Consider the following 144179-nt stretch of genomic DNA (forward strand, 5'->3'; position numbering starts at 1 on the left):
CAATTTCATGAATAAACTTTTATTAAATGGATAAATAGAAAGAAATATAGCCAAGTAAAGTTTATAAGTCATACCAATATAGAAACTACCCACTTGAGCTCAATATGTAGTCCTCAAGCTAATTAAACTCGTGCTTCAATTCACAAATCTGTTAAAAAAAACACATCATTCATTGAACTAACAATTGATAAACTAACATGTCAATTCACTAATTTATTTATAAGCTAAAACACATCATTCATTGAACTAACAATTGCTAAACTAACAAGGTTACTAATCTCTAATTTTTTCAAAATTACCCATCAAAACAACTTAAAAGTAACCATTCACCCATTCCAAAATTCATCTACTTTAGTAACAAGCAAGGTTACTAATCTCAAATTAATTCAAATATACCCATCAAAACAACTTAATATTAACCATTTAAACATTCCAAAATTCAACTTATTTAATAACAAAGTTAACTAATCTCTAACTTATTCAAAATAATCCATCAAAACAACTTCAAATTAACCATTAAAAGTAAAATACCAAATTTCACCTATTTAATTAAGTACCAAGGTTAATATATTTTCTATAATTATTTCAAAAGTATCCACCAAAACACATTAAATTAACCATTAAAACATAATAAAATCCAACTAATTGAGTAACAAGGTTACTAATCTCTAATATTTTCACAATTTCCCAATTATATTCAATCCTAAAATTGAGAAAAAATATATTCAAACCTAAATTTTAATTTGCTAACAATGGTTCAAAATGCAAAACAAATTAATATATATAATTATATAATTGGAAAATAATGTAAAAAAAAAAAAATTAAAAATAAACCTTGAGACAATTAGGGCAGCAGCTAGGAGGAGACTCGGTGGTGACCCTCAGGCCGGTGGCGCGGTTCAGTGGTGGAGGAGCCTCAGGGGGGTGGCGCAGCTAGGTGGTGGAGGAGAAAATTAGGGCAGCAGCTAGCTGGCACTCACGGCAAATGGAGGAGGATACTCAGGCTGGTGGCGCGACTCGTTGGTGGAGGAGCCTCAGGGGGGTGGCGCGGCTAGGTGGTGGAGCAACCCCAGGGCGGTGGTTTTCGAACTATGTAAGTGGTTTTTGAAAGAGAAAGAAAGGGAAAACAGAGAGGAAGGTGACGGTTTTCGAAACCCCTGGTGGCCGCCGGTGAAGGTGACGGCTGTGGTGGAGGGAGAGAGAGGAAGGATTGAAGGGTTGAAGGCGGTCGAAACCCAGCTCTAATGAAATAGTAAGGAACGAAGGAATGAAGGAATGAAAGAGAAAGAGAGGAAGGAGAAGAGAAGTAAGCTAAGCCGCGATTTTTTTTTTTTTTAATTGGGTCCGGTTCAATTGGCACCGGTTCAAACCGGTGCCTTTTTTAATTTTAGGCACTGGTTCAGGCCAAACTGGTGCCTTTTCTCTTCTTCTAAAATCCCGCCCATTTCTGGACCGGGTTTGGCCACCGGTTTGGCCTTAACCGGTGCCATATAGGGGGTGCCTATTACTATTTTTCTACTAGTGTGAGTTCGGGAGCGAGGGTACTAAGATAACATTCCTTTTAGAGGGGAATCGTCATCCTAGCTTAAGTGATACCTAAACTATGTTAGTTGATTTTATTTACAAGCATTAATTCACGTAGGAATTACATTGCAAAAGTCGTTATTCTTACTTAATAATATTGTGAAAGCACAATAAACAAACAAGATTCGCCTTGGCTTAAAACAATTATTTAATTCAATTCTACTCGTTATTTAACGCAAGATACTATGTGGAACTGATTAATTAATAGTTTTAAAAGTGATCAAACAACACTAATTAATTTATTAAAGTCCTTTTAAACAAGAAAATAAAGGTGATTTAACTAAGTGCTCGGGAATTTACCACTTCTCTTTGCTATATCTCCGTTTAGAACACTAATGGTCACCTTCTTGTTGGGGAACCTCCGCCATAGTAACAAAGTATCGAAAGGGTGACTGTTTAGGGCAAGAGGGCTAGGTTGCACAAATTCACAAGTTATTTTGCTAGAGTTTTTAGGTTCATTTCTTTCTTTTGAAGCCTCGGTTTAAGCTCGTATTTATAGAGAAGGATTAGGTTTAGGGTTTTAAGCAATCTGCCGCAGCAAGTGTCGCGCACAACAGATGAAGTTGCGCGCGGCAGCCCAACGCAAGGTATAGAGTTGCGCTGCTATGTGCAGCGCAACTATTTGTCTTGCGCGTGGCTTTATGGTTAGATTCGATTTTATATTTTAAGTATAATTTCCGAATAATTACAAATCATCTGCATCGCAACTCTGGAAGTTGCGCTAGGTGTCTCGCGCAACTAAAAATGTTGCGCGCGGCAGCCCAGCACGACTTTGTGAAATGCGCGCGGATTTTTCTGCGGCAGCACTAAGTTTTAACCTAGGCGCTCCTAAATCCATCATTATTAGGGTTTAAGTACGGGCTTAAGCCTAATTTTGATTGGGTTTAGTTAATTGGACCTTTGTTTTGGCTTTTCTTTTATTTGGGCTAGTCTTTTGTGTTTTGTGGCTTAACCAATTATCCATAAGTATTCTTCACTTTCATCCAACACAAAGATGACTTTTTTTATCGTCATTGCACTTCCAGTCGGGACAGGTAGCCAAAAGTAGGTGTCTACAGTTAGCCCCCACTTTGATCGAGTCTAGAATAGACGATGATCAAAGTAGTCAAGGAAATAAATCCGAGACTCATTCTGCAAAGTTCTCTAAAGATAGAGAATCTTTCGGTAATTTTTAAGGATATCGAAACAATCCTTGGTTCGCTAAGTGTTTAAAACAAGTAGCTATTAAGGCTAGAAAAAGTCCTTCCTAGTCTTAACGCGCTAAAGAATCTAGATTGATCCTTTCCAATAGTAGAATGCTCTTACAAGTAAAAGTATTCTAGGTGATGTCAGGTCATGAGAAGAAATCGGTTTTAAAAGAATAAAAGGGGAGGATTTCCTCTCAATCGTTTCATCGTTGGTCTAAAGTGCCTCGATATGTCATTGAAACTTTAGCCTGACTTTAAGAAAGTAAAAGATTAAAAAGGGGGTTGTCGGTGTTTGAGCCAAAATGGTCCGATATTCGAGCCGGGTCCGGTATTTGAGCCGGACGTCTACAAGATAGAAATACATGTCTCAGGACTGGAGGCATATATCCAAATTCAGTGAGAGAAAAGAAAGTCAGCAACTCTATCATCAGTTTTGTCCACAAGATGAGTACACATGTCTCAGGACTAGGGGGCACGTGACTTCATAGGCGCGGCATCGTCTCGTCGCTTCTTTATACAATGGATGGATTCGACACCCTAACTGTTCAGTAAGTTAGTAAGCGCACTAACTACCGTATTTGCTCCCATTCAAGAAGTGCCTGCTCTGGAAGGTTCGGCGCGCCTGTGGCCTCGTTAAGCTAATGCCTACGATAATTCTCTACTTATTAGTTTCGAGAGGTAGATCTCGCAAAGCTTGGGCTGAGTGAAATTTTACACATCACCTACACCGTACAATTTTGCGCCGTACGATACGCCATTTGCATTTTTACGCTGTATGAAAACGCCTTCCTTTTTGCTTCGGACATGAAAAAAGAAAAAAAAAACCCGGACATTTGTAATGTCAGTACAGTAAAATGACAAACCTGTCTATGGGTGCTTTTACGTAAGGCACCACCACGAAACGTCTTAAGGCACTCTTACGAAAAACGTTCAAAACGTATGCTTGGGGAAGGCACAAAGCACGGTGTGCATGCAATATGATGCAAAAAACTAACAAAAAGAAAACAAACTAAAATATGCAAAGCAATTAAAAGATTTTGATTATTTGCGCGCCATTGTGTCTAATAACGAGCAAAAACCGTTCAAAAAATGATCAAACGGATCAAAATAAAAAATCCGGTCTTTTTAGTGACCAGTATCCGCGCAAAACTCAGAAGGTCGCGCTGGCCAGGCGCACGTATCTTTTTGAGTTGCGCTGGTATGTCACGCGCAACATTTGAAGTTGCGCGTGACATTTATGTCAGTAAAATGAAAATCGCAGGCGCGATATTTCATGTCTCCATTTTTTCCTTCCTTCGCCATTTTCAACTCTTTCTTTCTCTAAAAAGCTCGGTTTTTTGCAATTTTTGAAGCTAAAGGAGGCTAATATTGTTCTCAATTCATATTTGTCGTAATCCAATGTAAGTTTTTTTGCTAAAATTTGCTCTTTTTGGCTGAATTCGAACGATTTTCGAATCGTTAAACCCCAAATTTCGAATTTGGGGATTTTTGATTCGGCTTAGTTTTCTTGAAATTGTTTCCTCTATGTTGTTATGCTATGTTTAAGGAGTGTTTTGCAACAAATTTCATGAAAAATAGTTAAGTATTGAACCTTGTATGAGCATTTCTTGTTTCGAGTTCGTTCTTGCTTCTTTTTTCGAATTTTTGCTTGATTTTCTGTTATTTTGTTTGCCCATTTCGGTTATACTTGTTAATTATGCAACAATTGTCGTATTGGAACTAGTTTTGCTTCCATAATTAACATTTTGAAAATTTTGAATTAAAAAAAAAATGGCGCGAAGTGTATACATAACCTATTTTCACCATATTCGAACTCCGAAATTGTTTAGTAGACGATAATCATGTTTATATTACTGTTATTCGTCTAGAATTAGTTGATTCTTTGAGATTTTAGAATATAATCTCTTGAATAATTAGTTGAAACTGGTATAGGATAGCTTTTGTGGGTGTTAAAAGCCCCCATTTACTGAGTTTAATTGCAGGTATCGTAGCCCCCAAGTATGGGTGGCATTCGATTTTTGTGTTTTGCCCTACCGGTAGCCGTTATGCTGCTGTATATTAGTTTAGTTTAGGAAATAAAATAAACTAATTAAAGACATTTTATCCGTCATAGCATGGGCTCGCCTCTGTTTGTCGATGCCGAGGAGGTTCTTGTTGGTCCGGACGAGGCGGTTCGCCCTCGGAAGAGGGTAACCCGTCCCTGAGAGGAGGTTCGAGAGCGACGCGTCGCAGCCGATCGACGTCGCCAGGAGGAGCTGGTTTGGGAGGCTCCTCCCAACTGGGACCCTAGGGTCCTTAAGTGTGACCAAGACCACCACGTTTCGATCTGAGGGTGGCGCGGCATCGTGAGTTTTCCGCGCCTTCGTCTCGATCTTTTCTTTTCCTTTGTTTCTTCTCCTTTTTAAACCATAACAGTTTTTTTATTTTTAGAGTGAGCCTAACATGCGTTTGTACGGCTTTGGTGACCTGCTAGCCCGTTTCCCAGCATTTGCACTTTCTGGGATTATCTCCCAGCTAGCGGCTCTTCGGGATTTATCGAGCCACTCTACATCGTCAGCTTTCCTTCGTGGATTGCTGGAGTTTGGGTGAAATTCCACCAACACTTTCCACTTTCCATGGGGAGAGATGACGGTTACCCCTTTCAATTTCTCTATCATTACAGGTTTTCCTTTCGGAGGCAAGCCTGTAGTTATAGAGCTTGTTAAGGGGTAAGACGAGAGATTGTGCGACCTTGTGGGGGACCGTCTTGCGTCGGCCCTTCACGTGTACGCGCAATCTTGTCCGTACTCGGTTCTTGCCGACGAGTTGTCGGCTGATGAGCTTGATCGACAGTATACACCTGAGCAGCTGGCTCGGATATACATTGCCCACGTTCTTTCCGTCACCATCTTGAGTGATCGAGGATAGCGTTTCGCCATTGGGTTACTTATTTGCCTCAGCGATTTGGGGCAAGTAGGTAACCTGAGTTGGGCGGAGGTGTCGTATGCCCGTATGCTTACGGCTATGGGCAAGGCGACCCAGGTCATGGCTATCCGGCAGCTACTGAGGTGCCTCGGATCTCACTTACGCGGCATCGTACCTGCCTTTCTTAGCCCCCAGGGTGCTTGGGGCTACTCGTTTCCCTATCGGCCATCGATTGGTCGAGATTAAGAGGAGACGAGCTACTTATGCCGGTGACTTTCGCAAGAGAATTCTTTCGGCGACTCGTGCGTCGCTGAGTATTCCAAACTACATGTTCTCTCTTCGTTTTTTTTATTTTACTCATTTTCTAACGATTTTTTATGTGGTTTGTGTTTTATAGATCGATCTCCGTCATTGGAGTTTGATCGTCGGAGTCCCTGAGGCTATCGGGTCTGGCATGGTTCATTGCCGTTTTCGGGCCGTCTATACGGGTTTCTCGGTGTTACAGAGGACCAACGCTTGGTTTTTAGGCGAGCGTGTTCTCTAGCAGCTTTCGACCGAGGAGCCTTTGGTTCCTGCAGATCCCCCAATCCGGATGCTGCGTCCGGACCTGTTGTCTACCGAGGATCGAGCTCAGGCGATCCTTGGTTATCTAGCGGAGCAACTGGTGCTGCCGGATGCTTCTTATCCTGCTTTTATAGCATCCAGGCTGACTCCCTTTCCGGCCTTTGTTCCGGTTAGTTTCCTAACTCTTTTTTTTTCGTGTTTCTATTTATTTTTCGAAATTTTGACCCTTTTATTGTTTTTTTGTCACATGTATTTTTAGCGGGTCGAGTTAGGTAGTTGTGTGCCTCCTACAGCGGAGATCACATATACCGATGCTGCCGAATCGGTAATTCGTGAGACCCTTCCAGCGGAAAAGGATGAAGAGGGGATACCGTTCGTGTCTGAGACGGTTGAGTCGGTATGCCTTTTATGTATATGTACTTAAATATTTCTACTTATTTTTTTTTCATATACAGTTGTTTACTAACTGTCCTTGTATTCTTGGAACAGGTTCCGCGAGAGACCGTGAACGGCATGGTGAGGAATTTACGTGCTTTCCGAGCTGCTTATCGGAGAGCCCTCGTAACTTTGTATTGCCGTGATCATCAGATGATCGCGGTAAGCTTTATATATTACTCTTTTTTGCAACAAAGTTATTACATTTCATGTATTATTCTTCGTTTTTGGATTTTGCCGGATGTGCAGCAACCGTCTAGTAGTCGTTGAGCACCCTGATTCTTCCTGTACACATTTATATATTTTTTTAGGAAACTTATGTATATATATTATTTTTTCTATTTTTCGACACATTTATATATATGTCATTATTATTATTTTTTGTTTCCATGTGTACATTAATGCAAAAAAATTTCAAGGGAGGGAAAGGGTTCCCGACTTGCCCCCCTCGAAAAAAATAAACAAAATTCAAAAAATAAGACAAAAAAGAAGGAAAAAGAAAAAAAAAAGTATAAAGTATAAAGTAGGAAAATAATAGAAAATAAAAAGAAAAGAGAAAGTAGGAAAACAATGGAAAAAAAATTAAAAAGAAAACTAGAAATTGAGAAAATAATAAAAGAAAAGAAAAAACAAAGAAAATAAAAAAAGTAAGCAAGAAAAGGGACACAAAGTGTTAGAAGGCAAGCGTATGATTTGTCTGAAGATGTCGTGAAAATTCCGACATTATATTAGCCAAAATACAGAAATTAACCATAATTACATGCTGCGTCAGGGGAGGCGCGCGCAACTTCTTGAGATGCGCGCGGCTGTCGCGCGCATGTAATTTGTTGCGCGCGAGTGTCGCGCGCAACTCTGGAATTGCGCGCGCCACCTGTCAGTGAACTTTCCTTTAAGCCGAATTTGCTGAAAATTTGCCCCTCTTGGGCCTATTTAAACGTGGTTTTGTGTAGGCTTTTGATCATCTCGCATTCATTCGCTTATTAACATAAGAAAATAAAAAGAATTAATCTCTCTAAAATCTTATTCTCACTATTTTTTTATTTGAACAATGGTGAAGACCTTTTAACAACGTTTGAAGCAATGGGTCACTTCCCTTTCAACCGAGGACAAATTAGCTTTCAAAATTTACCACTTAGACCCTTTATTGAATTATATGCAATTAGTGGTTAACTTTGATTTTCTTCATGCCCCAGTCAATCATTGGGACTCTAACCACCATCTTTTCTTGTTTAGAGGGGATGAAATTGACCCCCTTCCTGGTGAGTTCGAGGCCTTGCTAGGTTTCCCTACAAACACCCTCCCTGTGACTTATTCGCCTACCTTGTCGGATCCCCAACCTATATTCCAAAGATTTTTTGGTTTGTCCGAAAATGATATGACCAACATAGGAACTGTAGAAGGCGTGAATTTAATTCAATTTATTGAACACTTTGTCGCCCCTCGTGACAACATGACTAAAGAATGCTTTAAAATTTGTGCTTTATGTTATTGTCTTATTGTTAATTGTTTAGTTAGGACAGGGAAAGAATACGGATATTATTCAATGGTGTCCATAGTAGAGCAAATAGAGGGATGTCATTCACCCGCTCCTTTGGTTTTGGCGGACACCGTTCTGTGCTTGAATCGTCTTAGAGGAGATCCTAACGAAAACGGTTTCACGAGAAGTCCACTCCTATTACACGTACGTTTTTTTTTCCTTTTTTTCTTTTTTTTTTCGGCGTTTATCAACGCAAGTCATTAAGAAGTTGCGCTGGCATGACCAGCGCAATCTTCCGAGTTGCGCGCGGAGGGTGAGCGCAACTTATTTAGTTGCGCACGCCACCTGCTCGTGTAATAAATCGCGAAATAATTTTTTATGTTTTTTTTCAGATTTGCCTCGTGGAGCGTTTGCGAATTGTTGATCAGTCTCAAAACTTTAAGGCTAATGGAGTAAAGACATTTCCTGGACGTCGAATCCTTTATAAGCATAAGAATGAAGAGGAATGGACGTCGTTTTTTTGTCATGGAGTTCCTAACATACGATTTGTGATTCCTTGGTTGAACATAAATAGTATGATAGGGAATAGCCTCAATTGCCCTTACATTAGGATTTTAGGCCTATCTAGTACTACTTATATTTTTCATTGTAAGGTGATGAGACAATACGGGATGAGGCAATATATTCCTCCGCAAGATTGTGATGCCCCTAAAGATGTGACTTTTAAACCTGAAAGGATTGCTCGTTGGATGGAATATTGGTTAAGTCTTCCTAAATGGGTAATAAAAAATCCTCGTGCGAGTATCACATTATCTTTCTTTTACAAGGCTTGGATGAATGCGGCGGATAACGGTGAGTTAAACAAGGATCGATCTCAACTTCAAGCCACCACCGCTCGCAATCCACCTAAGCCTTTGATGCATTCAACCACTACTACTCCTCCTAGTGGTCAAAACAAAGGAGTGAAAAGAAAGTTAGACTTCTCATCCCCTAAGGCTCGTTCGAAGGAAACAAAAAGAAAGGCTCCTTCCAAACCTGCACAACAAGGTGTGAAAATTAGAGAACCTTCACCAAATACTCATAAGAAAGCTCCAATAGTCAAAGGGAAAGGAAAACAGGTTGCAAAGGCCTCAATCCCAAAATTGAAAAACAATGTTTGGGTGAAAAAGAAGAGTGTAGGGGAAAGCTCCAAGGTTTCTGAAAATGCTGCAATGGAAACTACTCCAACATCATCTATGAAAATCGGGGACATAGTAAAACCTTAGAGTGTTACATAATTTTACCATTAGTTTTTTTTTCGAATAAAGTGTAATCACTACTATGTTTTTTTTTTTTCCGTTTACTATCTAGTTCAATAATGTATCTCATTTGAATTTTGAATGAAATAAAATGAGCTTCATATTTTTATATTTCGATATGACTGAATCCTAAAGATTGCCTACGTATTCGTTTTGCAGAATCAGGTTTTTGTGTAGTTCTAATTTTTTTTATATATTATGCATTTTTTTTTCTTTAATCTCTTAGATATAAATTAAATGAAAAAATTAATCAAACCTTGTTTAAAAGAATTAAATTAATGTTTAATTTTATTTTCTGAGTATATGTTATATTTAAGAAACACCCTCTTTTTATCGTAAGTAGAAATCGTAACTTCATTCAAACGCAAAAAATCGCGTTCGCAGTTCCTCATCAGGTGGCGCGCGCAACTCACGAGCCTGTCGTGCGCAACAAAATTAGTTGCGCTTGACATCCACGCGCAACTATTCTAGTTGCGCATGACACCTGTGCTACGAATGTCTCGAAAAAATTTATTTTAAAAAATTCGTATTATTACCCCCCCCCCCCAAGTGTGAAGATTTTTTCGTAATGTTGAAAAAAATTTGAACACTTAGAACGGTTTATTATTTCAAAATTACCCCCCAAGTGTTATGTATTTTACCGTGTTATTCGCTACAATGCATAACACTTAGAATCTTTCAATCGAATTCTAATTAAAGTTGGTTGTATGAGTGAACAAGTTTTATCCAGATTTCATATGTAATATTTCTTAAGGCGATCAATGTTTATTAATTGGCAAATTTTATCTCCTCCAATATCCATTAATCTAACGGCTCCTCCTGATAGGATTTCAATTACGCGGTAGGGACCTGTCCAATTAAATTTGAATTTCTGTCTTAGATCGGTAGGTGGACCCCTAACCTCCTTTAGTACAAAGTCTCCTTCTATTATTTTTCTAGGCTTTACCCTTTTATTAAAATGACGCGCAATGCGCCTTTGGTAGACTTGTACATGATGCAAAGCTCTTAATCGTCCCTCATCGAGGAATAAAAGCTCTTCATACCTCGCTCTTACCCATTCAGCTTCCGGTAGCTTACTTTCGAGTACAATGAGTAGAGATGGTATTTCCAGTTTAACTGGTTGAACAACGTACATTCCGAAAACTAAGGAGTATGGAGTTACCCCTATTGATGTTCGTATAGACGTTCTATAACCCCATAATGCAAAGTGTAGTTTATTCGGCCAGTCTTTGTAATTTTCTGCCATTTTCTTAATGATGACTGTTATATTTTTATTTATCGACTCTACAGCTCCATTTATTTGAGTTCTGTATGGGGATGAGTGATGATGTTATACTTTATAACGAGTTAAGAGGGTCTCGACATCAGCTTTGAATTGAGATCCCTGATCAATAATTAGTTCATATGGAGCTCCATTTCCACAAAATATTTTTCGTTCGAGAAACTTTGCGACATGTTTAGAAGTGATATTCACGTAATAAGCAGCCTCAATCAACTTAGTAAAGTAATCAATGGCAACTAATACGTACTCGTGCCTTCCCGATCCTGTTAGAGAGACTTTTCCAATTATGTTAATTCCTCAAGTCGAAAAAGGCTAAGGGGAAGTGAGATTGTATAGTTCAGATGGTGGAAGGTGTTGTAAATTAGCGAACATTTGGCACTGTGGACATTTTTTAACTTATTGTATGCAATCATGTTCCATAGTGCACCAATAGTACCCTTGCCGTAAAATTATTTTTGAAAGCATTTTACCATTCATGTGAGGTCCACAAACACCTTTGTGGCTTCCGGTTGGCCTATACATAGTAAGCTTTGACCATTAGGTCCTTGTTGCATAATTGACCATTTATTAGACCATATTGGGCCTCAAGTGTTCGTAAGGCCGTTGGTCTTTCGATGAAGTATTTTCGGGATATGTGCCATGAGTAATATATTGGAGTATATGATCATACCAAGGATTGTCTCCTTCAATGTCAATTATTTCATCTATTGCGTTACGTACAATACGCTGGTTCTTCTCTTCTATCAATGCATAATAGCATCATATTTAAGTGATCTGGAATGTTGATCATTGAGGCTAATTTTGCTAGCGCATCGGTAAATTGATTGTCATCCCTTGGAGATATTTAAAACCAATATGTTCAAAATGCTCGGTGAGTTGCTGTAGGTGTGCTTGGTATAATATCATTGTGGAGTTCGTTATTTTCCATTTTTTTAATATATGATTTATAATCAAACTAGAGTCTCCATATACCTCTAATTTTTGCACACCTATGCTAGTTGCTGCTTCTAATCCAATAATGCACGCTTCACATTCTGTGGCATTATTAGTAACCTCAAAGTCTAATTTAACAGAGATTGGAGTATGTGCTCCCTCTGGACTTATGAGTAACACTCCTACGCCACATCCTTTTTTATTGGACGTACCGTCGAAGAACATTACCCATTTGTCATTTTATGTCATGAGAATCTCTTCATCCGGAAGATGAGTAGTTTCTGCATGACTTGTTTGAATTGGATGTTGTGCCAAGAAGTCGGAAATTACTTTTCCTTTCATTGATTTTTCAAAAATATATTTTAGCTCAAATTCGGCAAACATCACCAACCACTTAGATATCCTTCCTTGTATGTGTGGTTGTTCAAATTAATACTTTATCGGATTTTGTTGAGAAATCACATGAGTAGTGTGTGGTAACATATAATGTCTTAACTTTTTGGTTGCCCAAACTAATGCTAGGCTTGTATTTTCCAAAGTGCTATATTTTGTTTCGTAGTGGATAAATTTTTTGCTTATATAATATATTGCACGTTCGACTTTTTCTACCTCTCGTGCTAACATGGCGCCTGTGGTTGTGGCAGTAATTGTATTGTATAGCCTAAGAGGTAGTTTGGGTACTGGTGGTGCTAAAATAGGTGGACATTTGAGATAATCTTTGATTTTCTCAAAGGCCTTTTGGCATTGATCGTCCCATTCATATTTCTCCTCTTTTTTCAATTTTTTAAATATTGGCTCACAAGTCATAGTTAATTTGTTGATAAATCGACTAATGTATTGTAACTTGCCAAGGAATCCCCTAATTTCTTTTTCTGTTTGAGGGGGAGGCATGTCAACAATTGCCTTTATTTTAGAGGAATCGATCTCGATGCCACGTTTACAAGAAGTGACTCCGAAGGCGCATTTTTGTGGATATAATCGCATTTTATATTCTTTTATGCGGGTGAAAAATTTGCGTTAAGCTTTTATATGTCCCATTCTATCTTTGGACTTCACTATTATATCATCCACATACACTTCTATTTCTTTATGTATCATATCATGCAAGAGAGTCGTAGCCGTTCTTTGGTACGTAGCTCCTGCATTTTTAAACCAAATGGCATAACCGTGTAGCAATACGTATCCCAAGGGGTAATAAAGCATGTCTTTTCTTCATCTTCTTTTGCCATTAAAATTTGGTTATAACCTGCGTATCCATCCATAAAGGATAACATCACATGTTCAGCCGTGTTATCTACCAATATATCAATATGTGGTAGAGGAAAATTGTCTTTAGGGCTAGCTTTATTAAGATCCCTAAAGTCGACACACATACGAACTCGTCCATCCTTTTTAGGAACTGCAACGATGTTCGCTACCCATTCTGGGTAATTACATACGCGAATAAAACAGGCGTCCAACTGTTTTTGTACTTCTTCTTTTATTTTAAATGCGACATCAGGTTTCATTCGTCGAAGTTTGTTGACAATACAAGAGGGGGGGTGAATTGTATTTTAGAGGAACTAGGGTAATTTTCGCGGACTTTATAAAGGAACTCAAACAAAAATTAAAAGTGCAAAGAGAGATTTTACGTGGAAAATTTCTTGGCCCTAATCAAGAAGAAAAACCACGACCACAAGGGATTTTAAACTCAACTCTTTATAATAATAGGGCAAACAACCTATTACAAATTAAGACTCTAAACTCAAGTTCCTCAACGAACTCAAGCTCCCTTCAACTGATCCCTTAATCAGTTGATCTTTCTAACTCTCTCTTTCTCCTTGCTTCAATCAAAGCAATAAAACACTCTTAGAGTTTCCCCAAACTCTATCCCAATACAACTCAAGATTAAACTCTAACTTGCTATGTACAAAGACAATCAAGGACTTAAGTGGATTATGACTCTTTTCTAAAACTAAAAAGATGTAATGCTCAACTGTGTTTTTCTCAATAGAAAACCGAAGCTATTTATAGGAAAATTAGGAAGTTGAAATAATCGTTGCCTCAATCACCACTCAACCACAACTCCCTTAAAACTAGGAAGTGTAAGGAGTGGAATATTGGGAAACAAGTAAATCGAAACACTAGAAAGTTGTTTTACTGCTTCCTAATTTTTTCTCAACTTACTTTGAAAATTTAAAAACACATTTAAGAGAATTTTTCCAAAACAGATTTTCCAAAGAATAAGATAAAATCAAAACAGAAAATCTTTTTAACCAAAAAGACATTTTAACATAAAAGATATTATCAAATAAAGTTAAACTTATATGGGTTTGCTTAGGTTCCTTGAGTCATCATCAAAACATAAGGTCAACAATGTTCCCCCTTTTTGATGAAAGACAAACCTAAGCAAACTTAGTAAAATAAAGAAGTTACAATCATAAGAAACAAAACTAAAAGTAGAAAAAAAAACCGAACTAGAATTTATAAGGAATTGATATACATCAACATTAAAAAGGATGGAGAGCTTGTCAAAAATTGAGTGAGTTTGCCCTTTCTTTCCCCCCTATTGGCTTTCATCAAAATTCATGCACAAATATATCTAAATGCAGCACAATGATAATGGTTTGTGTCCAAAGCACAGAACAAAGTACATATAGGCAGAAATAGTATGCAAATAGTCATAAAGCAAGCAAGCACTATCCATATAAAAAAAATGATGTTCCACTAGAACATCAAAAACAAAAGCAAATACCCTGTTTCATTGTTTACAAACCAAAAGAAGCAAAATAAAAACCAAGTTTAATACATACCAAGTTCCAAAGATAGTTTTATAGATGAGACAGAAAGAAAATATAGTTAGGCTTCAAGGGCTGGGGACTGGTTCTCTTCTCTTGTATCATCAGCTGATACTTCTTCAATGACCAGATCTTCTAGCTTCTTCAACAATACAGCTTGGCCTTGAGAAAGAGTTGAGGTGCTCTGCTGCATAGCTGTAGTTAACTCCTTGGAAGCTTGAACTAGATCTCCTACCACCTTCTCTAGAGCCTCAATCCTCAAAACCAGGGCAGGCTGAGCATCAAGAAGCAGCTTGACAGAGTCTTCGAGGGATTTTAATTCCAAGGTGGAATTGACAGAACTGAATCCTGCAAATCCAAAACGTGCACCTGGTGGAACAGTACGGGTTACAGTCTCTTGCACAAATGTGCCCTGTTCCCCCTGAACAAATGCTTTCTCCTCACTGAGATCCACAAAAGCTGCTGGAGCCTCAACCTTCATCTTTTTCTTTATAACCAACCTAGTACTCTTCCTCTTCCCAGTACTTGGAGCACTATTTTTCTTGCCCTTCTTTTCAGAACATTCTTCTTTGCCTTTCATTTTTTCTTTCTTTTCTTCTTCTCCCTCACTGTCCTCTCCTTCTAGCCATTTATCCAACTCCTCCTCCTCAGTCATGATCTTAACCTCTTCCTTAGCTTTGATAGGGGTTTGTTTTGGAAGAAATTGGGTAACACCATCAACAACATGCAAGTTTATGCTTTCAAGGGTTTTAGGTTAAACAAAGTTGTTGGTTTGTAGCTTGAGATGTTCACAATTCTCCACTAAAATACAAAAACTCTCTATGAGAGTAATGATCATATTTGCATATCCCACATTCAGATGGTTTGCAAGACAATGGGTGAGGTGTTTTATCATGATGGAAAGAAAATTGATTTGTATCTTGTTTTCAAGGCAGTACATCAGCATAGGATCAAGGTGATTAGCCTCGTGCCTGTGCTGAGTTCTAGGAACAGTGGCTAAGTGAACGAAAATAAACAGCAATTTTTGAATGGGTGAAAACATGTTATGATTGGTTTGAACCTTAGACACCTTTCCACCAATTGATTCCACAATTTCCTTTATAGACACATCACCAACACTTTTATCAATAGCACCTTTAAAATATTCATCAAACCCCTCATTTGGAGTTCCAAAGATAGCACATAGATAATCAGCATCAAAACTAATTTTCTTATTTTTAACTCTAGACACACATACACCATCAATATTCTTGAAATTTGCACAGAATTCCTTCAAAGGAGCATGAGCAAGAACGTTATTGTAACTTTCACTAAACAATTGCACCCAATTTTGAGCCTCTAAAATTTCAAGTAATTCAGAGTACTTACTTCACACCAAGGTAAATTGATGCAAAATCCATGAATGAAGCGATCAGAGCTTGCTTCGATTTTCTTAATTGATGGAGTCTTTTCCAACTGAATCTTTTCACACAATTCCTGCCAGCCTTGATCCTCGAGTTCCTCCAGCTTTCGTTTCTTTGATTCTGCTGGCAAGTTCTTTGGTTTTTCAACAGAGGCTTTTGCTTGAGTTTCTTGCTCAATTTCCATGGGTGAATCCTTTTGTGGGGTAATTTGAGGTTTTGGTGAAATATCCATGGGTGAATAAGTTGAATCGGTAAAATGTAAGGTATATTTTACAGAGTGAGGAGGTGAGGAACAGTGTGTAGGGTTTGGCGTCATTTTATAGGGATGTGAATTTCAAGGGGTAAAAGAGTCGATGGAAGAGTGTGGAAGGTTAATGGAATGGATTAGGTGTCGATTGATGAAGGATAGAGAAATAAATTACTTTTAACTTGGTCAGATTGAAATTTAATGTGATTTGACATGAAGGGTCTAGGTTAAGTGAAGATAATCTTTTATCAGAAACATTGAATTAAATTCGAAGAGCCTTGGGTATTTAAATAAAAATTTGATTTGAATTTTAAGGATAAATACTTGAAAATAATTCAAAATCAGAATAAGAAAGTAAGATTTTCAAATGGATAAAATTAATTAACCGACTAGCTGATTAATTCACAAAAGGATAAAACACAATCTGATAGAATATTTCAGAGGAACTTGGAACAAATCAACATAGTTTGTTATAACATAGACATGCCTAATGCAATTTGATTTCTTCACATACAACCACAATCCCATATGCAATGCCAAACATTCTTATGCTCAGGACTATGTTTTCACATATTCAATTTGTGTAAGACATATATTGCATACATAATTGACTTATACCTTTAGGGGGAACTTGAGGTCTTTTTAACTCAATTGTATCATACCAAGTTCCATGCGCATCTTTTCAAATTTATCCCTGCTCAAAGGCTTAGTAAGAATGTCAGCAATTTGATTTTCAGTATCACAAAAATCCAGTTTAATTAAGCCTTTTTCAACATTATCCTTAAGAAAACTGATGCCTTATGTGAATATGCTTCACACGAGAATGATGAACTAGATCTTTTGAAATGCATATGGCACTTGTATTATCACAATAAATAGGTATGCAATTATACTTCATACCATAATCTCTTAATTGTTGTTTTATCCAAAGAACTTGGGAACAACAAGCTGCAGCAGCCACATACTCAGCTTCAGCAGTTGATAAGGCTACTGTATTTTGTTTCTTGGAGCCCCAAGAAACTAGACATGGCCCGAGGAACTGGACTATTCCGGAAGTACTTTTTCTGTTCACCAAGTCTCCCGCATAGTCAACATCTGCAAAACCTTTTAAATCAAAAGTATCACTTCTAGGATAGAAGAGACAAAGATTGTCAATTCCTTTGAGGTATCTTAGAATCTTCTTAACTGATGTAAGGTGAGACTCTTTAGGATCTGATTGAAACCTAGCACACAAGCCTACACTAAAAGCAATATCAGGTCTATTAGCACTACTACGAAATCTGGAAAAATGATACATAATAAAAGACCCGTTATCTTAATAAAGGGTTTGTTTGATGTAGGAGATCTAATATTAGAAATAACGGGTCTCTTATGTGTAGCAGGTCCCACCAATTTATTAAGAGGAGAGACAAAAGACCCGTTGTGAAACCTAACGGGTCTCCAAAATGCAGTAGGGTCCATTAATTTTGGGGCGGAAAAAACAATAGATATCTAAGAGACCCGTTGTCGGATTAAACGGGTTTTCTTCCTTCTTAATTCTTTTATATTAGCTTTTATCATTCAAGTTTTATTTCCTCCTCTCCCATAGTTATCAACGCCGCCCCTTATCTCTTCCCTTCTCTCCCTAATATCATTCATAGTTATCAACGCCGCCCCTTAACTCTTCCCTTCTCTCTCTAATACCATTCATACTCTAAAACCCATATATTGAAATCATCTTTATTTTCATTACCTAAAAATTTTAAAATACTTAATAAATTTGAGCATGCATTATTGGCGATGGAAGAAAATTCAACACAACATTGAATGCTACTTATATATGGAGTACAATAGAACTATCATGGGATAGAATAATGAGGTGATGTTGTACATGTATAGTGACGGTATCAAGCTTCAAATTCATAATATAAAATATCATGTAAGTTTATCATTTTAATAAAGCGTTGAACTTTGTTATAATTTGTGGTTAGATGAGGAACCCTCACTACCCAGAAACAACTCCAAGGATGGAGATTCTTATAATAATGAACACAGGTTTTTGATTCTATTTATACTCCCTAATTCTTCTTTACATTTTAGTGACTATAATCCTTTTGTTGGATCTATTGAAAAATCATGTGATTATGCAATTTGAGCTCTAATAATTAAGATCCGGAGTTTTCAAGAACATGACTGAAGATATGAGAAAGGGACGAAAGCGTGGTGCAAGTGTTGTTGTCATGTCGTCAAAGGCAGGGGTTTCGGCCGATCTAGAAAATTTGAGTTGGCCAAGATCTCAATTACCAAATGAGGATTCAAGCATCAACCGGTTCACTACATTTTTTTTGAGGGAAACCGGATCACTACACAACAACTACTACAACTAATAATTTTCGGATTTACTCTTTATTATGATTATTGTTTTTTTTTAATTTAATCGCTAATTTATTCAATTCATCGAAAAAACTTTAGAATCGCATTGCATTTGTTTCATTATACTAAGTTTTAAATGAACTTGCATTGCAAATTACAATACTGAAGTTGGTTTTATCAAGGCATTGACAACTACAAATCAGCCTATGAAACTCCACCAACAATTTATAAGTTCATGCTTTTAAATTTCAAATAAGTCCATATTTGTTAATTTTGATTTAAGTTATTTTAAGCTTGTAAAGTTCAATTAGTTTATACTTGAAAATTTCAAGTAGATTGTAATTGAAATTTTAATTGGTCAATTATTTATGTAATTTTCATTTTTATGATATTTCACATTGATTGATTTAAAATTTTTACATTTCCGCCAATTTTATCCATGAAATTTTAATTTTAAAATTCAAATTATAAAGTGCTCAAAATTATAATAACCTAGTATTTTTTTTTTTTAAAAAAGGATGTAACAGACCCCTATCTTTAGTATAGGGTCTCTTTTATGTTACAATCAGACCCTATTTCTCTTATCACAGGTCTCTTTCATTGAACAAAGAGACCCTATTTTTCTAATAACGGGTCTCTTTTAAAGCTAACATTTTTTTTTCAAATCATCAACATAACAAACCCCATTTCTTACGTGACGGGTCTCTTCTTTATTTAAACAGATCACTTTAATTGGACGGGTCTCTTTATCAAACAGACCCCTGAAATAGAGACCCGTCAAAGAGTGGTCTCAAAGGTAGATTTTAACGGGTTTCTTTGCCTTTTTTTTATAGTAGTGTAGCAGTTAAATATAGAAGGGATCTGATCATACCTCTATACTTGGTTTGATCTACACTAGTTCCTTGTAGATCTTCATCCAATCTTGTGCCAATTCCCATTGGTGTATGGTTGGTTTTTGCTTGATCAAGGTTGTATTTTTTCAGAAGTTCTTTGATATATTTTTGTTGGTGAATTGCAATTCCTTTTTTAGTTTGTTTGATTTGAAGTCCAATGAATAAGTTGAGTTCTCCCATCATACTCATCTCAAATTCACCACTCATTAAATCAGCAAAATACTTGCACAAGATTACATTAGTTCCTCCAAAAATAATATCATCAACATATATTTGAACAACTAATAAGTCAGTTCCTTCAGATTTCAAAAACAAAGTTTTATCAGTTTTTCCTCTTTTAAAATCATTTTGAAGAAGGAACTTGGAGAGCCTGTCATACCAGGCTCAAGGTGCCTGCTTCAGCCCATAAAGAGCTTTATCAAGCTTAAATATAGGATTAGGAAATTGGGGGTTTTCAAAACCAGGTGGCTGTTCCACAAAAACATTTTCTTCAAGAAAACCATTTAAGAAAACACACTTAACATCCATTTGGTATAACATAAAACCCATAAATGAAGAAAAAGTTATTAACATTCTAATAGTTTCTAATCTAGCAACAGGAGCAAAAGTTTCTCCAAAACCAATACCTTCTTTCCGATTATAGCCTTTCACAACAAGGCTGGCCTTGTTCCTTACAATGGTTCCATACTCATCCAGCTTGTTTCTTAAAACCCACTTGAGCTCTATTACCTTTTTGTTCTTGGGTTTCTTGGGTGTTGGACTTAATGATTTTGATGATGACACAACCTCACTTACTTACAGACTAATAAGAGCTTGATTGTTTAAGTGTGTATTCAGTTACAAAGACTAGGAGATTGAAGTGTCGTGTAAGAATACCATGAGGAACAAGAAGGCCAGAAGCAGAGCTATCCATATAGAAGAGTTCCATCACAAGAACTGACGCTTCAGAAATGAAGACTGGTGAAGAGAAGGTTCCCTCAGGGAACAAAAGCTTCAGAGAAGAAGCCTCATCAGAGAAGAAAAGTTCCTCCCAAGGAACAGAAGCCTCGGAGTAGAAGCTTCGTCAGAGAACATGAAGACTAAAATATATTTTATATTCTAGGATTTATGTAAGTATAAGATATTAATTTGCACTTGAAAAATCTGTGTGGAATTGGTCTAAAGAGATAATATTGTGCTAGCTAATTTCTAGGAAAGTTGTTATTCTCTAACGATTATCTTTTCAAACAAAAAGAGGATTTTTTTTTTTTATTTTACAAAATATCTTCTGAAAATAAAATCTTCATGTTTTCCAAAACTTGCGGCCCACTCTCCCATGTTCTTTGTCAGTCATGGTTTTTGCACATTGAGGAGTTCATGGTTCCTTAATTCAAGGGACATGATCTTCTTAGTGGGTATGAGTAGTGGCGTGATGGATTTGCTGCACAAAGAGGTTTTTCCAATATGCTTATTTCTCTATAAATAGTCTTTGAAATCTGGTGGAAAATCTCACCCTTGATCACATAAGTTTTCAAGCTTCAAATCGAGTCAAGTATCAATTCCACACAAGTTCATTAGAGTGTTCTTAATGTTCTTATACTAGAGTTTGTTTATTTTTCGAGTTGTATTTTGGGGAATGGGGAAGTTTGACTGAACGATTTTGTATGAGAAAGAGAAGTGAGAAAGAGAAGAGAAGAGAAAGAGAAAAGAGAACAGAGAATTGAGAAGAGAGAAAGAGAAGAGAAGAATAACAAGTTGGGTGACTTGTTCCTCAGGGTCTCAAGTTCGTAGAGGAACTTGAGTTTGAGTCTTTGCTTATAATAGGATCATTTGCCCTATTATAGTGAAGATTCTTTTCCCAAAATCCCAAGTGGTCGTGGTTTTTCTCCTTGTTAGGGCCAATGAGTTTTCCACGTAAAAATCTCTTTTGCATTCTTTAGTTCCTTTAGTTAATCTTTTAGTTCCTTTAGCTAACTTAATTTTAATTCCGCAAAAATTTTGGCTAAATTCTCATACTACAATTCAACCCCCCCTTCTTGTAGTATTCCTTAAAACAACAATTGGTATCAGAGCGTAACTTCTAGGAAAATCTGGAAACCCTGAAGAAGAAAGGTCTTGGAGAAAATGAATACTCATGAAAAGCTCGAGGAAGGATACTCAACTCAGAGGCCTCCTATGTTCAACGACAAGTTCTATACTTACTGGAAGAACCGCATGGAGATATTTATCAAGGCAGAGAACTACCAAGTCTGGAGGGTCATCGAGGTTGGTGATTTCGAAGTCACCAAATCAAATGCTCAGAACGAGGTAATCCCTAAGCCTATGTCTGAATATGAAAAAGAGGACTTTGATAAAATGGAAATAAATGCTACGGCTGTGAAATTGCTCCACTGTGGACTTGGACCCCACGAACACAATCGTGTTATGGGGTACAAGAACGCTAAGGAAATCTGGGATTTGCTGCAGATTACTCATGAAGGAACTAATGAGGTTATACGCTCAAAAATCGATCTACTTATGTCTAAGTATGAAAGATTTGAAATGCAGCCTAAGGAAACCATTCAAGAGATTCTAACACGTTTTACTAACATCATAAATGAGTTGGTTTCCCTTGGTAGACAGATTCCTACAGATGAGCAGGTTAGGAAGGTTCTTAGAAGTCTTCCACAAGATGAGAGATGGAGAGTTAAGGTGACTGCCCTTCAGGAAACGAAGGACTTTACAAAGTTCAATATTGAACAACTAGCAGGTTCTCTCATGACTCATGAGCTACACCTTGGAGTCAACAATGACCCCAGAAGTGGACAAGGATGAGGCTTCCCTAATTGTGCGAAGATTTAAAAAGATGTTCAAGAAAGGCTGAACCTAAGGGAACTTCGGGAAAAAGACCTCAAATCCAAAGTCTGATTACAGCTGCCACAAGTGTGGATCCCCAGATCACTTTATCCGAGACTGTCCCCTTTGGAAAAATGATAAAGGGAAAGGAAAGGCTAAGGAACAGGGAAGAAAAAAATTCACCAAAGCAAACTATCAAAAGTCAGACATGAGGAAAGCCATGATAGCAGCCTGGGGAGACTCAGAAAGTTAAGAAGAAGATGATGACCAACCAGAAGAGGAGACGACCAATCTTTGTTTGATGGCCAAATCAGATAATGAAAAGGCTTACCTTGAGGAACTCCAGAAAGAGGTATTTCTTGATCCTAAACAGCTTAAAACTCTCTCTAAAGATGTCTTGATAAATATATGTCTAGAAGAAGAAGAATTCTTTAGAGATACATGTGTGAAGTTGAATAAATGTGAAAAAGCTCTTAAGGTTTGCAAAGAACATGGTGCTTGGTTGGAAACAGCCTATGCCAAGTCTCAAAGCAAATTAAGAGAGCTTGATTTTAAATACAAACACATAACTGAGATAGGTGATAGAATTAAGAATGAAAGTATTTTTCTAAATGTTGAATTAATTCAGTATAAGCTCATAAATTATGATATCAGTTCTAGCAGTTCCTCAAGCGATCAGTTGCTTAAATTCAATGTTGATTTTGAAATTTTGAAAAATGAGCTTTCTACTTTAAAAACCCAAAAGGATCAACTTGAATCGGAACTGAATGCTAGAAAGGATAGAAGTATTGACCCAAAAGTCATACCTAAGTGAATAGCTGAAGCTCAAGGAAAAAGAATTGAAGGCCTTGGTTATATGACCAAGAGGAAAGGTAAGCAAAAGAAATATGTTGAGCTTCTTAGCATGAAGGTATGTACTTTTTGTGGTAAGACTGGACATCTCTACGGACAGTGTAGGATAAGAGAAGAAGCTGATAAAAGAAATGTAAAACAAGTGTGGGTCAAGAAAACTAATATTGCATCCACGTCTAAGGAACCCAAGGAAACCTGGGTTCCTGATCCTATTGCTTAGTTTTCTTGCAGGTCCTAGTGAGGGGGAACAACTCGTGGTATCTCGACAGCGGTTGTTCAAAGCATATGACAGGTGATAAATCAAAATTCCTCTCACTAGAAGACTACCCTGGAGGAACAGTAACCTTTGGGGATAATAAGAAGGGCGAGATCATTGGAAAAGGCAAAATTGGAAGATCTAAATCTCATTCCATTGATAATGTGTTCCTGGTCGAGGGACTAATGCACAATTTACTTCGTATATCACAATTCTGTGATAAAGGAAACTATGTAAGTTTTACTTCTGATTCTTGCAACATCATCAACAACAAGTCAGGAAAGGTTGTTCTAAAAGGAACAAGAAGAGGGAACACTTATACAGTTGACCTCAACTTAATCCCAAGGAACAAACTTACATGTCTGAGTGTTGTTGAAGATGATCCGCTGCTATGGCATAAACGTTTTGGACATGCTTGCTTTTCATTACTAGACAAACAGAGGTCAAGGAACTTGGTTGTGGGACTTCCTATTATCAAGTTCCTACAGAACAATGTTTGTGATGCATGTGTGAAAGGCAAGCATGTTCGTTCATCTTTTAAATTGAAGAAAATGGTAAGCACTACAAAGCCTTTGGAACTAATCCATATAGATTTGTGTGGTCCCATGAGAATTCAAAGCAGGAGTGGCAAGAAGTATGTGTTGGTTATTGTTGATGATTATTCTAGATTCACTTGGGTTATTTTTCTTGCTAGTAAAGATGAAACTTTTAATGAGTTTGTTGCTTTTGCCAAGAAAATACAGAATATCAGTGGTCACTGAAAGGAATGGTGTCCTTCGAACAAGTGTATTATTCTGATAGCGGGTTCAGAATTATTAGAAAGCTAATATATTCAGTAAGGTCAAGTGATCGGAATGCCTGGGTGGAGGCCGCTTCCGATCAGTAATATTAATATAATTAATATTACAGCTTAATCTTGACTGAACCCTTCGGGTCACACCCAAGCAAAATATACGAACCAACTCGACGAATTAATTCGGAAGAAATTAATTCGTCGCCCGAGTGTTAAACATTTAGACGTCGGAAATTCGAGCTTGGAGCGTGGAAACCGAGCGTCGGAGAATCTCAAATGTCGAGCCAAAATTTAGGATTTGACGAGACGGGAAAATGCATCAAGTAACAAGTAAAATCCTAGCCACGCGAAAGGCTAGGAATGCATGCCCAATAGGAGCATGCCACGTGGCAGCACACATGGCAAAACGCCATGTGGCAGCACACGTGGCCGCCACGTTGGCAGCCGCCACATTGGCAGCCACCTAGTGGCAGCCACCAAGTGGCAGCGTGCCACGTGGCAGCGCCACGGTGGCGACACATGTGGCAATGGCCGTGGACCCGGGTTGATGGGTCATGGACGCGGGCCAAAATAAAATGGGCCAACCGAACCCAACTTGGGGCTCAAGGTTGGGTGACACATGGTTAGTTCACATTGCATGTGAAATGCCTTGGGGACCAAGTGAGAAAGTGGTCCACACCTAACCATGTGACACTTGTTACTTGTTCCTTTGTTTATTTAACTAAGGGTTGAATTCACCAATCTTTCCATGTGAGATCTTTTTGTGAAAAGTCCCACATTGAAAGATGATTGAAATTCACAAGGCATACTTCCTTATAAATAGTCATGGCATGGCTTGAGAATTCTTTGCTTGAGTGGGAGTTAAAAAGAGCATTCCATAATTTTTGGGAAAACTCTTAAACTCATATAACACTCGGGTTTTGGTCGGACCTTGCTAACCCCAAGGTAGCGGACCTTAAAGTTGTGTTCGCCTTTTTGTGGGTGGATACCGTCGGAGGCGCGGCGCTTGACGTGCTCGTAGCTTTCAAGTAAGAGCCCCGGTTTTTTTGGGCGAAGCTCGCTTCGAGGGTAAGATTCGTTATCTTTTCTTTGTGATTATTTATTTATGCTTTATGATTTTAATTATTGCGAGTGGTTCCTCGGGTCGGGGTTGTTTCCGCGGTGAGTCGGACTCACCAAACCCCAACAGCGGTATCGGAGCCCCGCTCGTTTATTTTTATAATCATGTTTTTCAAGGTTTATTTTGGCTTAATTTTCTGGTTTAAGTTGCTAATTAGATTAGTAACTCGGTTTTATTTATTTTAATCCCGTTTTTAATGTCGAGTTTGGCCCAGAACCCAGATTTTCGCCCAAGACTAGTGAATTTTTGGTGGAAAACGTGTTCTGGAATGGTTTTTATCCCATTGGGTGTGTGATTTTAGCCAAATTCTGACCAGAAATGCCTTTTTCGAGGGGTTTTTCGTTTTTGACGAAAAATTTTAAGTCTTTTCTAACCTTGAAATTAATGGCATAAATTGTTGATTATATGGTTGATTATTTGCATTATTTTCTGCATTTTTATGTCCCCTTAAAGCACACTTACTTGGTAGTATTTGATGCTTAAAGGTTGATTTATTTTCAAATAATTGCAAACTAATTGCTTTTTAGTGTGAAAATTTATTTTTGAGGCTTCCTAAGTATTAAAGATTCAATCTTTATTTGTGATAAGTGATTGAAACTTTAAAAACCACTAAATTCCATGTTATTTTGTGTTAAACTTTGATGTTTTAATCATTTTGAGTTGATTGGAAACATAAAGTTTCGATTTTTGTGATAGAAATTTGGTTATCTTCATGTTGGAAGACATAATTTTCAAGGATTCACAAAATTTAGATGTTGGAATTTTCATTTGAACATTAAAGTTCATATTTTTCCAACTTCCCTTTACTTTGTCAAATTCTCAAGTTTAATTTAAATTGATTAAATTGAAAGTGAGAAATTGCCTCAATTTTATGTTGCACCAAGCTAAACCAATTTAATTAAGAATGGTTCTTGGAATTATTTTGGTTATTTGCACTTTGAAAATTTTATATTAGTTAGACTTGTTTAAAATTTTATTTTGCTCTCTAAATTAGTTCTAAAATTAATTTAGAATTAATTATTTTTGTCTCGCGAAAAAGGGATCAAATCCCGAGGCCGTGGCAGCGCCGCCTTGCTTGAGGCCACACGCGCGGCAGCAGCCATGCACGGCAGCAACACGCGGGCTGCAGCAGCAACGGGCGGCTGTGCCGTGGCAGCAGCTCGCGGCCGTGTGCCGTGGGTCGTGTGTTCGTTTTTTGGCGTGTGCGTATGCTTGGTGCGATGAGGTGACTAACCGTAGTAAGGCTTGATGTTAATTTTTTGCCGTTTTACTTATTTTAATTAATTTTTTTTATTTTAATTTAAATTTTGGGAGGCTAGGCCTCGGTTTTGAGCGGCATTGGCAAAATTTCATTTTGACATGTTTGGGTGCTACCGATTTAATTAATTAGATTAATTAAGGAAATGCGGAATTTAGTAGGAGCTTCAATTATTAATGAAGTAAATTATATAATCGGTTAAACAACTTTGACTAGTTTTAATTAGGCGTGTTAATCGGATTAACCACCTAGATTAGTTACTAGTGCGCGCGTTGTTTAAATGCATTTTACTTTGTTTTAATTTTGTAAATTGCATGGGCCATTCACAAATAGTGAATGGATGAATGGAATATATATATATTCTCTCTCACAGGTTTTATGAAATGACAACTAGTGGGACCCGACTAGGATAGAAAATATGGACTATGTGCCGTTAAGTATTTTAGTAAATCTAAATACGGTCTACGCACCGTTAAGTATTTTTGTACTTTAATATTTAGATTATTCCTAGTTGTAGACACTAGTTTTTGCATAGTTTGGTTAAGTCTTGAAGACGGCGTATCTTTGAAGACAAAGCCTTGAATTGCAAATGAAGACCTTTTGAAGATATGAAGATTTCAAGGGGTCATGCTAGTTGCCAATATGCATCTATAATTTCGCTTTATATTTTATGCTTATATATATGTGAATTATTCGTTAGATGCATGTTTAGGTTTTCTTGATGTTGCGATGATTAGTTAAGTTCACTTAAATCAACCAACATAGAAATCCTAGGTCCCTAATAATATTGAGTCAAACTTGCCTTTCCAAAACAACACTTACTAACCGGACGATGGTGATGGTAGGCTACGCCAAAGCGAGGTGCCATCACTTCTCCAAGGGGCATAAGGCACACCGGGTGTGCACGTTGGTTTTGGTTTAACTCATCGGTATGAGTGAGGAGTCCTCACATACCGTGGCAAAAGAGATACATCGTCAAAGATGCATTAGATGCGACGATTGTCTAACCAAGAGTGGCTTAGAGGCATTAGCAAGGCAATACTTACCCTAGAAGATTGAGTGTTTAAGACAAGCCAAAGCATGCTTAACCACTCTTTGTTTCTTCGGATCTTGGAATCGCCTTATTTTCGCCAAATAGGGACAATTATTATGCGTAAATAAGACGTTTAATAAGATTGAAGTTTGCATGAATGCTATTAAATTTCAAACTTATTATGTTCTTGATAAATGGTTATACTTAGCACTTATATTTATAGTATTCTAAATCAAATAATATTGTTTCCATGATTGGTAAAGGAAATCCTTGAGAATAGATCTCAAAGACAGGAAAAGCATTTTTAAAATACAATTATCATAAATGACTTTTATAACTAAGTCCGAAAGGACGGTTGGACATCATGTATTCAAAATACTCGGTAGTTTTGATAAAACATGAGGAATTGAGTTGCAATCTCAAGATTGACAACCAACGTATCCTTTCGCATCATACATAATTGAGTAGGACTCATTGATGTAGTAATTCGAGTAAGAATTAATGGAAAAGATGGAACTTTGTTTTACGGCGCACTAGGTGCTTGATTATGCCTAACAAAGTATAAGAGTCAAGGTACTTAAAGAAATGATTCTTAAAGTAAGATTATGAGATATTGTATGATAAGAAATATAGGAAAGAAGGAACGAAGAAAAGGAATTAGATTTCATTTCAACTCATGAGTTCATGTTATTGTAGTTAACTTAGCAATTCGTTATGTTCACAAGTATCGGATACTGCTTGAGTGTTCCACTATGATAGTGACCTCAAACTATTGAACTTAAGTTAAGTTATCGACTTACAAGCTTAGAATGAAGCAAGAAGAGCTACATCAGTTGTAAGGTTGTATGTTTTGTTTAAAGACCTTTTAAGCCAAAGGCTGGAACAAGTAATGGTTATTATGTCCTATAATCAGCAATTGAACCGTTTACACACGGAAAGACTCACATTTAAAGTAATGAGCAATAGTTGCGAGATTTATTTGAATGGCATGGTTATCCAAGCATTGGGTCAAGAATGCCTGATTATAAACAAACATTTCCCTAAACATGATAAACTCACTAAGTTCAAGTCATGGGCTTGATTTGCATTCCGAACATCTTTAGGAATGTCACATCGACAAGAACGTACTCAAAGGCTCTATTAGATAGACTCTTGATAGTTGCTCGATTTGGAATCGTTCTAAGACAAGCAAGTCTTACTTGTTGAAACCGACAAAACAGAGAGCTATTGTTCTTGGTATAGACAGTTGACTCCGAAGGCTAAAGAGGATTCAATTACTTCAACGTTTCACAAAGAATTTGAAAGGATATGGCTATATTCATCAAATGTGAACAAACTTGACTTGAGTAGCTCAAGAGTTCAGTGAAGTACAGAATCGACTTGGCAAGATATCAAAACGTCTAGATTAGATCGAGCGATGTTTGCTTGAGCCAAGCGTGACTATCTCAAAGTTATGAATGGAAATTTTCATAAATAACTCCACAAAGAACATAGTGTGTCTTCATGGAGACCTCGGTGTCGTTTGAAAATGACTCGAACAATGATGGTTCACAACCCTTCCTATAAAGTTCTTAAAGATTTGCACAAATGACTAATGTTACACTAAACAATGTGTCGAAGCTAAGAAAGGACGCCATATTCAGTTATGGATAGAAATAACTTCTAAAAGTCTTTTCAAGTATATGTCTAAGGCTCTTAGTCTCAGTGGGAGTTCACTAGCTCAGTGGGAGCAAAGTGGCTCAGTGGGAGCTAGGTGACTCAGTGGGAGCTGAATGGCTCAATAAAGACTAAGATAGCTCAAGTAGGAGCTAACTGTTTGTTTCACAACGAACTTTTACCCAAAGACAATATACATGTCTCTTTGTAAGCATTCAAGTGAGACTACGGGTATTACCTCCACATCCTAATTGAGAACAAAAATTGTTTGTTGCTCTAAGTAGTGTCTTTCTGGAAATTAACACGTTTCCAAAACGACAAGTGGGAGACAAATGAACTCGATGACCATCGAACTTAGCAACAAACTAGAACTGAGAATCTCGGAAGACCTAAAAGGACTTCATGAGAATGCTTTATCAAGAATACTCAAAAGGACTTTACAAGTGCCTTAAATGAGAATTCATTACTCACAAAACATTAAAAATGTTGGAGTAAGATCAACATAATAAAAGGGCTTTGAAAGCGCCTTAAAACTCAGTGTTTGATGCAATTGCCCCGTATAGGTATAGAATTCACCAAAGGCTTGGATTGAATCCTATAAATTTTCTATTAAGTTAGAAACAAACCTAAGACTTACAAGCATACTATTTACTATTAGATAGTAAAGGAATAATGTCTCGTAAGATAGCTACGACAAATCCAAATTCCGAATAATGGTTAAAGACCATGAAAATCCGAAATAGACTCCATGTTTGAAAATCATGTTTGAAACTTGATTAATTTGCATGAAAGGTGAAAGACCCATCGATTGCAAATAAGTTTTGAAGGAGAAAACTAACAAATGTGGAAATGTATATGCATACATAGCTAGATTGGTTGTAAAGGATATAATTAATATCAAGGAGTTGATTTTAAAAATCCCATTCACCAATCGGAATGCTCAAGTCTTTTCGTGATTGATCTAGCAAAATTGCACATATGAAATATGGCAAAATAGATACAAAAACCGCCTACCCAAAATAGGATTTTGGAAGTGACTATGGAATAGTCTAAGGGTTTTGAAAATCTAAATAATGCTTGATTTGAAAGCAAGCACATGGAATCCGTCATAGGATTAAAGGAAGCATTGCATGAAGGAATTGGAACGTGTTTTCTCATAAAGTTAATAAGAGGATTGACTTATGGAGAAACATAGAAATTCTGATGAACAAGAAGTTTAGTGGGAGCAAAAGTAATGGTCCAACAAGAAGTTTACGAACTCTATTGTGAAACAACCATCAAATGCTAAATGTTTAGATTTGAAAGTATTTTCGACAATGGACCGAGCTAAAGACGATACTTAGTACATGTTGGGAATTAAGTTCTATGGTATAGACTTAATTAAATGTTTAAATGAGTAAAAGAAATTACCATGTTAAACATGAAGGACTTTGAAAGGCTTTCGACCCATATGTATGAAGCTAAGTAAATGTTTGACCTATGTATAAGCTAGGCTAAGTACTAAGTCAAACGAGAAAGACTCTAGTAGGAGACTTTCAACCACATCATATAGCGAACAATTTGGCAAGACTCAGTGTAACTGTATGAGCTAAATGTTACATGGATGAAATAAAATTGAGAATAATTCTAGAATTAAATCTATCATGTAAAGCTATGATATGGAATCATTAGATGACTTAAATGCTTAGAGCATGTGAAGTACGTATATAATACCAATCGACATTAATCTAAGTATTAGATCATTAGATTATAGTCAAGAACATCCAAAGAACTTAGATAAGTAGTTGGATGAGTTCTTGACGCATGGAAACAAATATAATTTGAGTTTTGATGTTGCAAGCACAAACCTTAACAAGGATTAGATCCTTAGCAAGGAAGCCATTTATAAGCACGAGGCAAGAAGTGTCGTGGCTTGAGAATGGTAACATGGATGTGCATCCATGTATAATATGCGGGAATTTAAGGAAAATTTCCATGCTCACAAGTGATTAGGGTATCCCAAATCGTTGTGAGTCGCATGGAGTGAAACCCAAGCATATTGAGAATATTGTTGCCTTAAAGGCAATAATAAGGAAAGATGTTAAATGGAAAAGTTCGTTGTTGAACGTTGATGATTGTAGGTTGTCAAGTAGAAGGTCTCGAATCATAAAAATGAGTGGGAGCCATTGCTTGGACAATAAATCCTGAATCACATGTAATCCATTAACACTCTCAAAATTTTATCATCTTATTATGGAAATGGTGGATAATGAAGATGCTAAGGTTTGCAAAGTAATTATAACTAAACCTATGCAATAAGTGAACGACAACATTCATAATTGCATGAAAGAAATCAAGCATATCAAATATGAGTGTGATTTTTATGAATGTTTTATGAAGAGTACTACTCTTAAAACATTTAGGAAAACCATTTATCATAAGATGAAACATTGTGAAGTTTCATAGTGGAATAAAATATTTCTAAATATTCCACAAAACTATTTAATTGTGATTTAGAATTAAATAATGAGTCCATTCGATTTTAATAAATATTCAAAATAGGGTATCAAGTCAATGGCTTGGATAAAGAAACACATATTAAGTGAACATTGAATATTTTAATCGAAAATTATCCCTAATCAAGGTCATATTTTGTGGACGATTGATGACCATCAGAGATTAGTGTGTACTATGATTTATAGCATCGTTTCTTGTGCTATGAGGATATAAATCATTTGCACAGGTATTGGTTTAGAACCATACTGGATCGACCTATGAGGATACTTTAAGAGATTTAAAAATCGTCATAAGTATTTTCTCATTATTACTATCGGAACTCTTTTCCTTTGACCATGAGTAGTGGGAGATCTCTTGTTTGAGTACTGGTCCACTTTGGTATCCGCCAAACGTCTGCCGTGACTGGGGATTATAAAGACAGATATCAGGCGGGTGAGTCCTCTTAGTAAGAGAAGCTACATTACAAGACTGGAAATGTCCCCCTACTAACAATAGGGAACATGTCTTGTTTTTTACAAGGCCTCTCGAAGAGCGAGACTGTGAAAAATGCATGGCCGTGCTCATATGGATTTTAAAAATCATCTGCTTATTGACAGTCAAACTCGGATTTCGAGAAACACTTCTGGACGTAACAAAGATGACTAGTAATCTTACTCTGTAGTTCATGAAGAGACATGAAGAGACATAGGATAAGGGCTATACACTAAATGCACACTTGTCCGGAAGGACAAGTGGGAGATTGAAAGGAATGGTGTCCTTCAAACAAGTGTATTATTCTGATAGCGGGTTCAGAATTATTCGAAAGCTAATATATTCAGTAAGGTCAAGTGATTGGAATGCCTGGGTGGAGGCCGCTTCCGATCAGTAATATTAATATAATTAATATTACAGTTTAATCTTGACTGAACCCTTCGGGTCACACCCAAGCAAAATATACGAACCAACTCGACGAATTAATTCGGAAGAAATTAATTCGTCTCCCGAGTGTTAAACATTTAGACGTCGGAAATTCGAGCTTGGAGCGTCGAAACCGAGCGTCGGAGAATCTCAAATGTCGAGCCAAAATTTAGGATTTGGCGAGACGGGAAAATGCATCAAGTAACAAGTAAAATCCTAGCCACGCAAAAGGCTAGGAATGCATGCCCAAAAGGAGCATGCCACGTGGCAGCACACGTTGCCGCCACGTTGGCAGTTGTCAAGTGGCAGCAGCCACGTTGGCAGCCGCCACATTGGCAGCCACCAAGTGGCAGCGTGCCACGTGGCAGCGCCATGGTGGCGGCGCGCCACGGTGGCGACACATGTGGCAATGGTCGTGGACCCGGGTTGATGGGTCATGGACGCGGGCCAAAATAAAATGGGCCAACCAAACCCAACTTGGGGCTCAAGGTTGTGTGACACATGGTTAGTTCACATTGCATGTGAAATGCCTTGGGGGCCAAGTGAGAAAGTGGTCCACACCTAACCATGTGACACTTGTTACTTGTTCCTTTGTTTATTTAACTAAGGGTTGAATTCACCAATCTTTCCATGTGGGATCTTTTTGTGAAAAGTCCCACATTGAAAGATGAGTGAAATTCACAAGGCATACTTCCTTATAAATAGTCATGGCATGGCTTGAGAATTCTTTGCTTGAGTGGGAGTTAAAAAGAGCATTCTATAATTTTTGGGAAAACTCTTAAACTCATATAACACTCGGGTTTTGGTCGGACCTTGCTAACCCCAAGGTAGCGGACCTTAAAGTTGTGTTCGCCTTTTTGTGGGTGGATACCGTCGGAGGCGCGGCGCTTGACGTGCTCGTAGCTTTCAAGTAATAGCCCCGATTTTTTTGGGCAAAGCTCGCTTCGAGGGTAAGATTCGTTATCTTTTCTTTGTGATTATTTATTTATGCTTTATGATTTTAATTATTGCGAGTGGTTCCTCGGGTCGGGGTTGTTTCCGCGGTAAGTCGGACTCACCAAACCCCAACAGTCACTCCATAGTCCATCTCAGATCAGATCACGGAACTGAATTTGAGAACTCAAGATTCGATGAGTTTTGCAGGGAAAATGGCATGAATCCTAACTTCTCGGCTCTAAGGACTCCCCAACAGAATGGAGTTGTAGAAAGGAAGAATCGAACCCTTGAGGAAATGGCTAGAACGATGCTGATTGCAAGTGGATTGCCAAGGAACTTCTGGGCTGAATCCGTGAATACAACATGCTACATCCTCAATAGGGTAACAATCAGAAGTATCATCAACAAGACTCCCTATAAACTATTCAGGGGAAGGAAGCCAAACATATCTCATCTTAGAGCCTTTAGTTGTAAGTGCTTTGTACATAATAATGGTAAGAAAAACCAAGGGATTTTTGATGAAAGAAGTGAAGAGGCTATATTTCTAGGATATGCCTCTGATAGCAAAGCTTATAGAGTTTACAATAAAATCTAAATGTGTGTTGAGGAAAGCATTCATATAATCTTTGATGAAGTTAACAAGTTTGTGAGTGTACAGGAACAAGAAAATGATAATGATTTTGAAATTAGATTGATAAGTGATAGGGATGAAGAAGAGACTTAGAAGCAAACCAAGGAAAAGCAGCCTGCTCTAGAAGAGAATCATCAAGAAAATGGAGAAGTTCCTCAACCCGATGAACAGGTAAATGAGGAACAAGCAGAAGAAACAGGAGGAACAAAAATAGAAGCTCCTTAAATTGGAGTTCCAGCTAGGGAATTTCAACCCAGGCCATTCAAGTATCAAGGTTCCCATCCAACTGATCTCATTATCAGTGATATAGGAAAAGGAACTCAAACAAGATCACAAATGAGGAACTACTGTGCATTCCATGCTTTTCTGTCCATCCTAGAGCCAAGAAATCATCAAGAAGCCTTGGGAGATGCTGATTGGATAGTAGCCATGCAAGAGGAACTCAATGAGTTCGAAAGGAACAAAGTCTTGCACCTTGAGCCAAAGCCTAAGGGAAAGAAAGTTATTGGGCTCAAATGGGTTTTCAGGAACAAGCTTGATGAACATGGCACCATAGTAAGGAACAAGGCTAGATTGGTTATGAAAGGCTACAACCAACAGGAAGGTATTGATTTCGATGAAACCTTTGCTCATGTAGCTAGATTAGAAGCTAGTAGAATCCTAGTAGCTTTTGCTTCTTTTATGGGTTTCAAACTCTATCAAATGGATGTGAAATGTGCTTTTCTTAATGGTTTCTTAAATGAGGAGGTGTTTGTTGAACAACCTCCAAGTTTTGAAAATCCTAAATTTTCAAATCATGTTTATAAGCTTGATAAAGCTCTCTATGGGCTTAAACAAGCACCAAGAGCCTGGTATGAAAGGCTTTCAAAGTTCCTACTAAAAAATGATTTCAAAAGAGGAAAAGTAAACAAAACTCTTTTTCATAAATCTCGAGGAACTGATTTGTTAGTTGTACAAATCTATGTAGATGATATTATATTTGGTGCTACTAACAATATTTTATGTAAGTACTTGCAAGTACTTTGCTGAGCTGATGGGTGGTAAATTTGAGATGAGCATGATGGGTGAATTAAATTTCTTCCTTGGACTTCAAATAAAGCAAACAGCTGAAGGAATAATGATTCACCAACAAAAGTATGCCAAGGAACTTCTGAAGAAGTACAACATGGAGAATGCCAAGACAAATCACACACCTATGGGAACAGCAACAAGACTTGATGAGGATCCACAAGGAATAAGTGTGGATCAAACCACTTACAGAGGTATGATTGGTTCATTGCTATATCTAATAGCCAGTAGGCCTGACATTTCTTTTAGTGTTGGATTGTGTGCTAGATTCCAGTCTAATCCTAAAGAATCACATCTAACGGCTGTTAAGAGAATTCTGAGATACCTCAAAGGAATAGAATTCTGAGATATCCTAGAAGTGATGACTTTATGCTTAGAGGATTCACAGATGCTGACTATGCAGGTGACCTAGTCAATAGGAAAAGCACCTCAGGTATGGTTCAGTTCCTTGGCTCTTGTCTAGTTTCTTGGGGTTCCAAGAAACAAAATAATGTTGTATTGTCTACTGCAGAGGCTGAGTATGTAGCAGCAGCTGCTTGTTGCTCTCAAGTTCTCTAGATTAAACAACAGTTGCGTGCCTTTGGTATTAAATTTAATTGCATTACTATCTACTGTGATAACACTAGTGCAATTTGCATATCTAAAGATCCAGTCCATCATTCAAGAGTTAAGCATATTCATATAAGGCATCATTTCCTTAAGGATAATGTTGAAAAGGGTTTGATTAAATAATATTTCTGCCAAACTGACAATCAAATTGCAGATATTTTAACAAAACCCTTGAATAGAGATAAGCATGAGAAGATGAGAATGGAACTTGGGATGATTAAGTTATCCTGAGAAAAATGCATCAAGTTCCCTCAGGTATGAAGCTCAAACTGACATGTTTAATCTGTTGTATACTATGCACAAGTGTTATATGTTTAACTACATAGTTAAGACAGGTTGTGAGCAGGAGTAATAATTACTAAGGGCATGTAAATTTGAAAGTCATAGAATATGAAAAGTCCAAAATTGGTTGCATGAGCCTTGTTGATTTGTTCCGTGTATCAGGTTGTATTTGCAAGTGTCTTTATTGATAAAATTAAAGAGATAAAGTTTTTGTGTTTATCCAATTCTCAAAATTCCATTTTTTTTTATCTAAACACAAAATTCAGATGAATACATCTAATATTCATCATTATCCTTTGTTCAAAAGTAGCCTAAGTGCAATACTCTCATAAAACACGGTTTGCGTTTCCCTAAGAAATAAATAAGAGTGTCAAATCAACAAAATTCACTTCACCTCCCAAACGACACCTCACTTCACCAATTTACCTCCACCATAAAAGATGTCAGCCTCACAAAAATTTACACCACACAAAAATTACCTTCTCTCTCATCACTCCGATCAAAATTACTCTCCAATGTCTACCTCTCCAAAAACCCAAATTGAAGCCGACTTAAACACAAACCCAATTCCAGACATTACCATGGAATTCCACCGGAAATTGCTCCCATTGAAGATCAAGAGCCTCCAAAAGTGGATTCAACTACCGAATCCCAGTCTTCTCGAAAAAGGAAGTCCGACGACATGCAAGATGAAGAAGAGAGTGCTCCGGAACTAGGAGTCAATTACCGGGACAAGCCAGCAACTATGAAAAGGCAAGAGAAGATTAGTGATCACTTTGTGACAGGTTTGGCTATTAATCTTCCTTGGTGTAAGTCTATTAAGTTGTATGAACTGCTTGATTTAATTAAGGCTCAAAATTGGGTGAATTTGTTGAGTGAATGCTTTAATCGGAGTATGTATGTTGATACTATGAGGGATTTTTGCAAAAGTCTCAAATACTCTAAAGGTGTTATTCGTTGTTGTGTGTATGAAAAGAAATTGAGTTTGATGCGATGTACTTGGCTGAGTTGTTTGATGTTCCTAATATTGGATATGATTTATATTTTAAAAGTTATGTGATAAGGAACCCTCTTCCTGATGCAAATATTGATGAGATAGTGGAGTTTCTAGGTGGAGACCCGGAGGAAACCTACATAAATCACAATGACCTAACCCCTCTTGACAAAATTCTACTAAAGTTTGTTTTCAATGATATTATCCCTCGCACCCAAAAGAGAGACAGTGCCAACAAGCTTGACTCTGTTCTCATTTATTGCCTAGCCAAAAAGATCCAAATCAACTTTCCCTCTATCATGGTCCAACACCTCTCCCACTATGTTCCAAAAGGTTGGAAGGTGGGATATGGTAACCTTCTCACCTATGTCTTTGAAAGCTTTGGCATTTCCTTTGTTGATAAAGAACCCCTACCCCTCAAAAACACCGAGTACATGCAGCCTATTTACCTAGAAAATCATAAGATGAAGGTTGTAGATGGATGTTTTGAAGTTGTGCTAGAGGAAAAATATAAAAGGCCAAAGGAAGTACGTGCCATAGCTGAGGGGGAAGAAGAAAAGGTTGTTGAGGAAGTGAGTGAGACAGGGGGAAGGAAGAAAAGGAAGAGCTTGAGGTTGATGAAGAAAAAGGAGCCCTCTTCACCCATTTGCATTGATATCACTGGGGTGCAAGAGGAATTACAGAAAGTCACAAGCTCTCCTATTTCGGGCAAGCATGCATCTGCAGGAACAGGTTTTGCAGCTTTCAGTTCCCCACCAAAGGTTCCCAACGAGGATGTCAAGGAGATGAAGGATATGCTCCTGAAGGTGCTGAAGGAACAAGAGGATTCAAAACAAAACATGGCAGAACTGAAGAAAAGCATGCTCATTCTGAGCACTGATGTCAAGAAGCTGGTCTCAAGCACTGAACAAGGGAGACAATCCATTGTGAAGGACATAGTGTCTCAAATCAGCAAGAAGCTAGAGGATCTTACTGTTGATGATGACCAGAGCACTACTTCATAACCTACCTTTCTCTGCAGCCTTTATATGTTAATTAAACTTACATTTTATCTGCTTTTGGGAACAATTTTATTTTGGTCTGTAATATTTTGGGCACTTTTTAATTTCTTTTGGTAAACTTGCAAGTTTGGTACATTTGGCCGATGTTTTAAATCAATTTTGGATGATTATAATCTGTGTTTCTTTTGCCTATATGCTTTGTGAATGTTTTCTCTCTATGCATGCTTCTTGTCTTAACACTAAACCACTAGATGGTGTTGTGTTATGGTATACTATATGCTTGTATGTTAGTTTTTGATAATGCCAAAAGGGGGAAATAGATGCAAACTATCAAGGAAACTTAATCATTCTATGGTCTTAATCATTCTATGGTCTCTGTTCAAAATCTTCACAAGCTGCCTAATCTCTACAAGCAGGTATAATGTATATACAAGTTTTTCAAGTTTTTTCCTTAAGTTATTTATTTATGCATTGTTTTTATTTCCTTAACATTAGTTTCCATTCTACATTGTATTTTGTTTTTGCATTTCCTTTCTTTAGGAATAAAATGGATTATTTCTGTTTCCTTGTAAGTAGGTTTGGTTTGTTTTTCATCACCAAAAAGGGGTAATATTGTTGGACTTAATGATTTTGATGATGACACAACCTCACTTACTTACAGACTAATTAGAGCTTGTTTTTTTAAGTGTGTATTCAGTTACAAAGACTAGGAGAATGAAGTGTCGTGTAAGAATACCATGAGGAACAAGAAGGCCAGAAGCAGAGCTATCTATATAGAAGAGTTCCATCACAGGAACTGGCGCTTCAGAAATGAAGACTGGTGAAGAGAAGGTTCCCTCGGGGAACAGAAGCTTCAGAGAAAAAGCCTCATCAGAGAAGAAAACACTACTACAAAAAACGTCTAATAAGTCGGACTTTTAAAGTCACCTATACATAAGGTGTGACTTATAAACCTATCGAGTCGCCTCATATTTATTAGGCAACTTGTTAAGGTTGGGTTAAAATCAACAAAGCACCTAACGAGTCACCTAATATATATGAGGTGACTTGATAAGTTAACAAGTCGCCTCATATATGCATGCAACTCTATAATCCGACTTATTTGGTGGTTTAAATTATATTTTCAAAGTCACCTGTACATAATGTGCGACTTGAAACCCTGTCGAGTCGCCTTATAAATATTAGGCGACTCAATAGGTGAGTTTTCTTATCTACGACTCTCATCTAATGAGTCGCCTGATATTTATAAGGCGACTCGATAGGTTAAAAAGTCGCACCTTATATACAGGTGACTTTAAAAATCTAATTTAAGCCACCTAATAAGTCGGGTTATAGAGTCACATGCATATATGGTGCGACTTGTAAACCTATCAAGTCACCTCAAGTATATTAGGCGACTCATTAGGTGCTTTGTTGATTTTAACCCCAACATAACAAGTCGCCTAATTAGTATGAGGCGACTCGATATGTTTACAAGTCGCACCTTATATATAGGAGACTCTAAAAGTCCGACTTGTTAGGTGCTTTATTATATGACCACTACCTAATACGTCACCTAAGCTAACACGTAAGACGCGACTCGATAGGTTAATTCTAAAAATGTATATAAAATAGTTACAATATCATATATATATGAAAAGTAACTTTGGCATAATGGCAAGAACTTCAACCTTCGATGCAAAGAACCAGAGATCAAGCATGTTGAGTGTCATAAACACTGACATTATATGAGCTAATAAAAATAGTTGGAAAAAATGTTGATTTTTTTACGTGTCGCCTCTTTCAGCACAAGCGACACAATAGATTAACCTATGGAGTCGCCTCTTTCAGCACAAGCGACACAATAGCTTAACAAATAGAGTCCCCTAGCAACTAATAGGCGACTTATATAAAAGCTATCAAGTCGCCTCAGAGGCGACTCCTAAAGTTGGAAGCTATTGTGTCGGTGGCTGTGGAGTCGCCTTTAAAGAAACTCGTTAGGTCATTTACAGGCGAATCGATAGGGGTTTTTTTGTTGTAGTGGAAGTTCCTCCCAAGGAACAGAAGCCTCGGAGTAGAAGCTTCATCAGAGAACATGAAGACTAAAATATATTTTATATTCTAGGATTTATGTAAGTATAAGATATTAATTTGCACACGAAAAATCTGTGTGGAATTGGTCTAAAGAGATAATATTGTGCTAGCTAATTTCTTGGAAAGTTGTTATTCTTTAACGATTATCTTTTCAAACAAAAAGAGGATTTTATTTTTATTTTACAAAATATCTTCTTAAAATAAAATCTCCATGTTTTCCAAAACTTGCGGCCTACTCTCCCATGTTCTTTGTCAGTCATGGTTTTTGCACATTGAGGAGTTCATGGTTCCTTAATTCAAGGAACATGATCTTCTTAGTGGGTATGAGTAGTGGCGTGATGGATTTGCTGCACAAAGAGGTTTTTCCAATATGCTTATTGCTCTATAAATAGTCTTTGAAATCTTTTGGAAATACTCACCCTTGCATACATAAGTTTTCAAGCTTCAAATCGAGTCAAGTGTCAATTCCACACAAGTTCATTAGAGTGTTCTTAATGTTCTTATACTAGAGTTTTTTTTTATTTTTCGAGTTGTAATTTGGGTAATAAGGAAGTTCGAGTGAACGATTGTGTATGAGAAAGAGAAGTGAGAAAGAGTAGAAAAAGAGAAGAGAAAACAGAGAAGTGATGAGAAGAGAGAAAGAGAAGAGAAGAGTAACAAGTTGGGTGACTTGTTCCTTTGGGTCTCAAGTTTGTAGAGGAACTTGAGTTTGAGTCTTTAGCTTGTAATAGGATCATTTGCCCTATTATAGTGAAGATTCTTTTCCCAAAATCCCAAGTGGTCGTGGTTTTTCTCCTTGTTAGGGCCAAAGAGTTTTCACGTAAAAATCTCTCTTGCATTCTTTAGTTCCTTTAGTTAATCTTTTAGTTCCTTTAGCTAACTTAATTTTAATTCCGCAAAAAGTTTGGCTAAATTCTCATACTACAATTCAACCCCCTCTTCTTGTAGTATTCCTTAAAACAACACATGGAAATTATCCAGTCAGCATCTTTGAGAGCTTCTTCATGATTTCTTGGCTCAATTATGGATAGAAAGGCTTGGAAGGCACAGAAGTTCCTCATCTGTGATCTGGTTTGAGTTTCTCTACCAATGTCACTTATGATGAGATCAGTAGGATGAGAGCCTTGATATTTGAAGTGCTTTGGATGAAACTCTCTGGATGGAACTCCTATTTGAGGCTCTTCTTCTTCTGCTTCCTCTTCATTGCATGTTTCTTCATGACCTTGTTCCTCCTGAATTTCAGGTGGAGGAACTTCAGCATTTTCTTGAAGATCTTTTTTAGGTTCAATTCGCTTTTCCTTGGGATGACTAGTTTCCTCTTCATCATCCTCCCTGTCCCTAACCATTCCAATTTCATAATCATTAGAGTCTTGTTCCTGCACATTCATAAACATATTAGACTCATCAAATATCACATGAATGCTTTCTTCGACACACATAGTATTTTTATTGTAAACTCTGTAAGCCTTGTTATTTGATGCATAGCCAAGGAACACAACTTCATCACTTCTTTCATCAAATTTTCCAATGTTCCTTTTACCATTAATATGGACAAAGCACCTGCATAAAAAAGCTCTAAAGTGAGAAATATTGGGTTTTCTGCCCTTAAACAAATCATATGGTGTTTTATTGATGATTTGTCTCATCATAACTCGATTTATAATATAGCACGCAGTATTGATAGCTTCAGCCCAGAAGTTCCTTGGAATTCCACTAGCTATGAGCATTGTTCTTGCCATGTCTTCTAGGGTTATGTTCTTTCTTTCCACAACCCCGTTATGTTGAGGGGTTCTTGGGGCTGAGAAGTTAGGACCCATGCCATTTTCTTTGCAGAACTCATCAAATCTTGTATTTTCGAACTCAGTTCCATGATCGGATCGAATGTGAATAATTTGATTTCCACTAGATTTCTGCACTTTCTTTTCTTATTGCAAGTTCCTTATCTAAATTTTCCTTTTCAATTCTTAACTCATAAAGATTGTGTTTTAATTTTTCAAAATCTTTATTAAATTTAGGCAATGATTCAGAAGAGGAACTTGACGATTTAAAGTCAACACTGGCAAGCTTGTATTAAGTTAGTTCCACATTAATCATAATATTTTTACACTTGAGTTTTTCATTCATTTCTTTTAGAAGAAGATTCTTGTCAAAAAGATCAAAAAATCTGCCTTGAACATCAGTGCGCTGGTTCTCAATCCAGGTATTGTGTTCCTTGCAGACTATAAGAGATTTTTCACACTCATTAAGCCTTTTAATATCAATTCTCCAGTCATCTTCCATTTCTAAAATGAAATCAATAAGTACTTCTTTAGGAAGAGTTCTAAGGTGATTGGGATCAACACATACCTCTTTAGCCAGTTCTTCGTTGTAAGCCTTTTCATCACGTTTGCCCATTAGACAGAGGTTGGCTGTTTCTTCTTCAGGTTGTTCCTCCTCATCATCACTCTTAGAATCTCCCCAAGCAGCAATCATAGCCTTCCTAATGTCTGCTTTATTGTAAGGAGTTTTGTTGCTCTTGTGTTGTTCTTTAGCCTTCCTTTTTCCTTTCTCAGTTTCCCACAAAGGGCATTCTCGAATGAAATGATCAAGAGACCCACATTTGTGACATCCGGAGTCAACTTTTGAGGTAGAGGACTTTTTGGTGAAGTTCCTTGTTCTATTATTTCGATTGAACATTCTCTTGAACCTTCTTACCAACATTGCAACCTCTTCTTTTTCCACCTCAGAATCTTCTGGATCACCAGCTTTGAGATCCAAGCCTTTTCCTTTGTTCCCTTCACTATTTCTTGTTCCTAAGTGCAACTCATGAGTCATGAGGGAACCAGCAAGTTGCTCAATGTTGAACTTTGTGAAGTCCTTAGTTTCTTGTAGGGCAGTCACCTTGGCTCTCCATCTTCCATCTTGGGGGAGGCTCCTTAGAACTTTCCTGACCTGCTCATCAATAGGTATTTGCTTTCCAAGAGAAACAAGCTCATTAATAATGTTAGTAAACCTTGTTAACATTTCCTGGATTGTTTCTTTATATTGCATTTCAAAACGTTCATATTTAGACATAAGCAGATCAATTTTATAGCGTTTCACCTCGTTAGTTCCTTCATGTGTTACTTGTAGTAAATCCCAAATTTCTTTAGAATTTTTACAACCCATAACACGATTGTGTTCATGGGGACCAAGACCACAGTTAAGTAATTTAACAGCAAGTGCATTAATTTCCCTTTTTTAAAAGTTCTCCTTATCAAATTCAGACATGGGTTTAGGTACCTCCTCATTTTCACCAACGGTTTTGGTGATTTCGAAATCACTAACTTCAATAACTCTCCAAACTTGGTAGTTATCAGCTTTGATAAAAATTTCCATCCTATTCTTCCAATAGGTGTAGAACTTCCCATTGAACATAGGAGGACGTTGCGTAGAGTAACCTTCTTCCAGTTTATTGTGATTGTTCATGTTGCTTCCAGGAACTCAACTCGTCAGGGTTTCCTGATTTCTTCGAGGAAATAGCTCTGATACCAATTGTTGACTCGAATGAACAATACAAGAGGGGGGTGAATTTTATTGTAGAGGAACTAGGGTAATTTTCGCGGAATTTATAAAGGAAATCAAACAAAAACTAAAAGTGCAAAGAGAGATTTTACGTGGAAAACCTCTTGGCCCTAATCAAGAAGAAAAACCACGACCATAAGGAATTTTAAACTCAACTCTTAATAATAATAGGGCAAATAACCTATTACAAATTAAGACTCTAAACTCAATTTCCTCAACGAAATCAAGCTCCCTTCAACTGATCCCTCAATCAGTCGATCTCTCTAACTCTCTCTTTCTCCTTGCTTCACTCAAAGCAATAAAATACTCTTAGAGTTTCCCCAAACTCTATCCCAATACAACTTAAGATTAAACTCTAAATTTCTAAGTACAAAGACACTCAAGGACTTAAGTGGATTATGACTCTTTTCGAAAAAAAAAAGATGTAATGCTGAAGTGTGTTTTTCTCAACAGAAAACCGAAGCTATTTATAGGAAAATTAGGAAGTTGAAATAATCGTTGCCTCAATCACCACTCAACCACAACTCCCTTAAAACTAGGAAGTGTAAGGAGTGGAATATTGGGCAGCAAGTAAATCGAAATACTAGGAAGTGGTTTTACTACTTCCTAAATTATCTCAACTTACTTTGACTAATTAAAACACACGTTTAAGAGAATTTTTCCAAAACAGATTTTCCAAAGAATAAGATAAAATCATAACATAAAATCTTTTTAACCAAAAAGACATTTTAACATAAAAGATATTTTCGAAATTAAATTAGTTAAAATATGGAAAATAAAATCTTTATCAAATAAAATTAAATCCACTTGAATCCTAAATTATCATTGTACTTAACATAAATACAAGAAGCCTAAAATAAAGATAAAATACATTAGACTCCTTGAATCTCTGAGAAGCTTCGACTTTGAAGCTTCAGTTCCTCACTCAAGGAACTTGCCTTCAAAGCTTCAACTCTAGAGCTTCAGTTCCTCACTAAAGGAACACGATTTGTGATTGAATTCTTTATCCTTCCATAGCTAACTTAGATCTTGTTCCATGCTCCCTTCTTACTCAAGAATTTCATAGCATAAACCTGTCATTAATCAAAGCTAAAAACGAAAGTTAAACTTATATGGGTTTGCTTAGGTTCCTTGAGTCATCATCAAAACATAAGGTCAACAAAGTTTTTGTTTTACTGGTTTAGAAGTAGGGTTCAAGGGAATGTTATGTTCCGGAATTTCACTATCTATTCCAGGCATGTCCTTGTATGACCAAGCGAACACGTCTTCGAATTCTTTGAGCGTCGATATGAGGGTCAATCGCTCTTCCGGATTTAGAGATAAGCCAATTTTGACTTCTCTCTTATTTTCGTTAGTTCCTATATTAACTATTTCTGTTTCTTCAACAATAGGGTTCTTTTGTTCTCGTTCATTCATTAATTCAACAAATTTATTAATGTTATCATCTTCATTAGATTTAATGTAAGATCATTCGAAAGATTCAAGAGAAGGCATATACTAGGAAATAGAGCTCATATTATTAAAACCAAAAGAGAGTACATCAAGAGAAGAATCCTTTTTGGGATCTTCGTCCTTAGAACTAGAAAATAAAGACTCAGTTATGGCCACAAGGCCTAGATTTTCAGCTTCCCTAGAGTCCACAATAAATTCATCGTCTGATTCTTCAAACATCTTCCCTTCGCCTGTGACGATATCTAGTTTATCGCCTTTGTGATTGATACATTTGAAAGATTTCCTCCATCCATGCTGAAAAGTTTCGTTTGAAGGGGTGGTCAACGATGTTGGGTCAAAGGATTCATCTTGAATGGTGTTTTGATTGGTCATTCTTGATTCCTTCCAAAACTAAGGGTTCCGGAAAGTCATAGCATAGGTAATCTTCTCCCTCCCTAATGAAATGTCCATTAAGGGTTTGTTGATAGGATGGGAGTAAAGTGATTATCCCTTTTTTTATTATTGTTTCTACGTGCTTTGTTTTTGGCATCATGAGACTCCAATTCTTCTTTGGTTGGTTTATATCCCAATCCAAAGGAGAAGTTTTCTTTGGGATAGGAAGTAAGAGAGATTTCTTCATTCCTATTCCCAAAGGCATCCCAGGAAAGTAACTACTCTTGATCAAGATGTTGTTTACTATCCGAGTGGAATATAAATCAAGTTTGAATAATTCTTCCAAGTCTTGTTCCATTTCGATTGTGAAGATTGGCTCCACAACAAATCCCCACATTTCCTCTTCATCATTATCATGGTTTATTTCTAAGAGTGATTGATCATTTATTGCTATCTTGAGTGGAGAAGCATGTATAGTCATAGGAAGCCCTTGATAGTTCAACCTAATAATTTGATGAAGTGAGGATGGTATTGCACCAAGCTCGTGTATCCAAGGACGTCCAAGTAAAAGGTTGAATGTAGGTTTTATGTCCATAACATGGAATTCAACCATCTTTTGAATTGAGCCTGTTGTAATTGGTAGCTTAACAGTTCCACACACCGATCTTCTCAAATTGTCATAGGCCCTTATGCTTTGTTTTGTTGATTGGAAATCTTTTTCTGGATTTAGGCCTAAGTATTTTGCCATTCGTAATGGGCATACGTTTATAGCCGACCCATTGTCTACCAAAGTGAGAGGGATGTTGTATCCCTTGCATCCCACGGTTAAGTATAATGCATTGTTGTGGGTAATGTCCTTTAAAGGCAAATCATCATTAGTGAAAACAATTGCCTTGTCGGATTTTTCTCTAGTAAGCAAGCTAACGAGATCCTGAGGGGTTGTGTCTGTACTTACAGACAAAGCCGTTAGAGCGTTCATGAGAGAATTCCTATGTTCTTTAGAAGTTTCCAAATGCTAACATTTGCCTTGGATTGGCGAATAATTTTGACCAATGGATCTTCCACCTCAAGTGAAGGTGGTATTGTATTTTGTGTTTGACCTTGAGTTTGATTTTGTGTGGTCGAAGATCCATTTGGTGGTGGTGCTTGGTAGACTCGCCCAGAACGAGTTAAATGATCTATCTCATTTGGGTTAGTCACAGGACTCATAAACCAACTTTCTTTTAGAGGCTTTGGATGTGCCTCCATTTCAAGATGCTCCATGAGTTGTGTTTGATGCCATTGTTCATCTAAGGAGAGATTCGATAAGTCTTGCGATTTTCCCAAGAAATGATCCCAATCAAGCGTTCCATTTGTTTCATTTTGTAAACAAGATGGAGGTGTGTCGGCGGCATACTTAGAGACATATAAGTATTGAAAGTCGTCGTCCCATAGTCCACATACTTCATTAGTTGCCCTTATGAGTATTGTGGATAGAGGTTCTCCTATGGGTGTGATATAGTCCAAAGGGTTGAACGTGTCACTTCCCATATGGTCTTCCTCGATGTGAAACACTCATAAGGGGGATGCATTATTGTTAGGTTTAGGCGTGGGAATTATCTCATCGTCTACTAAATCTTGTATTTTGTGCTTTAAAACATAGCAACGTTCAGTATCGTGTCCAACGCCTCTATGATAAGCACAATAAGCACAACTATTCCATTAGAAACCTCTTTTCTGGTGGAGTGGGTGGTGTTGGCCCTATTGGGGCAAGTAAGCCTTTTTCATTTAGTTTTTCTAGCAATTCTTTATAGCTTACAGGAAATGGAGTAAATTTTCTCTCTTTTGTCCATCTTTTCCTATGATCATCATATCAATTAGTGTTATTGTATTGCGTGGAAGTCGCAAATACGTCAATAAAGGATGATGCATTATCATTCCCTTTCTTGTTGTTATTCTTAGGTTGATGATGATAATAGGGTTTCTTTGCTTTTATCATTTCATATGCAAAAATAGGCAAATAAAATATGTAATAAGGATAAGAGAAATACCTCTATACTATTTTCTCGCGCTGAATTCTTCCAATACCGAGCCAAAAATCTACCTTCTTGTTTTTACTAGTTTTCTAGTACTGTTTGCTCGGATTTACTCCATGATTGAGTTTTTCCCTTTTTCTAAACCCATATGTGTTCTACATATGGCCATAACCCTATGAGAATTCACACTCCATCTATCTAATCGAACGCTCCTTGCAACAAGGGTATACCCGAGTTTGTTGAATTCACCAAATCATAGAAGCGAGTTTAACTCACGGGGTCCCATCCACTCGCGCCAACCCTTCCAAAGGTAACTCACACTCACTATTAAAGCACACACCCGATATGTATGTCACACTTTGACCATGTATATAGAGTTTTGTATGCGCGTGTTTTTCGTCATTTTTTTAGGGGGTTAGTCAGATATTAAATCCTCCAATTAAACCATACTTGTTTGAACCTTGTTTGAACCTTTACTTGTATCTAAAAAATACACCCTATTTTTTCTTTTTTCTTTTTTTAAAAACCAATAAATTTAAAGTGAATTTGAGTCAAGTCATTAAAACAAATAAATTGTTTAATTTACAGCGCTTGTTCAAGAATGGAAGGGCGATTAATCAAGAACAACACCTTTGTTCAATTACTCCTTTTTGACAAACCAATCAACCGAAAAAGAAAAGCTAAGTAGATAATGGAAACTCAAGAAGAAGTCAACGAACTTAGGAATGATGTGGCCAACTTAACTGAATTGATGAAGACTATGGTCTTCAAATCAATGACCCCTGTAAAGCAACAACAAATGGAGCTCATGCAAGAAAGCATGAGCAAACTATCCAACGACTATAGATTTCTAGGGAATTAGCTCTCTAGGGGTCCCAGTAAATAAGGAGCTTCTTCCGCAGAAGTTCAATGCCAATGACATCCGCAGGTCCAAGGCAACAGACCATTCTTACTTCCACCTAAGGGCTTTCGAGATTATAATGAATATTAAGGGGCTAGATAGGAAAGTCTTTCATTCATTGTTTTCTCTATCTCTTGAAACCGTTTGTCTACAATGGTTCTTTTCTCTTGATAAAGAGAAAACCTCTACTTGGGATGCCATTTTAAATGCTTTCATTTATATATACAAATGTAATATACAAGTTGAAACTGATCATAGGGAACTTGAGATACTTAAACAAAAAGAGAATGAAGGTTTTTACTTCTTTCTTTAATAAGTGGAAGGAAACCTCTGCTAAGATGATTGAAGTACCTACTGAAAAAGAATCAGTGAGATTATTCATAAAGAATTTCCAGGAAAATTACTCCAAACATCTCAAGTAACAAAGCAACTTAAACACTTTCAAGGCCGTTACGACATTGGAATCAATATTGAAGACGACCTTGCAAAGCAAAAAGCTGCTAACACTAACTCCAATAGTGGTTGGAAAGGAAAGAAGAACGACAATCCTTCTTCTTCCAAAATCATCCACTCAAATAATGTTAGCACCTTTAATATGAATGAAGTCCTCGCCATGAATAATCAAGGACAAAAGAAACCATTTAGGAGAAACTTTACTCCTATTGGTATGAGTTATGACACCACATTTGATCGTCTTCATGCAAAAGGTCTTATAACTCCTATTGGACCATTTGGGGACCCACCAGTCGTAAGGAAAACGGCTAATTGGATCCCAATGCACACTACAAATCCCATTAAGGTAGAGGCCATCTTACTGAGAATTGCTAGAAGCTAAAGGAAGCTATCCAAGACTTGATTGATAGCAATAAACTCTCAGTGCCTCCTACAAGCAAGAAGCCAAGCATCAATAGCGCACCACTTTCTGACTCCTTGGCTATTTCTAATGAGGAAAATTGTGTTGATCCCTCATCTTTAATCAAACCAGTCGAAGAAACTCATGCCCTTGAAGAAGAAGAGGAAATCTTTTTCGATGCCATGAATGATTGGTCCCCAATTCAACAACCGGCCACTAAAGAAGACGTTTTGCTCTTCATATATACAATGGGGAAAATAATTGACATGTGTAGAAAAGTTATTGAACGCACAAAGTTAGAAAAAACTAAACATGTGAACGAAGAGGTGATACCTATAAAGATTACTAAGAGGAAGTCATTTTCTCTTCAAGTAGTTAAAACACCCAAAAGGAGAAATAAATCCTACACTCCAATTGGGACCACATATGCGAATATGTTCAAAATGCTCTCCTAGAGTGGCAAGATTAACCTCTCAAACCGAGACCATTTTAATTACTAAAAAGGACAGACAGATTCTACTTTCCATATCATCAATCGAGGGACACACTATAGAACATTGTATTAAATTCAAGAATTTAAATCAAAAACTGATTGATAATAAAAAAATAGTCCAAATTCCACAAGAGAAAGATGCTATAATCAATGGAGTCTGGGACAGTGATGATGAGGACATCTACCTTAAGGATATGGAAGAAACCCCACTCTCCACAATATATCCAATGGACAATATTTGGGATGAAGAGGATTCACCCATAGATTTTCTCACAAGATTTGGGAGAATGCAACCTCCCATTACCACACAACAACCTACTCCTACTACTCGGCAAGTTCCCACACCCATCATAGAAGACAACAATATTGTTAAACAACTAAAGAAGACTAAGGTCGAGATGAATGTATGAAAACTTTAAGCTACATCCCATCAACACAAGGGTGGCAGTGATGAATGCTTTAGATAAAATAGGAATAGATTCTGAAACTACTCCTGAGGGGTTGGCTAACTTTATCCGAGTGATCTTCCTAGTCCCATAAACTTAATCACCTTTTCTGACAAGGACCTACCCCCAGAGGGTGACAAACACAACAAATCCTTAAATCTCACAATAATCTGCAAGAGTATTAATGTCCCAATGACTCTTGTAGATAATGGATCAGCAATTACTGTCTGTCCACTCCGAACAGCGAGAATGTTGGGAATAAAGGATGAAGACTTGTCTCCATCTACACAGGGAATAAGAGCCTATGACAACACTCGCCGCCAAGCTCTTTGAACCATCACCATGAATGTAACGGCATGAGTCTTAGAACATGCTACTACTTTTCAAGTGGTAGACATTAAAGCATCTTTCAACTTATTGTTGGGATGCCCTTAGCTTCATGACCTAAAGGTCGTCCCTTCATCCCTTCATCAACAAGTGAAGGCTATAGTTGGAGGAGTCCCTATTACAATCGATGCTTCACCAATGAGAATCAAGGCCATCGAGAATCCAATCATAAATGTGGAGCACGATGAAAACGACGAAGATTTGTGGGGCTTTTACGAAGAAGTCTCCTTAATCAAGGACGATGAAAGGACCCTTATTCACTGTGACCTCCACTCCAATATGATAGTAAATGCTATCATTAAAATAAAAGGAATAGTGTCCTTAGAACAAGTGTATTATTTTGATATTGGGTTCAGAATTATTACAAAACTAATATATTTATTAAGGTCAAGTGATCGAAATCCCTGGGTGGAGGCCGCTTCCGATCAGTAATATTAATGCATAATTGATATTACATCTTATTCTTGACTGAACCCTTTGGGTCATAACCAAGCAACCAACGAGTCGAAGCGACGAATTAATTCGGAAGGAATTAATGAGTCGACCGAGTAATATTTATTTAGACGTCGGAAATTCGAGCTTAGAGCGTCAAAACCGAGTGTCGGAAGTCGAGTAAAAAATAGTAAAATACGAGACGTGCAAATAGTAATAAATTTACGTATTTCAAAAAATACCCCTAGCATTAGAGTGCCCCGAGCAATCCGAGTGCTAGGAGCACAATGCGTAGCATGGTGGCTAGCATGCGCACCAAGCCGAGCCTTGGCTGGCTAGTACGTGCTAGCGCACCAGTGCTAGCAGCCAAGGCAAGCCTTGGCACCAAGCAGCAGCAGCAGCAGCAGCCCGCACTTGGAGTGCACGGCATGCTGGCCAAGAGCAGCAACGGCCCGCACTTAGAGTGTTAGGCTTGTTGGCCAACAGCAGCAGCAGCCCGCAACTCATGGGTGCGGGTGGCTAGGCCGTGACCAAGGGAGCAATAAATGGGAAGCCCGCTAGGGTGCTTTGATGACCAAGTGGGAGAGCACATGTGGCGCAAGGTGAGGGAGAGAGTGGGGAGCAAGTTTGGTCCCCCCTCTCCAAGTAATCCTCACTTGATCTCTCATGTATAGTTGACACTTGTTGATTTATTAGTTTCCTTAAATAATTTTATTTTACCTTTAAAAAAAATGTGAAAATCTCACTATCCCACATTGATGGGAGAGACAATCATACTCTCATCATTTCCAATAAATACCCAAGTAAGGGCATTGGAAATGATGCTTGAGTAAGAGTTGGAAAAGGGATCACTAGTAGTGAAACCCTTTGAACTCAAGAGTTGGAAAAGGTATCCCATTTTGTGAAAGCATGTGACCTTAATTACTCGGGTTTATCAGTCGGGTCTTGCAAACCCCAAGACATTGGACTTAGTCGGTGATCGTTGTTGCGGGTAGATCATCGGTAGAGGCTTTGTAATTTCGAAGCTAGCTTTCAACTAAAAGCCCAAGCGGTCGGGCGAAGCACGCTCCAAAGGTAATCGTTTTATCTTAATCTTGTTGTTAAGTTAATTATGTTTATGGTTTTATTTATTGCGAGTGCGGTCTTATTTTTGGATTAATTTATGCGGTGAGTCGGACTCACCAAACCCCAACAGCGGTATTGGAGCCTCACTCGTTTATTTTTCAAATCATAATATTTTTCAAGGTGTTTTTATGGCTTAATTTTTCTAGTTTTAAGTTGTTAATTAGATAAGTAGCTCGTTTTATCCATTTAACCTCGTATTACAGCTGCCTTTAGCTCCCGAACCAAGATTTTGACCCCAAAATAGTGAATTTTGGGTGGAAAAGGTGTTCTAGAAATTGTGTTTCCCTTTAAAAACTCGGTTTTTAGCTAAAAAATGACCAGAAATGCACTTTACGATGGGTTTTTTGTTTTTACGAAAAATTTTAAGTCTTTCTAACCTTTAAAATTAATTGCATATTTATGGTTGTTATGTAATTGGTTCAATACATATTTTATATGCAATTTTAAACCTCTTTAGGCATGATTACTTGATGGTTATTTGTGTTTGAAGGCTTGGTTTTATTTTTCACATAATTCCAAATCAATTACATTAAGTGTGAAATTGTTGTTCTTTGTGGCTTCTAAGTACTAAAGATTCAATCTTTAATTATGTTAAGTAATTGAAACTTTGAGTTACTAAATTCCATTAATTTTTTGTTGAACTTTGTTGATTTAATCATTTTTTAGTTGATTGGAATCATAAAGTTTGAAACTTGTGATAGAAATTTGTTTATCTTCACATCGGAAGATATAATTTTTCAAGGATTCACAAGTATTAAAGTTGGAATCTTTATTGAACTTATGTTCATTTTTCCAACCCCCTTTTATTTTGTCAAAATCTCAAGATTAATTTTAATTGATTAAATTATTAGTGAGTAATTACCCTCTTATTTTTGTTGCACCAAGTTAAACCAATTTATTAAATAATGGTTCTTGGAAATAATTTTGGTTGAATGCACTTGGATGGATTTTATTTGAGTTATACTTGCTTAATTTTCATTTTGCACATTACATTAGTTTTAAAAATAATTTCGAATTAATTATTAAGTCACGCGAAACTCGGGTTGAAAAACCCGAGGGTATGGCACACAAACCAAGACAACACCCTTCGGCTAGCCAGCCCGCGTGTGGCTGCCAAGGGCTGATGCATGGTGCGCGTGCATGGCTGGTGCGTCCAAAGCAGCAAGCAGCACTGCCAAAGCAGCAGCGTGCCGCAGCAGTATAGCTGTGCGCGCTAGCCGCTACTTGGTGCGGCAGTGGTGTACGGGGATGTGTTGTTAGTCTTGCGGCATGGTGCGCATAGGTAGAAAGCTTGTACGGCCTCGTGCCTTGTGTTCTTGCACGCCCCGGAGAAGATTCGACTTGTATGCGGTATTCTAAGCTATAGGTGTGACGCTTAGCATGAGTCACGGCTATGCGCACCTGCCCTTAATTAGCACATATACCACGGTTTTAATGCGCTATTATTATTTTGCATTTCAGCCATTTTATTTATTTTAGAGGCTAGGCCTCGGTTTTTTGTTGAGCGGCATTTGCAATATTTTATTTTGGCAAATAATTGGGTTTTACCGGCTTAATTAATTGGATTAATAGAGATGGATGCGGAATTTAGTGGGAGCTTCAAATATTAATTGCGCTTATTTACATAATCGGTTACAACAACTTTGACTAGTTTTAATTAGGCGTGTTAATTGGATTAACCACCTAGATTAGTTACTAGTTATCGCGTGTTTATGCATTGTTACTTTTTTTATCGTTGTAAAATGCATCGGCCATTCACACATAGTGAATGGGTGAATAGAATGTATATATTTTCTTACAGGTTTTATAAAATGGCAACTATTGGGGCCCGATTAGGATAGAAAATACGGTATGGTACCGTTGAGTATTTTTGTACCTTAATATTTTGATTAGTCCTAATCGTAGATACTAGTAGTTGCATAATTTTGGTCGAGTCTTGAAGACGGAGGTACTTGGAAGACAAAGCCATGAAGTTGCAAAAGAAGACCTTGTGAAGAATTCAAGTGGTCATACTAGTTGCCAATACGCATTATAATGCTTATGCTTTACATATTTATGATCATTTATAAATGAATTATATGTTACATGCATGTTTAGGATTTCGAATGTTGTGATGATTAATTAAGTTCACTTAAATCAACCAACATAGAAACCCTACGTCCCTAAAATATTGAGTGAAATTGCAATTTAAAACAAAAATTATCGACCTATTGAGAGTAGTGATGGACTACGCCAAAGCGAGGCATCACTATTACTCCCTAGACTCATAAGGCATATCGGGTATGCAAGTTGGTTTTGGTTGTACTCAACAATATGAGTGATAGAGTCCTAACATGTCGTGGCAAAGTGAATAAATTTTTGTGAGAGCATTACATGCGACAATTTATTCAACCAAGAGTGGCTTGGATCCATTATCAAAGCGTTGCTTGCCTTGAGAGATTGAGTGCTAAGACAAGCCAAAGCATGCTTAGTCACTCTTTGTTTCTTTGGATCTTGGAATCGACTTATTCTCTCCAAATGGGGACAAATTTAATACGTGGATAAGACGTTTAATAAGATTGAAAAATTCCATGAATACCTTTTAATTTTCAAACTTATTATGTTATTTACTTGGTAAATGATTATACTTTGCACTTATATTTGTAGAATTCCAAATCAAATTATATTGTTTTCCATGATTGGTTAAGGAAATCTTTGAGAATGCTTCTCAAAGAAAGGTAAAGCATTTCTAAAATACAATTCTCATAAATGACTTTTATTACAAAATTCGAAAGGACGGTTGAACATCATGTATTCAAAATACTAGGTAATTTTGATAAAACATGAAGTATTGAGTTTCAAACTCAAATTGTCAATATTGACAAATGTAGACACCTAAAAATGTCTCCCCAAAACCAAACCCGATGATGAACAACCTTTCACCGCCATTATTGGTCGGGTTGGGTATTTAATTTTTGGAGTGCTTAAATCCATATTTCCATTTCATAAACCAACCCACTTCCTATGAGTGCCAAACATATTCACCACATGCTTTAACGTAGGCGCACTTCGAACGACGCATACAATTTGGCGACTCCACAGGGGAGGATTCTTGGTTATTTATCGATTTAAGTGATCGGTATTTAATTGAGATGAGTGGATGAGACTTGAAAGATTCTTGAATTGTATTCCTGCGATTTAATTGGCATTGTCACATATGCATATGCTATTTAGGTTACCCATTTTGCCACAATAGTACGTGTTCTACGTATGTGGCTAGCCCGGGGGATTTAAGCTCTATCAACCCAAAAACGCTCATAGCAATAAGGGTTCATCCGAGTTTTAAATCCACCCAAACCATGGAGTCGAGTTCGATTTCATCATGAACTTGCGGAGCCGCCCGGTTGCATACACCCTCAAGGGAGGCTGCCTTGCTAACGCGTCCAAACTCTTAACCATGGTACCCTTTGACACCCAAAAGCTTGACCATAGTGGAACTTAGATCTTAACTTTAGGTTGCGAACTTCATTGCATCATGCGTGACAATGTGCTTATATGTGCATTTTTTTTATTGATTTTTTTTAATTATTTCTTTTTTATTAAACCCTTTTTTTTTTTAGAGTCGAGTCATAGATTTTTTTTTAAATTTGAGTCAACCCGGATTTTTATTCCCGTATCCTTCACAAGTGTCAACTTGTTTTGGTCATAGCCGGAGTTCTAGAAAGAGTTACGTGTCGTGCCACATATGGATCTGTAGCCCCGAGTTTTATCTTTCCTTTGGAGCTAGTTTCGTTCTAATCAGAGTCACAGATCAAAAGTTATTACCGATATACAGCAGTCTATCCAGTTTAGGTGTCTTTTGAACGTTACCTTTTTTATTTTATTTATTTTTTTTTAAAAAAAAAAAAAATCGTGTCAAACTAGTCTTAGCCAAGTCCTTTAATCCGTGTCAACTCATATAACATAGGATTATAGATTTTTATTTTTTTATTTATTTTTTATACCCATGAGTCTTAACTCTTCTAGAATTCTAGTCCTCTTCCTAGTTTCCTGTGATTGATTTTTGTGCTAACATTAACATGTGTTCTTTGTCTTTGATTGTGGTTGATCTTTTATTTATGACTAACGATTGCCAATGGACCGTTTTCACCTAATAAAAATCATAAACATTAAAATTGGACAAAATTAATCAAGTTAGTTTGTATTTTAGTTTTCCGTGCTATTTGGTCATTGAGTCCTTTGTTTTTCACAACGTCCTCATGTCTAGCCATGCGATCATACCACGAGTCTTAATAAACTCACATAATCACACATGTTGAGTCATTTCACACACATTGTCTTCGAGTAATGCACTATATTATTTATGATCGTATACTAGGACCATGCATGCATGCATTGATTTCCGTCGTAATAGGAATGAGAGGAGTTTTTCCCATCAGTTTTCAAAATTCTTTCATACACTCTTCCTTTCCAATCCGAGCACCAGGCGGCAAGAAGTAATTCATAAGAAACCATGAAGACGAAGCACAAGGCAAGTTCCCATATAAGATTTCATGCTTTTTTTTTTCTTCTTTCGTTTCAACCCTCTTTCCCCTAATAAGTCTAGCATAGGTTCTCCTTATCCTTATGTCTATATGCCAAGTTCCATCAATGAGTATTTCTTTTCCTTTGCATTCGATCATTTCATTTGCCAAAAAAAAATATATATATCAATTATTGAACTAAACACAAGGTACACCAATGACTTGAAGCACTTTCGCAACCCTGTCATTCCCTGTTAACCGTTCAATCAAATATCCATTTATTCATCAACCACTTTGAGCCTCGTCTAACGGTTTACCTCATTTATTCAACCAACATTCACTTAAACCTGGGATTGGAAGATGTGTAATTGTATAACATTCAGAGGGCAAGTAAAAAAAAAAAAAGCAGAAAAGCAACAATAAAACAATGTCTAAGGGCAAGTGTTCCAATGTCTTTGATATGAACACGTCTCAAATTGCGTCTCTCATCGAGTGCTTGGTACCGTGCCTGAGAAACATGAATGCTAAGTGAGTGATGGAGCGCATGATCTGAGATTGCCTACATTGATTCAAAAGAATGAAAAAAAAACGAAAAGCCAAAAAAAAAAAATTATTAATAAATAAACTTGCAAAGTCTAAATTTTCAAATACATAATTACACATCTTGGGGGCTTCTCTCGGGTCTTGAGCCTTTTACCCCTTTCTTCCTTAAACCTTCAGCTTAACCACATTACAACCCTTGAAAGACCTCTTTGAGGTGTACACACACTTGTGCAAAGTTCGGTTAGAGCTACGTTCGGCCTGATTCCTAACGGATACGTAGGCAACCTCACATCGAGGTGCGGCCACATTCATATTCATATCCATGCATGATCGAGTCAAAGAATATCCAATGCTTACCTCTACCCATTTAGAGCTAGACTTGGGGGCTTGAACCCACATCATTTAGCCTACCTAGCCTAAAGAGTCATCATCTTTGACTCTTCTCACATCTTTTTCCATCACCATAACCTTTACAGCCAGCCTTAGTATCACATTCACACACTTTACTCACACATACATAGCCATATCATCTTTCCCTTAGGAACCCTTTACCGTGAAATCTTGTTTCCCTACTGTGCATGCTTCATCATCTTTCAAGACAACATTCATAAGAAGAAACGTTGTATACTTGCTTAGCTTCCTGACCTGAGCAATATTCATTGTTTCACGCATCGCATAATGTGCTGTGCAACATTTTTTAATCATACAAAGCATATCGTGCTTAGCTCCTTGACCTAAGCATTATTCATTATGCAATAATCACTTTATCTATATACGTGCTTAGCTTCCAGACCTAAGTGACGTTCAAGATCGCTTCTTTACACCATATATGATGCTTAGCTCCATGACTTAAGTTCATTCATATATCGTGTCACATGATGTAATTGTCCTTAGCCTCCTGGCCTAAGAACATGCGTCATGCATACATTATTTTCAGGACAAGCAATTCAATCCATATGATTCATTTCGTCTTGCTCAAGGAGGAAGTTTAAAACTTCTTCCCTTTTTCATTATTTTCTTTTGGGGAAATTCAAAAACTTTTTCAAAATTTTCTCATCGAGGGAAGTTCGAAAATAAAAGTTCAGTTTTCACATCTTTCTTTTTCGGGAGAAAGTCGGTACCCTCCACTCATGACAAAAATTGACGGAAAATTTTTGCTTTTGCATCTTCGTTTGCTAGTGTCTGCACACACACATATAAACACACACACTCATAAGTCATACACATGTCATGTCACATCAAGTCAAACTTGGTCAAGTCAATGGTTAAGTTAATCATAATATATACGATTCCATTGGCAAATTTATTTTTACCAGTCTCATCTACGGCCCACGTTCGGGGACAAGCGGACCATCTACAGCCCACGTTCGGGGACAAGCGGACCATCTACAGCCCACGTCCGGGGACAAGCGGACCATCTACAGCCTATGTTCGGGGACAAGCAGACCATCTACAGCCCACGTTCGGGGACAAGCAAACCATCTACATCCCACGTCCGGGGACAAGCGGACCATCTACATCCCATGTTCGGGGACAATCGAACCACCATCATTTCATGATTTAAGGTTCTCGATACACAGATACTTGCAATCTCATCATTTTTCGACTTTCCTCAAGCATGGAAAGTATTATCCGGTGGATTTCTTCAAGCATAGAAAACCGCCAAATTCCTTTGTCGGCTTTCCTCAAGCATGGAAAGTATTATCGGTGGATTTCTTCAAGCATAGAAAAACGCCAAAATAATATGTCGACTTTCCTCAAGCATGGAAAGTGTCATCCGGTAGGTTTCTTCAGGCTTAGAAAGCTACCAAACTCATCTGTCAGCTTTCCTCAAGCATGGAAAGCATTTCAACAAACGTCAGTGGATTCCTTCAAGCATAGGAAACTACCAAACTAATTTGTCACCGATACACTGGTGTCAGATAAGCGTTCTATCCCTTTACTCTTTTATCTGTGGAATTAACATTTTTTTGCAGGTATCGGCGTATACAGAGTGATTTAGGATCGCAAAACGTCTTAAATCATTCTCCGTCCCTATCGACTACTTTTATTATTGTTTTCGAAACTGACGTTTCTACAAACTCAGTCAAAGTTGGGGGCTTCTGTAGACACCTAAAAATGTTTCCCTAAAACCAAACCCGATGATGAACAACCTTTCACCGCCATTATTGGTCGGGTTGGGTATTTAATTTTTGGAGTGCTTAAATCTATATTTCCATTTCATAAACCAACCCACTTCCTATGAGTGCCAAGCATATTCACCACATGCTTTAACGTAGGCGCACTTCGAACGACGCCTACAACAACCAACATATCTTTTCGCTTAATACATAGATGAGTAGGACTCATTGATGTAGTAATTCAAGCGTGAATTAAAGGAAAAGATCGAACTTTGTTTTACGGCGCATTAGATGCTTAATTATGCCTAAAAAAGTATAAAAGTCAAAGACTCTTAAAGAAATGATTTCTTAAATATTATGAGATAAAGTATGATAAGATATATAGGAAACGAGGAACAAAGAAAAGGAATGAGATTCCATTTTACTAAAGAATTCATGTTATTGAAGTTACCTTAGCAACTTAATTATTATCTTCACAAAGTATCGGATACTGCTTGAGTGTTCCACTTTGAAAGTGACCTCAAACTATTGAAGATAAGCTAAGTTATCGACTTACAAGCTTAGAATAAAGCAAGTGGTCTACATCAGTTGTAAGGTCGTATGCTTTGTGTAGGCGTCGTTCAAAGTGCGCCTACGTAAAAGCATGTATGAATATGCTTGGCACTCATAGGAAGTGGGAATTGACATAATACGATTAGGGACAAGAAAAATAGGGAGCCGCCAACAAGTTTTTGTGGAAGTTGTAAACCGTTCACGGATCATAAAAAGGCAACCACGATAAGGGACAACGATAGGCAACAACGATTGACCCGTGAAGGTTACACCCCATTCATAATCCATGAGATTACTAACTCCATATGGTTCGGAACCACGAAAGGAGGATCGGCGATGATGGTACGAAGTGAGTCATGGAGTCACCTTCGCCCGTATTGGCCTCTACTCGATTCTTATAGTGAAAAGTGATTCCTGCAATCTCAAAGGCATGCAAATAAAATATTCAATTTGCTCCAAACTATTATTATGCTAAATTGGTTGAATATTAATGCAACATATAATTCTAAAATATTGTAACCACTTGATTTAACAACAAGATTAAAAAGGAACCTAAACCGGTTGTCCAAATTATCTTATTAGGCATGATTTTCAATTACATATTCCCCTTAAACATGCAATATAGTGATCAATAAAAAATAATAAAATAAACATTAATATTGGAAGCGATTCAACAATAAGAGCGTTAGTCAAATTAAATATAAATAAATCTAATCATGATACTTGCAATATAAAAATAAAATAAGAGTAATTAAATTAATTAATTACTCAAATTCCGCGCTTTCCTTTAAATTGCTACATCATGAATAAACTGTTAGTAACTTCAATAAAAATATAAAGCAAATGAAAATTAAATTAAATTAAATACTAAGTAGAGTTTATTTTGTCTAAACCCTCAATTATTTGTACCTTTCACACCTTGGTTTAAGTATAGAACTTTGGGTGTTGTATGGACTCCTTAGAGTGCTTAGGGGAAGTATTATGAGAGAATAGGGTGGCTAGTGTTTTAGGCTAAAGAGAGAGAAGAGAATTATTTGATGATCAAGATTGTTGATCCTTGAAAAAGGGGTGATGTGACCTCTATTTATAGTGAAAAAAGAAGGTCGAAGAATCAAGAAAAGATGGAGTTCGAATTGGATTAAAACTCTTGCGATAGACAACAGTTATTGCGGTTTTTGTTTTTATCATATCTTTTGATCTAGAAATCGGAATAAGATGCATAAGATATCTTTGCAAAGCTCTTGAAGTCTAATTTCTAAAACAATTAGAATCAGATTAAAAGGTTTTATATAATAAAAGATATGGCCGAAATAGTGGGACGGTGTCAGTTTTGGATAGAGTTTGACATTTTATTCATATCTTTTCCGTTATAGCTCGGAATTGATATTATAATATATCATTGGAAAGATAATTTCAAGGGCTATCCAACCATATAAAATTTTGATAAAAACCATGAGGCACGAAAATAATATCTGTCTATTTTTGAACATCTTTCAATTTGGATAGATTTAGGACTTTCAAAAAGAAAAGTTTTATTCAATTTCAAACTCTTTAATCTTATCTTTTCAAAACGGGTAATTAAGATCTTTTAGAAACTTATAGAAGAGTCTAGTTAATCCTAATTGGTTTAGGAATTGGATTAAATCATTTGGACCCTCCACATGATCATTGGGTCGTAGGTAAGGTGGGTTTAGGTTTGGTTTGGGCTCGGCTTAATATTTTGGCCATAACTTATTCGTTATAACTCGGATTTGGGCTTATAATATATCGTTGGAAATCTATTTTAAAGCCCCATCCAAATATTTAATCATTGGACCCAGATTATGGACCAAAATAAACTGGATTAAACGTTTTTATAAAAAGGACACGAAATGAATGATTTTAAAGGACACGAAATGAATTATTTTGGGTTTAAAGGCACGAAAAGAGGAAAATAAGTTAGGGTTTGGGGAAATGGGCTATGAATTGGGTTGGTTTATGAAATGGAAATATGGATTTAGGGAGTCCAAGATTAAATACTCAACCCGACCAATAATGGCGGTGAAAGGTTGTTCATCATCGGGTTTGGTTTTGGGGAGACATTTTTAGGTGTCTACAGAAGCCCCCACTTTGATTGAGTTTGCAGAAACGTTAGTTTCGATAATGATAGTCAAAGTAGTTGATAGGGACGGAGAATGATTTAAGACGTTCTGCGATTCTAAATCATTTTGTATCCGCCGATACCTGCAGAAAAATGTTAGTTCTATAGATAAAATAGTAAAGGGATAGAATGCGTATCTGACACCAGTGTATCGGTGACAAATGAGTTTGGTAGCTTCCTATGCTAGAAGGAATCCACCGGATGACGTTTGTTGAAATGCATTCCATGCTTGAGGAAAGCCGACAGATGAGTTTGGTAACTTTCTAAGCCTAAAGAAACCTACCGGATGACACTTTCCATGCTTGAGGAAAGTCGACATATGATTTTGGCCTTTTTCTATGCTTGAAGAAATCCACCGATAATGCTTTCCATGCTTGAGGAAAGCCGACTGGTGATTTTGGCAGCTTTCTATACTTGAAGAAATCCACCGAATAATACTTTCCATGCTTGAGAAAAGTCGACAAATGATGAGATTACAAGTCTCTGTGTATCGAGAACCTTGCATCGTGAAATGATGGTGGTTCGATTGTCCCCGAACGTGGGCTGTAGATGGTCCGCTTGTCCCCGGATGTGGGCTTTAGTTGGTTTTCTTGTCCCCGAACGTGGGCTGTAGATGGTCCGCTTGTCCCCGGACGTGGGCTGTAGATGGTCCGCTTATCCTCGGACGTGGGCTGTAGATGGTCCGCTTGTCCCCGGACGTGGGCTGTAGATGGTCCGCTTGTCCCCGGACGTGGGTTGTAGATGGTCCGCTTGTCCCCGGATGTGGGCTGTAGATGGTCCGCTTGTCCCCGGACGTGGGCTATAAATGGTCCGCTTGTCCCCGGACGTGGGCTGTAGATAAGACCTGCAAAATAAAATTTGCCAAGGGACTCGTATATACTGTGATTGACTTGACCAACTGACTTGACCAAGTTTGACTTGACATGACATGACATGTGTATAACTTGTGATTGTGTGTGTCTTGAGTGAGTGTGTGCATTGACACAAGCAATTAAAAATGCAAAAGACAAAATTTTCCGTCATTTTTGTCATGAGTGGAGGGTACCGACTTTCTACCGAGAAAGAAAGAACTGAAAAATGAAGTTTTGTTTTTGAACTTCCCCAACATAAAAGTCATGATAAGAAAAGGAAAGAAGTTTTGAACTTCCTTGTTGAGCAAGACGAAATGAATCACATGGATTTTCTTCTTGTCATATTGAACTGCCCGTCTTAAGTATAATGTATGCATGATGTATGTTCTTAGGCTAGGAGGCTAAGGACAATTACGTCTTGTGACACGATAGATGAATGAACTTAGGTCATGGAGCTAAGCATCACATATGGTGTAAAGAAACGATCTTGAAAGTTACTTAGTTTTGGAAGCTAAGCACGTATATAGATGAAGTGATCGATGAGTATCGCATAATGAATGTCACATAGGTCAAGGAGTTGCGAACAATGAACATTGCTCAGGTCTAGAAGCTAGGCAAGTATACAATGTCTCTTTTGATGTTGTCTTGAAAGATGACGAAACATGTGCATCGTTAAAGTAAGATTTCATGATAGAAGGTTCCTAGAAGGAAAGGTGATATGGATATGTATGTGTGAGTGAAGTGTGTGAATGTGATACTAAGGATGGTTGCAAGGGTTATGGTGATGGAAATAGATGTGAGAAGAGTCAAATATGATGACTCTTTAGGCTGGATAGGCAAAATGATGTGGGTTCAAGCCCCCATGTCTAGCTCTAGATGGGTAGAGGTAAGCATTGGATATTCTTTGACTCGATCATGCATGGATATGAATATGAATGTGGATATGAATGTGAATGTGGCCGCACCTCGATGTGAGGTTGCCTATCCGTTAGGAATCAGGCCAACGTAGCTCTAACCGAACTTTGCACAAGTGTGTGTACACCTCAAAGAGGTCTTTCAAGGGTTGTAATGTGGTTAAGCTGAAGGTTTAAAGAAGAAAGGAGTAAAAGGCTCAAGACCCGAGAGAAGCCCCCAAGATATGCAATTATGTATTAGACTTTGCAAGTTTTATTTTTGTTATATATATATTTGTTTTGAATTTCTTTTTTCCATTCTTGTGAATCAATGTAGGCAATCTCAGATCATGCGGTCCATCACTCACTTAGCATTCATGTTTCTCACGCACGCTACCAAGCACTCAATGAGAGACGCAATTTGAGACATGTTCATATCGGAGACATTGGAACACTTGCCTTTAGACATTTTTTTATATTTTTTTATTTACTTATTCTTTTCTCTCTCTTTTTTTTTATTTGAACTTGCTTTCTGACTGTTACACAAATTGCACACCTTCCCATCCCAAGGTTAAGTGAATTTGGGTTGAAGAAATGAAGGCCAAACTTAGACGAGGCTCAAAGTGGTTGATGAAGAAATGGAATGTGATTGAACGGCTAACAGGGAATGACAGGGTTGCAAAGGTGCCTGAAATCATTGGTGCACCTTGTGTTTAGTTCGGTAATTGATTTTTTTTCTTTTAATCACATGATCAAATGTAAGAAAGAGATGCTCATTTATGAAGAAGGTAAGAAATGTGACGCATAGACACATGGATAAGGAGAACCTATGCTAGACTTTTTAGGGGGAACGGTTTGAAACAAAAGAAGAAGAAAACATGAAATCTTGGTGAGAATCTTGAATTGTGCTTTGTCTTCATGGCTGTTTATGAGTTACTTCTTGCCGCATGCCGAGGAAAAAAAGTTTCTTGTTGTTGATGCTTTGATTGGAAGGAAAGAAGGAAGGAGTGACGTTCCCCTTATTCTTCCAACTATTGCCTAGTGATTTTAGACTCAAATATTGTGTAAAGAAGAACTCGCTTAATGCATTCACTCAATACTCGAATTGAAAAGGAAGAGTGTATGAAATGATTTTGAAAACTGATGGGAAATACTCCACTCATTCCTATTACGACGGAAAACGATGCATGCATGGTCCTAGTATACGATCATAAACAATATAGTGCATTATTCGAAGACAAAGTGTGTGCAATGACTCAACATGTGTGATTAGGTGAGTAAATTAAGACTCGTGGTATGATCGCATGGCTAGACATGAAGACGTTGTGAAAAACAAAGGACCCAATAACAAAATAGCACGGAAGACTAAAAGACAAACTAACTTGATTAATTTTGTCCAATTTTAATGCTTATGCTATTTACTAGGTGAAAACGGTCCATTGGCAATCGTTAGTCATAAATAAGATCAACCACAATCAAAGACGAAGAACACATGTTAAGGTTAACGCAAAAATCGATCACAAGAAACTAGGAAGAGGACTAGAATTCTAGAAGAGTTATGACTCATGGGTATAAAAAAATAAAAAAAATAAATAAAAAATCTATAATCCTATGTTATACGAGTTGACACAGATTAAAGGACTTGGCTAAGACTAGCTTGACACGAATATTTTTTTTTTTTTAAATAAAATAAAATAAAAAAGGTAACTCTAAAAAGACACCTAAATTGGACAGGCTGTAGTATATCGGTTATAACTTTTAATCGACTCTGATTAGGACAAAACCAGCTCCAAATGAAATATAAAACTCGGGGCTACAGATCCATAGGTTTTACGACACGTAACTCTTTCTAGAACTCCGGATATGGCCAAAACAAGTTGACTCTTGTGCAGTATTCGGGAATAAAAATCCGGGTGACTCAAAAATAAAAATAAAAAAACTATTACTCGACTCGAAAAAATAAAAAAAATAAAAAGGGTTTAATAAAAAAATAATTAAAAAAAATCAATAAAAAAAATGCACATATAAGCAAATCGTCACGAATGATGCAATGAAGTTCGCAACATAAAGTCAAGTTCTATGTTCGACTATGGTCAAGTTTTTGGATGTCAAAGGGTACCATGGTTAAGAGTTTGGACACGTTAGCAAGGCAGCCTCCCTTGAGGGTGTATGCCAACGGGCGGCCCCGCGAGTTCGTGATGAAATCGAACTCGACTCCATGGTTTGGGTGGATTTAAAAACTCGGATGAACCCTTATTGCCATGAGCGTTTTCGGGTTGATAGAGCATAAATCCCCCGAGCTAGCCACATACATAGAACACGTACTATTGTGGCAAAATAGGTAAGCTAAAATGCATACGCATATGTAACAATGCCAATTAAATCACAGGAATATTTTTCAAGAATCTTTCAAGTCTCATCCACTCATCTCGATTAAATACCGATCACTCAAATCGATAAAACCAAGAATCCTCCCCAGCGGAGTCGCCAAATTGTAGGCGTCGTTCAAAGTGCGCCTACGTAAAAGCATGTGTGAATATGTTTGGCACTCATAGGAAGTGGGAATTGACATAATACAATTAGGGACAAGGAAAGTAGGGAGCCGCCAACAAGTTTTTGTGGAAGTTGTAAACCGTTCACGGATCATAAAAAGGCAACCACGATAAGGGACAACGATAGGCAACAACGATTGACCCGTGAAGGTTACACCCCATTCATAATCCATGAGATTACTAACTCCATATGGTTCGGAACCACGAAAGGAGGATCGGGGATGATGGTACGAAGTGAGTCATGCAGTCACATTCGCCCGTATTGGCCTCTACTCAATTTTTATAGTGAAAAGTGATTCCTGCAATCTCAAAGGCATGCAAATAAAATATTCAATTTGCTCCAAACTATTATTATGCTAAATTGGTTGAATATTAATGCAACATATAATTCTAAAATATTGTGACCACTTGATTTTACAACAAGATTAAAAAGGAACCTAAGCCGGTTGTCCAAATTATCTTTTTAGGCATGATTTTCAATTACATATTCCCCTTAAACATGCAATATAGTGATCAATAAAAAATAATAAAATAAACATTAATATTGGAAGCAATTCAACAATAATAGCGTTAGTCAAATCAAATATAAATAAATCTAATCATGATACTAGCAATATAAAAATAAAATAAGAGTAATTAAATTAATTAATTACTCACATTCCACGCTTTCCTTTAAATTGCTACATCATGAATAAACTGTTAGTAACTTCAATAAAATATAAAGCAAATGAAAATTAAATTAAATTAAATAATAAGTAGAGTTTATTTGGTCCAAACCCTCAGTTATTTCTACCTTTTACACCTTGGTTTAAGTATAGAACTTTGGGTGTTGTATGGACTCCTTGGAGTGCTTAGGGGAAGTATTATGAGAGAATAGGGTAGCTAGTGTTTAGGCTATAGAGAGAGAAGAGAATTATTTGATGATCAAGCTTGTTGATCCTTGAAAAATGGGTGATATGACCTCTATTTATAGAGAAAAAAGAAGGTCGAAGAATCAAGAAAAGATCGAGTTCGAATCGGATTAAAACTCTTGTAATAGACAACAGTTTTTGCGGTTTTTATTTTTATCATATCTTTTGATCCAGAAATTGGAGTAAGATGAAGGAGATATCTTTGAAAAGCTCTTGAAGTCTAATTTCTAACCCAATTATAATTAGATTAAAATATTTTATAAAATAAAAGATATGGCCGAAATAGTGGGACGGTGTCAGTTTTTGATAGAGTTTGACATTTTATTCATATCTTTTCCGTTATAGCTCGGAATTGATATTATAATATATCATTGGAAAGGTAATTTCAAGGGATATCAACCAATATAAGATTTGGATAAAAACCATGAGGCACGAAAACAATATATGTCTATCTTTGAACATCTTTCAATTCGGATAGAATTAGGACTCTCAAAAAGAAAAGTTTTATTCAATTTCAAACTCTTTAATCTTATCTTTTTAAAACGGATAATTAAGATCTTTTAGAAACTTATAGAAGATTCTAAATAATCCTAATTGGTTTAGGATTTGGATTAAATCATTTGGACCCTCCACATGATCATTGGGTCGTAGGTAAGGTGGGTTTAGGTTCGGTTTGGGCTCGGCTTAATATTTTGGCCATAACTTATTCGTTATAACTCGGATTTGGGATTATAATATATCGTTGGAAAGATCTTTTAAAGCCCCATCCAACTATTTAATCATTGTACCCAGATTATTGACCAAAATAAACTGGATTAAACGTTTTTATAAAAAGGACACGAAATGAATGATTTAAAGGACACGAAATGTATTATTTTGGGTTTAAAGGCACGAAAAGAGGAAAATAAGTTAGGGTTTTGGGAAATGGGCTAGGAATTGGGTTGTTTTATGAAATGGAAATATGGATTTAAGCAGTCCAAGATTAAATACTCAACCCGACCAATAATGGCGGTGAAAGGTTGTTCATCATCGGGTTTGGTTTTGGGGAGACATTTTTAGGTGTCTACACTTTGTTTAAAGACTTTTAAGCTAAGGCTGGAAAAAATAAATTGTTATTGTGTTCTATAATCACCAATTGATCCGTTTACACACAGAAAGACTCACATTCAAAGCAATGAGCAATAGTTGCAAATTTATTTGAATGGCATGGTTGTCTAAACCATGAGTCAAGAATGCTTGATTATAAACAAACATTTTCTTGACATGATAAACTGGCAAAAGCTCAAAGTCATGGGCATGATTTGCGTTCCGAACATGTTTAGCAATGTCACATCGACAAGAACGTACTCAAGGCTCTATTAGATATGCTCTTGATAGTTGATCGATTCGGAATCATTCTAAGATAAGCAAGTCTTACTTGTTGAAACCGACAAAGTAAAGAGCTATTGTTCTTGGTATAGACAATTGTCTCTGAAAGCTAAAAAGGATTCATTTACTTCAACGTTTCACAAAGAATTTGAAAGAATATGGCTATATTCATCAAATGTGAATAAACTTGACCTTGAATAGTTCAAGAGTTCAGTGAAGTACAAAATCAACTTGGCAAGATATCAAAACATCTAGATTAGATCAAGCGATATTTGATTGAGCCAAGCGTGACCATCACAAAGTTATGAAATTGAAATTTTCATAAATAACACCACAAAGAGCATAGTGTGTCTTCACGGAGACCTCGATGCCATTTTAAAATGACTCGAACAATGATGGATCACATCCCTTACTATAAAGTACTTAAGATTTGCACGAAGGACTAATGTTACACTAAACAAAATGTCGAAGATAAGAAAGGACGACATATTAAGTTATGGATAGAATTTACTTCTAAATGTCTTTTCAAGTGTATGTCTAAAACTCTTAGCCATAGTGGGAGTTAACTGGCTCAGTGGGAGCTAATTGACTCAGTGGGAGCTCACCGGATTAGCAAGAGCTAGGTGGTTGAGTGGGAGCTTAATGGCTCATTTAAGGCTAAGATAGATCAAGTGGGAGCTTAATGGCTCATTAAAGGCTAAGATAGATCAAGTGGGAGCTAACTGTTTGCTTTACAACAAACTTTTACCCAAAGACAAAATACATGTCTCTTTGTAAGCATTCAAGTGAGACCACGGGAATTATTTCCACAACCTATTTGATAACATAGTGTTTGTTGCTCTAAGTGGTGTCTTTCTATAAAGTAACACATTTTTAAAACGACAAATGGGAGAAAAATAAACTCGATGACAATCGAGCTTAGCAACAAACTAGAACTGAGAATCTTGGAAGACCTTAAAAGGGCATCGTAAGAATACTTGATCAAGAATACTCAAAAGGACTTTACAAGTGCCTTAAAAGACAATTCATTACTCACAAAACTTTTGAAAAGTTGGAGTAAGATCAAGATAATTAAAGGGCTTTGGAAGCGCCTTGAAACTCAGTGTTTGATGCAATAACCTCGTATAGGTATAGAATTCACCAAAGGCTTGGATTGAATCCTATTAATTTTCTATTAAGTTAGAAATAAACCTAAGAATTGCAAGCATACTATTTACTATTAGATAGTACGGGAATAATGCCTTGTAAGATAGCTACGAAAAATCCAAATTCCGAATAATGGTTAGAGGCCATATAAATCCAAAATAGACTCCATGTTTGAAATCATGTTTAAAACATTATTAATTCGCATGAAGGGTGAAAGACCCATCAATTGCAAATAAGTTTTCAAGGAGAAAACTAAAAAATGTGGAAATGTATATGCATACATAGCTAGATTGGTTGAAAAGGATACAATTAAACTCACGACGTTTATTTTTATAAAAACCTATTCAGCAATCGGAATGCTACAGTCTTTTCATGATTGTTCTAGAAAAATTGCACATATGAAATATGAAAAAATAGATACAAAAAACATCTTCCTAAAATAGGATTCTAGAAGTGACTATGAAAATAGTCTGATCTAAGGGTTTTGAAAATCTAAATAATGCTAGATTGGAAATCAAGCTCAAGGAATTCATCATGGGATTAAAGGAAGCATTGCATATGGGAATTGTAACATGCTTTCTCATGAAGTTAATAAGAGGATTGACTTTTGGAGAAACATAGAAACTCTTATGAATAAGAAGTTTAGTGGGAGCAAAAGTCAATTTTATAAAGGTCCAATGAAAAGTTTACAAACACTATTGTGAAATAACTGTGAAAAACTAAATGCTTAGATTTGAAAGTATTTTCGACAATGGACCAAGCAAAAGACGATACTTAGTACTTATTGGTTATTAAGTTCTATTGTATAGACTTAATAAAATGTTTGAACATGTAAAGAAATTTACCATGTTAAACATGAATTGAAGGACTTTGAAAGACTTTCGACCCGTATGTATAAAACCAAGTAAATGTTTGAACTAAGTATACGCTAGGCTAAATACTATGTCGAACAAGAAATACTCTAGTAAGAGACTTTCAACCGTATCAAATAGTGTAGGGAATATTTCAAGCATTACACCTAGCTTGAACTCCACTGTGATCATACACTAAAGCATGGTGGCGTCAAAAGGGAAGGAAGCAAGAGCAAAAGAGTAGCCAACAAGTTTTAGGAACTTGTAAACTGTTCACAGGGTGAAGGTTACACCCCTTAACGATCCATGAGATCGATTGTTAACTCCAATAGGTCAGGAACCATGACTGGAAATTCGGGGATGAAGGTACAAATCAAATCTAAAAGAGAAAGAGTCTGCCCTAATAATAGGCCTCTACATTATTCTTCTCGTATTCATGTGCGCTTTCTGACTAACATGCATTCATTAGGTTTACCCTAAACCTGTTTAATCTATGTTGGTTGAATATTAATGCACAAATAAATCTATTATTGGCGATCACTTGAATTATAATCAAATAAACCTAAACAAGATTATTAATTATCTTATTAAGCGTGATTACAAGTACAAATTTCCTTTAAACATGCATAAAAGGCGTGATCAAGCAATAACAATAAATATAATCAAGAAAAATAACAATTATAACAATCATAATAATCATAATCATGTTCATGTTAAAATTAAAGTATAATAATAAAAGCAAGATCCTAGGCATGATACTAACAAGGTTAATAACAAACCCTAGCATGTCACTAAACATATAAAAATCAAAGCTTTAACCCTAACATGATACTAACATGCTATTAGGAAAGGAAATAGGAAGCATCGCAAAAATCATAATTAATATAAGCATATCACCCTAAATACGATACTAGAAAGCAATAAAACATCCTAACATGATACTATGAAGCAAAATAACAACCTAAGCATGATTTCTATACCATAATATCAATTATACAATTAAAGCACTTACTTGGACGCCTTGTACATCTTTCAAATAACAAAATATACACGTTAGTAACTTCAAGGGAAATAATAAAATCAAACAATTAAATTAAGTAATTGAAATAGAGAATTAAAGAAATTTTAGACTAGATTTGGGACCAAACCCTCATAAATCAAACCTTTCACGTCTACGGCGAAGGCAACTTCGAACTTGGCTAGGTGTGTCTAGATCTTGTGAATGCGGAATTTTGTGTTTGTAAAAGCGTTGGTTGAGAAAAGGGAGAAAGAGTATCAAGAATTTCTTGATGAGAGTTGGTGATTAAAAACGGAGGTTTAAGGAGGCTATTTATAACGAAAATTAGTCGGAATATGATAAAAAGAATCAAAGTTTCGAAAAGAATAAAACACGACGTTGTCGCCACACACGCCCCTGTCGCCAAGCGACAGACGTGTCGCCGCAGCGTCAGGTCTGTTTTTTCCGCGAGTTTTCATATTTTGATAAAATTTAAACGTACAAGGGGTGTAGGGAATATTTCAAGCATTAACCAAAAATTGAACTCCACTGTGATCATACACTAAAGTACCGTGGCGTCCAAAGGGAAGGAAGCTAGAGCAAAAGAGTCGCCAACAAGTTTTAGGAACTTGTAAACCGTCCACGAGGTGAAAGTTACACCCCTTAACGATCCACGAGATCGTCAACTCCAATATGTCTGGAACCATGACTGTTAGTTCGGGGATGAAGGTACAAATCCAACCTAAAAGAGATTGAACCGGCCCTAATAATAGGCCTCTACTTTATTCTTATCGTATTCATGTGTGCTTTCTGACTAACATGCAATCATTAAGGTTAACCCTAAACCTGTTTATCTATGTTGGTTGAATATTAATGCACAAATATATCTATTATTGGCGATCACTTGAATTATAATCAAATTAACCCTAACAAGATTATTAAATATCTTACTAAGCGTGATTACAAGTACTAATTCCCTTTAAACATGCATAAAAGACGTGATCAAGCAATAACAATTAATATCAAGCAACATAATAATAATCACAATAATAAAAATAATCATGTTAACAATAAAGCATAATAATAGCGAGATCCTAGGCATGATACTAACAAGATAAATAACAAACCCTAACATGTCACTAAGCAATAAAAATCAGATATATAACCTTAACATGATACTAACATGAATATTAGGAAAGAATATAGGAAGCATCGCATGAATCATAATTCATATAAGCAAATCACCCTAAATATCATACTAAAGAAAGCATCCTAACATGATGCTGGGAACATCCTAAACATGATACTAGGAATCAATAAAATATCCTAACATGATACTAGGAATCAAATTAACAATCTATGCATGATTTCTATATCATAGAATCAATAAATCATTAAAACACTTAATTGGATGCCTCGTATCTCTTTATAATAACAATATACACACGTTAGTAACTTCAAGGAAAATAATAAAATCAAACAATTAAATTAAATAATAATTGAAATAAAGATTTGGGAACAAACCCTCAGAAATATTAAAGCATTCACGTCTAGGGCGAAGGCAACTTCGAATTATGCTAGGTGTGTCTAGTGCTAATGTATGAGGAATTGTGTTTGTAAAAAGGGTTAGTTTAGAAAAGAGAGAGAGAATCAAGAATTTCTTGATGAGAGTTGATGAGAAGAATTAGAAAGAATAAGAATTGATGATCCAAAACGGAGTTTTTAGTACGCTATTTAAGAGAAAATCAACCAAAAAGATAGAAAATCGAACCAGAGTTCTGACGTGAAAAAACAAAGTTAGCACCAGACGCTGACATTAGCGCCAGACGCTAATGCTAGCGCCAGGCGCTAATGCTAGCGTTAGTCGCTAATCAATTTTTTGACGCGTCATCTAAAATCAGATAAATTTAACCGTACATGAGGATAAAATCGTATTTTCCTCAAAAACACTCTTTTATTCTAATTAAAATTCCAAAAAGTCAATTTATCAATGCTAATTGAATTAGGAATGAAAAGAACCTTCTAGAAGAATCTAGAAGACTAAAACCATTCATAATTGCATTAGGGATGATAAATCCATATTAGGCCCTCCTCTAGATCATTGGGTCGAATATAAGGCTCAAACAAGGCCTAGTTTAGTAATTTGGCAATAATTTCCTCAATATTCATCGGAATTAGGCTTATAATATATCGTTGGAAACCTCTTTTCAAGCCACATCCAACTACACTATTAATGGACCCATATCATGGACCAACCGAACTAGATTGACTGTTTTCTTAAAATAGGTTTTCAAAAACAGAGAGAAGAGAAAAGAAATTAAAACTATCTGCAACACTAGACTTTCTACACTTTCACTTCATTCGATTATGATTCGACGTGAAAGGTACTCATCACCGGGTTTAATTTTGGGGAGACACAAATGGGTGTCTACAGAATCCTCCACTTTGACTGAGTTTGGAGAAACGCAAGTTTCGAAAACAAAAGTCAAAGTATCGATAGGGACGGAGAATTATTCAGAACGTTCTGCGATCCTAAATCATTATTGTAACGCCGATACCTGCAAACTAGCATTAGTTAAACAGATAAAAGAGTTAAGAAACACGTATCTTGCACCGCTGAGCACACATCTCTAGAGGTGACCGATTTGTTTTGACGATCTTCCACAAGCTAGAGATTACCGCCTGAAACTGCCTCCGATTTTCGCTGTGATAGTCTTCGAAAAGATCATTGCTTTTTGATCCTTAATGCTGCTATGCTAGTTCGTCGGCGCTTTGCTGCTTGTGAACCAGTATGTCGGTGCTTTTGCTGTGATGACAATCCTCTTTTATTTGGGTATAGTTGCCAACATAACTCTTGTATGATGTATGAAAATCCAATTTAGGGAAAGTTGTCAATGCTTCGTAACAATCCATCCATGGAAATGTTGCCACGATGAAGCGACAATCCATATCTCGGAAAATTTGCCAAAATCCATTTTTTTTGGAAAAATAGCCAATGCTTCGTAACAATCTGTCATAAGAATTTTTCTAAGTTCGACAATCCACATCTTGGAATATAACTCTTGAAAGCAATCCACCTTGGAAATTGTCAATGCTATGCGACAATCCTTTTAGGAAAATATTGCCACAATTGACAATCCACGTCTTGGAACATTTGCTAAAAAAGGGTCGATCGACAATCCAGTTCGGGAAAAATTTGCCACTTACTGAAATGAATGACAATCCACGTTTGAGGAACCTTTGCTGAAATTTATGATGAATAGAGACCTACGACAATCCTTTGGGAAATTTTGCCATAGGGAATTGGGTGTATGACAATCCAATCTCGGAAAACTTGCCAGAGATGACAATCCGAACATGGAAAAAATTGCCAAACAGAGAAAGAGCACGACAATCCATGCTTGGAAACTTTGCCAGAGATGACAATCCAATCTTGGAAAAATTGTCGTTGAAGAAGATGTACGACAATCCATATTTGGAAATATTGTCAGTTGGGGATGACAATCCAATTTTTGGAAAAATTGTCGTTTAAGAAGAATGTGCGACAATCCATATTTGGAAATATTGTCGTTTAAGAAAAATGCGCGACAATCCGTATTTGGAAATATTGTCGTTTAAGTGCTTGCTTTTAAACCGATACGTTGGTGCTTGTAATGAGCCAGTGTTTTAGGCGCTTAGGCTAAGTGAGACGGTTTTTTGTCAGCTCAAATCACTTACTATGATTGTAATCGAGCCGACTACGAATCATGTCAAATTGCTTATAGGGACTAACTGGCGTACCAAGAAACCCGAAATTGTTGTGTGAGGTTGAAATAACCATTCTGATAGGCTTCGAGCTTTGTCGCTGCTAAAATATCGCTGGCGCCAAGAATTGGCTCTGTCGCCAGATGCTGGGATCTAGCGACAGGCGCTGAACTTTGTCGCCAGGCGACAGTCTTGTCGTTTGGCGCTAGAGTCGGGTCTTCCCTATTCTACTCTTGCTGCCGCTGTTGCTTTGTTTTGCTCCGAACTTTGAGATTGGTCGTTTCCTTTCAACCAAATCCGCTCAAGTCTTTTGTAAATTAAAGCTCTTCATCTCTAATTTACCGACCACTGTAACTCCTCTTATCTTGGAGGAATCTCCTTTGTCATATTCACGGTTTTTTCCGAAAAAAATCCGGGAATGTCCTCGCTTGCTGGGATGCACCTGCATTTATATCTTTGACTATAGGACTTTCCTTATATTTCTTAAGGGTTGACCTAAGACTTAGTGTTGCTTGACTCATTGACTTGACACGACTTAAGGTATAAACTTAACTCGCTGTGATTGACTCGAGGTTGACTCGACTCGAAGTGAAATGACACGTGTGACTCATGACCCGTGTGTGCATTGTATTATGATTTTGCGACTCGAAAATGCAAAAAAAGCAAAAAATTTCCGTCATTTTTGTTGAGGGTACCGACTTTCTCCCAAAAAAGAAAGACACGAAAAAGGAATCGAAGTGAAGTTTTTGAAGGTGCGTGTTGAATGAGCTTAGTCAAATGTTGTTTCTCACAGTACAAGGATTTTAACATCTTAGACTATCCTAGTGGACTCGATAATGAAAGTATTTAGGTAACTTAGGCGCGGAGGCTAAGCACTTCATACTTTGATGCAATGATGATTATGATTGATGATTGATTTTGATATGACAACACATGATTCAACATTGTGTTAAGATTTCGTAACAAGGGGTTCCTAAGGGAAAGTATATTCGGTCATGTATCTGTGCAGTGTGTGAAAGTGATTTTAAATTTAGGCCGTAAGGGCTAAGTGTGTGGAAAAAGATATTATTTCAAGAAGAGTCAAATGATGGTGACTCATTGGCTAGGTAAGTTAATAATGTAGGGATCAAGCCCCCCAAGTCTAGCTCTAAGTAGATAGGGATGATCATTGGAGATCCCTTGATATGATAAATTATGAATGTAAATATGAATGCATGTTTATTACGGCCGCACCTTGATGTGAGGTTGGCTACGTATCCGTTAGGAATCAGGCCGAACGTAGCTCTAGCCGAACCTCACACAAGTGTGTGTATACCTCGAAAAGGTCTTTTTTAGGGTTTTAACGTGGTTAGTCTAAAGGTTGAAGAATAAAGGGACAAAGGCTCAAGACCCTAGATAAGCCCCCAAGGTGTGCAACCTTGCTTTTGAAATCTTTGTATTTTTATGCTTGAGGCTTTTAACTCTTTTTTAGCTTTATTTTCTCTTTGCTTTATTTATTTTTATTTTTATATGTGTGGGCAATCCCTATCATGCGGTCTATCACTCACTTGGCATTTCATGTTTCTCAGGCACGGTAGGAGCACTCGATAAGAGACGCAATCTGAGACGTGTTCATATCGAGACATGTTCATGTCAATGACATTGGAACACTTGCCCTTTATTACACTTTTATTTATTTTTATTTATTTTGATCTTTTGAAATAACTCAAGCTTTTTTTTTAAATTGCATAAGTTGCACACTGCCCCATCCCAAGGTTAGGTAGATATGGGTTGAAAAATTAAAGGTCTATCATTAGACAAGGCTCAAAGTGGTTTATCAAAAAAGGATTGCATATTTGAAGGGTGATAAGTGATATGATGTGGCTACAAGGGTTGCCTCAAATCATTGGTATACCTTGTGCTTAATTCAACATGGTTTTTTTTTTTTTTAATGCAATGCAATGCGATGATCATATGCAAGGAAATAAATGCTCATTTTATTAAAAGGGAAAAAGAAAGATTCTACAAAATTAATATAAGGGAAAAGAAAGGTGTCTATGCTAGACTTATTGGGGGAAAGGGTAAATAAAAAAAGAAGAGGAAAAAAAAGGTCATGAAATCTCGTTGTTGAAGCTTGCCTCTGTCTTGTGTCGTTTGCTTCATCATCATCCAGTCTTCTCGTTTGCTAGAGACAATGGGATCTTATTTGCTTCTATGAGATCATGAATGATATTTTGAAACCTGTAGCATTCATCAGTGGTATGACCGTTTCCTCAATGGTACCTGCAATAGGAGTTAGGATTCCATCTCGAAGATCGATTTTCTAGCGTTGTATCCTCGGTAAGGCCAATAGGTTTGATTAATCCTCGATCGTAGAGACGGTCGAAAGCAGCATCGTAGGTCATTCCAATGGGTGTGAGTTCTCTCCTGGGTTTCTTTTTATATCCTTGATTTTCCATGGCTAGAACACCATTATGATCAAAGGTACTAACATTATTACTAGAGTGGGCGTTTTCGGAAGAAGAAGGATTGTCGTTCTTCTTTCCTTTCCAGCCACCGTGGTTACTATTGTTAGTAGCCTTTTGCTTTGCGAGGTCATCTTCGATTTCAATACCGATAACATAGACGGCCTTTAATGTATTCAAATTATGTTGATACTTTAAATGCTTTGAATACTTCTCTTGGAGATTCTTGATAAACATCCTCACATATTCTTTTTCAGTGGGCACTTCAATCATCTTAGCGGAGGTTTGCCTCCACTTATTAAAGAAAGAAGTAAAGCCTTCATTCTCTTTTTGTCTTAGCATCTCAAGTTGTCTATAATCGGTTTCAACTTGAATATTGCACTTGTACCTAGCAATGAAAGCGTTCACTATTGACACCCAAGTAGAGGTTCTCTCTTTGTCAAGGGAGAAGAACCATTGTTGGCAAACGGTTTCAAGAGATAGAGAAAATATAGAGGGAAACACTTTCTTATCAATACCCTTAATACTCATTATCGTTTCAAAAGCTCTTAGATGAAAATAAGGATTGTCAGTTGCCTTGAATTTCGGGATGTCGTTGGCATTGAACTTCTGCGGAAGAAGCTCCTTGTCCATCGAGACCCCTTCTGAACTAATGCCTTGAAATTTGTAGTCTCTAGATAGCTTGCTCAAGCTCTCTTTCATGAGGTCCATCTGTTGTTGCTTCACAGGGTCATTGATTTTGAGGGTTAAAGCCTTCAACGCCTCAGTCACGCCAGTCAATTGATTCCTAAGCTCGTTGACTTCTTCTTGAGTTGCCATTATCTTTTTAGCTTTCCTCTCCTGACTAATCGGTTTTTTCAAAAAGTGAGACTTGATAAAGAGGTTGTCCTTGATTAATCGCCCTTATCTCCTCGACTAAGTACTGTGGGAAGGAAATTAGGGATATCGACTATTAATTATTTGACTCAAACTCGATTCAACATGCAATGGGTAGAAGAAGGTAGGAAGAATGAAGGTTGTGATGTGAAGAAAGATGATATAGATGGAGAGATATGAAGAAATTAGGAATAAACCGTACCCCCAACTTAAATGACGGAAAAAATCGACTCATGCATGAACCTAAGACATGGTCATGGTGACATATACTCAAAGTGTGTGCTAAGACTAGTGAGTGTAGGTGACATGTAAAGACTCGTGTCATTGCCATGTGGCTAGACTATGTGACTAGAATCAAGCAAAGACTAAGTCAAAACCTCACGTATATGCATTAAACTGGACAGACTATGGTATTTTAGTCATAACTTTTGATTTGTAACTCTGATTGGGATGAAACTAACGCCAATTTAACGATAAAACTCGGGGCTACAGATCCATAGTCGTACGACTTGTAGTTCTTTATAGAACTCCGGCTATGACCGAAACAATTTGACGCTTGTGTAGTATACGGGAATAAAAATCCGGGTTGACTCAAAGAATTATGACTCGATTGTAGACATATTTTTCAGCTCAAATTAATTAATTAAACAAAGCCCTTTAGTCATTAATTTGTTTATTTAGGCTTAATCAAAAGTGAAACAAACGGATAGGAAAAACATATAGAGTATGCACAAGCATAGAATGCACAAGTAGTTAAGTAGTCACAATATGATGCAATGAGTTTGCAACCTAACCATGGCTCTAGTTCTCTAAAGTTCGGGATATGGGTTAGTCAATAGAGGGTCCATGGTTTATTGTCCGGATGCACCGCGCGGAAGCCTTACCTTTGGAAGGGTTGGCGCGAGTGGATGGGACCCCGCGAGTTAAACTCGATTCCATGGTTTGGTGAAATTCAACATTCTCGGATGTACCCTTTGTTGCTTAGAGCGTTCAATTAGGTAGATGGAGCATGAATCCCCAAAGGGTTATGTCCATATGTAGAACATATATGGGTTTCAAAAAAGTGAGAAAAACTCAATCAGGAAGTAGAATCGATCCAACAGTGCTAGAACTGGTCGAAATTAGAACTCATATTTCTGGCTCGTTATTAAAAGAACGCAGCGCCAGCCAACAGGGATTGTCGCCGCGAAATAGCCCTGTCGCCTGGCAACATAACTGTTGCTCGATGACAGAGCCATATCTTCGGCGACATGCTCTGTTTGCTAGACGCCAATTCTTACATGCCTCAGCGGCTTTCTGTGTTCCTAAAATTTTCTAGTTTTTTGCAGCATTATATCGGTTCTACTTGTGAAAGTATTCTTCAAATTTCCTATGGTTATAAAAATCCTATGCATTTAACTCATTACGGATGGTCTTTCCAATGAGATCTTTATTATGCATTTGACAATAATGTTAATCAAAATTACGCACATGAAATACTTAGAACTTTTCGAGTCTCATCAAATCATTCTAAATCATTGCCAAAATAAATTTCAGGAATTAAAAATAGAAATCCTTTCCAGTGGATTCCCCAAAAACTGTAGGGAATATTTCAAGAATTACCCCTAGCTTGAACCCCACTATGATCATACACTAAAGCATGGTGGCATCTAAAGGGAAGGAAGCAAGAGCAAAAGAGTCGCCAACAAGTTTTAGGAACTTGTAAACCGGTCACAGGGTGAAGGTTACACCCCTTAACGATCCATGAGATTGTTAACTCCAATAGGTCTGGAACCATGGCTAGGAGTTCGGGGATGAAGGTACAAATCTAATCTAAAAGAGAAAGAATCTGCCCTAATAAGAGGCCTCTACTTTATTCTTCTCGTATTCATGTGCGCTTTCTGACTAACATGCAATCATTAGGTTTACCCTAAACCTGTTTAATCTATGTTGGTTGAATATTAATGGACAAAGGCGATCACTTGAATTATATTCGAATTAACCTAAACAAGATTATTAATTATCTTATTAAGCGTGATTACAAGTACATTCCCTTTCAACATGCATAAAAGCCGTGATCAAGGAAGCAATAACAATAAATATAATCAAGCAACATAACAATTATAACAATCATAATAATAATAATCATGTTCATGTTAAAAGTAAAGTATAATAATAATAGCAAGATCCTAGGCATGATACTAATAAGATTATTAACAAACCCTAGCATGTCACTAAACATATAAAAATCAAAGCTTTAACCCTAACATGATACTAACATGCTATTAGGAAAGAAAATAGGAAGCATAACAGAAATCTTAATTAATATAAGCAAATCACCCTAAATACGATATTAGGAAGCAATAAAACATCCTAACATGATACTAGGAAGCAAAATAACAACCTAAGCATGATTTATATACCATAATATCAATTAAACAATTAAAGCACTTACTTAGACGTCTCGTACCTCTTTTTAATAACAAAATACACACGTCAGTAACTTCAAGGTAAATATTAAAATCAAACAATTAAAATAAATAATTGAAATAGAGAACTAACGAAAGTTTAGACTAGATTTGGGACCAAACTTCATAAATCAAACCTTTGACGTCTACGGCGAAGGCAACTTCGAACTTGGCTAGACGTGTCTAGATCTTGTGAATGCGGAATTTTGTGTTTGTAAAAGGATTGGTTTAGAAAAGAGGGAGAGAGTATCAAGAATTTCTTGATGAGAGTTGGTGATTAAAAACGGAGGTTTAAAGATGCTATTTTTAACGAAAATCAGCCGGAATATGATATAAAAGAATCAGAGTTTCAAAAAGAATAAAACACGATGATGTCGCCACACACGCCCCTGTCGCCGAGCGACAGACGTGTCGCCGCAGCGTCAGGCCTATCGCCAGGCGACAGCCTGTAGTGCGGCGCTGCAGACAGTTTCTCCACACGTTTTCATATTTTGATAAAATTTAAACGTACGAGGGGTAAAATTGTAATTTCCTTTAAAAAACTTCTTTTACTCTTAATAAAACTCTTAAAACTCAATTATCAATGTTAATCATATTAGGATTCAAAAGCACCTTCTAGAAGATTCTAGAAGACTATAATCAATCCTAATTGCATTAGGAATGATAAATCATAATAGGCCCTCCTCTAGATCATTGGGCCGCATATAAAATCAAACCGGGCCCAATTTAGTAATTTAGCCAGAACTTCCTCATTATTCATCGGAATTGGGCTTATAATATATCGTTGGAAAGCTCTTTTGGATTTTAATCCAACTACACTATTATTGGACCCTTTCTATGGACCAAACTAAATTGGATTGGCTATTTTCATAAAATAGGTTTTCGAAAATACAGAGAAAGAAAAGAATTAAAAACTAACCGCAACACTAAACTTTCCCCACTTTCACTTCATTCGATTATGATACGACGTGAAAGGTACTCATCACTGGGTTTGGTTTTGGGGAGACACAAATAGGTGTCTACACATAGCGAACAATTTAAGCAAGACTCAGTGAAACTGAATGAGCTAAAAAGTCACATGGATGGAATAAGATTGAGAATTACTCTACAACTTAATCCATCATGTACGTTATGATATGGAATCGTCGCAAGACTTACTTGCTTAAAGAATGTGAAGTATGTATGTAGTACCATCCTGAATCTATGTAATAGATCGTTAGATTATGGCGAAGAACATCCAAGTACTTGGCTAAGTAACAGGATGAGTTCTTGACTTGTGGAAACAAATACAATTTGAGAAATAATGTTGCAAGCACAAGCCTTAAAAAGAATTAGATCCTTAACAAGGAATTCGTTTATAAGCACGAGTTAACAATAAATTGTGGCTTGAGAATGGTAACATGGGGTGCATCCATGTGTAATGTGCAGGAATTTAAAGTAAATTTCCATGATCACAAGTGATCAGGGTATCCCAAATCATTGTGAGTCGTTTGGTGTGAAACCCAAGCAAAGCATCATAGGAAGTCTACTAAAATATATGTTGAGAATATTGTTGCATTAAAGGCGATAATAAAGAAGATGTTCTATGGAAAGTTCGTTGTTGAATGTTAATGATTGTAGGTTGTCAAGTTAAAGATGTCAATCATGAAATTGAGTGGGAGCCATCACTTGGACAATAAATCACATATAATCCATGACACTCTCAAATTTTATCATCTTATTATGAAAGTGATAAGTAATGAAGATGCTAAGATTAGCAAAGTAGTTATAAGTAAACCTATGCAATGAGTGAACGACAACATTCACAATTGCATGAAAGAAATCAAGCATATTAGATATGGGTGTGATTTCTATAGATGTTTTATAAAGAGTGATACTCTTAAAGCATTCGGAAAAACCATTTCATGCAATTTATCACTCCGTTTGCTATTTAATTATAGTTTAGGATTAAATAATGAGTCCATTCGATTCTGAGAATATTCAAAATAGGGTATCAAGACTAGTCTTGGTAAGGAAACACCTGTTAAGTGAACATTGAATATTATAATCGAAAATTATGCCTAATCAAGGTCATTTAAACGATGGATGATTAATGACCAGTTGAGATTAATGTGTAGTTTAATTCATAGCACCGTTTCTTGTGCTACAAGGAGATGATCATCATGAATCATTTGCACGGGTATTGGTTTAGAACCATACTGGATTAACCTATGAGAATACTTTAAGAGATTAAAAATCGTCATAAGTATACTTCTCATTATTGCTATCGAAACCTTTTTCCTTGACCTTGAGTATTGTGAGCTTTCTTGTTTGAGTACTAGTCCGCTTTGATGATTGTCAAACATCTGTCATAATAGGGTTTTATAACGGCATCACTCGGGCGGCTAGGTCCTCTTAGTAAGAGAACCTACATTACAAGACTGGAAATGCCCCCTACTAAAATAGGGAAGATGTCTTTGTTGTTTACAAGGCCTCTCGTAGAGCGAGACTGTAAAATGCATGGTCGTGCTCGAATGGATTTTAGATATCATATGTTTTTTGAAAGTCGGACTCGAAATCAAGAAACACGTTTGGGCGTAATAAGGATGACAACTAAATATTACCTTATAGTTCATGAATAGGCATTAAGCGACATAGGAAAAGGGCTATACACTAAAAGCACACTTGTCCGGAAGGATAAGTGGGAGATTAAAAGGAATAGTGTCCTTCGAACAAGTGTATTATTCTAATAGTGGGTTCAAAATTATTAGAAAGCTAATATATTCAGTAAGATCAAGTTATTGGAATGCCAGGGTGGAGGCCGCTTCCGATCAGTAATATTAATGCATAATTAATACTACAGCTTAATCTTAACTGAACCCTTCGGGTCACACCCAAGCAACCAACGAGCCAAAGCAATGAATTAATTCGGAATGAATTATGAGTCAACAGAGTAATATTTATTTAGACGTCAAAAATTCGAGCTTTGAGCATCGAATCCAAGCGTCGGAAAACGAGTCGAAAATAGTAAAAGACGAGACTTGCAAATAGTAATAAATCTACGTATTTCCCAAAATACCCCTAGCATCAGAGTGCCCCGAGGAATCCGAGTGCTAGGGGTACAATGCGTAGCATGGTGGTTAGCATACGCACCAAGCCGAGCCTCTAATAGCTGGTGCGTGTTAGCGTACCAATGATAGTAGCCAAGGCAAGCCTAGGCACCAAGCAGCAGCAGTAGCCCGCACTTGGAGTGCGCGGCATGCTGGCCGAGAGCAGCAGCAGCCCGCAACTCATGGGTGTGGGTAGCTAGGCCGAGACCAAGGGAGGAATAAATGGGAAGCCCACTTGGATGCTTTGATGCCCAAGTGGGAGAGGACATATGGCGCAAGGTGAGGGAGAGAGTAAGGAGCAAGTTTGGTCCCCCTCTCCAATTGGTCCTCACTTGCTCTCTCATGTGAAGTTGACACTTGTTGATTTATTGCTAGCTTGCTTAAATAATTTTATTTTACCTTTAAAATAAAATATTAAAATCTCACTATCCCACATTGATGGGAAAGACAATCATACTCTCATCATTTCCTATAAATACCCAAGTAAGGGATCACTAGTAGTGAAAACCTTTGAACTCAAGAGTTGGAAAAGGTATCACATTTTGTGAAAGCCTTTGACCTCAATTACTCAGGTTTATCTGTTGGGTCTTGCTAACCCCAAGACATTGAACCTAGTCAATGATTGTTGTTGCGGGTGGATCATCTTTGGAGGCTTCGTAATTTTGATGCTAGCTTTCAAGTAAGAGCCCAAGTGGTCGGGCGAAGCACGCTCCAAAGGTAATCGTTTTATCTTAATCTTGTTGTTAAGTTAATTATGTTCATGGTTTTATTTATTGCGAGTGCGGTCTTGTTTTTGGTTTGTTTCCGCGGTGATTCGGACTCACCAAACCCCAACAAAGAAAACAAGGACACTTTCCCGGAAAGACTCTTAGAAAGAATAAAAGAATAGCAAACCAAATGGGACTACCTGGCCTCCCTAAATTGGACACTTTTTGACTTAGTTTTGAACCGACTCTAGTAGACCTTAAGCGAGCCCAGGAAAAAGCCAATGCATGTAGGAAATCTCGTACCCAAAAGAAAGCAATCCCAATGGATCATTATCCTCTCATTCTAAATGGACAATTTATGAGAGAAGAAGAGGATTATCCATGTCATCAATTTCCTGAACCCTTTGTCAAGAATGGGATAAGACAACCTGGGTTTGAAATCCTCTTGGATTGTAACTTTCTAGATGATGTCCCAACTCCTATCCATAAGGAGAAGTACCTCCATGCTTTGACTGTAATTTCATGGGACTTCTTTTTGGGAACGAGAAGAATGAGCCAACGTACATTGAAGATAATTCCTAGCTCGTTCAAACGGTACTACAAAGTGATAGCTTTGACCCTTATAAGCTTATTACTCCAGCAGAGGGTCTAGTTCAAGGATGGCGAAAGACAGTGAAGGTGACTACTCCAAGTAGAAGAAAGATATCCATAACAAAAAGACAAGGACCAATGTTCGAATTAAAGATTCGTCTGAGTCAGAGTCCGAGTCAGAGTCTTCCCCTATCGAGTCTTCTAAACCTTTAGCTATAGCACCTTCCCCTAGCTCTTCTGTTTTAGCACCTTCTCCTAGAATAGTTAGTAGTCAAGTCCCAGCGGACATATCTCTATTTGATGTAATGGTTTTCGAGTTAAATAATATGTCTTCATTTGCTTACTCCTCGTGTCACTCTTTAACCACAGATGACGAGCATTTCTTAACTAACAATGTATTTGACAAAGAAATAATTAAAGCAATGGAAACACTTGAAAACAAAACATTGGTAATTAAAGATACTGAAACGGTTGATATCTCAAAGATCCAACCATTAAAAGAGAAGTTAAAATCAAACTAACACTTGAAAAAGATGATAGAACCGATTTAATTGATCTACTTAAAGAGTTTATCGATGTAATCGCTTGGTCATATGAAGATGTGCCGGGAATAAATAGAGAAATAGCTCAACACACAATAACACTAATTCCAGGACTAAAACCTGTAAAACAAAAGTTACGTCGAATGAAATCCAACGTAGCTCTTAAAATAAAAGAAGAAGTACAAGAATAGATAACAGAAGGTTTTATCAGGGTATCTAAATACCCCGAATGGATCGCAAATGTGGTCCCACTTCCAAAGAAGGATGGAAGGGTAAGAATGTGTGTTGACTATCGAGACCTAAATAAGGCAAGTCCAAAGGATGACTTCCCTTTACCAAACATTGATTTTCTAGTAGATAATACAGCGAACCACACACTTCTCTCATTTATGGATGGATACACGGGGTATAACCAGATTCTCATGGCAGAAAAAGTCATGGAGAAGACAATGTTCATAACACCTTAGGGAACTTAGTGTTACACGGTGATGTCATTCATGTATAAAAATGCGGGTGCCACTTACCAACGAGCAGTGACTACCTTACTCCATGACATGACACTACTAGAAAACAGCCTAATTCCGACGGATTCGTTCCGACGGACGTATAATTCCGTCGGAAAATACATATTTTCCGACGGATTTAAATTCCGTCGGAAATTTACGACGAATTTAAATAATCCATCGGTGATCCGTCGTAAATTTCCGACGGAATTTAAATCTGTCGGAAAATATGTATTTAACGACGGAATTTTCCGTCGTAATTTAAAATTTCCGACGGAATTTAAATCCGTCGGAAAATTCCGTCGGAAGACAATTTTTTTTTTTAAAGCCCTTTATTTTATAAACCCTAACCGACACTCTTACCCTTTTATTCCATGTGTGAGAAAGAGGCGCCTCTTTCTCTCTCCTCTCCTCTCCTCTATATGCGCCTCTTTCTCTCTCCTCTATGCGCCTCCTTCTCTCTCCTCTCCTCTCTTCTTCTCTGGTAATCTCCTCTACTTGTTCTACCGTCTCCTCATTTCTATCTCCTCCTTCTCTTTCTATCTCCTCATTTATCTTCTCTTTCTCTGTTTTTTTTTTGGCGATTGATGTGGTGGCGAGTGGTGTGGCGGCAACGCGGTGGTGCTTCTCAAATATTTCAGAAATTAATGGTTTTTTTGGTCAAATTCGACCATAAAAAGACTAGATCTAGGCTTTTTGTGGTCGAATTTGGCCTATTTAAACCAAATTCAAAAATTCAAAGCCAATTTCTATTATTGAGGTATGTTTTTCAACATTTTTTTGTATTGTTTTTATGTTTTTTTTTTTCAAATTTTTTTCGGTTGGTGTCGCTGTGGTGGGGGGTGACTTGTGTCGTGGTGATTTTTTTTTGTTTTCATTTTTTTAAAAATTATTTTCGGGTGGCTGGTGTTTTTAGGTGGGTCGGTTTGGGTGGGTTCGATTAGGGGGTTGGGTTAGGTTGGTGGGTGGGTTCGATTAGCGGGTCGGTTAGGTGGGTAGGGGTTCTGGTGGGTGGTGGATCGGGTTAGGGTTCTAGTGGGTCAGGCTGTGGGTGTGGGTGGTGGATCGGGTTAGGGGGGCTGGTGAAACGGGTTAGGGGTGGGCTGTGGGTGTGAGTGGTGGATCGGGTTAGGGACTGGTGGTGGGGGGTGGTAGCTGGCTGTGTGATGTGTTTGGTCGGTTTTAGGTGAGTGGGTGAGGGTTGGTTTTAGGTTTTGGTGGGTGGATCTGGGTTAGTTTTGGTTTAGGTGGTCGGTGGTGGTTCGCTTAGGGTGGCCGGTGGTGGTTGTGACGGATATTTTAGGAGTTTTTGTATTTAATTTGTTGCGTTGGAGGTGGCGGTTTAGCGGTGGTGGCTGACGGTGGTGGGGGTGGTGCGGGCTTTTTTTTTTTGTTTTTTTAAAAGGATTTTCCGACGGAATCATTTTTCGTCGGAAATTTCCGACGGACTTTCCCGTACCTTGAAAACCTTTTCCGATGCTAAAATCCGTCGGAATTTCCGTCGGAAAAGTGTTTCCGACGGAAATTCTGTCGAAAAAGGTCGATTTTCCGACAAATACTATTACGACGACACGTTCCGACGGAATTCCGTCGGAAACACCATTTCCGACGGAAAACAGGGTGTTTCCGACGGAAGTTTTCCGTCGTAATTAAGCTGTTTTCTTGTAGTGTGATGCAGAAGGAAGTTAAAGTCTATGTAGATAACATGATTGTAAAATCAAAGGATCGTCCAGGGTATTTGGTAGCCTTAAGAAAATTCTTTGAAAGGCTAAGAAAATACAACATGAGGTTGAACCAATCTAAGTGTGCATTTGGAGTCACCTCAGGAAAACTCTTGTGATACGTCATTAGCTCTAGAGGAATAGAGATAGACCAAACAAAGATCAAGGCAATTATGTCAATGCCACCGCCCAAAACCGAAAGCAAATTCGGGGATTCATTGGCCGGTTGCAATACAAAAGTAGGTTCATATCCAAATTGACAACAATATGTGAACCAATATTCGAGAAGCTCAAGAAAAATTGCCAGTAATATGGGATGACGAGTGCCAAAAAGCCTTTGAAAATATCAAAGCTTATCGCACTAATCTTCCTGTATTAGCACCAGCACTCCTAGAAATCCCTCTTAGGTTGTACCTAAAAGTCACCAAGGAGACAATGGGGGCTATTCTCGCACAAGAAGTAAAAGGAAAAGAGAATGCCATCTACTATCTAAGTAAAAATATGCTCGAGTATGAAATACGCTATACACCACTTGAGAAATTGTGCCTCGCATTAGTGTGGGACACAACAAAGTTAAGGCATTACATTCTCGTTCACACAGTCTTTGTAGTATCTCAAATGGATCCACGTAAGTATCTTTTCGAGAAATCTACATACACTAAATGAGCGAAAATCAAGATGGATAGTCAACCTAGCCCAATTGGTGTACGATTTATGCCCTAAAAGGCTATTAAAGGATCCGTGATCTCGGACTTCTTAGCGGATTACCCAACAGAAGATTCAACACCAATATATGAAAATAACTTTCCAGACAAAGACTTGATGGTCACAGAAGATGATACTTAGACTCTATACTTCGACGAAGCCTGAAACCAAAAGGGATGTGGCGTAGGAATATTATTGGTATCACGTGCTTCGACTACTTGGAGTTAAAATGGCTTTTTCTTTGTAATCTCTATAAGTGTCACCTCTTTAATGTCACGTTTATTTCGAGCCATCTTTACGTGATCGAGGTCCTCGCGATATATGTCTATTGCTTCCCTCACCATTTGTGTGAGGACACATACTTCTTCTTTTGTAGTAGGTTGTAGACATGTAGGAAAATCACTCATGGCATCGAAGAAGGTTTCCTCCTCTTCCTCCATAGCATGGGCTTCTTTGATTGGTTTAATGAGGGATGATGGTAAATATCACTTTCCTCGTCAAAAATAGCCAAAGAATCTGAAAGTGGGGCGCTATTGATGCTTAGCTTCTTGCTTGCAGGAGGCAATGAAAGTTTGCTGCTATCAATTAGATCTTGAATAGCTTCCTTTATCTTCCAGCAATTTTAAGTAAGATGGCCCATGCCTTGATGGCATTCATAATGTGTGTTGGGGTTCTAACTAGCTGTCCTTCTTTCAGCTGGTGGATCTCCAAATGGTCCAATGGGAGTTATAAGACCCTTTGAATGAATGCAATCAAATGCAGTGTCATAACTCATGCCAATAGGAGTAAAGTTCTTCCTAAATGGCTTCTTTTATCCTTGATTATTCATAGCAAGGACATCATTCAGATTAAAGGTACTAACATTATTTGAGTGGGTAGTTTTGGAAGAAGGATTGTCATTCTTCTTTCCTTTCCAGCCACTGTTGGAGTTGTTACCAACTTTTTACTTTGCAAGGTCGTCCTCGATGTTGATTCCTATGTCATAGACGGCCTTGAAAGTATTAAAATTACTTTGATATTTGAGATGCTTAGAATATTTTTCTTGGTGGTTCTTAATGAACATCCTTACATATTCCTTCTCACTAGGAACCTAAACCATTTTAACAGAAGTTTCCCTCCACTTATTAAAGAAGGAAGTAAAACCCTCATTCTCTTTTTTTTTTTAACATCTCAAGTTCTCTATGGTCAATTTCAACTTGAATGTTATATTTGTACCTATCAATGAAAGCGTTTACTATTCCATCCCAAGTTGAGATCTTTTCTTTGTCAAGAGAAAAGAACCATTGTTGGCAAACGGTTTCAGGAGATAGAGAGAATAAAGAGTGAAAGACTTTCCTATCAATCCCCTTAATATTCATTGTGGTTTCAATAGCTCTTAAGTTGTCAACCTAGGGATGTCATTTGCATTTAATTTCTACGGAAGAAGCTCTTTGTCCACTAAGACCCCTTGTGAACTAATTCCTTGGAACTTGTAGTCTATGGAGAGCATGTTCAAGCTTTCCTCCATTTGTTGCATCTATTGTTGTTTTGTAGGGGTCATTGACTTAAAAATCCATAGCCTTCATCATTTTAGTTACATCGATATCGGCCAAGTTCTGCCTAAGTTCATTGACTTCTTCTTGAGTTGCCATTATCCTCTTATCTTTTCACTTTTAACGAATCAATTTATCAAAAGGTAAGATTTGAACAAAAGCGTTGTCCTTTATTAGTCGTCCTTCTCTTCTTGACCAAGTACTGTAAATTAAACCATCTATTTTAATGACTTAACTCAAATTGACTTTGATTTTATTGGTTTTAAAAAGCAAAAATAGGGTGCATATTTTTGGGAATCAAGTATAGGGTTTAAACAAGTATGGTTCAATTAGAGGATTAATATCCGACTTACCCCCCAAAAAAAATGACGGAAAATACGTGCACACAAGACTCTCTAGACATGGTCAAGGTGAAACATACATGAAGTGTGTGCTTTTAATAGTGAGTGAAAGTGACATGCTTTGACACTTATGTAAGACAATGGCACTATGTTCTTAGACTCTATTAAGGTCTAAATATAGCTTCTGCCGTTTAATAAATTGATTAATTAGACTCAACCTGAGGACTCGAGCAAAAACTGGGTTGTCACTTAAGAAACGGGATTGTCGCCAAACGCCAAGACTAGCGTGATGCGACAATGCTATCGCATAACGCTGGACACTAGAGTGTCGCACCACAGGCCAAACTCATGCACCATTGATGAAGTAGTAGTCTCGGTCTATTTCTAGTGTTTTACTCTAAAAGGACAAGCCTATAGTCGTATTAAGTCATGTTTAATCAATTTATTTAGACTCGTATTAATCAATTAATTAATTAAGAAAAGTCATTTAGTCATTAATTAGTTTATTTAGACTCATTCACAAGTCAAACAAACAGTTAGTGTAAACACACATAGGTTATGCACAATCAAAGAATGCACAAGTAGTCAAGTAAGCACAATATGATGTAATGAGTTTGCAACTTAACCATGGCTCTAGCTCTCTAAAGTTCAAGGATAAGGGTTAGTCAAAAAGGATCCATGGTTAGTCATGTTGACCCTAAGTTTTGATAATGACTCAAGAAACCTAAGCAAACCTGTAGGGAATATTTTCAAGCCTTTAAATCCCACTAGCTTGAACCCCACTGTGATCATACACTAAAGTACGGTGGCGTCCAAAAGGGAAGAAGATAGAGCAAAAGAGTCGCCAACAAGTTTTTAAGGAACTTGTAAACCATTCACGAGGTGAAGGTTACACCCCTTAACGATCAAAGAGATCGTCAACTCCATAAGATCATGAACCAAATAAGGGTTCGGGGATGAAGGTACAAATCCAACCTAAAAGAGATTGAACGTGCCCTAATAATAGGCCTCTACTTTATTCTGATCGTATTCATGTGCGCTTTTTAATTAACATGCAATCAATAAGATTAACCCTAAACCTGTTTAATCTATGTTGGTTGAATATTAATGCACAAATAAACTATTATTGGCGATCACTTGAAATATAATCACATTAACCCTAACAAGATTATTAATTATCTTATTAAGCGTGATTACAAGTACCGATTCCCTTTAACATGCATAAAAGGTGTGATCAAGCAATAAAGAATAAATATCAATCAACATAATAAATAATCAATCATGATTAATAATTATAATAATCATCATAAATAAAATAATCATAATAATAATAATAATAATGATAATGTTCATATTAATATTAAAGCATAATAAAAGTAGCAAGATCCTAGGCATGATACTAACAAGATTAATAACAAACCCTAGCATATCACTAAGCAATAAAAATCAAATCTTTAACCCTAACATGATACTAACTATCATAAATATTAGGAAGAACGTAGGAAGCATCGCATGAATCATAATAAGCATATTTGATATTATAACTTTTCCCCTAAACATGATACTAGGAATATCATAATAACAATATAAACATGATTTCTACATCATAATATCAATTAAAACCATTAAAGTACTTACTTTGATGCCTCGTACCTCTTTCTAATTACAAAATACACACGTTAGTAACTTCAAGGAAAATAATAAACAAACAATTAAATTAAATAATTGAAATAGAGATTTGGGACCAAACCCTCATAAATTAAAACCTTTCACGCCTAGGGCGAAGGCAACTTCGAATATGGCTAGGTGTTTCTAGATCTTGTGAATGCGGAATTTTGTATGTAAAAAGCAAAGTTTAGAGAAAAGATGAATGAAGGAGATGAATGAAAGAATGCTAATTAAAACTAATTGTTGAGGAAAACATGTGAATGAGGAGAATTGGTGAATGAATAGTGAATGATAGATGTAGATGATGAATGAAAACGGAGTTTTTAATACGATATTTATAGAGAAAATCAGCTAATACGATATTTATAGAGAAAATCAGCCAAAAAGGATAAATTAACAAAACAGAGTCTGACGCTCGGGAAACAGAGCTGGCGCCAACCCTGGCTAGCTGGCACCAGGCACCAGCACTAGCGTCAGGCGCCAATGGCTAGCGCCAGGCGCCAAGCCTGGTTCCAGGCACCAAGGCCTGGGGTTGGACGCCAAACTTGATTTTAACGCATTTTCAAAAATCCGATAAGTTTACCGTACTGGAGGATAAAATAATATAATTTCTTCGAAAATGCTATTTGATTTTAATTAAAACTCTGAAAAGTCAACAAAGTCAACTTATCAATGCTAATTGAATTAGGAATGAAAAGAACCTTCTAGAAGATTCTAGAAGACTAAAACCATTCCTAATTGCATTAGGAATGATAAATCATATTAGGCCCTCCCCAAGATCATTGGGCCGTACATAAAGCTCAAACCGGGCCCAGTTTAGTAAATTGGCCATAACTTCCTCAATATTCATCGGAATTGGGCTTATAATATATCGTTGGAAAGGTCTTTGCAAGACCCATCCAACTACAATACTATTGGATCCATATCATGGACCAACCAAACTGGATTGGCTGTTTTCTTAAAATAAAGTTTTCAAAAACAGAAAGAAGAGAAAAGAAATTAAAACTTTCCGCAACACTAGACCTTTCCACACTTTCGTTTCATTCGATTATGATTCGACGTGAAAGGTACTCATCACTGGGTTTGGTTTTGGGGAGACACAAATGGGTGTCTACAGAAGCCCCCACTTTGACTGAGTTTGGAGAAACGCGAGTTTCGAAAACAAAAGTCAAAGTAGCGATAGGGACGGAGAATGATTCAGAACGTTCTGCGATCCTAAATCAATCTTGTAACGCCGATACCTGCAAAACTAGCATTAGTTAAACAGATAAAAGAGTTAAGAAACGCGTATCTTGCACCGTCGAGCACACGTCTCTAAAAGTAACCAAATTGTTTTGATGACCTCCTACAAGCTAGAGAATGCCATCCCGCTTAAAAACCGCTACGCCTGTAACTGCTTCCAAATTAGAAGATTGCTTCGCCTGAAACTATCCTCTCCGCAATGACAATATTCCACATCCTAGGGAATATCATCAAAGATTATTTCGCTTGAAATAATCCTCAGTTGCTCGTGACAACTATCCGCAAGCTAGGGAACGTTGTCGAAGATATCTTCTCTTAAAGTTATCCTCATTTGATGCGATAATTTTCCAAAGGAAATTACCGAAGATCCACGCCTGTCGATCTTTAAAAGTTCGCCAGAACTTTGCTTCCCCTATGCCTGTACGTCGGCGTTCTTATTGCTTTGAACCTGTATGTCGGTGCTCTTTGCTCTTGAACCTATATGTCGGTGCCTTTTGCTAACGAGCCAATGCTTAGGCGCTTTAAGCTAAGTGAGACGATCTCTTATCAGGTCGATCACTTTATATAATCAAGCCGATTACTAAATCATGTCAAATTTCTTAGAGGGGCTAACTGGCGTACCAAGGAACCCAAAAATATGTTGCAGAAGGTTAGCACAACCTCATCAGGTGGCTAGATGCTTTGGCGTCGCTGAAAGACCATCAGCGCCAGCTATTAGGCGTTAGCGCCAGGCGCCAAGCCCGACTCGTGACGCCAATGCCTAGGGACTGGCGCCAACACGGGAATCTCTTTAAATTCCCATTTTCTCTTCATTTCACTGCTCTGTTCGTCGCGAAAACTGCTCGAGGAAACCAAAAGCTTCAATTGCTCATTGCTTGCTCGTTTTTCAACCGAATTTGCTCAAATTTGTTGCAAATCAAAGTTCTTTTCATCTATTTTCCCGATCTAAATAAGTTTTCCTCAAACCCACATCAGTTTTTATGAATTCTTGACATGAATATTCACGAATTTCATGAAAATTCGAATTTTATGATACTCAATTTGCTTTGTTTGTCAAGTTTTATGCCATGAAATTGCTTGATTATGTTTGTATATTGCCTTGGGAGTAATTTGAGACTTGTTTGACTCAATTTGGTGAAGAAATAAGCAATTTTGCCATTGTTGGACCTCTTAAGGTCATGAAGAACAATGTGACTCGTTCTTGACGTTTTTGCTAGCAATTCTTGTCCAATTTGTCACAATAATCACTATAGTGTTGCAAGAAATTGTTTGATTGCTTGAAAAATGCTGTTATGCACAATTTGAATTTGTGCTCTGTTTTAGTACTACGTACTCTGTTTTTGCGAACATAGTATCCTGCGGCTAGGCGAACCTTAGATACTAGAGAACCTTAATTCATGATAATTCTGCACACTGTAGCATGGCTAGACAACGAGGCTCGGGTTCACGGTCCCGAAACACTAGACGGGAGCATGAGCCCGTAGAGGATGACGCCACGCCGTCCACTTCTCTTGGTCGACTTCCGAAGTGGGACGAGCGGACTCTGTTCTTCGCCCCTGTCCACCACATCTCCGAGAGGGTGAGACAGGGTATCGAGCCCGGGAGGACACGGCATCACGGCTCTGGCTGTGACGGTTTAGGCAATTTGTACAGGATGCACATCGCTAGGGATCTTGAGACGAGGCTCCTATGGGAGTCTTGCGGGCTAGCTACTCTATTTGAGACCTCCGAGGCTATGGTCGCCTCCAGCGGGGGTCATCACGTAGTGCGCGCTTTGGTGGAGTTCTTCTGGGACACCACCAACACCTTTCATTTTCCTTGGGGGGAGATGATGGTCACCCCTACGGACTTTAGTCTCATCACAGGACTGGAGTTCACTTCTGTGCCACTATCGTTTGACGGTGGGATCGACGTCTTTTCTTCAGAGGTCGAGGAGTTGTTGGGGCCGATCGCTATTCGGGCCCGAGCTGAGGTCGAGACGACTCAGTTCAGTGCTAGAGAGATTCGTCGTTCGACGCTGGCAGCGACTCTTGATGACGATGCGACCACCCGAGAGCAGCGGATGCGCATCTTTGTGCTGATGTTGTTGTCAGGGACATTCTCCCCTGACAAGGGTAGTAGGGCATTGCTTTACTACCTTCTTGCTGTCCGTGATCTCTAGCGGATCGGGACTTATGACTGGGCCAGCTTGGCCTATGCTGACTTCATTCGTGCGCTGAGGGACTCGTGTCGTCATCGGTCCTTTAGGACAAACGTTGCTTTGTCTGCTTTCTGGAAGATCGTAGAGGTAAACATTATTCCCTGTAAAGTTTTAGCCCTACATATTAGTTAGCATTTATTCATACTTTTAACTCCTTGTAGATCTGGTTCTACGAGTACTTTCCTTCCATTGCACCGGCGAGACCATCGCCGCGGGGATTTCCGGTGAGCGCCTCTTGGGGCGGCCACCATGTGGACATGTCTACTGCACGTGTCCGGAGCTGGATCATCTCGGTACGACTTTTATCGTTTATCTTGCTTTTCCGCGGTGCTTTAGATATATTCTTGCCTGATTGATGCTTTTTATAGGGACCTGAGGTGGTATACCGGCCGTGGGGCGGTTGGACAGTCCCTGGATTAGCCGCACAGTACTCTGCTGAGCGTCGCTATTTTCTGGGGACTTAGGGAGCGGTCGCGTACTTAGGAGAGAGGGTCGCTAGACAGCACTCCTCTGATGTCTTCGTCGTTCCTGCCGCTCCACCACGTCATATGTTCGACGAGGCGCGGTTGTCGAGCATGTCTGAGGGAGCTGGTACCCCTTGGCGGTCCCATGCGATCCTCGGGCGGTGTTATGCTGAGGAGCTACTACCTTTGTCAGCTCCAGCCCCTGTATCGGCTGAGGATGTGAGGGTAAGATTCTTTAGCTTTTTATTTTTCGCTAAATAGCCCCCAAGTAATACTTTACTGATTTTTTTTCGTTTTATCAGGACGGTGCTGATGAGTTCGTGCCACCCCGTATGTCCATCCACTACCAGGGGATGTACGGGCCGATCGAGGAGATGATTTCTCCGGCTCCTGAGGGTGAGCGCTTTGTAGAGCGGTCGATTCCTCGACACCAGACTAGAGTAAGCCTAGTTTTTTTTTTCAGAATTTTGTGTTCATATATCATGCATTTTTTACTGACTAATTTTTCTGACAGTTTTCACGCGAGGTGGTTTCGGCTATGGCACGATGCATAGATGCCTTCCGGAGCCAGCTCGTCCGGATGAGGAATGCGGCCACCTGTCGTCGGGATGACGTTGTCCGAGAGGTAACCTTTCTTTACTTATTATTTTTGCATTACTGCTTCAATTTCACTTTGTTTCTGATTTAGTTCTTTTTGCAGGGCCAGCCTATCGCTTCTCACACCCGCACGAGACCTGAGGGGCGGCGACATCCGGCGAGGTCTAGCTCGAGACGTCGTCGCACTTCATCAGGGGGTAGAGGCAGTCGCTCTGAGGTTGCTCGAGCCGACGTTGCTGAGGGCTCGAGATCTTCTTCTGAGGGTGCTCCAGCTGCACCGGTAGGAGAGGCTACCTCGGCTTTCAGAGGTGGTGGGATGTACGAGGTCGGCTCGTCATCGCAGCAGCCTCCGCGGTCTCAGCCTCAGGTTGATCCTGGCTGGAGTGGTCCTATCTTGAGTCTCCCTCCTCCCACGGAGACTGAAGCTGGTGCTGAAGCTAGAGCCGGTGGAGAGGTGACTCCTCGTACGGCGCAATTTTATGACATGATGGGCCTACATCCTCCGGCGCCGTAGTTTGGTCATGTATATATTTTATTTTGACTTTTTTATAGAACTTTGCCTTTGACTCATCATTTAGAGACACATTTTGTATTTTTATGTTATCATAAATTATTTGATTGTTTATGATTATGTGTATGTTAGTGTGTGCAAAAGAAATGTGACGACAATTTTGCGCAAAAATTCCATCATTTTTATTATTGATGGAGGATATTATCCGACTCTCTCCCCCAAAAAGAAAGAATAAAAAGGAAAAAATAAAAAAATGTCGGGTTTTGGAATTTAAAATAAAGTCCAAAAAAAAAGAATAATATAAATTAAAAAAAAAATAATAGCTATATTTAATTAATTAGGAAAAAAAAGATAGAAAAGATGTTTAGGAATATTAAACGGAGCCATAAAGTCATTAACCGAGTCGAGTTTAATATTAAAAATGCAAACTGAGCACGCGCGGCTGTCTTGGTGACTTGGCGCCAGCTGGCGCCACACTATGGCGCGTTGCGCCAGGCGCTACACTTAGCGTGTGGCGCCAAGCTCTGGCGGTTGGCGCCAATCTCGGGGGTTTGACGCCTATTTACGCTGACTCCGTGTTTCATTCTGAATAAAACTCTTTGCAATTTGTGCATAAATAGCCCCCTGCCCAGCCGATTCTTCTCATAATTCCAGCGAATAAAATTATTCTCTTCTTTAGAAAAAATAATAATTATGTCTTTAGCCACTAAAACCTTCACCCAATACACTCATGAATGGTGTCGATCTCTTAATGCTAGAGACAGAAAAGAACTAGATTTATTTCACTTGGGGGAGATTTATGGCATCAAAGGGGTAGATCTAGACCTAGACTTCATACATACCGCTTTAGAATTTTGGAATGTTGATACGCATTGTTTCAGAATAGGGTATGATGAGATTAGCCCTTTGCCAGAGGAATTTGGTGCTATCTTAGGCTTCCCTGCAATATACCTCGTAGTAATCCCTAGAGTAGACGCATACTACTATAAGGATTTTGAGCGCTTCTTTAATTTGAAGGAAAGGGATTTATCAAAAGTAGTGGATGGCAACATAGTTAATTTGAAAGAATTTGCACGCCATTATTTTGATAAACCTCTTTGTGAATCTTTACATATATATAGAAGAAGGGCGTTCTTATTTTGCATGCTCAATCAATTTTTTCTTAGTAGTGGTAAAAATAATGAGGGTCAATCAATTATCACCACTGTACTAGAACAGATTGAATCAGGGAGGAATCCAATGCCATTAATAGTTGGAGAGACTATGATTAGTCTAGATGAATTGAAAAGGGACCCAAAAGCGCCTCTTCGCGGTTCTCCAATTTTATTACAGGTAGAAAAATAATATCTTTAATTACAGAGATCAAAAAATATATTTTTGTATTGTAATAATAATTTATTTACATTGCAATTTTTTACAGATGTGGCTAATGGAGAGGCTAGGATTAATTAGCCCTCCGGATGACATTGAAAAATATACTCCCAATTGCTTCGTGAGAAGGAAGAAGCGCATCCCTAAAATTGGGCGTCATGGGTGGAGAAAAGTATTTGAATCACGTGATTTTGCCATCAAGTGGGTCATCCCATGGTGGAAAATAGAAAGGATGGTTGTTGTTAACAAGCAACCTTTCTGCCGTCTTCCAAGCTTGTCTCGTGTAACCTATTATTATCCCTGCAGGGTGAAAAGACAATACGGCTTGCTTCAGAATATTCCTTCCGGGGATCTTCGTCCTCCCTATGAGTACCCTGTATCTCAAGAAATAGATAGATTCGATGCTTACTGGAGCGCTAGACCTTTATGGGAAGTGATTACCCAAAAGGTTCCTCCTTCTTTGCCTAATGATGTAAAGAAGTGGTTGCTGAAGAAATCTTCCATTGATCAGGGTAGAACCGATGTGAAGAATCGTCTAGGTGACAGGGTGACTCCTGCCAAAGAACGCTTAGGTGCAAGAATTGAATTCAAAAAACCTACAATGCCTAGGAAGAAAAATACTACCAAAGACAAAGGAAAAAGGAAAGCTAACACCACAGACAAAAAAGCTTGGGTGGAGAAGAAGCATGGAGTGCTAGCTGAGGGGGAGACCATCTACTCCAAAATTGAATGTAGATCCTCTAAAGGATGCCTACTAGCTAAAGTAATGGATGAAGAGGAGGAAGCAGAAAAGAATTGGAAAAGAGCTAGAAAGGAAAAGAAAGATTAAAAACATTGCTTAGCTTTAGATTTATTAGACTTAGACGGTTATTTTTATTTAAAGTTAATTTATTTCAGCCTTATTTAAATTCCATCAATAATGTAATTTTATTTTATTAATGAAATTTTAGCTTTCAATTAAATTGTTTACTTTAAATTTATTTTATTAAAGCAATGAAAATCGAAAAAATTAATGTTCCAGAAATTCTTCGAGTACGGAAGTCGAAAATTTTCCGAAAAACACCGAAATTCGCCCAGATTTTATTCCCAAATTGGCGCCAGTAATTGGCGTTTAGCGCCAGCTATTGAGGTCTGGCGTCAGGCGCCAATTCCATCGGTTGGCGCTGATGACTTCTGGCTGGCGCTAGGATCTGTTCTGCGACGCCAATAATTTGCCGATTTTCTATTGACTTTTTAATTGATTCTGGAATGCGGAGATGTCGAAAAATAAAGTGGCCGCACCCGTAAACGGTTGCCTACGTATCCTTTCTTAAGGAATCAGGCCGAACGTAGCTCTCTTGAGTATTCTACTCAAGTAATTATGGGTAGTATTTCTTAAGTTGGTCAAGATTAGTCATGTTTGAGATTTCATTGCCGTCCATATCAGTTAGTTTTGCCGCACCTCCTGACAGGATTGTTTTGACAATGTAGGGGCCAGACCAGTTAGGTCTAAATTTTCCCCTTGGGTCTAAAACATTTTTCCTTAGTGCTTTTAATACCAAATCCCCTACTTTGATATTTTTTGTCTTGACCTTCTTATTAAAATGCCTAGCCATACGAGTTTGGTAACACTGAGTGTGATGTAGAGCTTCTAGTCGTTTTTCGTCGAGTAGAATTAATTCTTCATATCTTGCCCTAGTCCATTCAACTTCATCGAGTTTACTCTCTAGCGCAATGCGTAGAGATGGTATTTCTAGTTCGACAGGTTGTACAGCATCCATTCCATATACTAAGGAAAGTGGCGTATTTCCTGTTGATGTACGGATTGACGTGCGATAACCCCACAATGCGAAGTGAAGCTTGTCAGGCCAATTCTTATAATTTTCTGTCATTTTCTCAATGATAGTCTTTATATTTTTATTGGCTGCCTCGATTGCTCCGTTTGCTTGAGGTCTATAAGGGGAAGAATGATGATGTTGGATGCCATATTTTTGTAGCAATTCTTCACATTCGGCTTGAAAGTGAGTTTCATTGTCAATTATCATTTCATGTGGGACTCCGTATCGACAAATATATTTCTTTCGATAAAGAGTGCTACATGTTTTGCAGTGAGTTTAGCGTATGATTGCACTTCGACCCACTTCGTAAAGTAATCGATTGCTACTAGAATAAATTCGTGGCCTCCTGTTCCTGGGGGAGTGATTTTGCCAATTATGTCAATTCCCCATGTAGAGAATGGTCATGGCGATGTGTAGGTGTAGAGCAAAGATGGAGGGACATGTTGTAAATTGGCATAAATTTGGCACTTAAGGCATCTTTTTACATATTGATGGCAATCCCTATTCATTGTAGTCCAATAATATCCTTCTCGCATTATTTTCTGGACTAACATTTTGCCATTTACATGAGTGCCACAGATTCCTTCGTGAACTATTCTCATTACTCTTTGTGCATCCACTTTTCCTACACATAGGAGGGCTCGACCTTTAGGTACCCTTTTATGTAGCTCGTTGTCTATGAGTACATATTGAGAAGCCAAAAGTCTCAATGCTCGCTTCGCTCTTTTGTCGGCATGAGGAGGGTATTCTCCATTGGTGACATAGTTGAGTATGTCTGTGTACCATGGTTCTTCTTCTTGTTCTTCTTCTTCGCCTTGGACTAAGTCGTTGTCTTCTATAGCCTAGATATATGCTGGTTTGTGCCTTTTTTCGATAGTTAAAGGCATTTGCTCGATTTCCGTGGGAATCCTAACCATTGAGGCTAATCTTGCCAAGGCATTAGCAAATTGGTTTTCTTCTCTAGGTAGATATGTGTATTCTACCTTCTCTAACTGATCAGTAAGAGTTTCCAGATAGGTTTGATAAGGGGCTAGGCTTTCGCTCCTTACTTTCCACCTTTTAGATATCTGATTGATGATCAAAGAAGAGTCTCCGAATATCCTTAACTTCTTTACTCCCAATGCCAAGGCTGTTTCAAGGCCTACCACGCATGCTTCATATTCAGCAGCGTTGTTGGTAATGTTGAAATCAAGCTTTATTGAGATTGGAACGTTCTCTTCTTTAGGTGATACTAGTAGCACTCCGACGCCACATCCCTTTTGGTTGGATCTACCTCTATTCATCTAGAGCTTATGACGTATCCCAAGAGCTTGCCTGAGGTGACTCCAAAAGCACATTTCGATGGATTCAACCTCATGTTATATTTTCTTAGCCTTTCGAAAAATTTCCTTAAGGCTACTTGATGGCCTGGACGGTCCTTTGATTTCACAATCATGTCGTCGACATATACCTCGATTTCTTTGTGCATCATGTCGTGAAGTAAGGCAGTTGCTGCACGTTGGTAAGTAGCACCTGCGTTTTTCAACCCAAATGGAATTACCGTGTAGCAGTAAGTGCCCCATGGTGTTATAAAGGTTGTTTTCTCCATGTCTTCTTCTGCCATGAGAATCTGATTGTACCCTGCGTATCCATCCATGAATGAGAGAAGCGCGTGATTTGTCGTGTTGTCTACCAGAATATCGATGTGTGGCAAAGGGAAGTCGTCCTTTGGACTTGCCTTATTTAGATCTCGATAGTCGACACACATCCTTACCCTTCCGTCTTTCTTTAGAACTGGGACGACGTTGGCGACCCATTCGGGGTATTTGGATACCTTGATGAAACCTGCAGTTATTTGTTTTTAAACTTCTTTTATTTTAAGTGCTACGTCGGGTTTCATTCGACGCAACTTTTGTTTTACGGGTTTCATTCCTGGAATTAGTGGTATAGTGTGTTGAGCTATTTCTCTATTAATGCCTGGCATATCTTCATATGACCAAGCAAATACATCGATAAATTCTTTAAGTAAGTTAATTAAATCGGATCTTTCTTGTTTATTCAATGAGTTGAATCATTCAAAATGTCAACTGTTTCAGTTTCTTCAATTACCGGTGTTTTCTTTTCGAGTGTTTCCATTGCTTTAATAATTTCTTTGTCTTTTTCATCGTTAGCTAAGCAATGCTCGTCATCTTGGGTTAGGGAAGAACACAAGAAGTAAGGAGAATGAGAAATATTATTATACTCTGAGATCATTACATCAAAGAGTGATATGTCCTCAGGGATTGGATCACTAACTATCCTAGGAGAAGAAATAGGAGGGGGAGGTGTTACTACTAAAGACTTAGAAGACTCTAAAGGGGAAGACTCTGACTCAGACTCTGACTCAGACGACTCTTCAAACATCGGTCCTTGCCCTGTCGTGATTGATATCTTCCTTAAGCTTGGAGTAGTCACTTTGATAGTCCTGCGCCAACCTTGTAGTGATCCTTTGGCTAGAGTAATTAGCTTTGAGGGGTCGAAGCTTTCACTTTGTAGGACCGTTTGAATGAGCGAGGAGTTATCTTCTTCGTAAGTTGGCTCATTATTTTCTCGCCCAAACAGTAGTCCCATGGCGTTAAAGTCAAAGCATGGGGGTGCTTTCTCCTTGTGGACGAGAGTTGGGACTTCATCAGTGAAGTAGCAATCAAAGAAAATCTCGAATCCTGGTTGTTGTATTCCGTTTACAACAAATGGCTCGGGAAATTCATGGCATGGATAGCCCTCTCCTTCTTTTATGAACTGACCATTAAGCGTAAGAGGGTACTGATCCATTGGAATTGCTTTCTTTTGAATGCGAGCGTCCCTACACGCCTTCAACTTTTCCTGGGCTCGCTTGAGATCTTTCCGAGTCGGTTCGAAACCAAGTCCGAAAGTATCTAGCTTAGAAAGGCCAGGTGACTCCAGCGATTTTGCTATCCCTTTCTTCTTTCCTAGGGTCATCCCAGGGAAGTGTCCTTGTTTCTTCAGCATGGTGTTGACAATCATGTTGGAATGGGGATCATGGCAAAGAGATGTTCTTTCATCCTCCTGGATTAAGGAGACTTCTTCGTTAAAGCCCCATAGGTCTTCATCATCCTCGTCATGCTCTACATTGATGATTGGATTCTCTATGGATTTAATTCTCATAGGCGAAGCATCAATAGTGATTGGAATTCCTCCAACTATGGCTTTCACTTGTTGATGGAGAGATGAAGGGACGGCCTTTAGATCATGAAGCCAAGGGCATCCCAACAACAAATTGAATGAGGCTTTGATGTCTACTACTTGAAAAGTAGTAGCATGTTCTTTTGCTCCTGCCGTTACATTTAGGGTTATTTTGCCAAGAGCTTGACAATGAGTATTATCGTAGGCTCTTATTCCTTGTGTGGACGGAGTTAAGTCTTCATCCCTTATACCGAGCATCCTCGCAGTTCTAAGTGGACAGACATTGATAGCCGATCCATTGTCTACAAGAGTCATGGGAACATTCATCCTTTTGCAGACTACAATGAGATTTAATTCCTTGTAATGTTTGTCACCTTCTGGGGGTAAATCTTTGTCAGAGAAGGTGATTAAGTTAATCGGACTAGGAAGATCACTTGTGAGGAAGTTGGCTAGTCCCTCAGGAGTAGTGTCAGAATCTATCCCGATTTTATCCAAGGCATTCATTACAGCCAACCTATGCTCTCGAGATGTTTCCAGGAGCTTCCACACATTCATCTCAACTTTTGTCTTCTTAAATTGTTTAACAATATCATTGTCTTCGATGATAGGTATGGGAACTTGTTGTATGGTGGGCATAGGTTGCGCTGAAACGGGAGGTTGCATTCTCCCAGATCTTGTGAGGACATCTATTGATGAATCTTCTTCAGCCCAAATGTCATCTGTGGTGTATGATACAGAAGGTGAAGGTCCTACTATGTCCTTTAGGTAGACATCTTCTTCATCACTATCCCAAACTCCATTAACGGTTATATCCTCTTCTTGTTGAACTTGGACTAATTTCTTTTCATCAATCATTTTTTGTACCAAATCCTTGAACTTGAAACAGTTTTCTATAGTGTGCCCCCCTGATTGATGGTACTGACAGTAATATCTATCTGTCCTTTTTAACGACTCAAATGGTCTCGGTTCGAGAGGTTTGACCTCGCCAGACTCGGAGAGCATTTCGAACATTTGCGCATATGGGATCCCAATTGGAGTGTAGATCCTATTGCTCTTCTTGGGTTTTTCAGTGACTTGTAAGGGAAAATACTTTGCCTCATAAGTCGTTCTCACTAGTGTGAATTCTCTTTTAGGTTCTTCCTTTGGACATGGAAGCTCATCATATTTCTTATGGAGTTCGTTCATAACCTTAAGAGCTTCATGTAGTAGTTGCGATGCCTCCTTCATAGACAGTGTGAGCAATTGTATGTCTTCCTTATTTGCCGGTTCTGGAAGGCTATCTTTGACATCGAAAAAGATCTCCTCTTCTTTTTCCATGGCATTGATTTCTTTGACAGGTTTAATGAGAGATGAGGGGTCAACTTCGTTTTCCTCATCGGAGATAGCCAGAGTATGAGCTAGAGGTGCATTGTCGATGCTTGGCTTCTTACTGGCAAGGGGCAACGGTAGTTTGTTATTGTCAATTAGGTCTTGGATAGCTTCCTTAAGCTTCCAACAGCTTTCAGTAGAATGGCCCCTACCTTGGTGATACTTGCAGTGTGCATTGGGGTTCCAGTTAACCGACCTCTTCTCTACTGGTGGGTCCCCAAATGGTCCAATGGGAGTTATAAGACCTTTTGCATTTAATCGATCAAACGCGGTGTCATAACTCATGCCAATAGGAGTGAAGTTCCTCCTAAATGGTTTCTTCTGTCCTTAGTTGTTCATGGCGAGAACTTCTCCTAAATTAAAGGTGCTAACATTATTTGAGTGGGCGGTTTTGGAAGAAGAAGGATTGTCGTTCTTCTTTCCTTTCCAGCCACTGTTGGAGTTATTGTTGGCAGCTTTTGACTTAGCCAAGTCATCTTCAATATTGATCCCAATGTCATAAACAGCCTTAAAGGTATGGAGGTTATTTTGATATTTAAGATGCTTGGAATATTTTTCTTAGAGATTCTTGATAAACAGTCTCACAGACTCTTTTTCGATTGGTACCTCAATCATTTAAGCTGAGGTTTCTCTCCACTTGTTGAAGAAAGAGGTGAAGCCTTCATTCTCTTTCTGTTTGAGGATTTCAAGTTCTCTATGGTCAGTCTCGACTTGAATGTTGCACTTGTACCTATCGACGAAAGCGTTTGCTATAGACTCCCAGGTAGAGGTCTTTTCTTTTTTGAGAGAAAAGAACCATTGTTGGCAAACGGTCTCGAGAGATAGTGAGAAAAGAGAAGGGAAGACTTTCTTATTAATACCTTTGATACTCATTATTGTTTCGAATACTCTTAAATGGAAGTAAGAGTTGTCAATTGCTCTAAATTTTGGGATGTCGTTGGCGTTGAACTTCTACGGAAGAAGATCTTTGTCCACCGAGACCCCTTGTGATGTAAGCTCTTGAAACTTGTAGTCGCTGGACAACTTGCTTAGGCTCTCTTGCATGAGGTTCATTTGTTGTTGCTTCACGGGATCGTCGATCCTAAGTGCGAGAAGCTTTAGTGTCTCAGTCACAGTAGCCAGTTGGTTCTTAAGATCATTGACTTCTTCTTGAGTTGCCATTATAACCCTTTCTTTCCTCTTGCGAGCTATAGGTTTGTCGAAAAGTTGGACTTGTACGAAGAGATTATCTTTGATTAATCGTCCTTCCTTTCTTGACCACGCGCTGTAAATTAAACCATTTTGCGTTTTAATTACTTGACTCGAATCGACTTGACTTTATGGTTTATTTTAAGGGAAAATGAGGAAAAAGAAAAGGGTGCATATTTTTGGCAAAAATAACGTACTTAGGTTGGAGGATTAATATCCGACTTACCCCCCTAAAAAAATGACGAAAAAAAAAACGCGCACACAAGACTCTCTTAAACATGGTCAAAGTATGTGTATTGGTGTGTGCATTGAGTGTAAGTGACATGCTTGGACTCTTGTGTAAGACCATGGGACTTAGTGCCTAAACTCGATCATTGATTCAATTAAATATTATTGACAGCAAAATTAACCGAATTAAACAGAAAACTGATTAATTAGACCTTAGGTGATGACTCGACGAATAATCCGAGCTATCGGCCAAGCGACAGGACTGGCGTCACATTGTGGAGGTTGGCGCCAGACAACATAGCTGTCGTCAGGCGCTACACACCATAGTGTGGCGCTATAGCTCAGACCTTGGCGCCAATAGTGGAGCTTCGGTCTGGGACTGTTTTCGGTGTTATTAGTCAAGTGGGGTATGCCTAAAGTCGTACTAGGTCAATTCCGATTAAAGAAATATTAGACTTTATTGACTCAAATTAAATAATTAATTAATTAATTAGGCAAAGTTCTTTAAGTCGTTAATTTATTTAATCTCAACACAAGTCAACAAACGGTTAAGAGAAACATAGAATATATATGCACAACAAATAATGCACAATTAGTCAAGTATGCACAATATGATGCAATGCGTTCGCAACCTAACCATGGCTCTAGTTCTAAAGTTCGGGATATGGTTTAGTCAAAGAGGGTCCATGGTTAATTGTCCGGATGCACCGCGCGGAAGCCTAACCGTGAAGGGTTGGCGCGAATGGATGGGACACTGCGAGCTTTAGAAAAAACTCGCTTCCATGGTTTGGTGAATTCAACGTCTCGGATGTACCCTTTGTTGCACGGAGCGTTCAACCGGGTAGATGGAACATGAATTCCAAGAGGGTTATGTCCATATGTAGAACACATATGGGTTTCAGAAAAGTGAGAAAAAAATTCAATCAGGCAGTAGGATCGAGCAAACAATTCGAAAAACCGGTCGATATTCAAACGCATATTTCTGGCTCGGTATTGGGGGAAATTGGCGCCAACTTTTAACTATAGCGCCTGGCGCCAATACTAGCGTCTGGCGCTACGGCTAAAAGTGTGGCGCCAAGCTCTGGCCCCTGACACTACTTCCCACATGCCTCAGCAGCTTTCTGTGCTCGATAAAATCTTCCAGTTTCGCGCGGTGTTATTTCAGTCCTAGTTGTGAAAGACATTCCTCAAATTTCCTACGTGTAAAATCCTTTGTTTTTTACTCATTACGGATGTTCTTTCCAATGAGATCCTTTTTATGCATATGACGATAATGTTAATCAAAATTACACACATGAAATACTTAGAACTTTTCGAGTCTCATCCACTCATTCTAAATCATTGCCGAAACAAATTCAGGAATTAAAATAGAAATCCTCCCCAGTGGAGTTGCCAAAAAACTGTAGGGAATATTTTCAAGCCTTTAAATCCCACTAGCTTGAACCCCACTGTGATCATACACTAAAGTACGGTGGCGTCCAAAAGGGAAGAAGATAGAGCAAAAGAGTCGCCAACAAGTTTTTAAGGAACTTGTAAACCATTCACGAGGTGAAGGTTACACCCCTTAACGATCCAAGAGATCGTCAACTCCATAAGGTCATGAACCAAATAAGGGTTCGGGGATGAAGGTACAAATCCAACCTAAAAGAGATTGAACCTGCCTTAATAATAGGCCTCTACTTTATTCTGATCGTATTCATGTGCGCTTTTTAATTAACATGCAATCAATAAGATTAACCCTAAACCTGTTTAATCTATGTTGGTTGAATATTAATGCACAAATAAACTATTATTGGCGATCACTTGAAATATAATCACATTAACCCTAACAAGATTATTAATTATCTTATTAAGCGTGATTACAAGTACCAATTCCCTTTAACATGCATAAAAGGTGTGATCAAGCAATAAAGAATAAATATCAATCAACATAATAAATAATTAATCATGATTAATAATTATAATAATCATCATAAATAAAATAATCATAATAATAATAATAATGATAATGTTCATATTAATATTAAAGCATAATAAAAGTAGCAAGATCCTAGGCATGATACTAACAAGATTAATAACAAACCCTAGCATGTCACTAAGCAATAAAAATCAAATCTTTAACCCTAACATGATACTAACTATCATAAATTTTAGGAAGAACGTAGGAAGCATCGCATGAATCATAATAAGCATATTTGATATTATAACTTTTCCCCTAAACATGATACTAGGAATATCATAATAACAATATAAACATGATTTCTACATCATAATATCAATTAAAACCATTAAAGTACTTACTTTGATGCCTCGTACCTCTTTCTAATTACAAAATACACACATTAGTAACTTCAAGGAAAATAATAAACAAACAATTAAATTAAATAATTGAAATAGAGATTTGGGACCAAACCCTCAGAAATTAAAACCTTTCACGCCTAGGGCGAAGGCAACTTCGAATATGGCTAGGTGTTTCTAGATCTTGTGAATGCGGAATTTTGTATGTAAAAAGCAAAGTTTAGAGAAAAGATGAATGAAGGAGATGAATGAAAGAATGCTAATTAAAACTAATTGTTGAGGAAAACATGTGAATGAGGAGAATTGGTGAATGAATGGTGAATGATAGATGTAGATGATGAATGAAAACGGAGTTTTTAATACGATATTTATAGAGAAAATCAGCCAAAAAAGATAAATTAACAAAACAGAGTCTGACGCTCGGGAAACAGAGCTGGCGCCAACCCTGGCTAGCTGGCGCCAGGCACCAGCACTAGTGCCAAGCGCCAGGCGCCAAGCCTGGTTCCAGGCGCCAAGGCCTGGGGTTGGACGCCAAGCTTGATTTTAACGCGTTTTCAAAAATCCGATAAGTTTACCGTACTGGAGGATAAAATAATATAATTTCTTCGAAAATGCTATTTGATTTTAATTAAAACTCTGAAAAGTCAACAAAGTCAACTTATCAATGCTAATTGAATAGGAATGAAAAGAACCTTCTAGAAGATTCTAGAAGACTAAAACCATTCCTAATTGCGTTAGGAATGATAAATCATATTAGGCCCTCCCCAAGATCATTAGGTCGTACATAAAGCTCAAACCGGGCCCAGTTTAGTAAATTGGCCATAACTTTCTCAATATTCATCGGAATTGGGCTTATAATATATCGTTGGAAAGGTCTTTGCAAGCCTCATCCAACTACACTACTATTGGACCCATATCATGGACCAACCAAACTGGATTGGCTGTTTTCTTAAAATAAAGTTTTTAAAAACAGAAAGAAGAGAAAAGAAATTAAAACTTTCCGCAACACTAGACCTTTCCACACTTTCGTTTCATTCGATTATGATTCGACGTGAAAGGTACTCATCACTGGGTTTGGTTTTGGGGAGACACAAATGGGTGTCTACAAAACCATAACTAGTTTAACTTCTGTTTTAGCTTTGATTAATGACAGGTTTATGCTACAAAATTATGGAGTAAGAAGGGAGCATGGAACAAGGTCTAGGTCAGCTATGGAAGGATAAAAAAGACAATCACAAGTCATGTTCTTCTAGTGAGGAACTGAAGCTCCAGAGTTGAAGCTTCAAAGACAGTTCCTTGAGTGAGGAACTGAAGCTCCAGAGTCGAAACTTCTCAGAGTTTCAAGGACTCTATTTTTTTATTTATTTTAGGCTTCTTGTATTTATGCTAAGTACAATGATAAGTTAGGATTTAAGTGGATTTAATTTTATTTAGTAAAGATTTTATTTTCCATATTTTAACTTGCTTATTTTTCGATAAATATCTTTTTAAGTTAAAATATCTTTTCTTGTTAAAAAAGATTTTCTGTTTTGATTTTATCTTCTTCTTTGGAAAATCTGTTTTGGAAAATTATCTTCTTCAACGTGTGTTTTACTTTTTCAAAAGAGGTAAAACCACTTCCTAGTATTTCGTTTTACTTGCTGCCCAAGATCACACTCCTTGTACTTCCTAATTTTAAGGGAGTTGTGATTAAGTGGTGATTGAGGCAACGACAATTTTAACTTCCTAATTCTTTTATAAATAGCATAGGTTTTCTGCTGACAAGAGTACACTTGAGCATTACAATCTTTTAGCTTTTAAGAGTCATACTCCACTTAAGTCCTTGAGAATCTTAGTACTTAGCATTTAGAGTTTAATCTTGAGTTGTATTGGGATAGAGTTTGGGGAAACTCTAAGAGTGTTTATTTCTTTGAGTGAAGCAAGGAGAAAGAGAAAGTTAGAGTGATCAACTGATTGAGGGATTAGTTGAAGGGAGCTTGAGTTCGTTGAGGAACTTGAGTTTAGAGTCTTAATTTGTAATAGGTTGTTTGCCCTATTATTATTAAGAGTTGAGTTTAAAATCCCTTGTGGTCGTGGTTTTCTTCTTGATTAGGGCCAAGAATTTTTCCACGTAAAATCTCTCTTTGCACTTTTAGTTTTTGTTTGAGTTCCTTTATAAATTCTGAAAAAATTACCCTAGTTCCTTTACAATACAATTCACCCCCCCCCCCTCTTGTATTGTTCATTCGAGTCAACAAGTCTAGATGCACCGCGCGGAAGCCTTACCTTTAGAAGGGTTTGTGCATGTGGATGGGACCCCGCGAGTTAAACTTGCTTCCACAGTTTGGTAAATTCAACAAACTCGGATGTACCCTTTGTTGCCATGAGTGTTTGATTGGGTAGATGGAGCGTGAATTCCCAGGGGAGTATGTAGAACACATATGGGTTCAATAAAGTGAGAAAAACTCAATCAGGAAGTAGAATCAAGCGAATAGTACTAGAATCGATCGAAACAAAGAAGGTAGATTTCTAGCTCAATATTGGAAGAACATGGCGCGAGACAACAGGACCTGTCGCAAGAAAATAACCATGTTGCCAAAAGACATTGCTGTCGCACGACGACAGAGCCATCTCATGGCGCTGGTACTGTTTTCTCGGCACTGGTTCCTACTTGCCTTAACAGCTTTTGGTTCTTTGAATTTTCCGATTTCTTGTAGCGTTTTTTCGATCCTAGTTGTGAAAGATATTTCCCAAATTTCCTACGTGTAAAAATCCTATGTTTTTGACGCATTACAGATGGTCTTTCCAATGCGGACCTTTTTATGCATATGTCAATAATGTCAATCAAAATTATGCACATGAATACTTAGAACTTTTTTAGTCTCATCCACTCATGCTAAATCATTGCGAAAATAAATTTTAGGAATTAAAATAGAAATCCTCCGTGGCGGAGTCGCCAAAAATCTATAGGGAATATTTCAAGTATCCCACACTTGAGCCCCATTGTGATCATACATTTAAGCATGGTGGTGTCCAAAGGGAAAAAATCTAGAGTAAAAGAGTCGCCAACAAGTTTTAGGAACTTGTAAACCGTTCACAAAGTGAAGGTTACACCCCTTCACGATCCATGAGATCGCTAACTCCATAGTGGTCTGGAACCATAACTTGATATTCGGGGATGAAGGTACAAATCCAACCTAAAAGAGATTGAACCTGCTCTAAAAATAAGCCTCTACTTTATTATTCTCATATTCATGTGCGCTTTCTAACTAACATATAATCAACATATTAATCCAAAACATGTTTATCTATGTTAGTTGAATATTAATGCACAAACAAAAATATTATTGGAGATCACTCGAATTATAATCATATTAGTCTAAAATAAGATTATTAATTATCTTATTAAGCGTAATTACAAATACAAATTCCCTTTAATCTTGCAAGAGAAGGCGTGATCAAGCAATAACAATAATAATAATACCAATCAACAATAATAATAACAATCATCATCATCATAATCTCAATAAAGCATAATAATATTAGCAAGATCCTAGGCATGATACTAACAATATTAATAACAAATCCTAGCATGTCACTAAACATTAAAAATCAAAGCTTTACCCCTAATATGATAATAACAAGATTAAGGGCTGACCCACCTTTAGTCATGGTGGTTCCTGGAACACACTATTATTTTGTAAAAAAAATATAATAATAATAATACAGTAAAAACTAAATGTGAAAAAAGTAACAACGGTCCTTTGAGGCTACAAAGTAACAACCCACCTTTAGTTTAACAATTGATCATACTACAAAGTACAAACTACTACATGTCCACATACCACAATCCTACTCCCACTCTCCCAGCTTTCGCGTGAAACCCAACCTAAAAAATAAAAATAAATTTATTGAAAGAAAACAGAAGGTATCAATCATTTTCTCTCTCCTAAAAAAGTAATTTGATAGAATAGCACTAATTTGGATATTTTTGTGTTTGTTCTTGACTTTTTGCTATGCTAATTGTTATATGTTGTTAATTTGTTGTTCTTATTTAGTTTATAAATGATTATTTAAAGGTTTTGCTTTGGATTGATTATTTTTATAGTGTTTTAAATTTAGTATTTACAATATTAATTGTATAGTTGTTATTGCAAAACAAGAAATTAAAGTTGCATTTGCCATTAAAATTGTTTGTCAATTTTGATTTGTGAAATTGTGATATTGTAAATTGTTATAAACACATACATGATGTTCACATCAATTGTAATAAATTTAAGTATTTTTGTTGTAATATGAATTTGTATGACTTTATGAAATGAGCCTTTTTATTTATGAAATATCTCTAGTTTTCTATATATATATATATATATATATATATATATATATATATATATTGCTTTGTATTGTTTGATATTTTTTTCGTTTTTTAGTTGACACCATTTGACTTTTACACTATTTACAAAATACACTTTGATTAGTTTGTGTGATTTATAGCTACTATAAAACATAGTTTAGTGTAATTTTGTTTGAACCGTGTCTCAATGTATATTTTATCACCCATAATTAAAATAGTTAAATTACTTACTTCGATGCCTCGTATCTCTTTCTAATAATTACAAAATACACGCGTTAGTAACTTCAAGAAAAATAATAAATCAAACAATTAAATTAAATAATTGAAATAGAGATTTGGGATCAAACACTCAGAAATTATCAATCTTTCACGTCTAGGGCAAAGGCAACTTCGAACTTGGCTAGGTGTGTCTAGAACTTGTGAATGCGGAATTTTTTAAAAAGGGAAAGGTTTAGAAAGAGGGAGAAGAATAAGCTATTGCTTAATTGAGAGAATTATTAATGATTGTTGATGATTGTGAATGGGGAAATACGACCTTATTTATAGAGCAAATAGTCTGGAAACGATAGAAAAGAGTTAGAATTTGAAACTGAATAAAACTAGCTCATGTCGCCAGCGACAGGATCTAGCGCAAAACGACAAGCATCACGCATGGCGACAGGCTTTATCGTTTGACAACACACTTGTCGTTTGGCGCTGGTTTAAAATAAAGATAAAACTCGCTTTTGTACGGAATTCTCTTTTTAATATAATTAAGCAATTAAACTCCGTGTTTATCAATTAAAATCAGATTTTATCATCATAAAACACCTTATTTTATTTCAAATCAAATTCATTATTTTTCTAGAAAGATAATTATCAATTTTAACTCTATTTGAACTCAAAATAACCTTCTACACTATTCTAGAACATTAGAATCAATCCTAATAATTTTAGGAATAATTTAATAATCTATGGGCCCTTCACTAGATCATTGGGCCATAAAACCGTTTCAGGCCCAATTTAGTATTTTGGCCATAACTTCTTCATAATTCATCGAAATTGGGCTTATAATATATCATTGGAAAGATCTTTGCGAGCCCGACCCAACTAAACTATTATTGGACTCTTATGATGGACCAAGCTAAATTGGACTAGCTATTTTCATAAATAGAGTGAATTTTTGAAAACATGAAGATTTTTATTAAACGACTGCACCACAAGACTTTTCACACTTTCACCTCATTTGATAATCAAGTGGCATGAAAATTATTCATCACTGGGTTTGGTTTTGGGGAGACACATTTGGGTGTCTACAAGCGTGTAGAGAGAATAATAAACATATTTAGACTGTTAGTCGGGCATTGCGCTTCTAAGCAAAATTTCCTATATATTTATTTTTGGGGAGAATGTGTTCTCACAGCAGCTCACTTGATCAATCGTACTCCTACTCCTCTTTTGCAAAATAAAACACCTTTTGAAATACTTTTTGATAAATAACCTTGCTTTGATGCTATTCGCACTTTTGGTTGCTTTTGTTTTTGCTCATAATCAGAAAACTAAGGGTGACAAGTTTGCTAGTCGCTCTCGAAAGTGTATATTTGTTGGATATCTGTTTGGAAAAAGGGGTGGCGATTGTTTGATTTGGAAACTAAAGAATTCTTTTATTCAAACGTGATGTGAAACTTTTTGAGGAAATATTTCCGTTTGGGTGTCCCGAGGCAAACATCACAAATGATGAATGTGATAATTGTGAAATTCATAAAGACTTTACATAAAATTATTTAAGGGATGCAATTGAAGATAGCGAGTTTTTGAAGGTTCAACAACCCCAGCCCAATAACCCCTAACCTGATCCAGCAGCAAGGCAGCCCAATCCGGCCCACGCTGGATCACAGTCCACCCCAGCTGTTGATCAAGACGCTGGCAATCCAGCGACTGCTAAGTCGGACCTTCAGCCCAATTAGTATTATGTGCACCATGGTGCACCTAGAAATAGGTACACCTGGCCCAATCTGTGCCCAATAGAGGAAGCCAAGACAATAGAAGCCCTTGGAGTTCAGTTTTTTTATTATTATTATATAAAGTTCCTCCTCTCAACTATCATGTCTATTTTTTTATTTCATTTAAAAAAATTTCTCTCTGCTCTCATACACAAAAAAAAAAAAAAAAAAAAAAAAAAAAAAAAACCTTCTTGAATTAATTCTTTTGTATTTTCTCTCTCCTCTCACCATTTTTCTCTCTCTAAAAACTGCAATTTACCATGACAAAAGACAAAAAACACAAGAAAATACCGTAAAAAAATGAATATCACTTAAACTTCTTTGATTTTCCTACATTTGTGTTAAATTTGCTAATATAAGTCAACAAATTATAAAATAGAAACTATGTTCTACTATATAATTGTCTTTTTGATTTTTTTTTTTTTTTTTTTTGGGTAGAAAATCAAAATTATCTACTCCTACTGAAGATGTATAAGTAATTTATTGTTTAAATTCGCAAATTGATCTTAAATTTTTAATTTTAGAATTGAATATTAAATTGAACCCTAAATTTTTTTAACTGTACAATTAGTTAAATGTTGAACGTCAGAACACCAAAAAAGAAGAAATTAGATTATGTATATAAGGAAAAAACCAATTGTTAAAAACTTCTGAACCCCAACCACAAACCACTGAACACCTTACGAAAACCTCTAAACCCCCTACAAAAAATTCTGAACCCCAATCACAAACCACTGAACACCCTACAACAACCTCTGAACTCCCAACAAAAACTTTTGAACCCAACCACAAACCACTGAACACCATACAAAAACCTCTAAATGAAAGGAATGGTGTCCTTCGAACAAGTGTATTATTCTGATAGCGGGTTCAGAATTATTAGAAAACTAATATATTCAGCAAGGTCAAGTGATCAGAATGCCTGGGTGGAGGCCGCTTCCGATCAGTAATATTAATGTATAATTAATATTATAGCTTAATCTTGACTGAACCCTTTGGGTCACACCCTAGCAAATATACGAACTAACTCGACAAATTAATTCGGAAGAAATTAATTCGTCGCTTGAGTATTAAATATTTAGACGTCCGAAATTCGAGCTTAGAGCGTCGAAACCGAACGTCGAAGTCTAGTCAAAATAATAAAAGACGAGACACGAAAATAATAAATCCACAAGACCAAAATACCCCTAGCATCAAAATGCCCCGAGCAAACTGAGTGCTAGGGGAATTTGGTATAGCATGGTGGCTAGCATGCGCACCAAGCTGAGCCTAGGCTGGCTGTTGCGTGCTAGCGCACCAATGCTAGCACAGCATGCTAGCTGTGTTGGCCAACGCGCGCAAGGTGCAAGGCACTCAGCAAGCAGCCCGCATCATTGATGCGCGGCTTGCTGGCCGAGTGCGCAAGCAGCCCGCACAAGCTGTGATGGGCGTGCTGGCCAGCAGCGCCAAGCAGCCCGCACGCTTGTGCTGGGCCTGCTGGCAACCACACATGGCAGCCCACCTTGGGTTGCCTTGGTGCCCAAGTTTGGCGCCATGTGGAGCATTGTGAGGGGAGGCTTGAGGTATGAGGTGGCCGGTTTTTGGAGAGGGAGTGGGGAGCAAGTTTGGTCCCCCCTCCTCCAAATGGTCCTCACCTAACCTCTCTCATGAGCTTGCCACTTGTTGATTTATTACTAGTTTGATTATTTTTTTTTATTTTATCTTTAAAATAAAATGGAAAAATCAAATTCTCCCACATTGATGGGAGAGCTTTTTCACTCTCAAGTTTTCCCTATAAATACCCAAGTTGGGGTATTAGGAAAATTACTTGAGTGTGAGTTGAAAAAGGCATCACCATTGTGAAAACCTTTGAACTCATTTAATCACTCGGGTTTTGGTCGGACCTTGCTAACTCCAAGGTAGCGAACCTAAAAAGTCGTTGTTCGTCCTTTGTGGGTGGATACCGTTGGAGGCTCTCGTGTGAGCGGAGCTAAATCTTTCAAGTAAGAGCCCATTAGGTTGGGCGAAGCACGCGTCAAAGGTAAATTACGATTCTACCCTTTTATGTTTATTTGTTATGCTTTATGGTTTTATTAATTGCGAGTGGTTCTTTGGGTCGGGGTCGTTTCCGCGGTAAGTTGGACTTACCAAACCCCAACACTAAACACCCTACAAAAACCTCTGAACCTCTACAAAAACATCTGAACCCGACAACAAACCACTGAACACCCCATAAAAACCTGTGAACCCCCTACAAAAACTTCTGAACCCTAACCAAAAACCACTGAACACCTACAAAAACCTCTAAACCCCCTATAAAAACTTCTGAACCCTAACCAAAAACCATTGAACACCTACAAAAACCTCATGCGACTAGTCTACTGCTCGCTTACCGAGAGTTTAAAACGAACCCCGTACAAAAACTTCTAAACCCTAACCAAAACCACTGAACCCCCTACAAAAACTTCTGAACCTTAGCACAAACCAGTGAACACCCTTCAAAAACTTCTGAACCCTAACCACAAACCACTGAACACCCTTTAAATACCTCTGAACCCCATACAAAAACTTCTGAACCCCAACCCCAAACCACTAAAAACCCTACAAAAACCTATGAACCCCCTACAAAAACTTCTGAACTCCAACCATAAACCATTGAACACCCTTCAAAAACTTCTGCACTTGAAGACATTGCTCAAAATGCGAAATGTTCAGATATATAAATTATAAAGTAGAGAATGTCAAATTTTTTAACAAAATTAAAAATACATAGATCTAAAACAAAAAAAAAAAGTTCATAAGTAATGTATCTCATGTTCAAAATTATAATAAAGATGTTCAAAAATACATGTCGGTAAAAATATGTATTTATAAGAAACGTATCATACGTTCATATTTTTAACTTAAATTGTTCAAAATACTAAAATATAATCAAATACATAACTGTTCATAACAAAATACACAATTATCACTAAAAAATCAAAATAATATGAAAGCCACATATTCCAAAACTCAAACCTAGCCATGATGATTTAGATAATGAAATCTCATCAGAAAATAATCATCTCCGTCGTCTTAACCACCTTCTCCTCGACAACGGCGCCATTTTTAGCTTCACTACTTCATTGTAAAAACTCCATCCATTAACAAAGCTTCAAATCGAAGGTTGAAGAAAAAAAAATTTGAATTTAATCTATAATAACGAAGGAATTCACTCTATGATGATCAACTATGGTGATGAAGGAATTTAATTAAAAGGATGATGAATGAATTCTAGAGAGAGAAAAATAAAATAGAGAGAAAAATAGAGGAGAGAGAAAATAAAAGAGAAAGAAATCAGAAATTAGGAAAGTATAGGAGGAAAGAGAAGAGACAATATATTTTTATTGGTGGTTCACATAGAACTAGATGCACCATGGTGCATATTATAATTTGCCCTGCAGCAGAAAGTGTGGATGAAAAAGGAATGGGTCGTGGGTTTCGCGGAAAACTCCCTAATGTTTTGCATCGGGATTTTGTGACACATACGGTTTTTGTTAATAGTCCATCTTCAACTCCTTCTCCTTCCAATTGCCCCTCGGGTACTCCTTATCCTTTAGCGCATTACATAAATTGTGATAATTTTTCTGTAAATTATTAGAGATTTCTTGCAGCTATTATCAAGGATAATGACCCAAAATCTTTCAAGGAGGCAATGAAACATGATGAGTGGCGACGATATATGAAGGAAGAAATTCATGCTCTAGAGGACAATGGTGCATGGACTTTGGAGCGCCTTCCCCCGGGAAACGTGCTCTTGGCAGTCAATGGGTCTATAAAATAAAATATTTGTCCAATGGTGATATAGAGTGTCTCAAATCAAGATTGGTAGTGTTTGGTAATCATCAACAAGCAGGACTTGACTATGCCAAAACTTTTGCTCCGGTGGCAAAGATGACTATCGTTCGTGCTTTTCTCGTAATAGAAGCCTGCAAAAATTGGGAACTCTATAAATGGACGTTCACAATGCATTTCTACATGGTTACCTAGATGAAGAGGTCTGCATGAATTTGTCCCCGGGTTTGAAAGCTCGGATCCTTCTTTGGTGTGTAGGTAATGCAAGTCTTTGTATGGCTTGAAACAAGCTCCTCGGTGTTGGATTGCGAAATTGACCTCGTCATTGAAAGGGTATGGTTTTCTCCAAGCCTACTATGATTATTCTTTATTCACATATACTAATGGCAAAACTCAAATAAAATGTCTTAGTTTATTTGGATGATCTTATTATCTCTAGGAATGATTCCACTACACTTAAGGCCTTCAAGGCATATCTTAGTGATTGTTTTAAAATGAAAGATCTTGGCCCTCTAAAATATTTTTTGGGCATTGAGGTGGCTCGTAGTTCGTCGGGATTATTTTTGTGCCAATGAAAGTATACTCTAGATATTATCTCTGAAACAGGTCTATTGGGAGCAAAGCCTTGTGGGTTTCCCGTGGAACAAAATCTAGGCTTGCTCATGCTAATGGCGAATTGTTGATCAATCCCAAAGCATATTGTTGTATTTTGGGACGACGCATATACCTTGCGGTTACTCGACCAGACCTAGCTTACTCAGTTCACATTCTATCACAATTCATGTAAGAACCGGGTATAGAACATTGGGAAGTTGCTTTGATGGTTGTTCATTATCTAAAAGGATCTCCCGAACAAGGCATATTGTTGCGTTCAGATAGTGAGCTCACACTAGAGGGATGGTATGACTCGGATTGGGCGGTGTGTCCCCTCCCTCGATGCTCATTGATAGGATGGCTAGTGTTCCTAGGCAAATCTCCGATTTCTTGGAAAACTAAAAAGCAACCTACAGTCTCTACATCTTCTTCAGAGGCAGAGTATAAGTCTATGTCTGCAGTCACTTGTGAATTAAAGTGGTTACAGGGTTTGTTATTGAGTTTTTGTGTTCAACATCCTAGAGCAATTAAATTGTTCTGTGATAGTCATCGTTGCACATTGCAAGGAACCCCGTGTTTCATGAGTGTACGAAACACATAGAGGTTGGTTGTCACTTTGTACATGATGCAATTAATGAAGGATTGATTTCACCGTCACATGTGTCTACTACGGATCAATTGGCGGATATATTCACAAAAGCTCTCGGGAAGACTCAGTTTCACTATCTTTTGTCCAAGTTGGGCATTTTCGAACCTCATGCTCCAACTTGAGGAGGGTATTAAGATATATTTTAGGCAATATTATTTGATTTGGGGAATATCTAGATTTCCTAGGATATTATTTCCATGACTTATCTTTGTCTTTGGGTGATAGCAGTAGGTGTTTGCGTAGGATTAGGAAACCAAGGAAGCTTTGTATTATAAATATTCTTGTCTTCAGTTTAATGAAATCAAGCTAAAGTTCAGAATTTTACAATTTATCTAAAGTACATGTGCTATAATACTCGCTAGAAAATCATTTTAAATTTTCATTGACAATATGCATTAACTGATGTAAACACTAAAGCATTGCAAGCAAAGTGAAAAAGAAAACTGAATTTATTCTCTCTTTAGGTCGGCTAGAGACAGAAAGTGTATCCAACTACAGAAGGCTTTATATAAAAAAAAATTCCAACCACCAAAAGCAGATAGTCGACCTATATAGAGCACAAATAAATTTCTATTATTGACACCACCAATTGGAGTAAGAGAGATTCGAGCACTATTGACCACACACTTTCCACATAACGTTAAAGTACTTTTGAACTTAGTTATTGTATTGGTGGTCGTTTTTTATTTTTTATTTTTTTTATTTAAGGAAATAAAAGAAATAGAAAAGGAAAAAGATAAAAGAAAATAATTTGCATGTTACAATCAAAGAAATAAAGAACATCAAGAATTTTCAACCTTATAAATATTGGCCCATCCTAAGGATATTGATCCCATAACTATATATTTCACGTGAAAAGAAGTCATGCACTCATGCACATTATGTTATAAATTATAGTCTTGAAATTTTATGAAATGAAAAGAAGGCTCCACTGGTTATGCTAGTTATTACTATTTTCTAAACGTTAATGGAACGTAACTAATATATCATTCTAAGCTTTATTATTATTATTATTATTATTATTATTATTATTATTATTATTATTATTATTATTATTATTATTATTATTATTATCATCATCATCATTAAAACCTACAAATCCAATCAATTTACAAAAAATTGATAGGGAGCCGAGATACAATCTGGTCCCCCACCCCTCTAGCTATAGCGAACCCGATCCTACTGAAAATGTGAGCAGCTGCACGAGCGCCAATATCATGCGTCTTAGTGAACGCCTGAACCTGTTTCAGCAACGCAATAGTATCCTTATCTAATTCCCCTAACGAAGAAAAGGAGAAAGGAAGAAAACCATAGCCAATAGCCCTGCAATGTGTCCCATATTTATCTCGCTTCCGCTTAGCTGCCGCCGACACAACATGACCAGGAAAAAATGTTATTATTATTATTATTATTATTATTATTATTATTATTATTATTATTATTTCTCTTGATAACCGCTTAAATAGGTTATGTAGAAAAGTTATAATGCTTTTATCCCACCAATATAATTAATGCACCGCTACGGTCTTTAACAAATTTTTATAATGAATTCCAACCTTTATAAGGTTTATAATAATTTACAAAAAACAATAACTTAGAGTCTGTTCACATTTACTGAACTGAACTGAACTGATTGGAGCTGAACTGAACTGAAATGAACTGAACTGATTGGAGCTGAAATGAACTGAATTGAGCTAAAATGAATATTTTATGAGACAGGAAAATGAAGAGCTGAACTGAACTAAACTGAATTGATTAGAGCTAAACTGAACTGAACTGAACTGAACTGAAATTAAGTAAATGTGAACATGCCCTTATACAGAGTATTTTTTTATAAAATGAATTAACTTGAATTTTATACCTATATTATGACAAAAATATCAATGTAGTACACACACGATATTTTCTCCATCACTATATAATATACTTTGATAACCACAAGGTTTTAGGCAATAATATTAGATATAATATTTTATTTTTATTTTTTTTGAAGAATTATTTATTTTTTTGAAGAATTATTTATTTTTTTATTAATTATTTTATTTTTCTTTAGTGAGTATGGAGATTTCTGTTTTTTGATACTACCTCCATTAATTATTATGTGCAACTTTTGGGTATTATTTGTGATAAATAAAATATTCCAAAGTTGCACATAATAATTAATGGAGGGAGCATTACATTTAGTGGATATTTATTCTAAGATCCTTGTAAAATATACTATTCACCACACCTAGCTCCTTTGACCCTATTTTGTGAAGGCAAAATTGGCCTCAATAGCACCAAGCCCCCAACTATAGGTTGTTTGCAGAAAATAGCACAACCTTAATCCGGTGCACTATACATCACTAATTATTTAGTTTGGTGCAGAAAATGTTATAAATGAGATCGAAAAGAATAATATATTTTATTTAACCAATTCTCACCCTTTTTATTTTTTTCCACAAATTATTTTGTTACTTTATGATACCTAGCACGTGCTCTATAATTACTTTTCTTTAACATATTTTGTAATTTATGTGAAATTTATGTCAAAATTTTAAATAGCAAAAAAAAATGTTATTAAAGGATAAGAGATCACAAGATATAATGTGCAGGATTAAGCAGCAAGTGTTTTTCATTTTTGAAATGGTAATACAATTTACATAGGGCTATAAAGGAGTGCGGTTTAAACCGCACCAAACCGCAAACCAAACCGCAATTTTGCGGTTTGGTGCGGTTTAATTTGAAAATTGCGGTGCGGTTTTTTAAAATGACCAAACCGCGGTTTGTGGTTTGGTGCGGTTTTCAAAATTATTGAGACCAAACCGCACCGCAAACCGCACTTTAATGCGGTTTGCGATTTTTATATTATCATTAAAATTATATAAAAGAACTAAAATATATGAGCTAATTTTTTACTTTAGTTAATTAAAGGTTAATAAAAAGAGTTTAATGTTTAAATTATCAACTAATAATTATAATATAAAATAAAAGTTTTGTTTTAAAAAGAATAATTATAATTTTAATAAAATACGGTTAAACCGCACCGCACCAAACCGTATCTTACGTTGCGGTTTGGTGCGGTTTTTTAAAAAGTGCGGTTTGGTTCGGTTTGAAAAAATTACAAACCGCAGTTATGCGGTTTGGTGCGGTTTATGATCCAAACCGCACCGCGAACACCCCTAAATTTACATGTTAATTTTACAGAGTAATATATATTTCATCATTTATTATTTGATTTTGAATGTAAAATGAATAAAATTTACATGTCATTAATTTTATTCTTTTGTTTCTTGGGTTTTTAGGATGTGCCTATAATTTATAACTCTCATTCGTACTTTTTTTTTAATTACTTTTAAGAGTAAGTGCTTATGATTTACATTTCTCATTTATACTATGAAGGCAATAAGTTTCAATTATTCTCATCTCTTACATCAAAGGTAATGTTTTTTAGGTGTCACATTGCACATTCAATTGATCTGGGCATCGCCTGGGCCAATAACTTGTTTGTTAAAAATATTAAATTAATAAAAAAAATATGCTTTTCCGATAGAAATTTCCATCTCCGATATCATTTGACATTTTCTGCAATGTAAAGTGCACCAGATTAATATTGCGCTATTCTCTACACCCAAACTATAGTTGGTGCTATTGAGGCCAATTTTTCCTTTTGTGAATTATATGTTAATAACGATATAATGTCAGCTGCTGTCCTGTTATTTGCTCTAGGAAGAATATCTGTTATTTTGTTTGTAGTGCTAATGATTAGTTGTATTAGCTGTGTGTTTTGTCCTGTAGTCAGTATAAAGGCTTCCTAGTAGGGTTGCCTCTTTCTGTAAAAAAAAAATTTGAATGCTATTGCGCTGAATATCAGATTTTCTTCCTATTCTCTATTTCTCTTCTCTTTATTCTTTGCTCCATTTTAATCCTCTTGCACTAGGTTTATTCAGTCTTCATGGTATCAGAGCCATAGTGCAACATCAGGATAAACATAAAAACCATAACTTTCTGTATTAGTTGCACAAATATCAGTCTCAATCTCTTTCTTTTTCTCTTAAAAATTGTATCTTTATGGCAACTGATACAAATAGTGTGCTGTATTTGCACCCTAATGATGGTTCTTACTCCATCTCTATTGACAAGCTCACTGAAGCTAATGATTACAGATCTTGGAGGAGGTCTATGGAGATTGCTCTCACCTCCAAGAAGAAGATTGGCTTTGTTCAAGGCACTGTGCTCAGAACAACATTTGCTGCAGATCCTGTGAAGGCAGAGCAGTGGGACACCTGTAACTCCATGGTAATTTCTTGAATTCATGCTTGTCTTTCCGATACAATCAAAAAATCTGTTCTCTATGTTAATACTGCTAGGGAGACATGGATACAACTTGAAAAACGATTTTCTATGGCCAATGGTTCAAGAAAATATAAGCTGAACAAGGATCTATACAATCTTAAACAAAGTAATAATTCTGTAAATGTTTATTACACTGCTATGTCTGGTCTGTGGGAGGAGCTTGATTCTATGAATGTCATGCCTGTTATTACTGAAACCTCTGCTGAAATGAGAACACTATTGAATACAATCACTAAGTACCAAGAAGAAAGCAGACTGTTTCAATTTCTAAATGGTCTTGATGACTGTTACAGTTCTATGAGAACACAATTGCTTATGATGACACCTTTGCCTACTGTTGATACTGCGTGTTTTATATTACAACAAGAAGAAAGTCAAAGGGAGGTTCTGGATAAGTCTGATCCAGACACTTATGTTATGTACAACAAGAATTCCAATCAGTATTCTAGCAAGAACATGTCCTGTTCTGCTTGTGGTGGGAAAGGTCATACTCAGACAAGGTGCTGGACTGTTATAGGATACCCTCCTTGGCATTCTAAACATAAACCAGCTGCTGTTGTGAAATCTAATCCTAGATTTTCTGATCAAAAATGGAATCACAACAAATCCTCTCCAAAGCTTGCAGCTGTGGCTCAAGTTGGGAATTCTGGAGCTGGAAGTGTGACATTCACACAGCAACAATTTGAGCAACTTCTGAAGCTCATGCCAACTTCAAGTGGTCTTGTCAAAGATAGTGAAACTGATGAAGAAATTGACACAAATTTTTCTGGAATGGTGTCCTGTAACAATGTAGTTTGTGCAACAGCAAAGTGGATACTTGATTCTGGTGCTTCAGACCATATGACATCTAATCTGAGTCTTCTATCTGATCCCATTGAGTCCAAAAATCATCAAAAAATCATTCTTCCCACTGGTGCATCTGCTGCAATATCTCATTCTGGTGCAGTGCAGTTAAACAATTCTCTTGTCTTGAGAAATGTTCTGGTAGTGCCTCATTTTAGGTATAATCTCTTGTCTGTTCCAAAACTGACTAAAGACTCTAACTGTGAAGTCAATTTTTATGGAACTCACTGTGTTATTAAAGATATTCTCACAAAAAGGGTGAAAGGAGTAGGAAAGGGAAGAAATGGCCTGTACTACTTGGTGAATAAACCTTTCAATGATGAAATCTCAGAGATCCCTGCTACTGCCTGCAAATCTTCCACCTGTCTTACAGCAAATTCTGAGAAAGATGTTTCTTTTTCTATATGGCATCACAGGTTGGGACATGCTTCCCTGGGAAAGCTGAAACATATTTCTTGTGTAAAGAACACAATCAAAGACAATAGCTAGATTTGTGTAACATGCCCTATGGCTAAGTTTACCAAACTGCCTTATCAGTTGAGTGACTCTCATGCCTCCTCTCCCTTTGAGCTAATACACATGGACATTTGGGGTCCTTACAAAGTGTGACAAGAGGGAAATACAGATTTTTTCTTACTATTGTTGATGATTATTCCAAAAACACTTGGGTTTATTTGCTTCAACACAAGTCAGATGCCCTATCCCAGCTGAAGGTCTTCTATAATTATGCTCAAACACATTTTGGTACCAAAATTAAATTTCTTAGGTCAGACAATGCCTTAGAATTAGATGATGGAACAACTCAAGAATTCTTTGCCAACTTGGGGATTGTGCACCAGACTTCTTGTGTTGACAGACCTCAGCAAAATGCAAGGGTGGAGAGAAAGCACAGACATATCCTTGAAATTGCCAAAGCTCTCATATTTCAAGCTAGATTGCCCTTAGATTATTGGGGTGAGTGTGTTACGACTGTTGTTCATATTATTAATAGACTTCCCACACCTATTCTGCATAACAAAACTCCTTATGAAATGTTGTTCAAATCAGCTCCTAAATATGAACATATGAGAGTTTTTGGCTGTCTGTCTTTTGCTGCTAATTCCTCTGTAGTCAAGGACAAGTTCCAACCTAGAGGTGTTGCCTGTGTATTTCTAGGATACCCTGCAACACAGAAAGGCTACAGATTGCTTGATATTCAAACCAAAAAATTCTTTGTCTCCAGGGATGTGATATTTCATGAAACTATTTTTCCATTTCAACTGCAATCCCTTGACAAATACATGAACCCTTTTCCAGAATTTTTGTCCTCTAACTTCAAATCCAATCCACCAACTGCCTTTGATGATAATGTAGAGAATCATCTCGAATCCTTTGAAGAAACTGAAACCAGTCTTGTTCCTACTTCATCCCAAAATACACAAACCAGTCCTGTTCCCACCTTTTCTCATAGTGAAACCTCAAACACTCTTAATAACACCAACCTAAGTCCAAATCCTCATCCCAGACATAGCACCAGAATCACTAAACCACCAGGATGGTGGAGAGATTATGTTGTTCCAGGACAAAAAAGAGATAAGCAAATTGCAAATCTGGTTGTAAAAGAAATACAACATGATTTTCATTGTTTTTTAACTACTCTTGCAGATCATGAGGATCCCATTCATTTTAAGCATGCTGTAGCTGAAAAATGTTGGGTTGATGCTATGAACCAAGATCTTGAGCAATGTGAGAAAAATGAAACCTGGGTGATCACTACTCTTCCACCTGGAAAAAGAGTGATTGGAAGCAAATGGATATACAAAACAAAATTCAAGGCTAATGGAGACATTGAGAGACACAAAGCTAGGATTGTAATCCTAGGTTGCAGACAGTAGTATGGGGTGGACTATGCATAAACCTTTGCACCAGTTGCAAAGATGACAACTGTAAGAGCTTTACTAGCTGTTGCCTCAATGCATATTGGGTGACTATTCAAATGGATGTAACAAATGCCTTTCTGCATGGAGAAATAGAAGAAGATGTTTATATGTCTCTTCCTCAAGGGTATACTTCCTATGGCAGCAGAATCTCACTGAATAATGCAGGTTCACAGTTTAAAAATCCCAATCTAGTGTGCAAGCTGGTGAAATCTCTCTATGGCCTCAAACAGGCACCTAGACAGTGGTTCCCTAAGCTCTCTTCAACTCTAGTGTCATTTGGATATAAGCAGTCCAAAGCAGATTACAGTTTATTCACTAAGAGTGCTGAAAATTATATCACTGTAATCTTAATTTATGTTGATGATCTCTTAATCACTGGCAACAACATTGAAGAGATCAATCACCTCAAGGCAATGCTCTCACATCACTTTCACATGAAAGATCTTGGAAAGCTTAGATACTTTCTTGGTCTTGAAATAGATCATTCTGATAAAGGTATATTTGTCTCTCTGAGAAAATATGTTACTGATCTTCTGAAGGATCACGGGGTGTCTGATGTAAAACCTCTCAAGCTTCCTATGGACTCTCATCTCAAACTATCAGCTGATAAAGGCACTCCCTTGCACAATCCTGTGTATTATCAGCAACTTATTGGGAAATTAATCTATCTAACTGTCACAAGACCTGATATTGCTTTCTCTGTTCAGGTCCTGAGTCAGTTTATGCACTCTCCCACATCTGTGCATATGCAAGCTGCTAAGAGACTTCTCAGGTACCTTGTTGGTACCAATAATCAAGGCATCTTGTTGGCTTCCTCTTCTGCAGCACAGCTCACTGCCTATGCTGATACTGACTGGGCTGGATGTCCCACTACAAGGAGATCAACCACTGGATACTGTATAATTCTAGGAGATTCTCCTGTCTCTTGGAAAGCTAAGAAACAGTCTATAGTAGCTCTTTCAACTGCTGAAGCTGAGTATAGAGCTATGGCACTGACAGCTTGTGAGGTTACATGGCTTAAATCTCTTCTTAAGGACCTTGGGCTGAACTATCTTGGACCAACTCTCTTGAAAAGTGACAGTCAAGCTGCAATTGCAATAGCTGCAAATCCAGTTTTACATGAAAGAACAAAGCATGTGGAGATAGACTGCCACTATGTAAGAGATATGGTCAGGGATGGTGCTCTGGTAACACAGCATGTTTCCTCAAAAGATCAACTTGCGGATGTGTTTACAAAGATTCTACCAGTCAAGCAGCACACTGAGTTGCTACTCAAGCTGGGTGTTGTTTCTCCTACCACCACTCAGCTTGAGGGGGGGTAATAAGGATATAATGCCAGTTGTTGTCCTGTTATTTGCTCTAGGAAGAATAATTCTGTTATTTTGTTTGTAGTGCTAATGATTAGCTGTATTAGCTGTGTTTTTGTCCTGTAGTCAGTATAAAGGCTTCCTAGTAGGGTTGCCTCTTTCTGTAAAAAAAAAAAAGTTTGAATGCTATTGCGCTGAATATCAGATTTTCTTCCTCTTCTCTATTTCTCTTCTCTTTATTCTTTGCTCCATTTTAATCCTCTTGCACTAGGTTTATTCAGTCTTCATATGTAACAAAAAAACATATTCATAGGATCAGAGATCTTATTTAATCCGTCTCATAAATACTATATATCATAATGTACAGCTCTATAATTTTTGTTTATGGAGAACTAAAGTTATAGAACATATAAATATTAAAGTCATAGTGCATACAAATATTTTAAATTTTTTTATAATTTTTATGCCTTTTTATTTATTGAAGTTATGTAGAAAAATGTCCGCCCATCACTTGTAAATTGTAATTTCTTTGATTAATTTGTTAAAAATACTTATTACATTATATTTACAAAAAGCATTGAAATGTTAACAAGATTAAATAAAGAATATTTAACAAAATATAAAAAAAAAAATTGAAACAAATTTTGGAGCGATTTTTTTTTTTTTTTAGTGACAATGCTCTTGTTTCGCTTTATTTTTAATGTTTTTTTTTCTTTTTCTTTTTTTTGTTGTAAATATCTTCATTCTTTTATACATTGAATGCTATCTCTTGAGTCATATGGTAAAAGAATATGATATTGATAAAGGGATTTTATGGATTTGGTATTAGTTCAAAATATTCTTTGACGCGGCATTTAAAAAAGATGAGAGTTCCTATTCTTTTGCTTGAAATGTGAGATCTTTCAATCATCAATATTTAGTGCATCAAGAAAACTGATTGAATCTTGAGTTGAATTTAAGTTTATTTAAATGTGAGGATGAGAAAAGAGTAGACTCAGAGGAAAAGGAAATGGTGAGTTGGATTTTTGTAACCAAGGCCTGAGAGTATGATAAACGTCTAACTAACATGATGTATAGTGAAATCTTATTTACTTTCTGTTTTCGTTCTTTTTTTCATTTTACTTTTTATTTATGGTTATTATAATGCTAGATGAATCCCGTGCGATGCACAGTTTGTTTGAATTTTAAAAATAAATTTTTTTTTATGTATGTGCTGAAATTTGTTATATATTTAGATAAAATTCATAATATCAAAAGATAATATTTTATAATTAATTAATTTAAACTTTAAAATCTCATTTGACAATTTTGCTACATGACATTTGAATTATTTTATTTTAAAAGAAATTAATAATCTCTTATTTTATTGGCTACAATTATAATTTTTAATCCTACGTGGCGCGTTAAGAAAATTAAATCCTATATGTGGCTCTCCCTTTATATATATATATATATATATATATATATATATATATATATATATATATATATATATATATATATATATATATACACACACTATTAGATTATTATTAATAATTATTATTACTAATTATTTTATGATACATAAATATTAATTATTATTAATATTAATAATTATTATAATTATTTTTAATAATGATAATTATTATAATTATTTAAAATAATAAATTATTATCATCAATACAATATTAATTATTAATATTATTGAATATTAATTATTATTATCATTAATTATTATTTGAAAATAGAGCAGAGCAGCTCTAAAAAACGGGGACTTACTGTAACACCCAAAATCACCTCAAAATTATTGTTCCTTATAAACAGGGAAATACCACCAATGCCCTTTGGCCCCTTTGCTTAATTGCCCAATTTACCAGGGGTAGAATGGTCTTATTTGTTTTCCACTTGGTCTTTCTTCGTGGCTTGTTCCTGCTTTCCATCGTCACTAGGTTATCCCTGTGCGATGCACGATAAAAATTAATTTTTTTTTTTTAATTTATGTTCAGTTGCATTACTACACTTGTATATGAAGATTATAATTATATATAATAATAATGTACTTTGAAAAAAAAAATTGAAACCACGATCAAATATCAAACAACTTAGGTATGTGCAATATGAGTATAATTTAGGAGCGAAACTTGATTAATAAAATTCTATATGCACTTATAAGTGTAGATAAAAAAAAATAAAAAATAAAAATAATTAGTGATTGATGACATCACACATAGAATTGGAGGGAAAGTTTTTAATGTGTGGATGACATGTAAGATAGTTTAAAGGTTGATGATGTTAGCCAGGGGCGAAGCCATGAAATAAAATCTAGGGGGGCCGAGAAATAAAATATATACAGATTATTGTATTGGGGGGTGTTAAATACCTCCATCCAAAATTATCAAAACTGCCAACATTTAGTGTGAATGGACAATCATGTCCTTAGTATTCACTACTATCTTCCCTCTTGCCATCAATCACTAACACCTTGACACCACCACCCTAATTGACGACTAACACCACCACCAACCCCACCACACTGACCGGCAACGATCACCACTGCCTTGGCGACCCCACCACCTTCCCTCCTTTATTTATTTTTAAATTTCATATTTTCAGGCAATCGCGGTAACCAAAGCCCAAAATCAGTTACCGTGTATGGTAAACGGAGCCCAAAATCGGTTACCGTGCATGGTAACTGGAGCCCAAAACCTGTTACCGTGCATGGTAACCGATTTTTGGGCTCCGGTTAACATAGAATCGATTAAGGTGCACGGTAAACGGAGCCCAAAACCGGTTCCCGTGCGTGGTAACCGGTTTCGGGCTCCGGTTACCACGGTTCCCTAAAATAAAATAAAAAAAACCACCACCTTCACGCCGACCAGGGAAGGTGGTGGGTTGTCATATAGGGGGGTGTGGTGGGTCGTCGGTCAAAAGGGGTTGTGATCCCCGGTTGGAAGGGGTTGTGAGTTGCCGGAAGGATGAAGGGATGATGAAGTAGTAAGGGTATGATTGTCCATTCACACCAAATGTTGGCGGTGGTGATCATTTTTATTGGCGGTGTTTAGCAATCCACATTATATTTTCTATATTCTCATGAAAATTTGTATTAGCGTATTGTATTTTCTTCGTTTCTCATAAAAATTTGCATTAGCGCTACTAGAAATTAAATTTGACTTTTAAAAGTATTGCAAATTAAAATTAAGCAATTCATTTAATTGGAAATATACGGAAACGAATAAATTAAAATTGGAATAAAAATGTTTGGAAAAAATAAATAGTAATATGCGAACAGTAAGGGTTGAAATTGTGACCATGCTTCCTTTTTGTGCCTTGATTCCATTGCTCCAAGTCTCCAACCACTGAGCTATAAGGTTGCTAGTTGTTTATGTCTAGAACTTATTTTTATATATAGTATCATTTTCTTATGGGTGCCGGTTATACAAAAAAAGAATGCTGATGATTGGGCCATGGGGGGCGGGCCTCCCGGCTCTGCCGTTGATGTCAGCAATATTTTGTTTTAGTAATAGTTAATAGATGTGCCGGTTGCATATATGTAGTATTAGAATAATCAAAATAATGCTCTTTATAACGCTTGGAATATATGATAAAATCATGAGTTATCTTTGTTAGATTAATGCTTCATTATTCTTCATATTTCCTTTTTACCCTCTTTAATATATTTTTTTTATCACAAATATTCGAATATTATAAAATCATGAGTTATTTTTGTTAGATTAATGGTCATTATTCTTAATATTTCCTTTTTACCCTCTTTAATTTTTTATTTTTATCACAAATATACTATTTTTTTTTTTTTTTGGTATTTAGAGAGCCATAAGGGCGGGTGATGAGAATTGATCCCAAGATCTCTTGGAATCGGGAGGGGAATTTTAACCACTTGAGTTATCCCTTACTCTCAAATATACTACTATAATAAAAGTTTTCTTAAGAGATTTTTATGTGCTACGCCCTTCTCACAGGCAAAAGGCTTCAAATTCATGCCAATCAATCTTTTTAAATAATAAAAACTATTATTGCTAGGAATTGAACATTTGTTTATTTTAATGAAAATTGTGACATCAGATCAATTATTATATATTAAAATGATAATAATTGTGACACATATACATTTGATAGAGAGGATGATGTCAGCAGATTTCTGTTTTAGTAATAGTTAATAAATGTGTTACCCTAAAAAAAGTTAGTAATAGCAACCTTTAACATACATGTATTAGCCTAAATAATTGAATGATTAAACAATAATTATTTTAAGATATTAGACATAAAAATGGTGATTTCTTATATATTTTTCGAGCGACTAAATAGAAAACATGTTTTTAAGAACAGTGATAATATAAACTACATGCATCTTCCCTTACAATTAAATAAAAATTGATTTTTTTTCCCCTTAAATTTTATATATTAATTTTTTTTCCTTTCATTCTACGACCCTGTTTGATTCACCTTAATTTTGCTGAACTGAAATTATTTTTACTGAACTGAACTTATTTTTACTGAACTGAACTTAATTTTACTGAACTGAAATTATTTTTACTGAACTTAAATTACTTTTACTGAACTGAAATTATTTTTACTAATTTTCTATTATAATTCTTCTTCAAGAAAACTGAATTTTACTGAACTGAACTTATTTTTACAAAACTGAAATTATTTTTACTGAACTGAAATTAATTTTACTGAACTGAACTTATTTTTACTGAACTAAAATTATTTTTACTTAATATTATTTTTTTTAAGGTGAATAGAACAGGGCCTACTACTCCATAATATTTTTTTTTTTTTTTAAAAAAAAAATCAAACACCCTAAATAGAGGTTTCTTAAAACCAAAGATCAAAATCAGATGAATATATTTAAACTTTATATAAATCTACAACGCATGTATCACGAGCATATCAGCTATATTATACGGAGTATTGAAGTAGGAAAGGAAAAAACCTGTAAAAAAAAGCTACAGAAGGGGAAAAAAAGGGTGTTGTTAAACGTCGCCCGTATTTTACATACTAATGCCCACAATTTATCTTAAACGGACCATTATGCCCCCTCTCGTTCTCACTCTCATCCGATAAGCAACTACTCTTAATTCTCCATGAAATTAAGTGGCTTATGATCTTTTCTCCTTTAAAAAAAAGTGGGTTATGATCTTCAAATAATAATAATAAAAAAAAGATAAATTAAGTGGCTTATGAGCTGTCCTCCATTGATGCAACTTCCAAGCTTTCTCCGCCATTGCAGACCACCATTTCCCCATGCCTTGCTATTCCAGTTCGTCTTTCAAAAAAATCTCCCCCTTGCTATCACCATCTCCTCTCACCTACCAGGATACCACCACCACAAGCACCACCTGCCATCAGACCCACCATCGCGGCACCAGTGCACCACCATCACCGTGTTTTTTTATTTTTATTTTTTTTTATTTTTACAAATAAAATTAGAGAAACGCCTAAATAAATCGTATTCCGTAGGTGGAAACGCCTGAATTTTTCGTTCCCACCTACGGGTTACGAAAATTTCAAGCGTTTCCAACAAAACGCCTAGAGATCTCGTAACCCGATGGTGGGAACGAAAAAATCAGGCGTTTCCACCTGCGGGTTACGATATCTTTAGGTGTTTCTGACCACCTTCTTTCTCTGATTTTCGCTGCCTCATGTCTCCATTAAACGTCTCTGTGAAGAGGTGGTAATTTTAATCCCAATTAAATTACTACTACTTTCAAATTTATGGTTAATTAAAGATTCCTTACAATTATATACTTGTATATGTGAAAAATAAGCAAAATAAGTTGTTTGCAAATATTAGTCGTATAAATAAAATTAGTGTATTGGGCTGATTGTGTGTAATGCGTGTATTACCAATTTTAGGAGAAAAGTTCCAAAGCCATTTTTAATGGAGAAAATAGAGTAGATGCTTCATGGATGAGAGTAAGAAAGAAAATGGGCAAAATAGTCTTTTTAAGTCAAAATGTGGGCGTTAGTATGTAAAATGAGGACGACGTTTAGCTTTTCACAAAAAAAAATTGTATTTTTTGAAAATTACATTTTTTTTTTTTGTTGAGAAATATATAGTACATTTTTTTTTTTGAAACAAAATATATAGTACATATATTTATACTCATTCCGATCATTTATTTTATTTATCTTCCTACTTTTTTTTTTTTGGGGGGGGGGGGGGGTGCAATTTATCTTTCTACTCTTAGTGTTAATAGTTGTTTTTTTTTATATTCCTAATTTTATTTTTAATTCCTATATGATACAAAAAAAAAAAATTCCGACTCTTATCACTCTTTACCCTGCCACATGATCCACAAAAAATTAATGTATAATAATACCACTGTTTATTAACAACTTTCTCTAACCTATCTAAAAAGCAAATTAGGGACTAACTTTTCAATTATTACTTCATTTTATATGGATAGTAAATGGGAAGATAATAGAAGAATGAAGGAAGTATATGTTAGTACTGAAATTTTTTTAATTGAAACATAAATTCTAAAGTTGGTAAAAAAAAGAATAATATTATCGTAATTATTTTGATAAAACTATTATTCTAATATAGTACTCGTAAGTTATATGGAGTTTAGGTTAGTACTCTCCCCATTCCTTTATACTGGTTATGTTTAAATTCTTGACATTACATAAGATGAGAGAACATTCTAAAATATATAAGACTTAATATATTAATGTGGTGTCTTCTTGGATTTGTCTCAACGAGTAATTTATTACTACCTCGGTTCTTTTTTACTTAACCTGCTACTTTTATCACGCTTGCCAATGTAAAACTTTAACGATCAACAACTTCAATTTTCCATAAGTAAAAATTATAAAAGTTATATATTATGATAGAACTTATTGAGACGAATCAAAAAAATCCTACATGAATATATTTTTCCTTACATATTATTCACAAAAGACGGTCAAAAGAGGGGTGGTGAATAGTGTTAAAGTCAAAGTGGGTCAAGTAATAAAGAATAGAGGAATAATATACAATCGTTATTCCTCAAAAAAAAAATAAAAAATACAATCGTGATAATTTTAAAAGTATGCACATATTAATGGTCAAACAAGTACTCGGTACGTCGGTAAAAAGAAAAGAAGAGAGTATTTATTAAAATAAACTTTTTCACCTATTATATCTATCTATACTAATATATTAAAAGGCGTTACTAAGAACGTTTCTGTGCCACGTAATCCACGCCACGTCACCTACTCCATCTCTCATCATGCCACGTCACCAAATATTACTTAGATCACGCCACGTTACCTACTACATCTCTTATTACGCCACGTCACCGAATATTGCTCCATATAAAAAATAATAATAAGAGGATTTAAACACCCAACTTCTTATAAGAAAAATGGTTATTTAACCATCTAAGCCAACTACCAACTATGTTATAAACATGAAAATAAGGGTTCGTTTGGCATTGCTGTGGTTTTCTGTTTTTTGGTTTTTTGTTTTATAAAAATATATGATATATGTCACATAATGAATAAAAAATTAATTAAACTTATTAAAATCATAATAATTTTGAAAACTGACAACAAAAAAGTGGAAACACCTTTTTCTTGTTTCCTGTTTTTGGTTTTTAGTTTTAAAAAAAACAGGAAACTAAAAACCAAAAATGATGTCAAACAAGCCCTAAATATATAATTGATAATCACAAGGTCTCATTTTTTTTTTAAAAAAAAGACATTATAAATATCTAATACATATAATCACAAGGAATAAATAAATAAGCAACCTGGTGCAACGCCGGGGCTACACACTAGTTATATTAATTATTAAGTGCAGTGGTAAGTGTGTATGCAGCATGGTACGATGATTCTATGGTAGTCAATCTGTAATTTTTATTTATTTATTTTTTGAACGGGTAGACAATCTTTAAAATGACTACCATCACACTAATTTTTTATTAGTTGATTTTGATTTTTTATGTCTAAAATAATTATAAATCATTCTTATATTTTTTTAAAATTGATTTATTAATTTTGGAATAATTTTTAATTTTTTTTATAATTTTCCTAATTAGTTTTAAAAATTCAGATTTTATTATTACTGAAATTAGATTTTAATTCATAAATAAACTATAAAAAGAAAAATTAAATAGAAAAAAAATATTTTTAAAAAAAAACCATTTATAACTAATTTTGACACAAAATATAAGTAAAATATCAACCATTAAAAATTTTGTATAACGGTAGTCATTTTAAGGATGACTAACATAAAATTTTTAGGGCACGTGGGCCTTCTCATGCTCAACTCTAAACATTTCATTTTTCTAAAAGAGTGGTGGATGAGCTTTGTACTCATGATCTCGTGACCCAAACTCGAATAACAAATTAAGATTATCAAATTAACTATAAGCTTAGATTAGTTTCCTTTTTTACTATAACATTTCTTGTATACACAAATAAGAAAAAAAAAAAAAGCTTCAATTTACAAAGTATTGTTTTTTCCATTGAACCAAACATAGCTTGAATCTTTGTTTGCATTACTATAACTTTATGAACTAAATGTAGTTCTTTGTCAAAAAAAAAAAAAAAAAAAAAATGTAGTTTTTCTTAGGAAAAAAAAAAAGAAGTAAGTGTTGTCAATTTTTTTTAGCGACAATAAAAGAAAATATATTTTTTTAAAAAAATAAATTACTGAAGGGCAGGTATAGATGAAGCTAATGAAATTGTTCAAAAAAAGAGAAAAAGTTGAATGCCATTATATGTTGCTAGAAGGGATACACGTTCTTTAACCCATGACATGTATACGTTAAAATAATGATTAAAGTGGAAAAAACTCGTTAAAATTATGAACAAGAATCTTTCTATTGTTATCTACTGTTATTTCTGCCAATAAGGGATAAACCTCATTGGTGCACTTATTTTGAAGTGAGGGACCATTAAGATAAAAGATAATCCCCCATTCTTAAAAACTTTATTTGTGACAATATTTTTGCCTCATTTCACTCATTACGGTCTTCAAAATGTGTCTTAAAACATAGTTAACTTCATTTTCATAATTACGTGTGAAAATTAAAAATAAATAAATAAATAAAACTTGATATTTATAAAATAAGCAATAATGAAACGAATTCAACAAGATGACTATATTATCTCTTCTTGATTTACGGAAATTTCATAGGAAAAATGGAAACTAAAAATCCAACCTTTGTGCGGTCTTCCCATAAAATTCAACCTTCCATTAATCTCATAAAAGTCCAACATTTATACCCCACATTCTCCAACAAATCCATTACATGTTGATGACCGGTTTAGTAAGTTATATGCCACGTGTCTACTATTAATAGGTTAATTATTTTTTAATTATTAAAAAAACAAAAATAATTAAACACAACAATAAAAATAAAAAATAAAAAATAAAAAATAAAAAACAAACAGAAAGTAAGTAAAAAAAAAAACCCACCCCAACCCTTCTTCCCTAACCAGACCACCCCATCCCCACCGCCCACCAGCCACCAGCAACCCCATCACCTTATCCTCCACCCCCACACAACTAAACTTTATGGTAGCAGCGAACTCCTTATCCGACCCATTCTCCAGAATCTGACAACCCAATAATCAACCTTTCTCCAGATTCCGACCACCCAACTCTTCATCCGACCCATTCTCCAGAAACCAACCACTCCCTTGCCCTTCCTCCGTCCAATTCGCAACCCGTGAAACCCCCCTTCCACGAAACACGACCACCCAACCCATGAAACCGAACTAGCACGAAAATACCCCGCCCACAGACAACCTTTGAGGGCTTTGAGACCGACCACTCAATAATCAAAATCGTCGCCGAAAAACGTCAAAATATAATGAATTTGATGCGGTGGTATATAGAGGAGAGGGAAAATCACTATAGGTGTATTTTGGGATCGGGATTGGGTATCAGAGCAGCAGGAGGGTGGCGTCGCGGGTTTCGGGGCGGCAGATGGTGGGTGGTTTCCGTTTTGTGGTGGGTTGTTGGGGTTGTTTCCGATTTTGTGGTTGGTTGTTGTGGTGGCGGAATTGGTGGATGGGTGGGTTATTTTTGTTTATTAGGAGATAGGAGAAAGAAAGAGGAGGAGTGAGAAAGGAAATTAAGAGAATTAAAAAAAAAAAAACTTTTTAACCTGTTTAATAGGTTAAAGGACAAACGGATTTGTTGGAAAATGTGGGGTATAAAGGTTGGATTTTTATGAGATTAATGGAAGGTTGAATTTTTATGGGAAGACTGTGCAAAAATTGGATTTTTAATTTCATTTTTCCAATTTCTTATTTAAGTTTTAAAATTTGGTCTATATGTGACAAAAAATAAGTGGTGGAGGGATTATATCACATTTTTACATTGATAAATCTTATAATTGGCCATCATCTTCTATTCCTCTGTAATTCTATTGATTAATTTTAATGTATGCAAATTTTGATATATGTACTCTTGCATACTCTATCTATAGTTATGAGATTTACATTTAATTAGATCATGGTGTATGTTCTCCTAAATTAAATATAGGAAAATGGTTTATGATTTATATAAATAAAACATATTTTAAAGTACTCTTTCATTTTCTATTACCATTTTTCATTTTCATCAACTTTTTAAAAAAGTTTTATTACTTTATTTCTAGTACAACAATTTTATTCTTTTTTTAACCTGTTACCCTCTTAGGTCTTGTTCTTTTGAGCTTTTGGGCAGAGCAGAGCAAATTTCAGCAGATTAGAGAAGAGCAGATCAGAGCAGATATCAGCAGAGCAGAGCAGATTGAAGAAGAGCCGAGCAGAGCATATTTTATTATTATTATTATTATTATTATTATTATTATTATTATTATTATTATTATTATTATTATCTCAAAAACAAAAGTCATACAACCTACAATAAATTAGTGGGAAGCCGAGATACAATCTGGGCCCCCACTCCTCTAGCTATAGCAAAGCCTACCCTAGTGAATATGTGAGTTGCAGCACGAGCCCCAATGTCTTGCGTAATTGAGAACCTTTGAATCCGCTTCAGCAACGCAACAACCTCCTTCTCTAAATCCCCAAGCGAAGAAAAGGAGAAGGGAATGAAACCATATCCAATCGCCAGACAACGAGCTTCATACTTAACCCGCTTCCGATGAGCCGCATCAGCCACAACCCGTCCCGAAACAAAGTCAGATAGCCCTGTCTGTGTCAAAGGAGAAGACCCTGTGAAGTCGACACATACATCACGACCACGATCCCATGAATAAAGTAACACATTGGCAGGTCTGAGGGCCCCGTCATTCCCTCCAGACAATCCTATGTCAACTTCCTTTCTTGCTGAAATCCCAGATCTGTAGCAAATATCAACAAATGTATCCCGAACAACATTGTGCCGATGTTTAATACCAACAATGTCCGCACACGACACCGCATGGTCACCGAATACATCCCTAGTAAAAACCCGAGAGCAAGCAGAGCACGGTGTCGAGACAAAGAACAATGGAACACCCATCCGATAACACAGCACACATCGGTATGTCTTAGCATTCATCGTCTGACCCAATCCAGAAATAGGGACTGCCCGAAGCCAAGCAGAGGTGTGATCACCCTGCTGCGACTTCCACAATGCCGACTGCCGAGGAGACAAAGAAAAGGTGGATTCTGCCGAAGCGGTAACCTTTGTGAAATATATATATGCTAATTTCTATTATTATTATTATTATTATTATTATTATTATTATTATTATTATTATTATTATTATTATTATTACTACTACTATTACTACTACTACTACTACTACTACTACTACTACTACTACTACTACTACTAGTATTATTATTATTATTATTATTATTATTATTATTATTATTATTATTATTATTACTACTACTACTACTACTACTACTACTACTACTACTACTACTACTATTACTATTACTATTACTATTTGTTCCAGTTGTGGATCCAAGGGTTCTGCTGGGTGAGCTGGGTCCTGTCGGCAACCTACACACGGCAGCACACGTAAATTGTCCTCGGGGGAGGCTCGAGGAACCCCCCTCCGAACCTTAAGTTAGAGAGTGTTTAGAGGGAGAAAGTGTACTTAGAGAGATATAGAAAGTACAATAACTTTAGTGTGTAACCTCTTTTCCGCTGTACCTTACCCTATATTTATAGGCGCACTATCTCCTTTATGGAGAGTCTAACTTGGTCAGCCTTGTGGGCTGACTCCATCGGGCTGGAGAGCCCTTCTTAGCTGCTTTCTTGGCACTGAGTGCGCACCCTGGGGGCTGGGCGATAGTTCTGCGGGAGCTATCCTATACAACTAGCCCCTCAAGAGGTGGTATGAGATCAATCATGCCGACTCTTTATATGCCGCGTAGTTGTAGACACCTAAAAATGTCTCCCCAAAACCAAACCCGATGATGAACAACCTTTCACCGCCATTATTGGTCGGGTTGAGTATTTAATCTTGGAGTGCTTAAATCCATATTTCCATTTCATAAAACCAACCCAACTCCTATCCTATTTCCCCAAACCATAACTTATTTTCCTCTTTTCGTGCCTTTAAACCCAAAATAATTCATTTCGTGTCCTTTAAAACCATTCATTTCATGTCCTTTTTATAAAAACATTTATCCTAGTTTATTTTGGTCCACAATCTGGGTCCAATGATTAAATAGTTGGATTGAGCTTTAAAAGAGCTTTCCAACGATATATTATAAGCCCAAATCCAAGTTATAACGAATAAGGTATGACCAAAATATTAAACTGAGCCCAAACCGAATCTAAGCCCACCTTACCTACGACCCAATGATCATGTGGAGGGTCCAAATGATTTTATCCAATTCCTAAATCAATTAGGATTAATTAGAAACTTCTATAAGTTTCTAAAAGATCCTAATTATCCTTTTTGAAAAGATAAGATTAAAGAGTTTGAAATTGAATAAAACTCCTTTTTTTGAAAGTCCTAATTTTATTTGAATTAAAAGACATTCAAAGATAGACAAATATTATTTTCATGACTCATATTTTTTATCCAAATTTTATATGGTTGGATAGCCCTTGAAATTATCTTTCCAATGATACATTATAATATCAATTCCGAGCTATAACGAAAAAGATATGAACTAAATATCAATCTCTATCAAAAACTGACACCGTCCCACTATTTCGTCCATATCTTTTATTCTATAAAATATTTTAATATGATTATAATTGGGTTAGAAAGTAGACTTCAAAATCTTTCCAAAGATATCTTATTCATCTTATTTCAATTTCTGGATCAAAAGATATGATAAAAACAAAAACCGCAAAAACTGCAGTCTATCGAGTTTTATTCCGATTTAATTCGGATCTTATCTTAATTCTTCGACCCCTCTTTTTTCTCTATAAATAGAGGTCATATTTCCCTTTTCAATAATCAACAATATTGATCATCAAATCCTTCTCTCTTTCACACCAAAAATCATTCTTCTCTCTCTCTCTCTCATATTCTAAGTCTTAAATCTATATTCCTAATTACACCATTCTTCCCTTAAGCACTCCAAGGAGTTCATACTTAACCCAAAGTTCTATACTTAAACCAAGGCATGAAAGGTATAAATAACTGAGGGTTTGGACCAAATCAACTCTACTTTTAATTTGATTTAATTTAATTTGATTTAATTTAATTTGATTTATATTTTAATTGAAAATACCAATAGTTTATTCATGATGTAGCAATTTAAAGGAAACGCGGAAAGTGAGTAATTAATCACTTAATTACTCTTATTTTTATTCTTGCTGCTAGTATCATGATTAGGTTTATTTATATTTGAATGACTAATGATATTATTGTTAAATTGCTTTCAATATTAATGCTTATTTTATGATCACCATATTGCATGTTTAAAGGGAATATGTAATTGAAAATCACGCCTAATAAGATAATTTGGACAACTGATTTAGGTTCCTTTTTAATCTTGTTGTTAAATCAAGTGATCACAATATTTAAGAATAATGTGTTGCATTAATATTAAACCAATTTAGCTTATTAATAGTTTGGAGCAAATTGAATCTTTGTTTGCATGCCTTTGAGATTGCAGGAATCACTTTTCACTATAAGAATCGAGTAGAGGCCAATACGGGCGAATGTGACTCCATGACTCACTTCGTACCATCATCCCCGGTCCTCCTTTCGTGGGTCTGAACCATATGGAGTTAGTAATCTCATGGATTATGAATGGGGTGTAACCTTCACGGGTCAATCGTTGTTGTCTTCGTTGTCCCTTTATTCGTGGTTGCCTTAAATGATCCGTGAACGGTTTACAAGTTCCTTAAAAACTTGTTGGCGGCTCCCTACTTTCCTTGTCCCTAATAGTATATGTCAATTTCCATTTCCTATGAGTGCCAAGCATGTCAATTTCCATTTCCTATGAGTGCCAAGCATATTCACACATGCTTTCACGTAGGCGCACTTCGAACGACGTCTACAGTTGTCTTCTTAATTGAGCCCAACTGGAAGGAATATCTCAGCAGGAGCTATCCCCTACAACTAGCCCCCAAAGAGATGGCGTGAGGTTTATTCATGCCAGCTATTCTGAGCGTGTAGCCTTATCGGTTGTGGCTCAATAGGTCGTCTAGCTGAATTATCCTGCACCCTCCTAGCCCCTCAAGTCTCTAGGTTGTTGCTGCAATCCGGAGACTTGGGAGGTAAGTCCTGTTTCTGATGATGATGCCTTTACTGTCGTTTTAAATTTGTGTTGGCTCTGTTTCTGCCTGCTGGGCGCACATTCGGTTGGGACTTGCTTGGACTGCAGGGGGAGTTCTTTTTATAACTCCCGCTGAAGTCTGAGAAATGACGAGCTTGGAGGAATTTCGATCACTCCTGCCGAAGTCTGAGAAATGACGAGCTTGCGGAGAGGAATTTCGATCACTCTCACTGAAGTGCATATTTTTTTTTTTGCGGGAACAATATTTGCATGAGTGGGACACGTGTTGATGATCCAGGCCGTCAGTTTGAATTTACTGAAGTGACATGGCGGTTTGGCTTAGCTTTGTTTCTAACTGCCCCTTTACTCCATATTAAATTCAATGTCCCCCACTTTTTACCCATTTCTTTTACTTCCCTTATTTTTTCATCTTCCCCTCTTTATTACTTTTTCACTTCAAAATCTTCGCTCTTCATTTCTCCTCTTCAGGTGCTCGTGTTCCTCCATTGTTGTGGTAAGTTTCCGCTTTCTTCGTCTTTGTTTTTGCTTCAACTTTCCGCCATACTCGCTTTTCTCTTTTATTTTTCCGCTCTTACTTCCTTACTAATTTGCTTCTTCTTCTGTCTTTTTTTTTTTTACTGCAGTTTCCAACTTTGTTTTGTTTAGGTTCTTGCGTCCGCCATTGTTGTTGTACTCTGTTGCTTCTGCAACTTTTCTCCTAAAGGTACTTACTTTGTACCTTTTTGTTGTATGTATTTTCCCAATTTTGCCTCTTTTTGCGTTTTTGCCAACCCAGGTTGTATCTTTTGATTCGCCCTAATTGAATTTGCCAAAATTTTCCCCCTTTTTGTTGTTGTAATTGCA

At 36.8% G+C, this 144179-nt stretch overlaps 1 protein-coding gene across 1 annotated transcript; it reads left to right on the forward strand.

Moving 5' to 3' along the window:
- The first annotated feature begins 124330 nt into the window (after nucleotides 1–124330).
- LOC145628789 (uncharacterized) lies at nucleotides 124331–127332 on the forward strand. Its single transcript, XM_081681196.1, has 3 exons — nucleotides 124331–124536; nucleotides 124630–125874; nucleotides 126225–127332. The coding sequence occupies exons 1-3, from the start codon at nucleotides 124331–124333 to the stop codon at nucleotides 127330–127332; spliced, it is 2559 nt and encodes an 852-aa protein (XP_081537322.1).
- Nucleotides 127333–144179: the final 16847 nt, after the last annotated feature.

The sequence above is a fragment of the Chenopodium album genome, chromosome 1, assembly GCF_948465745.1.
Source record: "Chenopodium album chromosome 1, dcCheAlbu1.1, whole genome shotgun sequence".
Lineage (NCBI taxonomy): Eukaryota > Viridiplantae > Streptophyta > Magnoliopsida > Caryophyllales > Amaranthaceae > Chenopodium > Chenopodium album.

What these genes read in the sequence shown, in the direction of transcription:
- LOC145628789 (XM_081681196.1), top strand. Translation starts at nt 124,331, where the DNA reads ATGGCAACTGATACAAATAGTGTGCTGTATTTGCACCCTAATGATGGT. An exon ending in GATCCTGTGAAGGCAGAGCA is followed by an intron (nt 124,537 to 124,629) that starts GTGGGACACCTG and finishes TAATACTGCTAG; the next exon opens with GGAGACATGGATACAACTTG. An exon ending in TTTTCTATATGGCATCACAG is followed by an intron (nt 125,875 to 126,224) that starts GTTGGGACATGC and finishes TAAATTTCTTAG; the next exon opens with GTCAGACAATGCCTTAGAAT.